This window comes from Pseudopodoces humilis, chromosome 18 (assembly GCF_049639895.1).
Source record: "Pseudopodoces humilis isolate 2021_Gansu_Grassland_sample_001 chromosome 18, ASM4963989v1, whole genome shotgun sequence".
NCBI classification, from domain to species: domain Eukaryota; kingdom Metazoa; phylum Chordata; class Aves; order Passeriformes; family Paridae; genus Pseudopodoces; species Pseudopodoces humilis.
In genome coordinates, this window is record NC_142217.1 from 10,729,774 (window position 1) to 10,839,539 (window position 109,766).

The following is a 109,766-nucleotide window of genomic DNA, read 5'->3' on the forward strand; positions in this document are numbered from 1 at the left end:
AGATACTGGCACAACAGGGATTTTTAAAAACCCAGTTAAATGGAATCACAATTGTGAACAATGATAAGCAATTCAAGAAAGGAAATTGGCTGCAAAGTCCAACAGGCATTTAACATAACAGTAGTCAGTTTCAAAATAAAGATGCTCAGGAAATTAAGTATTATAGTCATTGTTAAAGACTAATTTACAATAAAGAGACACTCAGAGGATGAGCAGTGTTGGTTTGCATAACTAGATGCAGGAGAAAGAATACATGACAGACATAATTCACCAAGTGACTACTCCAAGTTTATTTGGAAGTACACACTAACATACCACATTTACCATGTATGCTCTTCTCTTTAGGAATTTAAGAAAAGCCAAAAATAGTAGCATTGTGGCCAGGGAGAGAGCACCAACAGCAGTCATTGCAATGCCAGCCCATGCCTCCTTGCTCAGGAGAGTGCTCCCTGCAAAGCAAGGGGAAAGGAAGTTTGTTTGAGGAGACAGATTCTAAGCCCAACACCCCCCAGCACCACACTGGCTCAGTACCTCGGGCTGCAGACCATTCTTCTGGTACAAAGAGGACAGGGCCCCCCAGGCTCACCACAGCAGAGTTCTCAGCTGCCATCCCACTTTCTACAACAGAAACAGCACAGCTGAACCCCAGGGCAGTGGGTTATTTTGGATCAGTGCAACCTAAAATCCACTCAGACACTACCTCGCTTGCTTCTAGATGGCCTTGGGCATCTTGGTATGCACAGTGGGGAGTCCGGGTGAAAACGGTGGCAGATGAGAACACTGCAGTGGAAGTACACCTGCCACAGAATGAGAAGAATGAGACATCCATTCATTTTAAAACAATTACATCTCCAAGTCCAGTGTCACCTACCAGGCCAGGAAGGGCTTTGTCACCAGAGACAAAGGCAAACGTCTTCACTTCCAGCCTTTGGCGATAGTTAGCATGGCTGACACCACGTCCCACAGGGTGAAACACAGTCCTGTAGCTGTCTAGGTCATACTCACAGCTGCCAATAAATAAAAACCAAATCAGAACATCAGGGTAGAGAAGGTTTGGGTTGTTGGTGTTGACTCCTTTAAACAGATTGAAGTTCAAGGCTGAGATGCTGCCTTCTTCCTGCAAATTCCAGCATCCCAGGGCAGAATTTGGAAGGCCCTGACACTTAAGACTCTCTTAGTAAAGAGGGAGCAGGGGAAAATTAGGGACTCCTCCCACCACTGTAAAAGGTACTTTCGTTTGTACAGCAGGGCACTCACCCATCTACAACAATATTCCACTGGGGTAGTGATCTTGGATCTTGTGAGGCCGTTGCCCAGCAGTCATCTAGCACCAAGTGGAGGTTGGGATCATTGCGGTTCAGGACCTGAACTTCCAGGAAGATGGGCTGCCGCAGGTACCTCACTATTGGATACTGATCCTCACGGTACGGCTGCCTGTATGAGTCCTCTGCAACGGCCAAAGCCATTTATGTTAACTAACTCAGGGGGCAAAGGGAGTCTCAAGCTCTTCAACAGCAGCTGGTTGGACAAATGCTGTCTGTCCAAGGGCTGCAGATTTGAGGCATCTGCTTCAAGCAGCATGGATGAGCAGGAATGAAGCACTCCAGGAGAAGTCCATGTACCAGAGCAGTTCACTCATCCACCCTCCCCTCCACACACTTCAGATACTTCCCAGCCAACTGAGCCCAGAGCCAGCTTTACCTGGGTAGCTTAGAAGAACCAAGGAGAGGGAACCTTGATTCACTGAAGAAGGTGGAGGAGAAAGGTTATCTACTTTTACAGTGAGAGAGGCATCACCATTGCTGAAGGAGCACTTGACTGTTAACCTACAACCAGGAAGGAGCAGGTAAGTCACATATTGATGTGTGGGTAATACAGTACTGGATGGCCTAAAGAGGTTTCCAGACCCACCTGAGTTCACTGTCCCTTGAGATCCTGCCCAGGGGAAGGTCTGTCCATAATGCCCTCACCTCATTCTCATAATGAATCCGCTCCCCATCAAACTGTGGATAAATAACAGCATTAGTGAGGGCATTCCCAAAGCCTGAGTGCCACCCCCACCAACCCCAACCACACACTCACCCAATGCCTGGTCCCACACCCATTGAGGGGGACATGAAACCGAACCCTGTCATTCAGGGGGGACTTGTAGGCTGGCCGGCACACAGGATCCCTGAGCCTGAGTGTATCCAAATCCAGCAGTGGTGTGGTGCTCTCAGCAAGGATTTCAAAATCCATGTACCCATCCTGGGTGCATACAGCAGCTGTAACAGAGGTTCACAGAAGTTGTCATGTGAGTCAGTGGCAGCTCTGTCTGCCAGGAGCTGCTGGTGAGATGAACTAACACGAGCTGTGCAGAGGGATCCCATCTGAGCAGCCCAGGAGCTGGGGAGCTGCAGGAATCACTCACCTATTGGTGTGTGCCGCTCACAGGGGCACTCAGGGTGCATCACCATTGCCACAGTCTCCCCGTGGAAGTGAAAGGCCAGTTTCAAAGAAGACATGTAGTACTGAAGTCCTGAGCAGCTCTCCCCAGGTAGCTAAAGGACAAGAGTTACTCTCTTGAAGTGTGACTCCAAGAGCTCATTTTAACACACGAACCTGTTAAAGCTGATTAACAAATAAGCCAAGCCTGAGGAGCACAGGGAAGCTCATTTGCACTGCCCCAGGTATGCCAAATTCCTACTCCCTTCAAGAATATTTTCACCTCCATCTGTTTTTGCCAAAAGACTCCAGAAAACCCACATTATCTTGCATGATGATGCCTATCTATTACAAAGTCAGTTTGTATTCATCTTAATCACATCTGCCCTCAGCCACAGGGCATGGCTGACTTGACAGATGCTTAATCAAGGTCAAAGCTACTGTGCTCTGGGTCTCCAAACACCAAGGAGATGTGATCACACCAACACTTGTGACTCAAGGATGAGAACTCACCCTGGACTTCAGGACTCCCCTGCTAATATACAGCCTGACCCCTCTCTGCATGTCCAGGGCGATTCCATTTTCCTGAAGTTGATCCATGGGGATGGTCTTATTCTCTACATCCACATCCATAAGGATCCCTGGAAATGCTGGGATGGCAACAGTCATGTGTGTTGCATTACAGATTGCTGGACCTGCAAAAACATCTTAGATGAATGTAAGATCAATTTCCCTGGGGCAAGAGCAGTTCAGGTTCTGGCTCTTTCCATGCATTACCTGGAGCACAAAGCATTCTTGACTCCACAGTCAGTCTGCGGTCAGGAGGGCCGTACATTAGCTCGAGTGCCACAGTGTAGAGCACCTTATCATTGTGCTGACAAAGAAGATGGAGCTCTGTTAGACAGTGTTCAGCTCCTGATCCATCATAAGACTAGCCCCAGAGGGTCATGTACTGCATCAGGTTCAGGTTTGCTGATACTCATGTTTGCAAAAACAGTTTCTTCCCACCTCACCCTTTTTCAAACCGGTTGCTAATCATGAGACTGGCAGTCAGATGTTCCCAGGACTGGCTGTGGCTAGAATTCTGCTTCTGGAGAGTCTCACTCACTGTGCTGCTGTCTGAGGTACATGCTATGCCTCCCCATTTCCTTGCACTGGGCAGTTAAGTGACAGCTGTGCAAAGCCAAACAGCTTTGCACACACCAGCCCAGCCGTGAATCAGCTTGACATCAGCTCTGGCCCTGGCCTGAAAACAGATTCCCCAGGTCTACAGACAGTGCTGGCCCAACAGGGGCTGGGTAAATTCTCAGTGCTGGTTCTCCACTCACATACCTTGTAGGACACAACTCCAGTGGCAGCAAAGGCCACCTGAAAGATCAGGTTGTGGCCATCAACTAGAAAGTTATAGCCTTGCTGTGTTGCTTGCCCAAGGCTCAGCTGATGTATTCTGGTTCCATCATCAACTGACAGATTCCAGGACATTGGAGCTGCTGGAACCTGCAAAGCAAGAAATCCATGCTTAGGGAAGGAAGGCACAGAAGCATCAAGGCATTAGATTTTCACCCTGCAGGGCTGCCATCTCCCAGGCTTTACATTCAAGCTCCCTATATTGACATGGCAGAACTAGGCTTCCCAACAAGATGCAAGTTCATCAGAGAAGTCCCTGCCTGAACTTGGAGATATGAGACTCAGTTTATGCCAGAACCCCAGGCATTTCCCCTCCAGCTCCCTTCACAAGGATGAAGAAACATACCATATGCCCATCACTGAGACTTGACATGAGTCCTGGGAAGGTAACCTGAAACAAGCATGAGAATTAGACTGCAGGAACTGGAATAGGACTGGAGCCAGACTGGATGCATCATTAATGACCATTTGCAAATCAGCTCTCCAAAGAGCCAGCAGCCAAGCCAAAATGAACATGCAGTCAAGAGACCTCCTTGCAGCTCACTGGAGCTTCCTTCAGCTTTCTGCAGATTCCAGACACAATTCCAGGAGACAGCCACCCTGCCTTGCAAGCCTCACCAGGATCTATAGCACTCCCACTCCTATACTTACTGCCATAAAGTCTTTTGTGCAGTTTGTTGCACCAGCAAACACAGGGGTAATGACTTCACCCACATGAATGCTGTCACAGTGAGTCCTGTAGGTGATATTCGTCTCCTCTCCCATTGTTTCATTCACCATCAGCCTCAACCAGAGCTGGTGCTGACCATGCTACAGACAAGAGACACAAATTAGAAAGAGGCATCAGTACTCACTACTGAATGAGGGCAGCTAAAAGGCAGTGGGACTGAACTCTAACTTCAGAGTTTGTTCAGGTGTTTGTACCAGTGGAAGGACAAGATGACTTTGTTTTAAAAACCCAAAGGAAAAGGGTGAGCTCTTTAGGAAGGCAGGAGAGCACAGGGTTAGGTTGAAGAGCAGAAGGTATAAAGATAACTGCAGAAGTCAAGAAAACCCCAAGGAGTAGCAGGTTTTAGTTCCAGAGTCAGCAGTCCAAAAAAAAAAAAACTAAATTAATAAACAGCACAACAGAGTCTTGTGGTAGTTCAAATACCTAAAAGCAGCAGATACCAGTAAAGCATCTAGTTTTGGCCTCCCACTTACTACTCTACCTCAACAGCTATGATCAGCACATGCTGTTAATTGTCTGTCAAAACGCATTTAAATAGATTAGTGCTCTGAAACTCTTCAACCTGGTCCATCTCCCTACAAGAAAACCTGTCAAGTCATTTAAGTGCTCAAGGAGAACACAACATTTACAGCAGACTCTGAGGAATTTAATGCATAGTTGAAAGAACATGAATTTCAGTATCTTTGGGTTTTCTTTTTCAACTTTTGGCATGAAGTGTTCTTCTACAAGAGTTTCAGATTATCAGAAGTATAAATATCTAGTCTTGAAGATAGTTAGAAATAGAAACCCTATTAAGCCCAGTCCTGTCCAGGGGAAAAAATTAAACATCTCCAAACTCCATTACAGCAGCTTCCCAGGATGCAGACCCCTTTTTTACCTGCAGGCTGGTACAGTTCACAAATGGGACACTGAGTATCAGCCTCTCATAATCCACAGTGTAGTCACAGGACACGATCTCCTCACCACTCACATCTAGGAGGGATGGGGAAGATTAGCTCTGCAGCAAACAGGTTTCAGCAGGAGGGGCCAGGGCAGCAGCAATACATACCAACAACATGCAGATGCCAGGTGTAGTTGCTAAGCTCTCTGGAAAACTCAGCTTCCATCCTATCCCTATGACAGGTCACATTCTCTGCAGAGGAAAGACCACCATGAGCTCCAGCACACACACCCTGCAAGCCCCCCAGCCAGCCACCCTTCAGAGCCCCTTCTGTGCCAAGGCAGAGGGGAAGCAGCTCCAAGCAAACCCAAAGCCCCACCACAGCCAGCCCAGAACACATTACCCAAGACATCCTGATCCCCCAGGCCCTCAGCACAAGGGGCTAAGCACAGCAAAAACCCAAACAGGAGCAGCAACCTGTAAAGAGAAGATAATCAAATGAGAGAGCAGCAAGGAAAGAAACCCCACCCTTGTATCCTAAACCACACTCACCACATCCTTGAGATGCTCCAGCACTGCTGCCCAAACCCCATCTCTTCAGGAGACCACAAGCTTGGCCTTTGGCTGCCCAGGGAGGATTATATACGCCCTGGGTCTGGCTCACACAGGTGCCACCTCTCTGCTGCTCAGGGAACAGAGCACTTGCACCTGCTGCTCCTTGAGTGGGGCAGCTCACAGGAGACTTTAAGGTAATACTAAGTCTTTAGCAGGGGTTGTTGTTGCCTTCCATTTTGAAGGCATTCTTTTCTTACTCTGATAATGTATTCCCTTTATTCCCATGCCAGATGTTTTATAGAAAAATGCATCTATTTTGGCAGTTATTTTTTTTAAATGGAGTTTTCTGTGCCAGCATGACAGAATTTGAGACAGCAATGAGCTCAGTATTGCTTTCCTTGGGACTATTTGAAGCACTGGTGAAGATATCATGGGGGAAAAGATCCCCAAAACCAAGGAAAATGTTTTAACTCAGAGCCTGAATGCCAGGTCAAGACTCCTATTTAACTTGTGTACTCACAGCAAAAACTGCAAAAGCCCCTGTGATACAACAGATAATGTCTCTGCCCCCAGCCCTACTGTGTGCAGGCTCTGCAAGGGATGTCCTTGGACCCAGAGCAGAGCAACAATCACATCAGGTGGGTGTCAGGCAGCCCTGGTCACACAGAGCCTGGCATAGGTGATCCTCAGCCTGATGTGGGTCAGGCTCAGCCTGGCTGTGGGAACTGGCTGCTCAAGAGGACATCCAGCAGCAGTGTGTCCTGGGGCACAGAAGTTTTGCCTCCCTAAGAAGTGAAGAAATAAGCTCTTATTGTTGTTTTAAATGTTGTCATCATCTCCGAATTGTGTAGCCAGGATTACCCAGTGTGACTAATTTCATTCTTCTCTAAGCCCATTAGTTCCAAAGATCTCATTAGGCAAGCAAAGACTTCCTTGCCTCTCCTTGCATGGCCTTTACCATACCACATTTGGTGCTTATGAAAGTTGCAGTGAAGAAATGTTGTGCTGGATAATACCTCATACAAAACAGATGGCACAACAACATCACTGTGCAGATTTATGCTCCAAGTTACCTTCAACAACCTAACTGGTGATACTGCAGCCTTTCAATCTAAATAGTTTGTTTAACTGGCAAAATTTTATTTGAGACTGTTCTCAAATTAAGAGTAAAATCCATATACACAGTAAAATCCAATAACAAATCAAAGCTGCTGGTTAAATAATTCATTAGTTTATAACACCATGTACCATCACAACAGAGTTTCTCTTGAGCCTGGTAAGACATTTCAATTGGAAGTAGAATGGTTCTGAAGTTCTTTTCAAACACAAGAAGAAAAGTTTCATTCTAACTATCCAAGGAGTTTAAAAAGATCACAATTTTGAGCTTAGTCTCAAAAGAATAATCTCCATTCAGGCTGAGAAATTTAGCTCATTTGATGTTGAATCATTTATTGCATTTCAAGTTGAGGTTTTTGGATGGGACAAAGATGAACAAGTACCAGGAGTTTAGAAACAGATGAAGATTTTGTTTGGTCTTTTCTTTCTTCTTTCTTTTTTGTGATGCCCACTTTTATGAAGGAAATAATAATAAAGCTTGCAAAGTCCTGAAGCTTCTCCCCAACTGACATGGGTTTTTCTTTACCTCTAATTAAAACTTGGAACAATAATTTCCCACTTAGCATTATACAGGGTAAGTTTAAAATCAATATTTTTCAGATGATAATAATAAAAATTATTCTGAGATCAACACTTTGTGTTCTGGATTAATTAAGAGAAAAGCAGATGAAGGTAATTCTGTAGTAAAAACCAAGGATCTTGAAAATTAAAAGGACTCTTCTTCCATTAAATCACTTCTCATGAGTATATCATGTTTCCTCTCTCATACCAGGCACTGGTGGTATATGCAGTATGAATGGTGATCATTTTACCCCTGAAAATAAGGCCTAGTAAAAGAAATAAAATTTGATGTCATTAAGAATCAGCCAATCTTTTATACATATATAAAAGATAAATATATATTTATACACATATACATGTATTACCTATCTTTTTTCTGCAACAGCTAGTTTTTCCAGTAGCTGTCAATTTAGCTCCATGCTGAGCCTGGAAAAGTATTAGAAAAGTATCAATGTAGTGCAAGGAACCTGAGAAATGGCTGAGAATAAAACTGTCTTCTAAAGTAGGGATGGAGGTTTCCTGGGTGAAGCACAGCCCATCCTGACTGCCCTGAGATGGCAGACAGCAGCAGGGACAGCTGTGTCTTGGGGTGACACGAGGGACAACCAGGACTTTCCTTTACTCTGAGCTGGAGTTGTTTATTCAAAGGTTCAAACCTGTCAGAGGATCTGACTGACCCTCCTTGTCCTCATGAGAAGAAAAAGGTTGGTACAAGTTCGTTCCTGAAGAGCTCTTCAATCCCTGTCTGAGAAAATAATGAAGAGAGAAAGCCCATTTTGAGAGGTCTCTTGTGTGTCACAGGGGCAGAATTATGGGATGTAAATGAGGTGGCAGAATTCCATTTGGGGATTGCACCAACACTGAGCAAGGAGTTGGTTTGTGATTCTCTAATGGGGGCACAACAAGCAACAAAACCCCACTGCTAATTGCTGAGGGTAGAGTCTCTGAGATCCAGGTTAATTCAGTGAGCCACAGAAAACAGCTTGGCAAAAAGTAATGTTTATGTAGCAGCTCTTGTGAGTGTGGCCAGAAGAACCCTGAGCTCCCAGCACTGCAGGGAGCTGCAGTAGCCTCTTACCAACTTTTCAGCTGCTGTTCGAAAACTGTCTTTTTATATGCCTTGCTCTTAGTAATTCTTTTGAACTTAAAGTTAGAATTAGTCTAATTCTAACTCAGGGAAAATTATTTCCAAATCAAGAAATCATTATTTGTGATGGGAAATTGACCCATCTGTTCCCAGGCAAGGACCACAGTGCCCAGGTGGGGCAGTGGGCAAAGACCCATCATGTTTCCTTTTCTGGAATTCCCTGCTGTATCCTGAGGAAATCCTGTACATCTTTTCTGCATCTAGACAGATATTACAATACCTGTCAGAAGAGTTTTATATTTGCCAGTTTCCTGAAGATCTCCTGATGAACTGCAATTTACACAGCTGTGGCTTTGCCAGCTGTGACTTGCAGACTTGTTGGGGATTTTATCCAACCATCACCCTGTTCATCATTTCCAGACTTTGTACACAACATGGTTCCATGGAAGGGCCTGGGCAGGGCAGGGGAGTGACTTGTTTCCAAATACAGCATTCCAGAAAAAAGATGGGATACAAAGGACTCCACCAGGAAAGGAAACTGCTCACGTGTTTCCTCCCATCAAACTCAGGGATATTTTATTATTTGGAGTGAAACCTGGTCACACTGACATTCATGGCCTTCTGAAGGTTTTTTTGACGTTCTTTCTGTAGCTCAAAGTCCTTTTGCAATTCCCACAGAACAGCCAGGCAAAGACACACAGAAGATGCCTGGATCCCCTCTCTAAGTAGTCAATTATGCAACAAACTGTACATGGCAGAGGCACCTTGCAGGAAATGAAAGCATTCACCACTCCACACCTCGTTACCTATGCAGATCTCCAGAGCCTGCCAGGATGAACTTTGCCTCCCCATTCCCTTCCTCACAGGGACGTCTCTGCTTGTAATCATTAATGAACTATCCCTGTAATGGAAGAGTGACTGTACAGCCCAGATATCGCCCAGAGCTGCTTTGGGAAACCAGGAGCTGCTGAAAATGTCGAGCAGGTACCACAAAGCAGCAGCCGATGGCAACGTGGACCTGTTGAAAGAGGCCACTAGGAAAGACCTCAACACTACTGATGAAGATGGGATGACACCCACCCTTCTGGCAGCCTTCCACGGGTACCTGGAAGCTCTGGAGGTCATTTGCCGGAGGGGGTAAGTCAGCCAGCCCCCACTGCTTAAAGCCTGGGCCTCAAAACTACAACTACTGCATCGTGTTTCTAGTGCCACAATGACAGGCCCGAAAGGCTGAAAATCACAGTAATTCCTTTCAATGCATTGCCAAGAATTGTTTCTTTAGTGGCAGTGGTTTAGGTCCAGAGCCTGCAGGAGGGTCTCTTCATTATTTTCTCAGGCAGGGGTAGAAGAGTTCTTCAGCTGGTGTGTTAGTGAAAATACAACAGCATCCACAGGAGCACATCCTGTGTGGAGCCTGCAGAGAGCAGCTCGGAGAAGCAGGGCCCTGGGACCTTTCTTTCCTCACTGGAGAGGGTTGCCAACAACCTTTGAGGATATCTTGAGACAGGATTTATAGAGAAATCCTTAATTTGAAACAGTTTTAGCAAAAAAATATCTTCCATTTGCTTCCAAAGTGCAGTCAGTAGGCACTTGTGAAGATTTAACGCTGTCCAGAGGTGAGTCACAACATAAAGCATTAAGCCAGTAGCATCTAAAATGGTTATTTCTCTGCTTTTTTAATGGTTATTTTCTCTACTTTTCTACCATCATGTTATAACTGAGGATACTGTTTCAGAAGCTATGATAGGACCCTTGTAAACGATAAAGGAAAAAAAAAGATAAAAAGAGGGAAAAAATGAAAGGAAGGTTTTCTACAGGTTTATTTTCTAGTAATAAAATGTCTGTATCATTTAAATATCTTACATGGTTAAATTGTCTTATTGAAATGGTAATTACCTCTCCACCATCAGGACTGTCTTGCTCAGAGCCTACCTTTTAAGCTGTGGTTCTGTAATAACATCTAATAAAAGAAAATATGCCCTTGTGTAGAGAGACAGTTAATAAAATGTTCTTTTCCAGAACAGCAAACAGATTGCAAGGAACAGTTGAATAACTATTTGGATGTATCTGAGTTTTATTAAAAATTGAGTTGAAAAATATTTTTTTTTCATGGATTTGCTTTATAGCTCATTTGGCTCAGGTGTGGCTGTGGTATCACAATGAAAAAGACCTTTGGACTGCGTGGTTGTTGCTTTGTCCTCAGGAGAAGCAAAAATAGATTGACAGTTTTTCTACTTGTGCAATTAAGGCAGCTCCCAGGAAATACCTGTCAATAAGGTTTGTCCCTGAACACCTGCAAGCCAGAACAACTAGATAAGGAACAAATAGAAAAATATTTTTTTTTCAAAATTTGAGTGAAAAATATATCTCCTACCACATAAGCTGACAGAAATCACAGCAGATGACACAAATATCAAAATTTCTTTATATTTGTTATTTCATGTATTTCTAAATCATTTTCTTGGTAGAGGACAGCTTTGGGAGAGTATCACCTCAAAATCTTCAAACATATGTGTTTACCTCTATTTTAATCTAAGATTTCTTAACACAATCAGTGAGATGTGTCTGTCAGAGGCTGCATTCTCACTGTTTTTTTTTGGGAGAAGCTGAATTTTAGAAGATGTTTGAGCTGTTCTCCAGTCAGTTAATGTTTTCTTGTGAGAAAGTATTTTAATTATTTTTAACAAATTCATCCTTTCCTTGAAGAGGTTTCCTGACAGAGGCTCTGAGGTACAAGGCAATTTTCTTTAGAGTGGTTGCAGATTTTAGGACTCTCAAGCTTTGGCCCTTGGAAATGTAGCAATACTAACAATAAACCCCTTTCATCTTGAAATAATTCATCTTCTCAGGGGTCAGGAGACCTTTTCTCTGCTTGCCTTGCAGGTACATGAATAAAGAAAGGCAAGACCAAATAGCAGAATCTGCTCTCTTTTGTGTGAGCCTTCTCCTTGGGAAAGCAGGGAAAGGAGGAGTTTGAGAGCCCAGAGTAGATGTCAAACCTTGTCCAAAGTCCCACTGAGCTGGGAACAGCCACTTGAGTTTGTCAATTGTTTGAGACTCAAAGGCTGGCAGGTTCCACGGGGAAAAGAGACCACAAAGAGCTCTGAAGGGACCTGGGGGAGGACGGCTGACCCGGCACTCCCCAGGCTCAGGGTGCCACAGCCAGCTCCCTAATGTGGGAATTCAGGAACCCAGCACGCTCAGCTGCAGCCAGGCAGCTCCCCAGGGCACAGCCACAGAAGCAGAAATATGTACACATGGTTTCCATATGTCTGAGTGGGGAAACTTTGATCCTCAGCTGCCTCCTCCTTGTAGCAAAGCCTGAGCTCCCACGGCCAGCACGGTCCAGACCCCCTGACCTCCCTCCTGCCTGGGGCAGCTCAGGCTGGAGGATGTGTTCAGATCTGGCCCTCAACAAACCTGGTGGTGCTTCTCTTCAGAGTCCCAAAGCCAGAGATCAGTGCCTGAAGGACGTTTTGTGACAGGATGTACCCTGTCTTTCACAGTACAGCTGCCATGGCACCAACCTCTGAGTCATTGAAATGCTTGAACCCCCAAGAGTGGAAATTCTTGTAAATTTGATCCCCAGCTTTTGGTCAATAAAGATTTTGGGCTTCCGTGGCCACCCTGTTTGTTGGTCACAAGAGGGCACAGGCTCTGTTCTGAACATTGCTAAGGCTGACCTTGCCAGATGTGTATCTAAATATTCAAGCTGATTCTTATCTGCAGGCAGCAGTTCAGTGTGAAGTCAGTGCAAGAGTTAAAAATCAAGCAATACTTTTCTCTGGCTTTAAACTCAATTGAAAATTGTGGCATTTTATTTTCAAATGAGCTTCTGCTTTTCAAACCCTCATGAGCAAAAGCATCTTACGGAGAACAAAAGAGTTGAAAAACAATGGCATCTATCTGGACTTAAACTAAAAATAAATGGACTTAAAAATAGCAAGAGAAACAAATGGGTAATCAGGGCTTTACTCCGGATCATTTAGCTATTACCTACCAAAAAAAAATACTACAGGAGCTCACTAAGTGTGTATCACTGTGGTCAGTGAAGAAACCTCCTAATATTGACCTGTATAAGGCATGCAAAAGGAACAAGTCACTAAGAACACTGTAAAATATTCCACACAAATGTTCTTGAAACAGTTTTGCCAGTAATTACAATGACACTAAGTCAAAGCTTGAGTCCACTTTGAGTTGCCAGACCCTGGGATGACAAAGGAAATGTCCTGGCTCCCTTACGGGGAGATGCAGTCACAGTCAGCCCTGTGAACTCGTTTGACTCAAGGGGCAGGAATTAGAGCTCATGCCACACACACAGCCACGCTCAGGGCTTGTGTAAGTGAGTGCAGCCCTGTGCTAGTGGCTGGAGCCAAGCTGAGCCATTGTCCCTGGGTTGTTCTCCTCAGAGCAGAGCAGAGTGACACATTTAGTGTCTGTTCAGTGCTACTGCAGAGCTCAGTGTGGGTAGCCCAGCTCACTGTGTGCTGTTTTCCCTGCCAGGGGTGATCCAGACAAGTGTGACATCTGGGGGAACACGCCCCTGCACCACGCTGCCTGCAATGGCCACATCCACTGTGTCTCTTTTCTGATCAACTTTGGTGCCAATATCTTTGCTCTGGACAACGACCTGCGCACTCCCCTGGAGGCAGCTGCCAGCAGGGACCGCAAGGAGTGTGTCCAGATCCTGGACAAAGCTGCCACCGAGCAGAACTTGCTGAATCCAAAGAAGGTCTCCAAACAAAAGGCACAGGCCCAGAGGAACGTCGAGAGACAAGTCAAGGAATGTGAGAAGCGCCAAGAGAAACACCAGCATGAAATGAACCGAAATTATATTAAAGAAAAGGTTGGCACAATGAATTCTTCCAAAGGAACACACTCCAGGGTAAAGTTGCCCAGCCTATTTGCTTCAAATACCACAAGTACTTTAACCAAAAACCTGAAAGATACCTTGAAACTCAAGACAAAAAAGACAGCCAACAGCACAAGAAGGCAGGAAACACAAAGAAATGACCAAGAGGATGATACCCATAGGAAAAGTGTGATGCATTTGTTTGATGAGAAAGAGGAGGATGAATTACTGAATGACCTCGAAGAGAAAAACCTTGCTGGTAATGACAGTCAGCTCTCCATTTTTCAGAGGCCAGGTCTTGGCAAGATTGTGTTTGGAAGGAATTTGGCTGCAGAGGTAAATCCTGAAACAGTGTCTTCTGAGAAAGAAGGTACAAGAGTCACAATGGCCAGTGAGCTCTTCCAGTATGAAAATGCTGAGAATGGAAGGGAGGATGATGATGAAAACAGTGCTGGTGTCCCTTGGAATGAGGAAGAAGTCATTTGGGATGATGAGGAAACAGAGAATACGCCCCTTGAGGTATTTCTGGCATCACAGATGCTGGATGAATTTCTTCCAGTCTTCATGAGGGAAAAAATTGATTTAGATGCTCTGATGCTATGTTCTGATGAAGATCTACAGAGCATTCAGATGGAGCTTGGGCCAAGGAAGAAAGTCTTGAATGCTGTGAATAAAAGAAAACTGGCACTCAAGAACCCTGGAAAAACAGTAGATACTTGTTTATAAATTATTATATCTGTTGTTGTAACCTACACATTGATTCATTACCTTTCCCTCTCCAAAGAGAGTGCAACTCTTCTGAGAAGTTTGCTAAAGCAAAAGGCAGAGAGGTTACCAATTGCTTTAGGAAATACAGCAGGGATAACATTTTTCTCTCTGGATAGGTAGTTGTGGTAAACAGGATATTAAGTAAAGTATATTCTGCCAAAAAGCAAGAATGTGAAGGTAAAAACCCAAAACCTTCTTCTCCCTACTGTTTATGTGGATTGGATTTCTTTTGGTCCAGATAATTTCAAGTATCAGTGAAGGCCAGGCCCATTACATTTCTTAATAAAGGCCTTCCTTTCTTCCCCAAAACCACAATGCAAAGAGCATTCTCAGTGCTTGAGAGCTTTGAGTTTTCTCAAAGCTTGCTTCTGTAAGATCAGTAAAACCACTCTTCCTGGTACTGATGGTATGTTAGAAAAGGAATCTGAATATTGATTTTAGCTGTGGTTTATTGACTCTAATCACCTCTGAATTAATGTAAATAAGACTAATTTACATCGTTTCATATTTTTGTTAGTAAAGTTTGTACTTCTGTATTGACAATAATTTTAAAATACATGGAGTATCTTCCCAAGAGATGTTCAGTGTCAGTTATATATTCCTTTCTCATCTCATTAGACTGGATCTAGTTGCCTGGACCCATCATGTCCTAAATATCATCAAGGCTGCAATACTTTTACCTACAAGAAGCTGAGGTTTAACTTTCAGAATTTTGGATCTATTTTGGTACACCCTCAACTTGGTTCCTATAAGGCTGCATTTTCCATGCAAAGTCCCAGAGATGAGGATTCATATCACACACCATTTTCTGTGGGTTGTTGTCAGCCTTAGCCTGAGAGCTGTGTATCACACACACACTCTGAAAATAAGTTCATGAAAATAAAAAATGAGCTGTGCTGCTGTGGAAGCTTCTGCTCCTCACAATCGATCTGGAGGCATTCACACCAGGGTTCCCCTGTTCCTTTGGGAAGCCAGCACTATCAGATGTAAATTAATCACTCCTGTTGATTTTTGTGAATCTAATAAAGTGCTTTTAGTAGCCATGCTCTGGCTAAGATCACAGATTTTAGATGCACATTTATTAGCAGAACATTTATTGTTAAAGATCTTCTAGTTTTCCATTAGCCAGGTATGATTTTTTCTTAGGGGTATGCTGCATTTGTGGACACTAATCCTGGTTAATGATCTGTTTTTTCATGTTTCTTCTTTCCATATCATCTTGTGACTGTGATTTGTGTATTATAATATCTTTTCTTGGCTGGACTTTATACTGCATTCTTCCCTGACTGGATTCCTGGACACAGCAGGCTGATATGTTCTTATATTAAGCAATCACATCAAAGTCCTGTTCTGTGCAACCTTCCACGGTTGCTGTGCTCAGCAATCCAGACACCTTCCCCCCAGACTCTGCCTGCTTGTTTTCACTTTGGCTAAGAAACACCCAAATGTTTAACAAATCAAGAAGGAACCAATTACCCTTTCATATCTGAAGGCATATGACAGGTGGATTTCCAATCCCCATCTGCTGGAGATGCAGATGCTTCCCGTTCCTGCTGAGGCCAGCCCAGCCTCATCCGCCTCTGCATCCTCCAGTCCCTGCAGCAGCTGAATTCCACATCCCCAGCACACAGGGCTGACACAAGGTCTGTACTGCTCCAGTGGCTCCTCTCTGCTGCAAAGTGCTGATCACGATGCACCTTTTTCAGGCCAGATTTTAAATAAGTGGGTAGGATTCAGCTGTCCAGGAAGTGCTTTCAAAAACTCTAAGCATGAAAATGCCTGTCACCAATGGGAGGCTATTGCAGGTAGAGGAGAAGACACTGCAGGGGGAATCAGGAACCAAGGGTCGCCAAATTGCACTGAAAATCTGCTTCTCTGCTTCCTCATCTGCAGCCTGTGGCAGCCAGAGAGAACAGCAGGGACCATCTGCACATAAACAACTCAATTGTCACAGGCCTCCTCACTGCTCAGGCACCTCCTTAGGTACTTGCAGTGACTGTGCAGCTTCAAGGAACAGCACCAGACCTGTAGGAGTCCCTTGTCCTCCAGAAACTGCATCAAGAGACTAAGAAACCCTAGGGCACCCCATATGACACTTACTTTTAGGCAACTGAATAAATTTTTAATTTTTATTCTTTTTAATTAAAAAAAAAGTGCAATAGTGCTAACCCTTTTCTTATGGGATGGTATAAAACAGCCCTGCAGAAAAAAATTGGGGGAAAGATTAATAGAAAGGAAGACTCACAGTTCATGGTTTTTCCACTCATGTGCTTCACTGTTTTCAGATTTTTTTACCGAGCCCTTGTTTCCTTTAGAGTTTGGAAGCACTAGAATCCTAGCTGTGACTCCTTAGGAACATTTGTATAGCTCAGTTCAGTTGGAGAGGCTTTATGTATCACATGTGCAATCCCAGAGCAGAACCCAAACCATAAAACCAGGCAATCTCACATGAGCACAGCCCTGCCAAGTACAAGGTTCTCCTTCCTTAAGGATTTAATACTCTGCACTGCACAGACATGAAGAAAATGTGCAGCATGGGACAACTGCAAAACTGAATATCACAGAGGAACAGAGCACTCCCTATTTCTTCCATTTACATTCACTGATCACATTTACTGAGAAAGCAGTCACTGCAACAACTTGAGAACTTTATTTCTTCAAATAAATCAACCATAAACCAGAAAAGAAATAGACAACAAAATGGAAGTCAAAGAAAGATAGCAGTATCTATTTTATTTTAATATAAATGCAAGTTACACAATTTCATGATCCACTAATTTGTAAAGAGAAGGAAACACAGAAATTGATGCAATCACTTCCCCTCAGAAAATCTAAAGGTGGCATCCAAGTAATTCCCATTGTAACTGAACCAAATCCTCTTCATGACATCAGAGATACAACACTGAAGCCAGACTCACAAAATCTCCCACAGCCAATGGGGCTGAGAACAATGTGGATTTTCAGAACCAGGTCTTTGGACTGGCTCCATTTATTTTTTAAAGTGCATAGTCTGTAGGGGAGTACATGTGAAAAAAACTGGACTTGTCTTCTTCCCAAACACTGTGTCTCACAATTCAAATTACAAATCTGGTATAACACTGGCACAGAACTGGGATAATAATGTCATAATTATTTACTGCAAATTTCCATGGAGTTCTTGAGTAATGGAGCATCATTTACTTTCATGTTTACCTCAGGTTAGTGTAGTTCTGCATGACTGAAGTAACAAACTAAGTCAACACTTAAACCTCCAAACACTTCAATGAAATGACAGAGAAGAAACATGACATGTAAAAACAGAAAAGTAATTTTGCTACAATTAAAACACAAAAGCTCATACACAAATGTCTGTTGTTCTTTCCGATGGAATAAACAAGATCAGTGGAGTTCAGTTTGGATCCACATTAAATATCCTTCAGCCCTCTTAGTGGTCTGCTACCTTTCTATACTACCTCTGCCACTTAGTACATTTTCCAACTAGCTTACACAAGGCTTATAACTGGGAGTATTATTTACATCACACCTGCACTGTACTCATTAACCTCTTCTACACTTACCTATGCACCCTCCAGGGCTTTAATGCCAGCTGCTCCTGACCCTCCATCCTGTTGCTCAGCTCTGTTCTACTAGCATGTTATAAAATGCCCTGTCATCCAACTCCTGCACAGCATGCAGAAACACTTAATAGCCTGCATGAAATAATAAGCAAATAGAAATAAAATTTCACAAGGCACAACTTGTGAGCCTGAGACAGGAATTTGTTTCCAGGGCAATAGCTGATTTTCAGCAGATGCTCACTCTTTTGCAAGGCAGTTGCATAACAGCACAAAACTGGAACTTTTCCTTATGTCACTGGGTTCCTCTGCCAGGAAAGGACCATGAAAATTCCTGCCCCAGCTAATATCTGCGATAATAGAACAATTAGCAATTGAAGCAAAATACAGCCAAACTTAAAATATTTGCCTGTATACTTGAAATCAGTTTGTGTGGTTACATCCTTCAAGAAGCTCAGAAAAACAACGTAGAAGCACCATAGATTAATAGCAAAATCTCCTTACAGAACACAGATAAAAATTAAATCAAAACAGATATTCTCACATTCTGTGCAACTCCTTGCAATATGAAAACAGCAATATCCCAGTGAGGCATGTAGTAAGGGAGGTACTGAGCAGAAATCTAGCTGTATGGAGGTATGGTTATTTACATAAACCCCCACTCAGAACAGTGCTCTTAAGAAAAAACCCACTGAGTCTGAGGGCAAAGGAAGGTGGATTGCAAGGGGTGAAACAAATGGTGACTTCCAGTGTGAGCTGGAAGGGAAAGTGTGGCCAGGAGTTAGAGGTGGGCTGTACCTAGGAGGCTGAAGACAAGGTCACTGTCACTGGAGCACTGGAACACACAGTTGCATTTAAAGTACCATCACAGGTAAATACGATATGATGCCAGAGTCCATTCTTCAAACTGATGTATTTTATGCCAGAATTAATTATCCCTCTAAAAACCATGAAATCTACACACAGGCTTCTGCTACATAAATAATTAGGGAGGAAAGGCATTGATTCCAGAATGATACCAAAATATGTAAAGATACCCTTGTTAGTATCACTGCAAACATCCAATACTTGCTGTTACAAAAGAGAGACATTTATTAGCAATACTGCAAGTGTCTAATACTTGAAATTAGAAGAATTTAGAAATTAGTCTATTGCTGAAATTTTGCTTTTCCTTCTTGAATGTTCTAGAAGGGCCACATTCAGATAGGATTGGTGCCTTTCTTGTTAACACAGGATTCAAGGAAACTAAGTGCAAACAATTTTCTTGGCCTCATTGGCATTGTATACCTCTCTCTTCAGTTACCAGCTGACCATGCATCATAAACGAATTTTGCTGCTACTGTGTCTTCAACTGCCATCCCTGAAAAAGAATTGAAGTTACCTTCAAACATTTATTCAGCTGTATGAACAATTTTGCTTCAGAAGGGAACAGGAAGACTAAGGAGATTATCTAACTGGACAGGAACAGGAATTATTTCCCATCCCAAACACCTACAGTGTTACATTCAAAGTCCATAACCATCATGCGGTGTTGGGTGTGCTGTAAGAAGTTAATGTAACAGTAGGGCTCTAATTTTCTGTTCATATCACAACTGGGCCCTTTTGGAGATGTCATGTAACTCAGAGCATGGTAATTCATCGCCAGTGCCACCCTTTCCCAAATCCCAGCCCCACAGGACACTGTCACATTGTCTCAGGTCAGACAGACCCCAAGGGTGGAACAGCGGGGCAGTCGGGCTGGAGCTCTATTAATAAATGCTGCAGTCATGTCTTGAACAACTGTGAAATGGAAAATGGACTTCTATTGTTTGCCTGCTTTCCTATCACTTTTCATTACATCAATCCTGCTAGATAAATAAGAAAGGAAATAAAAAGGGAAAATGCAAATCACAGTCTACTTTCTTGTGGATAGTGCCTTGCCACAGCGGTTCTGAAGATCATCAGCAGCTTTCCCACGCATGGGGGACCTAATAAAGAACAAGGCATTGTTTTCTGTCAGACTTGGACACAGGAGGGGCTGTTCTTACCCAATGATTTAAACACTGTTGTTTTCTCAGGCAGGGCTGGTTTTGTACCCTTCAATACCTCCCCCAGCTCAGCAAAAATCTCCGCCTGTGAAAAAAAATACATATTTATACAAAAACATAATACCCATACATACATTGGGAGGGAAAAAAACCCTTTTCTTCTAAGTGACTTCAAAAGAAAGAACTCCTCCAGTGCTGCATCCCAAAACTGATTACTTTCCATGGTGAAGCAGATCAACATTCAGACAAATTATATAGGAACTGGACAGAAATCAGAGGAGCAGAATAGTTTTCAAAGAAAAACAGCTGGCAGACTCCTCAGCCAGTAAGTTTTTTTTACAGTGGATAGCTTGTTACTTGTCCAACAAAACACATGGGATTCCTCACACATTACCATATCTGGAGCTCTTATGTTAAACCTCAAAAGTGTAAATCATATTTATTCTGCAGACACATTAAAAGAGAAAAAGAAAACTCCATTGAACCTCAAAGAGTCCCTGCTGGCAAATCTGTGCAGATCATTGTCTGCTTTGCTTGTGTGGTCCATTCTTTGGGCTGGTCCATTCAGTGCCCAAAGAGATGCCAATCACACTGAAATCTCATGGGAAGAAAGTTACAGGTTTTAATAAATAAATTTGAAGAATCTTTATGACAACCAAACACTGCAGGAAACGCAGCTCTTTCAACAGCAATACATTGTTATCACCAAAAGCCAATGCTGAAAACATGCTACTTGGTTTGCATGGTCTGGTCACGGGCAGAGCAGTCACAGTTTGAAACCAGTTTATCTTTCAACCCCTGCCTGGAAAGTGTTAACAATTACATTTGATGCCCTAAAGGTCTCAGTGCAGGACATCATCAATACCAACTCGTTTCAAATGCAAACTAATTGCCACAAAAATAAATCCCATCATTTCATAAAGTCTTACCCCTGATAAAATAACATCTCCTGATTCTGTGAGAGCAGCATCCCTGGAATCCACAAACAGAATGGAATTCTTCATCAGCTCATCATCCAGTTCTCTCCAGTCTGGTCTGCTTGCTCCAACAGCTAAAGGAACAAAACTGATAAACTTGGGAGCAATTTTTAAAACAAATTTAAGCCCCATTTTGTTCAAAAGACATATGTGAAGCAACAATCAATGCTATTATGGAAATGTACAAAAAATCCAGTGTTAGCCTTGGAGAAATACTGATTGATAGGACAACAAAAAAAACATTCAAGATTTGATATGCCAGTAAAATATCCTTGTCAGAAGAATCTGAGTAGCTGAGGCAAAATAAAGTCCTCTCCCTTTGTCTGTTATCTCTTATACCCTTGTTTTCATCAGACCATCGCCAAATGAACTTTACACACCTTTATCAGATTATCACTTACCCAGAGAAACTGAAAACAAATCACAGAGCTTAATTTTTATACAGAGCATCAAGATCATTATCAGCTTGTTATGAGCTTAAAAACATGCAAACAAGAAACCCAACAAAAACTAAAAGGACTACCCAGTTATACTATATTCTGATATTCTTTATATGTCTAACTGTTAAGGAACAATAAATTTGCATTTGATAAATCTGCATTTGTTGCTCAAATGCCTCTTCAAACAGTACAAATGCCTCAATGAAGGTTAAAAAAGGCAAGGAAAGGAGAGAGGTCTTTGTATCTGTGTCGCCTCAGTGACTGTGGACCTTAATTGATTTTGTTTTATTTCTGGCTTCCATGCCATGACACAACACAGACAACAACTTTCAATGACAAAGGACTAAATCGAGTTTGAAAAATTGGTAGGATGCTGCTGGAATGTGGGACCTTCCTTTAAATTGTTCCCTTTGAGAACTTGCTTTTGTCTTATTACTACGCTATCTGGAAAGTGCACAAGGTCATCTGAACAAGGCCCACAATTAATAAAAATAAACAAACAAAGGCACGTCCAGAGACTCCAAACAATAGTGTGGCAACATCATTGCAAGGCGGGCAACAAAAAAAAGCACCCCTCCAAACCTCGTTATAATTAAGAGGTTAAATTATAATGCTCTTAATTCAGTTATTGCATCTTCATAACTCCAGTAAAGAAGTAAATTAGTGTGATCAACCCCAAAAGAAACAAATAGAGGACATTACAAAATTGGTGGAAGAAAAGATGACATCACCAGGACAATGTTACAAGGAGCAGTAACTACTTAGAAATAAGAACATTTGTGTGGGTTATTTAAATGGTGAGAATAATGACAACATGAGGGCAAAGATGATGCACCACTAAGAGTAAAGAGCATATGGGAAAAGAGCAAATCCCATGCTCTAGCAAAAATCCCCTGCTGTATTATGCAGGCATTCTGGCTCCAGAAGGGTAGGGCTGGGAAAAGTAATCCTCACTAAAGAGGAAAAGTCAAAATGGAAAGAACATTCATTCCATGAAGCACAGATAACTGCTTTCCCACAGATGGTGATGCTAAACAATGTGCTAATAACCACCTGCTGTACACAATGGGAACAGAACATACCATTGATGTGGGCACCTGGCTTCACCCAGTCTCCAAACAAGATGGGAGTTGTTGCCATAGTGACTGTCACAATCACATCAGCCCCTGTCACCGCCTCCTGGGCGGAGGAGCAGACCCGCACGGGACCGCTGACAGAACTGGCAAACTTCACTGCCTTCTCCTTGGTGCGATTCCATATCCTGACCTTCAGGGAGAAAAACAAGGGAAAACAAAACAAAACAAAGAGAGATTAACTCGGAGAATTTCTCCTTGCTGAAACAGAACACTTAATTTTTCAGTAGAGAGTTAAACATTCCCTAAAGGTTGGCGATTTTTTCCCCTTTAATGTTTTTATACAAGTGAGTAAATTTCCTGAGTGTTCACCTACATTTGAATGCCTGTTTTGTGATGCCTCGTTGTAGAGCTGTGCTTATATCACTAAAATGTTATAAAATAACATATAAAAAATACATTTAAAGGAAAGTCACAATAAGTTTAAGTATGCCATATACAGTAGGATCTTCTCAGATCTCAGCTATCTGAAACAACTTTGATTCCAACCCCTTTTTAAATACCAACATTTGAGCAAGAAATTTTTGCTGCTTCTGCTGCTCACTGTTCTCAGGTTCCATAGAAACAGAACCAAAATATGATTAACCTTAACTTTTATGGTGGACTGACCACAGCTGAGTGCCAGGTGCCCTCAAAACTGTTTCATCACTCCCTGCCCCAGCAGCACTGGGAGAGGGAAGAGAAAATAAAATGGAAAAATTTGTGGGTCAAGATAAAGGCAGTTTAATAAAACATAAACAAATTTTGGAAAGACAGCCTTGATGTGAGCACTGCTCAGAAGTAGCCAAAACACTGGGTTGTTATCTGACCCTTTGAGCTGGCAGTGCACAGCACTTTGAGGGCTGCTCTGGGGAACAGGAGCTCCATCCCAGCCTGACCTGATACAGCTTCACTGGCTGTACTTTTTTTATAATGAATCCTGCAACATAACAGAGAAAGATAAATGTATCCTCCTTAGATGCGTCTGTTACCTCTTTAAATGTGAACAGCTCTGTGAAGATATCATAATGGCTGTATGCTTGAACACCAGCTCCCAAAATGCACAGCACTTCTGCAAAAGCTGGCATTAACAACTGAAGAGTATCAGAAATAAAAAAAAAAAAAGAAAGAGAATAAGTAAGGACAATACATTAACAGGTATTACTTACAAATATATATCAAAATACTACAAAAGACAGCAGTATTTTCATTCCTTTTAAACAACAAAAAAGTACATAAATAAATATTCAATAATCATTACATATATAGGGTTGTTTTTTTATGCAAAAGCAAGCATCAGTAGCACCAAAGTACAACTTTGCTTAATTCCAATGTTGAATTGTCAGACTTGAAATTCAGATTTAAGATGCAACAGCATGAACAGCAAGTTCTGGGGCCTCAGCACACTCCAATATTAAACCATCCATGTGGCTGATTAAGTGTAAAACCACAGTGCTGAAGTTCTGCCCTGGCTGAAAGCAGGGCTCAGAATCCCAAAACCCATCAGCACTGAGAGTGGCAGCTGCACAGGTAAACTAGTCCTGGCAGCCCCACACTAACCCACCTCTGAATTTACTGAAGCCACAAATCACACCACAAGTATATCTTGGCCTTGCAGGAGCCATAACACACAGACATTGTAAAAGTAGGGATGGTTCTGAGGAACAAATAATAAAATTCAGTTCTACAGTTGCTTTTGGCATTCTGGTTTCTTGTCTGTGATTCACCAGTACTTGGCAAAGGGAAAGACAGAGCTGCTGGAGTCCAGCCCTAACCTATCCTTGTGTCTTGTTTATGCATTTGCTGTGGCCACTCACTCTTGTCTAAAAAGCTTTAGAATTGTCTAGGCTCTCAAGGTTTAGTCTGCTGCAAACAAATGGAAAAAAAATCTCATTGATCCCATTTTTCAGTAATAAGAATTTGTTTTAATGTGCCTTTTAAAGACTATGAAGATTTCAAAGGTCCTTTGCATAAGAGCAGGGGTCTTTGAAAAACAAATGCCTTAAAGAAGACAAGATTACTAATATGAGCTAAACTCAAACACTCCTGAAAATTTCCAAAACAACAGATGACAATGAAGGATCTGATCTTGAAGTACCTTCAGCAGCCAAGCTCCTTTGAAGCCAGCCTGGACTGCATAAAAACCATCAGAACTGACCAAATACAGATTGGCCAAAATGAATGAAGTCCTGTAACCTCCTGTCCAAGGAGTTCATTGTAAATCATTCTGTCCTTTGGTTCAGGAGAAACTCTTGGGGACAAGTCCTTCACTCAATTTTATGCCAGTATAGCTCCACTGCCATGGATAGAGTCACCCTGGCATGAAGACTGCCCCTAACAAAATGGTGAGATCAGCCTTCATTCTGATGCAAAGCTGAGGAGCAACAAACAATGGTATTTTTCAGCTCTATTTTTCCCCTCTTCTTATTGCCTCAGCCTTTGAGGTGAAAGCTAAAACCTTGCTGTGTAATGCATGGTCATTTGCTATCTTCCTGCTGTTAGCAGCCCAACAAAAAAACAGCTTTTAAAAAAGAATCTCATCAATTTCCAACTGAAATTTAAGTGACATAAAGCAAAACACAGCCAGATACACCTTACTTGTCTTCAAACACTGAAGTTTATGGCTATGGTCAGGGACAATTATCTGGGCACCTTCCAGTGACAACAGTGACACTGACAGACAGACAGACACCTCTGGACAAGTTATCCATCTATACTGGGCATCATGTATCTTAAGAGAAATGGAAATGTGCTTTTTCTCTCTTTTTGCAGGTCCAGTGCAACCCACCTGTCCTGCCCCTACAGCAGAAGGCATCTATCTAAATAAAATTCAATATATCACCACAGCTCCATCACCGAAAGCCATAAAGTGGCATGTTAACACAAGCACAAAAGAAAGAAAATACAGTGAAAGACTGCACAGTAAATTTCTAGAAGAGGGTGCAATAGAAGGCACAAAAATATAGCTCAGGTTCCTTCTCCAATCACACACAAAGTGTTAAAGCCAGACATGACTGACTCAAAACAGTGAGTTCAAGTTCTCCCTGAAAGTGCATATGTTATGATAAATATAATTTAAACTGTATTAGATGAAAATCCATTTGCATAATTTGTTCCAGTTATTCTACAAACCCTGCTTAAGAGAACAGAAGACACACCTTGGTAGCAATGGCAGAAACTGCAGCTGTTCGTTTTGCTGTAATGACACTGCCATCCAAGACCTTTAAAAAAATTGAAACAGACTGAAGAGAACACTGAAAAATGAATAAATACCAAACATTTTCATCCACTTTGTGAATGATGTGATATTACAGATATAAAAGATATAGACATGTAGAAGTTGGCAACTATTATCATAGCAACCACAAACCGTACAAAGACACTTTTAAACTGGGCAGATTCTCTGTTTATTCCAGTTGTTCCATATAATTACATCAGCACAAAAGGAGTGAAAATGGTCAGAGAAGAGCTACCTCTAACTCACCCAGCTCCTGATGCACTGCATTTCCTTGGCTCTCCAGCACAGGGAATACACGGATATGACTCCCATATTCTGCACTCCAGGAAGACCAGGGACCAGTGCATGCTAGAGTGGGTCCCCAGTCTGTACTGTCCTGGTCTGTACAGAGGGATAAGAGGGAACCATGGAATTCTCAAATGTGTGTCACACACGGGACACTCCTGCCTCGATGTCCAATAGCTACAGCATACACATTAATTATGGGGCCAAAAACCCAAGGGGTTTGGTAGAAGAACCCAAGATAATTTTCTTGACCAGTTTTGTCCCTTTAACAAATCATTATTACTAAAGTGAAATGCAAATCATCGCTATTCTTAAAAAAAAAATCTTAAATTATTTAAATAAAGAAAAAGTAATCAGACTATGAATACTATTCCCTGCAGTGCAAATTGTAAATCTCTTTACAAGAGATCCATTGGCTCAAGATCCATTCTTTACCCAGCAAGGTAGAGGGTATTTTTGCTTTCAAGTGCAAGATAAACTTATCATTTTTCTCTTCCAGTTACCCTTTGAGCAATCAGATTCAAATCACAAGCAGCAGCAAATAGCACAGTGAGTACAATTCAACATTAACGAAAGATAGGCAGCTTTACACCAAATCCTGTTGGTAAACTCAGGCCAATTTACACCAAAGAAACAGAAGAGAGAACTGACAGCATGAGCAGAGAAGAATGCAGGACACACGAGACTTACAGCTTTCAAAGTGCCATTGCTGGGGTCAAATAGGAGGACAGTCGCTTGGTGAGAAGGCACAGAGGAGTCCTTCAGGTGCTCATAAAAAGTCACCAACTTGGTTGTCAGCGCATCGTCTGCAGCACTGTATGCGGGCATGACCCCGAGGTACCTGGGGGGAGAATTACCCGCGTTACTCACGCCCCGTTATCAGGGGAGCTCACAGCCAGCGAGCTGCGACCGTCACGCCGCTACCGCCCGCTTAACCCGGTACAAAGGGCCTTTTCTGAAGCTCCAAATCCGCCCCCCGTTGCCGCTATCCCCGCTCGCCGTCCCGCCGGGGCAGTCCCGCTGTGCCAGCCCCGCCGTGCCCTCACCCGCCGTGCCGGGGCACGGGCAGCACGGTGCGCACGGGCTGCACCACCCCGCCCGCCGCGCCCGCGGAGAAGTTGGCCAGGGCGGCCTCCAGAGCCGGCAGCAGGAGGCTGGCACGGTGCAGGTGCTTCTCCACCTCTTCGGCGCTGATGAACACGGGCGGAGTCGAGCCCATGGTGAGAACCGGGCGGGCGGACGGGACGGGACAGGATAGGACGGCAAGGAACGGGACGACGGCACTCCGAGAGTGGAAGACAGCGCACCGCCCGCACCGCCCGCACCGCCGCTAAGAACTCGCCGGGGCGGCCCCGCCGCCGCCGCCGGCCCCGCCGCGGAACCGCCCCGCCGGTCCAGCTCCGCCTCCGCGCCCCACGCCCCTCTCGGGTGCGGCGGACACCCCGCGACGTCTGCGCTAAAAGACTGACCGACGGCGGCTCCGGCGCCCGGGAGTTGCCGTACCCGCAGACACCGGTGCTCCCGTCTCACCCGGGCAGCGCTCGGGGGGCAGGTGGCTGTGAACTCCACGGAATAGCCCTAACATATGTTGGGTACAGCCACCCCGCGTCCCGAGGGACAGCCGCCAGCGGGATTCTGCGCTCCGAGGCACAGCTCCTAGGGCTATTCCGGAGGGCTATTCCCGAGGGACCGGCGCCACCGGGACCCCGCGCGCGGCAGGGTGTCACGGTCCCCAGTGCCCGGGAGCGGGGACGCCCCGCGCCGGCGCACAGCCCGCGGTGCCCGCACGGTGGCGCTGTTGCCGCCCCCCGGAGCAGTCGAGTTCGGGGTGCGCTCGCTGGAAGGTCAGCGCGGCGCGGGGCGCGCCGGGAAGGCGGGGTCTCCCTCCGGAACAGCCATCTTGTCCTGGCTAGAGCCGAGCCGAGGGGCACGGGACGATGAAGGGGTTCCCGGTTGCCGCGCGCTCCCTCTCGGTGAGCGGGATCCGGGCGTGTCGTGCGCGGTGCGGGAGAGGCGCAACTGGCGGTGATAGCCGCTGTCTGGGCCCGGGGGCTGCGGGCGGGCTGACCCCGGCCATCCTGGGGCGGCGAACCGGGCAGGGGGCGGCGGGCGGTGGTCGTGGCAGCGGGGCTGGTGAGCTGCCCGCGGGGTCGGGATGGGTGCCGGGGCCAGGCCGGGCCGGGCCGGCGGGCGGCGCAGCGGGACGGCGGCTGAAGGTCAGGCAGGCCGCGGGCCGGGCCCGGAGCTCCCCGCGGCGCCCCAGGCTTTGCCAGAGCCGCCCCGGCAGCGGCCCCGGGGGGCACGGAGAGAAGGGAGGTGAGGGGATCCCGCCGCGCTGGAGAAGCGTCAGCTGCTTGAGACAAGGTGGTGCCCTTGGCATTGGCGCTTGGCGTGTCCTGGAAGCGGGGAGGGGGCAGAGGGCTTGTCCTGCCCAAAGGCTGTCGTGGGGCTGGCTGGCAGCCGGGTAGAACGTGTGTTGGATGAGCGCTGGAAATGCGCTCGAGTTGGGATGGAGAATGACCTCTGAGTGACAGTGTTTGTGACTCAGTTTTAGATATGAAGTAGTAGTTCATAAATGACTAGACTTAGAGTTTAAAACTAGGTGTCTTACCAAACCCTTGGTGAGGGAGTAAAGGAGTTTTTCCTACATTCATACAGTGGATAGTCTCTGGTAAAGCAATGGGAATTACATCACTGGCCATCCGTACAGCCGAAGCACAGTGGTGTTTCTGTCACTCACTTTTCAACTTGAGATGTATAGGAATTATCTTTTAATGTGAAAGCAAGAGTAATATGTAAATTAATTAGTATAACCAACTTCTAAAGTGGGTGGAAGGCAATAGCATTTCAGATTTGAAATCAATAGTCTTGTCATTTCTGTTGCCAGCTGCTGAAGGCAGGGCTCTTGTGATATTCACCTCTTTCATGTGAAGGACTGCTTCTGGTTATTAAAATCCTAGAATTATGGAATGGTTTGAGTTGGAAGGGACATTAGAGATCATGTCATTCCAGCCCCCTGCTATGGGTAGGGACATCTTACATTAGATCAGGTTGTTCTAGGCCCTATCCAGCCTGGCCTTGAAGGGGCTTAGGGGATGGGGCATCCAGAAATTCTCCTGACAACATGTTCTAGTGCCTCACCACCTCACAGGGAATAATTTCTCCCTAAAATTTAATGTAACTCTCTAACAGTTTAAAATTATTTCCCCTTGTCCTGTTACTATCTGCCTGTGTCCCTGTCTCTTCTAAAAGAGCCCCTTTAAGGTACTGCAAGACTGGAGTGAGGTCTTCCTGGAGCCTTCTCTTCTCCAGGCTGGACTCCCCAGCTCTCTCAGCCTGTCTGTGTAGCAGAGGTTTTCCAGTTCTTTGACTGTTTTCATGGCCTCCTCTGGACCTATTTTAACAGGCCCAAACTGCAGTCTGGGGACTTGCCTTCATGTCCTCTTTGCTTGCAGCAGTCAGTGTAGACAGGTTGGAACTCTGAGGTGACTCTTCAGGAGCTGAACTGCCTACATATGAAGAATTTAAAGTTACCTCCAAGCTGTTGTGCTGTGTATGTGGATTGTTATGGCTCTTGGTTCAGGTAATTGCTCTGCACTTGCTCTCAGGTGTCCTAGAGACTGTATGGGATTGAGAGGGATACCCACTGCACAGCTGCAATGAGGAGGGAAGGAAAAACTCTTACAGTGCAATTTCTTGAAATTCCAGAGTCCTTGTGAAGTCATAGCACAGGTTCTGACTGATGTAAAAAATAATCAGAGGAATTACAAGGGAATCACTGTTTTTACTCCAGTGTTTGAAGTCTTTCACTGCATTTTTACTTTAAATCAGATTCTTTTTCAGTATGTAAAGAAACCTGATGAACTAAAAAAGGAAATCGGTTCTCTTATGCTTTCTTCTCTAGAAGAGATTTTACTCACTTAAAACAGCTCCTAAAGTTTCATCCTCACCAACTGCAGAGAAAGTGAAATTATCTCCACAGTCTCAGGATCTTGAGGTCAGTATAAAAATACAGGTTGGTTTTTTCCCCTTTTTAATTTATTTCTTAAAACTCGGTCAAAGCAGAGCTGTGATCGTACTTCCACTGAATGAAAACAAAGTGGTTTTTTTCCTTTTTAATACAGATCACAAAATTACCAAATGGCTTAGTTATTGCATCTCTGGAAAACTTTTCTCCAGCTTCAAGAATTGGTGTATTTATTAAAACAGGCAGCAGATATGAAACCACCAGTAACCTGGGAACTGCTCACCTGCTTCGTCTTGCATCTAATTTGGTAGGTGTTTATTTCCTTTGTTATTATGTTGACAGTAGGTGAAATGGTTAAAGGTTTATTATTGCAAAAGTAAATGGTATAGTAAAATTTAATGTAAGAAATCTTGCAACGTGGAGAACCATGTGCCATGGTACTGGGTTATGTGGCTCAGTGCAGAAGAAATGATACTGCTTCCTGGCCAGATGGGAAGTAATGCTCATTTATAATTATTCTTTCCTCTGATGCCTTAAACTAGATAGATATTTAGTGGATCTATATTCAAATATATACATAACTCATTTTATTTAAGCTGCGGTAAAAATTAGTTCAGGTGGCTGATACAAACTCAATTTATTGCATGTGTGGAATATTTCTAAGTAGTTTCTCTTACTGCTGTCATCAACTCAGTATGTTTCTTAAATAGTTAGAATTGTAAGTTGCCTTTTTTTATTTGTTTTAATAGACTACTAAAGGGGCTTCCTCCTTCCGGATCACTCGTGGCATTGAAGCTGTTGGTGGCAGCCTGAGGTTTGTACCACATAGAAAGATAATCTGTGTTGGTGAGATGCAAATGAGCTCTAGGGCTAAAGGAAACATAAGACAATAAGCACAACAGTGTTTAAGTGGGTAAACTCAGCTTGGAAGTGGTACTTGAATAGTGAATGTTGTCAAGGAAGATCTTGTGCTTTTTGTTCTGTTAAGTGTCAAGTGTGTACTCATGATTTGTATATTAAAAACACCTTTCAATAAACAAAATATAAATACTGTGCACATGGAAGAAATATAATTTGTCTAGAAGCTTAATTTTCTTTCTGCTTTTGCAGACTTTGCGAATAAACTTCCTGGAATCAGTAGATTTTTTTATTTCCTTCATCTTTTGTGAACAGATTGCAACCTTGGGAGCAGTACAGACAGTAGTTAGCTTTTGTGATTTGAGGGTTTCAAGCCTAGAAAACAAGACTAAAAGGAACAAAAGAGGGGTCTCAATGTACCTGCTTCTTTCAGTGTATCTTGAAATCATGCAGTAAGATGTTTTTATCTAGAATTTGGTTAAAAATAGTGTTTGATGATTCTACCCTTTTCAGATCCTGTCAGTAACAAATATGTTGAAGGAAAAGGACAGGACCGTTTTCTGCCCAAAGAAGTAATTTCTAAATTGCTGTAATACATACACACATTTTTTTTCATGTTTTGCTATTCAGCCTTATTCACTGTTCAACCTTGAATTATTGTGGTATCTTAAATTCTGATGGTCACAGGGCACTTGTTATTGCTTGAATACTGAAGATGTGACTTTTAATTATGCCTGTTTCTGCTCTGTATATGTTTAAACAGTCATCCCAGACAGATTTAAGGATAAGGAGTTATTCCAGTCTGCGTCTTGTTGATTAATTTGATCAACAGGAAATATGTGTGAAAATTTACTTCTGTGTTTTTTGCTGAAATGGATTTTGGTTTTTTTCTCATGTAGTGTGCACGCAACAAGAGAGAAAATGGCTTACTCTGTTGAATGTCTGCGAGACTACGTGTAGGTATCTGGATGGGCTATAAAGGGAATTACTACCTTCTTTAAAATTGCTTGGTAGTGAAGACCTGTCATTTTACAGGGTGGGAGGAATATCTATTCTCATGCTTTTGTAGTAAACCAGTAAATTACTATATTAATATTCAACTTCTGTGTCATGTTACTGAGCATACAAATGTTGCGGAATTGAATTATCCTACTTTGTACGGCAGTGCTAATAATTGCTCCGACTTGAGTGATGCATTTTGTTGTTAATGTGTTGCTTACAAATTAATTTTAATTGCTTTCAACTGCAGAAGTACATGTTGCTTGTGTTTAATGTCTTTGTAACTTTTTTTATGTAGTGATACAGTAATGGAATATCTCCTGAATGTTACCACAGCACCAGAATTCAGACCATGGGAGGTAGCTGATCTTCAGCCACAATTAAAAGTTGATAAAGCAATTGCACTTCAGAGTCCTCAAGTTGGTAAGTGTATTTTCTGTTCCATTGTATTGCCTCTGCAGGAGTTCCTTCAAAATAAAAAAAAAAAGTGGAAAAAATAGTTTCCCTTTTGTTCTGTCAGATGAACATTGAATTTTTCAGCTTAGTGATGGGTATGGTCTTTCTGGTGTTATGGAACTTTTCTTAATACACAGGTTTTTCCAGCCTTACGTTTAGTAAGTAACATGCTGAAGATATCTTACATCATTCTCCTTCACAGCTTTCATTCTACATTTTTAATTCTTTTTGAGTGCAGACAAAGAATGTGCAAGTCATGACTGTTGTTGACAGTGTATTTGCAGAAGCTTGTGTTCTGAAAACCATATTCAGGTATTAGTCATTGGTGTGAAAACAGTATCCTACAAAAGAATTCTTGAATTTGTATTGTTATTTTGGTATAAAAACAATATGTATTTTCATCGTACTGAAAATGGGTTCCAGCTTTAGGGTTGCAAATTTAGATTTCTGTGTTTAAGGGAAAACAAAGAGGAAACACAACACAAAGCCTCAGTCAAATCGAGCTTATTCCAGTAGATCTTGTGTTATTAACTCTTGTCATCCAAGACCATGCAGGTAATTCTACTCAATAAACATAATTTGTACCACTCTGAAGTATGTTTACCTTTGTAACCCATTGAAGGTGACACTGTAATGTTGGAAAAATCTCTGGTTTATACTGAAGTGCTACTATTTTTAAAAATTATTCATTTTCTTTTTTTTTAACTTGTATCAACTGCAGGTTTGTTTTCACAGTAATGTAATATTTTCAGTTACATTACAGTTATGTTCAGAAACAGAACTATGAAGAAAGGAATCTTTCTCTTGAGGAAAAAGTGTGAGCAAATACAAGGAGAATATAAAACAGGAATTACTAGAATGCTGTTGGAATGCAAAAAAAAAAAAACTAATGAGAAGGGAATTGAAGACACTGGCATCCTCCATCTGAGCAGGGAGATAGAGGAGACACCTCACAAAGCTACAAATAGTATTCTAGAGAGCCTGTTCTTTCTCAGGAATAAGGGATTCCTACAGTGAAGATGATAATTACAAGGATGCTGCTACCCTTCTTCTAAACATTGATTGCATTTATAGCTTGCTGTTGAAGCCAAAAAGTGTTGAGCATATGTAAGTTATTTGTATAAGTTTGTTTTAGTTACTTTTTAATGTTACAGAAGAACAGAAGGCCTCAGGCCAGGTTGTTCCAGCCCAAGGATTTAGAAACTTCCCTATTAATTGGATTATTCCAGGCCTGCTTTTGCAAATACTGTGGTCCTTAAAGTGGTCCACAGCTCTCCTTCATTACATGTGGCTCTTATGTTAACTATCTGAAACTTTATTCCTCTCAGGAGTGCTGGAAAACTTGCATGCTGCAGCTTATAAAAATGCTCTGGCAAATCCCTTGTATTGTCCAGACTACAGAATTGGAAAAATTACTTCGGAACAGGTAGGGTTCTTTCTATTGTGTTATATATCTGTTTCAGTTTTTTGTCAGGAATAGGTGGTGGCACTTGTGAGACCAAATTAATATACGTATAGTTAGTATTTACTACCTTACTGATCTGGTTTTGACATAAATTATTTCCATGCAGCTTTTAGTACTGGGTACAGAACTCACATTCACATTTAAAAAGATGGTTGTCAGTGGCTTTCTGTTGACAGTAAGGCTGTCAGTGAAATGCAGCTGTTCTTCTATAAAAGTGTTCTGTAGTTGTCACTGGGGAATGCAATAAAATTTCATTCTATAGACAGATCCTTTTGGAAGATTTGGAATTCACTTAAAGAAGTGTAAGAGCCTATGTCAGAAACATACACGGTTTTTGTTCTTTAAACAAATACCCTAAAATGTGAATTTACTGTTGCAGCTTCACCATTTTGTACAGAACAATTTCACAAGCTCAAGAATGGCTCTCGTTGGAATAGGTATGTATGTTCCTGAATGAACACTGCAGGTCATTTGGGAAAACTGCTGGAGAAATTAGAGTTCTCTGTAGAGAACCTGTTAACATAGGCTTCACTTTCATTTAACTGCTGTAGCTTTTCAATGTCATTGCACTACTTGGAGTAACTGTTGTATTGCAGGTATAAAGCACTCTACCTTAAAGCAAGTTGCAGAGCAATTCCTAAATATCCGAAGTGGAGCTGGTGCTCCTGGTGCAAAGGCTGTTTATAGAGGGGGTAAGGATGTTTCCTGTATCTATTCTGAGTGACTGATTTTCTGTTTATAAATATAGTAGTATTCAAAGTTACAACTGGAAACGCTAGTTACATGAACTGCTGGACATTGGAAGTGACAGTTCAGATGCATATCCCATTTAAATAAGCAGAAGATTCCACCATGGAAGGCTGAGGGATAAAACTGCACCCAACTCTTCAACTAAGTTTTACCTGGGACATATTTTCTATAAAGTGAAAAACAAACTGCCATATGGTTTCTCTTGGCAGTTTTGGTAAGATTCCTGTAAGAGTAGGTTAAGGGCTGTCAGGTGGAGGTAGGATTCCTATTTAGAGATGTGTTAAGTGTTGTAAGTCAAAGCAAGGCTTAGCTCTTTCAGTGTTTTTTACCATTTTTTCAGTGTTTTGTACCATTACCAACAGCTGGTGTTTAGTTGGAGTATCAGATATCTCTGTAAAGACATGAAGAGGAAAAAGAAAATTTACAGCATTTAATATTTGACTGGAATAACTTCAGTTTCTATAAGCCAGCATAAATATTATTATGAACAGAAGGTACACTATTTTCTGGGTATTTGTTTTGTGGAGACTCTTTGAATTTTATCATCCCACACTGCGTATGGTTTAGGGTCAGGTTCAAACAAGGCGTAGTAAGGTACTGGGTTTTGTGCTAGCAATAAAAATTTTGAATTTAAAGGACTTTTTAAAATTACCTTCAGCCTCGTGCTGCCTTCCTGAGTGGATATGCAGTAACTTTAGGCCCTGGCTCTTCTCTTGTTAAAACAAAATGTTTCTTTTCTATGCTTCTGAATGTACAGTAGTTTCTAATTCAACACTGTATTACCTTTTATTCTGTTGTATTTCTAGGAGAAATCAGGAAACAGACTGGTGATAGCCTTGTCCATGCTGCTATTGTAGCAGAAGGAGCTGTTGTTGGGAGCCCAGAAGCAAATGCCTTCAGTGTCCTTCAGTATGTTTTAGGTGCTGGGCCCCTTGTCAAGAGGGGAAGCAGTGTTACCAGCAAATTGACCCAGGGTATTGCTAAAGCAACCAGCCAGCCATTTGATGTAAGTTCAAAGGATTACTGTATTCTGACTTTTAAGTAAAATGTGTATTATGTTTGAAAGGTTACTACCTTCAGCTAGAATCTTAATTGGTTTGTTCTTGCACATATTACAGTGTATCAGTGAAGGGCTTCCAGTCTGATATTTCCTCAGCACAGATGGAGTTTAGCTTCTTGAAGTACAGTATTTTAGATCTTAATAGTAATTCTTTTTCAATCCTTGATGCTGAATTACTCTGATACTTAAAACAGTTGATGATGATGTTTGTTTTGCAGGCTTCTGCATTTAACGTGAATTACTCTGATTCTGGGCTCTTTGGGATTTATACCATATCCAAGGCTCCAAATGCTGGGGAGGTGAGTTGCTGATTAGAATTTAAGTATTAACAACATAGCCTTTAAATTAGTGTTTTGTTTGAGATAGTGACTGATTCATCTGAAAAAAAAAAGGAAATTTAATCTGATTTCCTGTATAAGAATGCTCATGTTCAGTTATGACTTAGCTCTGTAAGCTGGGAATGAGACTTGCTTTGTGGGAAGGACAGATACATAATATGAACTGAAGTTAGTAAAATGCCTTGAATTGCTGACTGTAATTGCTGATTTACATTCATAAGCCTAAGTATATAACGAAGAACGTGCTGTCTCTTGAAGCTGGCAGAACTGAGCACTTCCATGAAAAACAGTGAGACCATATAAGTTAATGCTGTGGTGCAGTTAAAATCCACACTGGTTTTTGTGCATTTTTGGGCATTCATTACAGTGTTTTTAGTTTTGTTATAAAAACGCTCAGAATCGTGTTCGGGCAGACAATCCTCACGTTGTCAGCTGTTCTTCTCTTGAAGTTTCCAAGATATCAGATAATAGAAATAATACGTTGAAATCTGATGTGGGAAGAAATCTTAAATGATTTAATTTTCCTCAGGTCATTAAAGCTGCTTTGAACCAGGTAAAGGCAGTGGCTCAGGGTGGTGTCACCGATGCTGATGTCACAATGGCAAAGTAAGTGTGTAAATAATTGTCATGTGCTCTAAAGAGAATTTTCTTAACATGGAGCTACTTGTCAAACACGCAGACCATTCTGTACAGCAGAGCTTATCCTCTAATTATTTCCATGGGGAGCTACTCATGGTCCTGCATAAAAACTGAGCCCCTGTCAATATTTTTCAAAGCTGCACTGATTCTCCAGGAGTATTATTAATAATAAAATAAAATAATATTAATAATAAAAACTTGCTAGAGAAGTGTTAATGTTTTCTGAAGACTGTTTCAATATAAGCAATTAGCAAGTGTCAGCAGATGCATTCGTTTTAATCATACTTTGTAGTATTAAGATGTATTTGAATTAGAATCCTAAATTGCATTATTTAGGTAATTCCCTTTACAGTTACACTGAGCAATTCCCCAAACAATTATAATAAGCAATCTATGCCATCTTCAAAGAAAATGAGTAATGAGGGTCTGCAACTGTAAAGCACTGAATTAGTGATGGTACCCCAAGTGCTGGAAGTACAAGCCCCTAGGAATATTTGGGGGAGGGGGTGTCCAAGTAGTGTTAAATTTCATTGTGCTTTTAAAGCTGTGGTTGTGCAAAACAATATAGTACAGATTCAAGTAGCAAAATGAAAATATTATCTGTTGCATGTATAAAACACAAGACTCCATGTAAAGCATAGATACAGCACAAAATAGGATAGTCTAGACATGATTGGTTCCACCTTAGTCCCCAAGTAGCTAAATGGTGGATTCTGGGCTTCTAAACTTGGGCATTATTTGTTTTGTGTGTTGTGGGTTTTGTGGTATTTTGTTGGGGTTTTTTTTGTTTGTTTTTTAACAAAGCCACCTAGTATTAGGGAGTTACACACAGCGCTGCTGTGGCTAGTTTTCTTTTTCTTTTTTTTTTTTTGGATTTTCCCATGTGGAATGGCTTCATACATTTCTTATATTCCTCTTTTTCCTTTATTGACAAAGAGAAATAAACCCAGTCAGTTCTATTTGCAGAGTCTGGCAATTCAATCTGAAATACCAAGCTACTTAATAGTGAGCTATTGGAATAAATAATTTTCTATCTTTTTGTCTTCAGAATAAAATGACTGTCTTACAAAAATAAGGTTTTTATATGTAGCAGTGATTCTGCATGAAACACAAAGAACAAACTCTTCTAACAGAACATGGAACTATTACAGGAGGAGCCTGACCATTTACATTCACTGCTTCTTTGCCACTTAAGACAAATTGCTCTGCATGCATCTGTTCTTGAGAAAATTAGTTTTAAACTTGATAGTTTGTCTAACTGCATTCATTACGTCAGACAGAAAGAAATCCTGAGCTAGAGATCTTCTGACTTTGTGGGGGGACAGTAGGTGTTCAAGTACCTGTCTTTTTCATGCTTGGACTGTTCGTGGTGCCTCTTTCCTAACTACAGAATCCTTCCCTATTAAAAAAAGGGAAACCTTTCAAAATGGAATCTTGAGAAGTTTAAAAGGACTGAAACTTCACTGTATTTATGGGGTGGTAGGAAAGGTAATATAGCAGGACTTACAAGCTTCCTCATTCCTGATGCTTTGTCTGATGGCAGAAATCAGCTGAAAGCCAACTATTTGATGTCAGTGGAGACTTCAAAAGGGTTGCTGAATGAAATTGGCTCCGAGTCCCTGGTTTCTGGCACACACACATCCCCATCTGCTGCTGCTCAAAAAATCGACTCTGTAGCCACTGCTGATGTTGTGAATGTAAGTATGTGTCAGCATCTACAGGTGTTCCTTAATCACTGTGTCAGGTTTTTTATGGAAAACTGATGCTCATTTCTATGTGTTTATAAACACACATATACTCTCTTTAAAAACAGAGAAGGCAGCTCATTTACAAATCCCAGCTGGTTATCTTTTGATGTCTTCACTTACTTTACTAACAGAAGACTCTTTAATCCAATACACTGTAAAACTAGTGTAACTGGGAATTATGTAAAATTCTCATCTTCTTCACTTAAATTTACCAAAACTGCCAACTAATATTCACGGAAAACTTCATATCAGTTCCAGAGCAGGTGATTCTGTGTCAATGTTTTTAGGATTCCTGAGCCTAGAATAATGGGTGGGTTTAATAAAACAATTAAGCTTTCAGTGATAAACTGATGTAACTTTGTTGCTACTGCACATTACCTTGTTGCTTATATGTGAAGCAAACTTCTAAAAATCCATCATAAAGAGAAATTCTGAGATACAAAATTTGTTTTTTCACAATGCTTATTTGTATTGCTGCAACTAGCAATAGTTCTAGTAGTGAGATACACTTTATCTTCTGGTGTAATTATTATACTAGGAAAAACCATTTTTAGAGTTCATGCTTTTTATATCCAACTGTCTATCTGCCATTTCTGTTTAGATTATAAAGTAATGAGCAGCTGCATTAGAAGCAATTAGATTTATATGGGAAAAGGAGGATTGTTTAGATGATGGTATATTATAGTAGTGCCAGGATTTGTTCTTTTTTTTCGGTAACTTGAAGTTGATGCTATGAGTAGCATCAACTCTGTTGTAGTGAGTATTTCCTCATAACCACTTTCCGGATTTCTTTTCAGGCTGCAAAGAAGTTCATCAGTGGGAAGAAATCAATGGCAGCTACTGGGGATTTGGGAAGTACTCCTTTTCTTGATGAGTTGTAAAAACAAATCTGGGATGGATTTGAGTCAAGATGGACCTGAGCTCTAAGTCACCCATGTTCTAAATGAATTACTACTAATTTGTTATTTATGAATTCAGTTCTTTCAGAAAGTTAATCTGGAGTAATTGTGGGCTTGCACTCATCAAATAAAGTGCTGAGTTCATACATTTTGTGTAGAAGTTTTTTTCACTGAAAGCAGTATATAAAAGGCTGATAAATCTGGCTCTGTACACTAGACATAAAAACCCCTGTGTGAAAATAAGATGAGTTTTGGTCAGTGTGAAAAAATTAAATGTGTAAAAAATGATCACTGCAATGAAAACAAATGCTGTAATTACCACTGGTTATCCATGTATTCTTGTGTATTCAGGAAAAGTTCCTGATAGATTGTCTCTACCATTCTTATATCAATTAAGTAAAGAAAGTTGCTTTCAAAAGAAGCTGACTATATTAGACTTTCTTAGAGCTTGCAGCTCCTACTTGTCTGGGACTAGCAGAGATTTTGTTTTTCCATGACTTCTCCACAAGTAGCACTGGAAGAAGTCTTTGAGGGGATTTGCCATATATAGCTAATACATAATTTGAAAGCTATAGGACATAAATTTTTTGAAGTCTAGGCATATATATTAAAAGAAAACAGATACATCATAAGAAACTTAGGGCTTGAAGAAGCCAAGTTTTGAGGTGTTCTGAAGTAAAGCAAAGTCTTACAGGATCCATGTGATACAGAAGGGCAGGAGGAACAGGAAGGGCTCTCAGCATGAAGGAGGTCAAATGCTACTGGCTTTATACATAGGAGTGCACCAGCATCATTATGGAGTACAGCATCACACTGTGCCTGCATCTGTCTGGCTTGTATCAGATATTCACCAGTTTTGGATATTGCTGGTAACATGAGTGAACTCAACAGTGTAACTATGAAGATTTATACTGCAAAGCGTCCAAGTCTGTATCATCATCACTTCTGGACCCAGTGTGATCTTCATCCTTATGTTTTCACTCATAGTGGAAATACACAGCATGCTATTACTTCAACATGCAGTAAATTCCCATAGCCATTTAGTTAGCTCATCATGGAATTTTAATTTTTTTCAAATGCTTATTCTAAAAGAGTTCTTCAGTTCTGAAACTCCTCTAGTATGAAACATTCTATTGTCCATTGTCTTTGTATACTCTTTCCTTTAGTCTTTCTCTTTGCTCAGTTAATAGAAAAGAAAGCTCTTTTTCTGGTCCTTCAGCATAGTAAATGATTTATTTAAACACGAAGGTTTAATCTCTTGGAAAGCCCCTTGCTGTGTGAGGTTCCTTTTTGTGTTCTTGCCTAATTATCTCATTTTAATACTTCCTTCCCCTACCTCTGAGGTTTATTTCTGTTAAAACTCTTCCTTGGGACAACTTGGAACTGCCTTGTAGCCCATCTAGATTCTACTGACTGTATGGGCAACCCTTAGGACTGAAGCAATATATTCTTAAAAGCTGTATGTCATGGCTTTCACAAAAATTGCTTTTTTTTCCTGTTTAAAGTCCTAATCTTTAATCACTATAAGGAGTTCAATTGATAAAGAAACAAATAAGCTTTTTACAGGATTGTAGCAAGAGCTCCATTTTGGTATCATCAGCTGCTTGTAATAAATAATAATCTTAATGTGTGGCCATTACAAAGGGATGTGGCCTCTGACTTGAGGGGTTTTATTGCCAGCCAGAATTTATGCTCACAGAGGAGGCAGGAAGGGGAATGTCAAAACAACCAACACATGCACACCTTACGAAACATTGTCAGGAGAGGCCAGGGGTGCCTGCAAGAGCTGAGGCTTCCCAGCAGAAAGCAGCCACTGAAGATTTTTATGGAGATAACTTGCTCTTATATTTTGAGGAGACACATATACTATGCAGCCCTGTTTCTTCTTGCTGTCATGGAGATTAGCACATGCATGCCTCCTTGCCAGTTTGGTGAGTAACTAGGATTTTAAGACATTGGTACCTCCCACTAGTTCTGTTAATTTCTTCCTCCTCCTAAAGTCAACAGAGTGGCACCAGCTTCTTCATGCTACAAGCAGTAATAAAATTGTTCTTTTGAGTTCCAGTTTGAAACTTTACAGATGATACTCATCTTAATCAGCTGAGGAAAAAAAATGTCCATAAAGATGAAATCTAATTCACTGCAAGAAAAGCTCCTAAGTAGTGCATTTGTGCATTTTAGTTTCCTCCAGTCCCATGCTCTGTGCATTGGTATTAATGCCAAAATAAGCATGCTGTTTGTGGTATCATTAAGAGATAAGACTTCTACAAAATACTAAATTTTACACAAAATTTTATAGCTTTGGTCCTAAACAAGTTCATCCTAAATGTGAATTGAAATTCAGCTGTTTGGTGGGGTTTCTTTTTGCATGGGGCATGTGCTGAGTTAGATCCAGGTGCTCCATGAAGGATGCTCAACTTGTTTCTTCTGGTTCCAAAAACTAAGATCAGCTGCAAAGGGACAATGTTTGTAATAAGTCTTCAACCTACTTTAAACCTTTCTGTACTTGCTGGAGTAAATGAAATACATCACATGCTGCAAATAATTTGATTCCCTAAAGCCTTTATTAAAAATGCTTTTGCAGCTTGCCTTCTTCAAATTGTTGCAAATAGAACTACTTATTTTCAGTGGTGCATATTCCTAATATTCAATGATTAGTATTCTAATTATAGATGGGGGGGAACAAAAAAAACATAAAACAACAAACTAACAACCAAATTGGTATCATATCTATACTTTTGTATATCAAAGAGATTTTTTTTGAGAGCATGTATGAATGCTATCACATCCTAAGAAAATAATCATATGAAAGTATTTAGTTTAAATTTATGCTCCAGATTTTTCCACTGATTTTTATATACAGATCAAAAGTGCAAAGCCTTTTTCTAAGAAAAGGCTAAGAACTCCACTTGATGGTTTTTATTTCACCAGGCAAATAGGTATTTCTTCCTGGCTCTTGCAATTCTGAAAAAGAGGACTGCCCAAACTATAAAGACACTGCTAGGAAAATTGTTCTAATTTAAAGATACGCATTTTCACTGTACAGCCAGTAAATTTCTAAATTACTTCATTACGCTCCACTCTTCACTTCATAGATTTTAATGTTAAGAGACAATTTCATGCTGGGAATTACCATAGCACAGTATCATCCCTGAACTGTAGTTCATGAGCTTAATGTAATTGGGCTGAGGACCCATGTGAAGTACTCACATTTACAGAGCTTTCAATTTCAAGTTTAATACAGGTGTCAGATGTTCCACAAGAAACCTTTAATAACTGGTAATAGTCTGCTAGTTCTGATACGGTTCATTTCAGGTTTAAAACATTTAGCAAATGAACACCTGTGTGGATTGTTAAAGCACAGAGATTGCTCTATTGCCACTTTGTAACTACTCTGTGTAATAAAGAGAAATAAAAAGCAAACAATAAGGCAAATTAATTTCAAGCCTTGTGAATATTTGTGTTACTTGTGTAATGAAATTACTTGAACAATAATGCACTGAATAAAGAATGATACTATACAAGTCTATTTGCTACATAAAGGTAATAGTAAAGATATTTTTTTGAAAAAATCCGCTGGTGAACAGGAAATCTAGTTTTGCTGGAGAGCAATGTATAGACTTAAATTTTGATCTGATTATGGAATAGTCAGCATATCAGCTATTTTAAGATCACAGGTATTTCATCACAGTGGAATGCTGGCACTGAGCTTTGCACTGTTTGTGCTAGTTTCTTTTCTCTGTAATTTTAAATTCAGTTTCTTTTGATCTGTGTAAGTGTAAATAAATCAGAGACAGGCTCAAAGCATAAATGCAGAACAAGGAATTTTCAATTCAATTAAATTTTAATATCGCTATTGGTTCCTTTTACCTGGTTTCAGCTTTCCATCATTAGAGTTTTTTTCCAGCAGGGCTTGTTTTCTGGAGATATGGCCCATCCCATACCATTGTGAGGGCTAATCCTTGTTCATCCATCCCAATCTCTGCCATCCATCCTGCAATCTGTGTGTGTTGAGAATTTTCCAGTGCTGTCAACTGCCCTTTGAAAAGTGACAGGAGAACTTTACTAGCTGAAAGTGTGGTATCATTCTTCAATAAACGTTTTAAGGAGACATTTGAGAAGGTGCTCTCCCCATTCTTAAGTATACAAACAGTTAAACCTCTCATCCTTAGTTACATCTTTAGATTGGCATTGTGTGCTGAGTTGCTGTCAAAAGACAAACTTGCTTTCTGCAAATAAATACACTTAAAGTAGTTTTTACTTAGAAACTTATTTATTAAAAAGTCACACATTTTGCCAAGAGAAGGAGAAACTGTTGTTACTTAAGTATTCATTACTAACAGCGATATATTCAGGGAAGGTAGGGAACAGGGCACAAAATAACAGAAGAGAGGAGTTTCCAGCTATCAAGGACTTCAAGAAAATACTGCATGCCTATAGCAAATGGGTTTTTCAAATCACTATTTCTTCCATGCACCAATTTTTTCTGGTTTAAAGGGAATAATTTCAGCTATTTTTCATCAAAAGCCTTACAATTTTCTCCACCCTTAAGAAAATTTGTCAAGTTCAGGCGATTTCAGTGGGAGGTAAGTACAGGGCTTGTCCTCCAAATAACAAATCCTATTGATTGCCGTTGAACACTTTAAGATTACTGATACCTCAATTTTGTTTGTACAGTCTGCCATCTACATAAAATACTTACATAAAAATAAACAGCACAGGCAATCGCCCACTTGGCTTCCCGGTATGTTCCATATAGACCAGTTGTGCTGCTCTGGAAAAAATAGGTGGGTGTTCACTGTTGGAAGGAAAAAAATGCAAACAATTAGATATTTTCCAAGTACCTGTAGATGTGGGGGTTGTTTGGTTCATTTACTTCAACATTCCCGTACCAGAATGACAGTATCGAAGGCACAGAACTATTGTGGCCAGAACTAGGCTGGTTTCCCACATTGGTGCATTGTTCGTTTTCTGGCTACAGATACCAAACATTCTGTATAGCTGAATCCAGGGAAAATTATGCCATCAAAAATGGCTGTATTTGGGTGAGACTTCCAGTCACAATTAGATTTCCTTCCAAATACAGGGCACAGACACAACACTGTGTAGCGTTTCTGAGAGGCTCCACAGCCGCCAAACCTCAGTCCTTCCAAGACCCCTGTTCTCATCAGTGCTACAGAAGCAGCTCTGGAATTTCAGCTCCTTCCCAGCCTCGCAAAGGGATAAAGAGCAGGGCCTCGAGAAACAGAAGGCAGTTTTTTGTGGTGAACACAGACCTGTGATTAGTCTCCAGCCCTTGGTACTGACAGAGAGGCTCATTCTCGGGTTCCAAAACACCTCTGGGGATCGCGATGCATGAGGGCCGCGAAGGACTAGGCGGCGGGGCAAGCGTTGGGGCGCCCCTGGACAGAGCCGGGCAGAGGCGGCGGGGTCCCAGGGCGGCACCAGCCGCCCCTCACGACAGACCCGCCCTGGGGCACCGCCCGTCCCACCCTGGCCTCGTGCCCCGCCCCCTCCCCAGGCCACACCCACCGGCAGCTCTCGGCCCCGCCCCGCGCTCCCCGCGCCTTCTGGCTGATCCCGCCCACCCGAGCAAATCCCGCCCACCAGGCGTAAGCCACGCCCTTGTCACCTCCCGGTCGGCCCCGCCCATCAGAGACAGGCCCCGCCCCTCCCAGCGCCGCCCGGAGAAAGCCGCCGGGGCCCCCGAGCTGCCCCGCCCCGCCTGGGTCCGACCCCGCCCCCGTGGGAAGCCCCGCCCCGCCCCGCCCGGGGCGCGCGCCTGGGACCGAGGGTTCCCCTTCCGGAGCGGCCGCCGCCCCCCCGCCCGCCGGGTTCGCTTCCGGCGCCGTCCGGGGTCCGTTCCTGCCGCCGCCGCCGAGCGCGGCGCGGGGCCCATGGAGCCGCGGCCGTGAGGGGCCCCCGGCCCGGGCCCGCTTGTGGGAGCCGGGCGGAGGCCGGAGCCGGGTGCCGCCGGAGCCGGAGGACATGGACAAACTGACCATCATCTCAGGATGCCTCTTCCTGGCTGCCGACATCTTCGCCATCGCCAGCCTGGCGAACCCGGACTGGATCAACACCGGCGAGTCCGCGGGTGAGGGCGGCCGGCGGCGGGACCCGCCGGTGTGCGGCAGGTGGCCAGGAGAGGGCTCCGGCAGTGCCCGGGGGTCTCGGGAGCGAGCGGGCTGCGGGGCCCGGGGCGGTGGTGGGACCAGCGTGAGGCGCCGAAGGGAGGCCAGCCTGGGGTCTGCTGGCCGCGGGGCTGAAGAGCGGCTGGGCCAGCTCCCGGCGGCTCCCGGGGCTGCTCCCCCGGGGCGGCGGCGAGTGAGGCGGCCGGGGGGAGCTGGTGGGACCCCAGCCCCGGGCAGAGCCCGTGGCGGTGCCTCCCGGCCGCCTCGGCTGAGCCCGGTCTCCCGAGGGGTCCCGCAAAGCCCCTGAGCCCGCTCTGATTCTGGGAAACTGAGGGCCAGGGCAGCATCCCTGCCTGGGCTTCCCAGGTGCCATCACCTTGGACAGGGAATTGAGATCTGTCTCTTCTTAGTTTGTAGCAGGTTTGGAGTCTATTGTACTACGCTGATATTTCGTTTGTTGCGGGGAAGTTCTTGCTTTCCTTCATCGTTTTTTGTTCCCCTAGATTATTTCCTGCATGCTGATTTTTATCAGCTTTCAAGCCGAGATCCCATGTGTTTTTTATTTTGGAGTGTGACATTGTTTTCTTTAAAAGAAAAAGGATTTGGGCATCTGTCTTTTTACTTATGATGTAATTATCTATGAACAATTTGTTTCAGTCTGTAGATAAAGACCTGCATGTTCTGATCAGTGGAGCAGGGAAAGAGAACAGGAGGAGGGCAGCTCTTTGATCTCATGTCCCAGAGGAACCCAAAGCTCCCTGTCAGGAAAGGAAACCATCCTTACTGCAGACAGATTAACTTAACCACTTTGACTGGTCACGGGACCCGAGGGAACAGCATGAAGCTGTGTCAGGGGAGGTTAAGTTGGGTATCAGAGGGTGATCGGGCACTGACCAGGCTCCCCAGGGCAGTGGTTACAGCATTAAGCCTCTGTGTGTTCAAGAAGTGTTTGGACAATACTGTCAGGCACATGATGTGATTTTTGGGGCTGTCCTGTGCAGAACCAGGACTTGAACTTGATGATCTCTCTAGGTCCCTTTCAACTCAAGAAATTCAGTGACTTTTCCTAAACTTTATCGTTTCCAAGCAAAGCACAGGTTAGTACAGAGAAAAGTGGTCTGACTGTAAAGACTTTTGTCATAAATTCTTGCAGAGGGTTTGAAAAATTTTCTTCATCTGGCCTGCATCTTCCAAGCTTAATATTTAATGCATGTGAACGGTTGAACTGGTTCAAATTGTGTTATATTTCCTTTATTCTAATTAAGTAGAGTATTAAAAACTATTTGGGATTAGTCACTGTACTCGGACCAGACTGCACTTATGGCTTATTTTATTTGCTTCTTAATTACCTGGTCTAGAACCTGGACTTTCCTGCATGGTTCAGAGGAAAGGAACGAGTCCCTTCCCAAAGTGCAGCCTTCAGGAACTCCCTGGGTGACTTCACCGTTCCTCCTGTAGCTAATTGTGATGATTTTCCTGCCTATGGCTAGATAAAATAGTTGGTTCTTTCCTCTTATAATTCCACCTAACAGCAGTGCTGCAGTAATGAGCCCTTCTTCAGGGGCTTAAAGTAAAATAAAATAGTATTAATTTCAAATATTTAAGTATGTCTTTCTAAACTCCTGCCTCACATTAGCAGATCTTGTGCAATGTGTAAGATGTTGGATTCTCTCTGCATTTATAGAAAGGAGATAACAAAAACTATTCCGGAAAAAAATGCTCATGGAAAAACCAGTCCTTTGGGAACTAAGCACAGTCCATTATGTTCTTTTGTAAAGAAAAATGTTTTAGATCCCTTGTGACACAAAAATTGTTTCCTAAAATATTTTAAGCAGCACATTTTCTTAGTTACTTAGTGCATGATTACTTAAGAATCATCTGCCACTTCTGAGGTGCAACTAAGTTTTACTTTTAATTAGGCTGGCAAACATGAAATCTGTATGGATTTTTCTGAAGGACTTCACCAGTCAAAGAATGTTTTGACAGACCTAAGCCTTTTTTTTTTTCCTTTGCTCTATTTTGAAGCCAAACAAACTGTTGTAATGATAAAACCATAAAGGAGAGCTAGCTGCCACCCTTAATAACTCTTTTGTAGATTTCTATTGATACAGAATTCAATGCATTATTATAAGAGTTGTGCTTACAAGCAATACAAATGTGTATTTCTGTTGTAATACAAATCTGCTGAAATACAAATCTGTATTTCTTCTGAAATGAGCTGTTTGCCCAAACAGTAAAGAAAGGAAGTGTAAAGATTCCTACTGAACCAAGCATTTCCTATACTATTGAATTATAAGGTGAATGCTTTTGTGAGTGCCATTCATTACCCACTGACTGCTGGGGAGAGATATGGCACAAGAGTGCACAGCCCTGATGGTAAAACCTGTCCCAGCTGCTGGTGACATTCAGGGACTGTCAGCAGACTACTGTGCTTGGAGCACATCCAAGGCATCCAGCTTCCATATGTGCCACTAAGAAGCAGGTTTTCTTGCGGAGCATCCTGTGCTCAGCTGGTGAAAGGAGCTAGTTAGTAAAAGAAAATATTTCTTCACTTTATCTCTGTGTTCTTGGGTTCATCTCCTGTGGGTATTATTCTAGATTCTGATTCTCCAAGTCAGCCTAGTAGTGAGGAGGAAGGGGAGTAATAGTGTTTCTCTGCTTGGCTGCTGTCCTGGGGTTCTGAAAGGCAGCGTGGAACAGCCTGGTCTCCTCAATACTGCAGCTGTTTGAGGATGGCAGAGAGCAGAGGTCTTGGAAAACCTGGGAAGGCAGCACTGCATTAGCTCATTCAGAGCTGTTAACAGCCACTGTTAAGGTTGGGAACCTGGGCTTATGTTTCAGGAAGAAAAAAATCTGTTCTGATTTGGATACTAAACAATATGTACCTCTTACTCCGGAGACAGTGATGAGTTTGAGCTAATTTGGATAGCAAAATAAATCACTGGCTTTAATGCTTCTCTGAAAAATCTAGATAGTTTCAATATTTTTTAAAATCAATATAGAAGGGCTGATTAGTCTCCTAAATCTTACTCTTAAAGATAAGTTTTATAGTCATTTGAAAAATGTTTGCTATAAAAATTTCTCCCCAGCAATTATTAGGAAAGGATTGCAGCTGAGATTATTGAAGGTCTCAGATGCTTATCTGTCTTTAGGCCAGAGGAATTACACCTTTGTGAACATGGGTCCAAGTCTATGCTGGGCACTTTTTCTTTAGGTAGTTTTGTAAGAATCATTCATTAACTTGGTTTCAGATATTTCACACATCTTTAAGATGGCAAAGGAAAGATGAAAATTAAATGGATTTTTCTTACAGCGAGTTCTTAGTGAGGTTTTCTTATTCATGCTGTGCAAGTACAGAACATTGATAACTCCAGTCTGGAAACCAGTGGCTGCTCAGCATTCTTGCACTGACTGCCTTTTCTTACAAACTGACACTCTGTGAGAAATAAGGACAGAGTTGGCTTTAATTTAAACCAGTGCCTAAAGTGCCACTGATTTCAGTAGGAAGGAATTTTGTTTCTGTATCTCTACACTTCTGCAAAGAACTTTATAAGCTGATAGTTTTGTCTCCATATGTTCCTTTTTTTGTGTGGGAGGGTCTTTAATGATTTTGATATTTTGTCTTCAGTAGGGGAGGAAGGGGGATAGAAGCAGCTCTAGCTTCAGCTCTCAGCTCTTTTATAGGAAAAAGGGTATGAATAGTATGCACAGTTGAAATTAGAGATGGTAAAAGCTGTACATGTGAGAGGGATTGACAATTTGAAGTGCTTTTATGTGGTTTAGGATAGGTCAAGTAATTCAAGGGAATAATTTAATCAAGTAAAATCTCACTTCAGAAAGCTAAGGTATGAATTTGTTTATGTGGCTTAGTCATCCCTTCCTATGTAGCATGATTGTTCATTTGATTCCAGTTTACAGAACGTGTACCCTTTTTATAGCAGTCATTAAGTTAACATGGATGTCAGGATTTAGGGGTGCTTAAGTGATGGGTAACTCCTAAAGCAAGGATATATCACATCCTGTGCTGATCCATAGGTCACCAGGGAACACACAGTAGAATGTTATGGCCAGGCCACTCTGCATATGCCCAACAGAGCTGACCTGGGCCATATTTGTGTGCAGCAGAGCTTCCAATTTCATCTTGCATCTATGACAAAAGTATCAAGGTCACTCGTGTTAGTATGTGTGTGTATATATATATATATATACACTTTTTACTTAAACTGCCTTCTGTATCTTGCTGTGCAGTACCAGTATGAGAATGAATTGTAAATCTAGAATATGACATTTATTTAAAATTGTCTGTTTACTACTTCTGCCTTTCGATGTATCTTTTAAAGTGTTATGTGTAGTTCTTGGGGTTTGCACACTCAGTTGCATTTTTATTTGTGAAGGATGATTTCAGATGCAGGCTCCTACAGAAGAGCAAGCTCTGTGCAGCAGGCCATTCCTCCTGAGGCTGTTAACTCCCTGCTCCTGTGGAATAAGTTGTCTAGTACTTAGTGGAAAATTACTGATGTTCAGTGTTATTCCTCTGCATGTCATAGCTCTTCCTGAGGAATTTTGTTTCACAGTTCCAACAGGAACTGTAGCTTTGTTGGGATCAGCTTAATGAACTATCACAGGTAGTACAACCAAGCAGTGATTCCTGGCTCCTGCTGAGCTTGAGACCACTGAAATATTTTTGTCTTATTGGAGCACTGACTATACATGGAATAAACCCAAGACCACATGAAGGTGCTCAAATGAAACACTACTTCTAAATAGAATAAAACAGATAAAGTAAATAAAGTATCCACAATTTAAAGACGGTGTAAACTTGAGTTCCAGCTGGCATTATTGTTCTAAATGAAGTTGTCTGCTCAAAAAGCAGTGATATGTAACAGTCAGTATGGCATATTACCTGTGACTTCTGCCCTTCAGGGCCTGTGCTGAGAACCTGTTCATATACAATATTCCCCTGAGGACAAGTTGTGGTGTAGAGCAGCCATTGTGCTCTCCTCTGAAGGAGGTAGTGTTGTTTCTGTGATGTGTGGATAGTTGGCTTTTCAAAAACTGTCTGTAAAAGGATTCTGGTGGTCATTTTTTAAGTGCCTTGCAATATACTCAAGAAACACAGTATGCATCTCCCAGCTCTTCTCAGTAGAAAGTGATGGGACATGATAGGAAGCAATTCTATGAAATTACTTTTTCCTAATGTTTTTTGTGCTATCATGTAGTGACTGTGACAGGAGAAGTTATTTGCCCTTTCATGAACCTGTTTGGATTGCATGCTGAGAATACAAAAAAAAGGAGGATGATACAGAGAATGAAGATTTATGTACCATCAGGTCCTAGAGGTGAGTGCTGAAAAGCAATCTCCAAAGCCATCTGAAACATCAGAGTGTTAAAATTAGATTCTAGGACATAATTTTCAGGAAAACACATTTCTTTGATCGATGCTCCTGGGTGTGTGAGGAAGGAGGGAAAGGTGGTGGTGGGTTGTGATGTGTTGCTGATCCCCACAGTGAGGGATGAGGACCTCCTGCCTCTAAGATGCAGGCCCTGCCAGCAGCACTTGCATTTCAGAGATGTTGCCAATGCCTTAAGAACAACAATACCAAACACAAACAAGAACAAGATTCTGAACCCCATATAATCTGAATACTCTAATGAGTGGCCTGTTAATGGGTCTGCCTAGACTGGGAGGGTCAGTGCCATCTTTAAAAGGAACATTTCCATTCCACTTTGTGTCTGTAGATGTCTTTCAAGTGGATGTAAAAATGTGACAAAGCAGAGTGTTTGAATTGTGCTTGGGTTCTGCAATCGACCAGGCCTTAAGGCACAAGAAAAATCAATAGAAAGGCATTGTTGTAATGAATTAATTTTGTGCTTACTCAACCACCCAGCATTTAAACATATGGAACTATTTTATGTGTAGGAAGAATCTCGTGAAAGAGAGCTGTGTCAGCCTGGTTATTTGAGCTTGCCAGAGAAGACATGAGAGAGCCAGTTGTTTTTGTCCATAGAGGAACTGATGTTTTACATCTGCTTTTTAACAAATACAAACTAATGCTGCTCCTGTTAGGTGCACGTTTTGTTTTCTCTTTAGCATGTGGAGGTACAAAACTGTCAGTTTGCCTTCCACCAAATCCTGTTGAATTCCTCACTCTCTAATTAGATTTAGGTAAGAAATACCTGATTATAGAGTACAGATCTGGGAGCCAGTAACTTTCAAATCTAGCATCTGGCATGGTTGACTTTGGATGTTGGCAAGTTATTTTGAAAGTACCCCAATTTCTTCCTCTGTAAAACAGAGGTGGTATCTTTATCACAGTAATTTCTATTAGCATTAGCAGCAAAGCTTTAATTTATTTTTTTTTAATTTTTGTTTCATATCACAGATTTACTTTATTAAACTGAGGGGAAAAAATCACAGAATAACAGGCATTTCATTTATCTTTTCCAGCAGTAGGTGCTTTGGATAAGGTACTTGAGTTTCAGATATTTGAAATAACCTTTTTATTTACTTACCAGCAGTGTGCACAGTTCCTACAGAACTTAATTCTATTCAGTGTGTGCAGATACAGATTTGTTTTCTGTCCATCCTACTCAAGATGTACGTAAATGTAAAGCTGCTTTATACACAGATGGTTTGTCTGTGGGAAAGGTGCCTTGTTGAAATTTCAGCTTTGCGGCTTTAGGAAGTTACCTGAGTTTCCTCTGTTTTTTTTAAATCAACTTAGATCTGATTTGAGGTGTGTTTATTACATTTGTTGCCACAAACACCGAAATCAACACAAGAGTAACTTAAATGTATGAGTCTTAAAAGTAAGGATTCAATAGTGTGTGCTGCAAAACAAAGATTTAAAATTGTCTGAAATAATAAAAAAAGAAATCCTGCTAATGGCTGGGGCTTATTAAAAACATTTGTATCATTTAGTTTCCATCCAGCACTTACATGTGAGCAGCATTATGTAAACTTCATTTGTACTTTTGCCAAAGCAAAGAAGATCAGTAGGTCAAACTTTTAAGCTTGACCTACTTTTTTTTTCATAGGAACTTCACAACAGCTCAACTCTTTCCCATTTATTTTCATGCAGTGCAGCGTGTAGGATTTTCATCTTAGGCAGGAGTTCTTCACCTCGTTCTTGAATCCTTTTCCAGCAGTGGTTGAGACCTTTGTATTTCAGACGAATGTAACTGGACTGACTCATGGATGAGGAAATATATTGAACTTCACAGAGAATAAATGCTGCTATCCATTTTAGAAGGAGATACAAAATGATGTTTGTAGTGTGGTGGAACAAATACAGTATGGAGGCTGCTTTATTCTTCTACAAAATAATTTGGGAAAACTGTAACATTATTTAAATTTTTTAGTTCATGCAATTTTAGATTTTAAAATAATTTTCTTATTACCTAGTTGTAAGTTATTATTGTTATTCAGAGTGCCTACAAATATAATAATTAACAGAGTTTTTATTAGTAAGGGCTACATGCAGGAAAAAAAGTTCTTTGGTAATTTTGCAGCAATCCCCTTATGTATACTCCAGCTGCTTTGCTCAATTTCACTTTTCTTCCCCAAGCCTCTGACTGATGGAGATATACACAGAATTGACAAACTGGAGATATGGCCGAGAAGAGGATCTGTGCAGGGTACGTGACTGTTTTAAGGAGAAGGGAAACAAGCTAGACTGTCAAAGCACTCATATTGGCCTGATTCTGTAGGGAACTATATGGAATCAATGCTCATAGGTTATATCCCTTCTCAGTGGGAAGCTTTTGGGTTCTTCCTATGATATATTTTATTTCCTGTCTGATGTATTGTCTTGTATATTAAACATATTTTGAATTTTGTAAGTACAGTTGATGACAAAAGTTTGGTCTCTCTTAGTACCCTAGGAAATGTCTGATTGTGATGGTTTGTCTGTGGGCTAATCCAGTAGCAAATACTTGCTGCTAAGAGTTTGAGGTTCAAAATTCACAGTGTGTGAAGAGCTTGGTTCCTGTCTTTGAGCAAAACTCAGTCTGTTACATCTGGGTCCTTGGGATGATATAAAATGCTCCCTTGTGAGGGCATCGAAAGCCTCCCAGCAATTCACTGCAGTATTCAAAGCCAGCACAGCACAGTGAAATAAGCAACAGTTGGCTGCTACCCAAAAACCTCATGGTAGCTGCAGTTTTATGCCATAAATTACAAAGCACTTTGGGGTCATTAAGGGTGACAGTCTCTCAAGGTATAGTGATTAATACCCCACTTGGATGTTTAAGTACTTGTCCAGTTGAAGACAGTTCACATTAGGCCTTGAGCCTACTTGATGGTGAGCAATTCTTTGTGCCATTGTTTGCACACTGCATTAGGAGGACTGGGCTGTCTCTGTGCTTGGTACATCCAAGAATTTAGTACTCAGATTACAATGTTTATAGACGGTAAAGTCAGGTAAGTTATTTCTGCTCATCGTGGAGCCAGCTTCCCAGTTTGTATTCTTGCAGTTCTTATTCCTGGGCTTTCCTTTCCTTTGCCCAGGTTGTTTTTGTGTGGTTTCCACTTCTCTTGCTGTGACTACTTTCTGCTGTTGGCAGCAATGTAATTTAGTTGTATTTTAAGGAATAGGTATGGGATCAGAACAGGACAACTGATCATTCAGTGTACCTCAGAATTGCTTTGCTATGAATACTTCAGAAGGGCTGCTTTGAACCTAGATTCTTTGTATTTTTCTCAAATTGATGGCATATATACTAATTTCTGCAATAAAACCTTTGTATACACAGAAATTAGAGGGGTCCCGACTTTGTTGATAAGCAGGGCAAATGTACAAGTAAGGGGGAATGATTTTGTCTGTAACTTCATCAGTGTGAGCTTAATGTTTCAAACATTAATAGCCTCTAATTGTAATGTCTTTATACCAAAGAAAAGTGAAGAAAACGCATAAAGGTTTGTCATGGGCTTCAAGTTTCCTAAAGGATGACTTTGGTATAGTGGGTGACTTGTTTGACTTGAAAATTTGCTTTGATATATTTGGTTTTCTCTATACAAAATAGAAATACTCTAAATAGTGCATTAAGAGATATCTTTTCTCAATCATAGACAGTAATCTAACAGTATTCCCACAGTCAGTGGAAGTGTCAGCTTCAGAACTGCAGCAGTGGAAGAATCTGATTTCCTTTCTTGTAGAGGAGAAAAGGCACTGCTGCTTCCTCTGTGCCTGTTGATGTGAGGAGCATTGTAGGCGTTTCATGCTGTGGGGGAAGAGAAGTCACAAGGGTGAAGAAAGAACTTTTTTTATTTTCCTTAGGTTGAATTGCGTTCTGTAACAAATTGTGCACCTAAATTAATGTGTTAATGATGTGCTCTCCTTCATAGAAACTCGTGGGAAGAAGCATGTTTTACTTTGTTTTTAAACCCACACTTAATTCAATTTAAAAACTATGCAACAAGATTGTACAGGAAACCTGAAAAGATTGAAAGGCCAGGAATTTCTAATGTGGTCCCATGAATTCATTCAGTGGAATATTACTGGGTCACTCACCAATTTCAAGAAGTACCCTGAAGCTTAATATATGAAAAATGGTGAAATAAAGAGAGTGAAGGCCAGAAGTAGCAGTTGCTGTTTCACAAACAGAAGTCTGTTGACTTATGCCCAATGTAATCTGAAGTAAATGTTGTCTGTAAGTAGGTGTTCAGTAAGATGAAGTTGGTGATAAGAACAGAGGATCTCTTGGTTGTTTACATAAAATCTAAAATTAGAGTGTATCTGTTTCAGAATGTCAATATAACAACTGTATAAACATCTGTTAACAGATACATTCTTTGGAGCACTATATAACATTTGGTTGCTTTTTAACAGCAGTCCTACATGCTCAGAAACGACTGAGCCTTGCTGTTTCAAAAAAATCGTATTTTACTTCAGTGAAGTGCAAATTTAACTGTTCAGGAATGGTCTGTCTTCTCTTATACTAGTTGAAAATTAAAAGAGAACTCTCCAGACTCTAACAGTCTATTTATGTAGATGCCAATTTGTGATAAGGAAGAAAGTGTTATCACCACACAGACAGCACCTGTTAATTGCCTAAATAATTCAGGCTTAAATTATGCAAGCTTCTAAAACAAGGACATGCCCTAGCAAAAGCAATAAGAAAATACATACTTCAGGATAAATCCTGAATATGCTTCCTGCATTCCTATTCTTTGTTTTTAATGCTTTTGTTATGATGTGAACAGCAAGTAAATGCCTAAATTTGAGAATTATTGCTACAGAAGAAGGTTGGGGGTTAGTTTGGTTTATTTTCCAGTTTGCCTTTTATATTGCTGAGGACTTCAAATGTTAATTAGCCAGGAAACAGTGTGCCAGCAGTCCTGAAGGACAACTTGTGTGTAGTTAAGCTGTATCTCAGTCTGTCTTTCAGCACATGAAGTGTTACTTGTAGATAATAAAATGTTGGCCCTGTAGCTAATCCCTATTTGAAGTGCAGTTTAACCTGTATTCCCAGTTGTTACAGGCATGTCATACACAGATTTGGCAACAGTTAAAAAGCAGAATAAAAATAATTAGGAATAAAAACTAGGCTTAAGTTTTGTTTTACTTGAAATATTATTCTAGTGGCAATGAAATACGTTCTTTGGGAAAATATGTGCTGTTCTTCAGTTGATGAAAGTACCTTATGAATAAAGCAACGCTAGTAAACAAAGACAGGATCTTGTATATCCCTACTGAGTACAGTGGTGGTAACCTGTGTATCCAAGGGAGGACTTGCAAGACCAGAAAGGTGCTTAATCTTTCCAGTTTTTCTAGTGGTTTTAATGGAAGATTACTTCTACCTGCAAACCTCCCTTCTCATGTGTCCTCATTGCTATAAATATAATCCTGTATCACATAATCAGTTATATGATGTAAAGAAACTGCCACAATTGTTAGAATATTTGGTTAGGGGTTTGAATGTTTTGTTCTTTATATAGTCTTTTGTACTTTCAGGTAATCTGGGATGAAAATATTCTGTCAGTAGTGGACCAAGAGAAAGTTATGCTCTGGTGTAGGCAAACATTGAAGCACATCAGGTGAATTTAGGCTGAGTGTTTGCAGAACAGACACCGAAACTTTGCAGATGCGTTTCTAACAATATAGGTGCCAAAATGCATTTCAACACTTCTCTTTTCACCTTCACTACTGGGTGATTCATGAGGCCATGGGAGAGCCAGATCAGTAGGTGTCCTTGGAAAATGTCTGATGCAAGCTGAGATCAGTGCAAAGCACAACAGTTATGTCTGACAGAGGAAGATGATCCTTACTCCTCATGAATTTAATTTGTTAAAATGCACAAGCAGTCTTGAAGTCAGAGCCAGGACCTGAATTTTCCCCTACGGTGAATGCCTTTGTCACTACCTTAGAAAAACTGCTTGAAGCTGTAACCAGGAAGGTTGCTACTTATTTTCTCTCCATGAATAAAAAGAGGGAGAACAATAGGGTACTTTAGTTGGTGTGGTTTGGGAATTTTGGTGTATCCATCCTGATCTGCTTGAGTATATCCAATAAGTTTGTAACACAGCTAACTTGGTGAAATTGTGCTTTTGGATTTGCAGGAGTTAAAAATGGAGGGCTCTGAAGCCCAGTTATTGCCAGCCTGTGAACAGACCATCTTATAAGACTCCTGTGTGGAAGGTGATCTCCTGCACTGTGAGATCCAGAATCTCTGTGTTGTTCTGGTCGTGTTGTACCACGTGGTAAACCCTGGTGCTGCCATTACTGCCCCAGCCCAGCCACCACATGTCACTGGGTCCTTCTGGTGATGCAGCCTCAGAGACCTGCACATCACCCCTACAGTTGTAGGTGCTGGGCAGACCACTACTGAGAAGGTTGGGGTAGGGTCGTGTGGTGTATTGGATAAAGAGGTATCATTTTACAGCTCTGACTGAAGCCAAATATAACTAACTGTTAAAAAGAACACAAGCTCATCAGATGTTAAATGGCGGAACAGCTGTGGGTGTCATAGCTTGTGGCTTTCAGCTGAACATATGGCGTAAAATGGTGTGGCTGACTCCAAAAATCACTTTTAAATACTGACACTGCCTTTGATCTTTCTTTTTTTAGGCAGTGAATTTTGTCAATTTCGAGTAGCTCTAGTTCGGTTGGAGGAAAAGTAGAAATAACTGGATTCCTTGTTTGTGTTTTAAACTAAATAAAACATTACTTTCTTATTTTAGGACAGTTCTGTTTTTTTGCAGGCCCTTACCACTTCAGAAACTGTAAAGATTCTAGTCACTGACAAAACTGTTCCATTGTGAAAATGCTTACAGTGTTAGAAAATAAACAACCAGAAGGATGCAGCTTATTAGAGATCCTTTTAAACCAACATTTAATTAATGCTGTCCTCTGAAGTAGGAATAAATACCTTCTTCTGAAGGAAAGAATACCTTCAGCACAGGCAGATTTCTTGGCTCTGATATGTGAGAACACACAGCCTTTGTTGTGTCAGGAGAATTGTTCCTGTGTTAGTGCCTGAGGGTAGCTCTTAAAGAGTCTGGTGGTCCCTCTAAAAAAAAAAAAAAAAGGGGGTTGGAAAATTAAAAAAACATTAAGTAAACTCAATACACAAGCAGCAGGGCATTGGAAGTTACTAGAATTCAGAAATAAACTCACTTTTTATTGGCCCAAATGTCTGCAATTTAGGCATCTCTTAGAACTAATGTATCATAATGATTGTCATCTGTAGTAATAAACTTTTCTAATATGTATAAGTCTTTCCCAATAGATGGCCCCTGGTTTTTTTTTCTCTTTGGGAAAGGAAGAGGGAGGGAGAAGACTGTGGGTTTTATGGAGGGAGGATTTGGTTTGCATTAGGCATGATACAAGCACAGAATTGAAAAATTTTGAGGCAACTTGGCACCAGATGTTCTTCAGCAGCAAGGCAGGCTTTTCTGCTAATATACCACAATTCTTTGGACATTGGCTTTAGACTTTAAAATTTGGAATTCTTCTCTTTAAAAGTCAGTAAGATTTCTAAGGAGTGCCAAAAATGGTACCTAATAAGTTCAGTTCTCTGAAAATTAGATTGTTAAATATAATAAAATTGGTTGGTTCCTCATAGCTAACATAAGCTGTGTTTGATGCCAGAGATATTACCTCACCTGTATGAATATTTTTAAGAATACTTTGTTCTGAAGCAAGTAAGCATCCTTTACATCTGTAGAGCAAGAAGGATGATGCATTTCAAAATTGATTTGGAAGGAAGAGAGCATCAGATTTGAGAGAAGGGGATAAATGGAGTAGAAGAGAAATAACAGATTATATAACATACTCTTACAATAAGAACTCTTACAACAACGACTCTTAAAACAAGGTTCTTAAAAGAGGCCCTCTAGATACAGCAGGGACTTGACAAGTAAATTTAGGTCTTTGTTAAAAACTGACTTTTTAACATTGTATAAATATTTTTTAGCTGTTTGCTTCATGCCAATAGAAATCCAGTGGGTGTATGAATTGATCTTGCATCTGTTCTTCTTCAAAGTGAGTAACTCCAAAGCCTTTTTTCCCAGGGTTATGATACCTGTTAGATGATTTGAGAGATAAACTGGAGTTGAAGGCCAAAAGCATAAGATTTGGCATACAAAAGGCAGGAAAGATAATTTATAATCTGTTTGTTTTGAACCATTGTATGTTGTGTGCCTTTGCAGCTGATCCTCTATTATTCTTTTCAGCCTTCCAGTAGGTCATCTTTTAACATTCATAAATCTTATTTTAGTGAGTCTTGCTTTCCTGTTAATTTACTACCTGAACAATGTACTGGAACATCCGCAGTGAAAGAATCAATCTGTTCTGCTACATCCTGAATACTGTACTTGCATGGTAACCTCAAAGTTATTTTAGCAGCATAAGTGCTAAAGAGCATCTGCTCAAACTACTTCCATTCCTCACAAAAGAAGTGATTATTTTTGTAAGAACTGTACCAGACATTGTATTCTCATACTTGATTAGAGACTGGCAGTTGATCTTACATTTTGTTTTGATTCTTTTATATACCCTTTATACCTATAGGCATAACAGTGTGTTGTTCTACAAAGACTGAAGCACAAATGTGGGAGACAAAGTGTTCAACTTGCTTGTAGTTACTTAGTTGCAGTTAATTATCTGTATGTGCTGTTTTAAAAAATACTCTGATATGATGCTTTTTGAGGTTGTAAACTTCTAAAAATTGCTTTTAGTGGGTCAAGGTTGAAAATTGAGATGAGGACTATGATTTATGAGGCTGTAACTGTGAACAGTTGTAGATCCAGAGCAATTCTGTGAGTTGTGCCTGTGGGACAGCCTGTGGGACCTGGCATCCAGAGACCCCATGATTCTGTTTGACTCTTACAACATAGGCCTTGCCATACAGGATCTAGTGGTTTTCTCCAGCATTGTTAATTCTTTCTTCCTCCTTGGATTTGCAAACCAGCAGGATGCTGTTATCTTTTTCCCCTTCACACCTGAGGTGGTGCTTATCCTACAAAGGCATAACTTTTCCCCTAACCTTCTGCATTGCTTATTCTGAGCATGGCTAATCACATAAGAGGGTACAGGGCCTGATTTCTAATGGAGTTTTGCACTGGAATAAGTAGAATGAACTGTATAGAGTACCTCCAGGACTGTGGTCGGGAATGATCAGTACTGTCAGCTCCCTGAGTTTTGGGAAAGGCAGGAGGGAGAGCTCTCTGTTTCTAAGGAACTACTACCTAGACTATAGAATTCATACAAATTTTACCCAAAACAAAATACATATAAATAAATCTAAAGGAGTCATTCTCTCTTCCCCCTTTGTATAGCAACATCACTTCAAGTGCCTGTTGCAGGAAAATAAATTCCATATGTAAGAATGGGAAACATCCCACTTCAACTGCCAAATTCCTTTGATGGCTTTGAAAATTTTCTTCTTGGAAGTCCTTCCTCCTTGTTTCCGGTATGGGTAGGTGCATTAGAATTATTCTTTCCGTGCTGTGTTGTTTGTTCCTCTCAGAAATTCCTTGGCTATACTTTGCTCACGTTGAAAGCAATCTTCTGTCAGAGAGCTTGGTTGCAGGCAAGGAGCAGCAAACATGTTAAAGGCAAGCTGGCCAATGCCAGCTTGAGGGTTATCCTTAACACTGATGCATAGAATTAGTCTGCCATGGCCAAATCACAGTGTTTTCTTTAGACCTTTCAAGTTTCCACCTGGAATGGCAACAAGCTACAGCTCTGCTCATTGCTGGAGCCTGTTCCTCTTAGGTGGACCTACACCTTTTCCCATTCAAGTTTAGAATAGAACTTAGAAATTTTCCAAAACTAAGCTGTCCTTGTCTGTGGCCCAGTGAGAGTTACAGGGAATGGCTTAACTGAGCTGCCCTTAATTTCACATATGTCATTCCCTGGCATGTGACTGTTACCTAACCAGCAGCAATGAATGTTTTAGTGTGCCCAAATAACACAGCTCCATGTACTGTGCTCATTACTAAAACATAAAACTTATCAGTGTCTTTTCCACACTGGCAGTGTGCTAAGATTTATGTCACCAGCACCTCATTAAGAAACCTCTAAACTGTGCTTTTCACTTAGCAAAGATGGTTTAACAAGTCCACAGTACACTAAAGAAAAGTCTCCTTTGAGCAGAAGCTGTCTGCCAGTCACAACTGGCATTTCCAGCAGCACCACCCCATCTCAGCAGGACAAGGAGGGAGAGAGAACAGGTGGCTCTCTGGGGGCAGTTCCATGTTTTAGCTCCCTCACAAGGCATATTGGCCTGTAATACTTATTTAACGTTAGTATTCAGCATTTGCTAAGGATGTGGTTAATGTATGGGAGGTAGAAGTTAGGAAGCTGTTGTCAAGGAATATAAGGGGTTCAGATGCATTTAAACCCAAGGAATAGCATTTTGTCTAAAGTGATTGTAAAGACTAAACTCATTTTCAAGCTGTGACAGTAGGGGACTGCAGAGGAGGAGCAGGTACCTCAGGCTGAGCAAGAGCAGTTCTGAGGGTTTGTGCCTTGGATGTTCATGTGCCAGCATAGCTGCTGAGCTCTGGGACCTTCTGACATTTGAGCCCCACCTCATTCACTGCATCTTGCTTTCAGCATATTAGTTGTTTCTTGTGCCTCATGGCAGTGGCACCTCTCCTGTGTCCATCTGGCACACTTGATCCCGCATGTCCTGGCACTCGGATAACAGATGAACAGTGAACATCTGAGTGGCCATTATTATGCTGCTGCTTTCCAGCCGTGCTATCACTGTGCCACTTTTAATAATTCAGAAGTGATGTAGAGGAGGGGGAGTTAAAGGGCTGCAGCAATCTTTGTTTTTCTCTGTAGAGTGTGATTCCTCCTTGGTGGCTCTGTAGTTACCAGGGAAACAGGAGAGGGATGGCAGAGCACCGCGGGGCTGGAGTGGGACTTGGGGGTCGGCTCCCTGGCAGCTGCACATCTGCACCAGGGGGGAAAATGAGGGCTTGCCTTTCTTCGGTTTGGTGCCTTTCCCTGTCTTTTCCTCTATGGTTTTGTGAAACTTAATTGTTACCTACATGATGCTCCCCAGCGTTGGTGTATTTGTTGAAGAGCCTTTTTATCATTGATTCTAGTAAAAATATGCAGTGTCGAAAAATGAGCATTACTGGTGGTTTGGAGGAGTTGGATGATCACAAAATCTTTCTCTGAAATTAACTGGAGCCCTGGTTATATACAGACTGTCACTACTGAGAGGTTTTTTAATGTGTTAGAAATGCTTTGGCACTTCAGGGAATAGATTTACTGGAAAAGACTAAGGATCACTTCAGTAACATTTACTCAGTGCAGCCTTCTCTGATTTGATAAAGGTCGAATTTCATTTTTAGTAATTAGCATATCTGTCCTAATCACCTCCTGCTGTAGCTGTACTGACCTGAATACTGCCAGTCTCAGAAACTCTGGGGAGAGAGGCAGGTGAGAGCAGGGGAGCAGCCCCTGCACCTCGGGGTTGTCACTGTGGCTCCCAAGGGCTGAGCCGTGCAGGCAGGGGGAGGTGGGTGGGCAGCTGTGTTTACTCCACTGCAAATGTTTAAGGCTGGATCCATCTTTCAGCTGCCTAATCTCCTGCCATTAGCTGTGCTGTGTGTTCCATACCTGTGTTAGGTGTTTTCAGCAATTATGCTGAAGGAGTTCTGAGAGGATGACTTAAAAACCTTTTACTTATGGATCTCAGTGGAACTTGATTGGTTTGAGATGGGTTGTTGAGCTGTTCTCTAACTACAGGCAGAAGGCTTCTGTACAATTTCATATCTCTGTCCCTCTTTTCAATAATAGACTAGATAAGGGGGAACAAGATTTTCTATAACAAGTTTGTTTGCCGTTCCCTGTTTGCATGATTGCTTCAGAATGGGACCAACAGAATTAAATACCATATAAACACGCTCTTCTTTTGAATTTCATGGCAAATTAATACAGTTTTTCCACACCAGAGACTTCTTTTGAAGTCTGAATTCAACAGATTTGTCACTGTGGGATGAGCCCTGAGGTTTCATTTCCTTGTGCCCAGGTTATGCACACAAGTGAGGTATTCCTGTGTAGTCAACTTGAACTTTAACTGAGCACATAATGAGGATGATTTTCCAGTTACCTTTGTGAAACCTTCAGAAATGGTTCACAGACCTCTTGCCCTCCATTTGACTCCCTAGAGGCTGCACACTCAAGGTTCAAAACCTTAAATATGGAGTATATCCACTTCAGATTTGTAGTCCATAAAGCAGAGTTAAGAAAAGATACTATCTATGTGCTAGCAATATCTTAACCATAAAGCTCAGTATATTTCCTCCAAAATGACAGATTCTGAAATTTGTTGACACTTAAAACTCTGATTTAAAAAAAAAAAAACCAGAAACCCAAACAAAAAAACAACCAAAAAACAAAACAAAACAAAACAAAAACCTCCACCAGAGTGAACCAGTACACTTGGACACCAGAAGTGATGTTTAGGAAGCCATCCTCTGAATAGTTTCTTGTAAACCTTGTGTATTAAAAAGGAATGCTACTGTGGTACCTGCAATTCAGAGATTTTTTTTTTTCTCATTTTCTTAATTTTCAGTTCTGGGTTTTTTTGTTTGAGTGGGTATTTTTGTTTTAGAAAATCGCCTTTTGGAGTAGTAGATCTTGATAGAAGAGAAATTGCATTAAAAATAATAATTCAAGAGTTCTTTTTCCTCTAGATATGGCATTTCTGGGCTTAGCTTTGGTTCTCTCTGAATCTGACATATTAAATGTGCTCTTGTTAATTGAAAAATGTCTTCAGTATAAACTGCAAATTGCATCTACAAATTAAATAGTTGACTCTCTCTAATACATGCTCATTTATGGCAGCTGTTTTTCCATTTCAGTTAAGACACAAAATGGAACCAAGTTCAGCAGAGTGACTCTTATCACTGCTGCTTTTTCCAGAGTTAAAAATGCACTAAATTATTGCCACTGAAGTCAGGAGAGGTCTTTGAATTCAGAAAACATCTATTGACTGTATGATGTCATTTTTATGAAGTCATTCTTTGATTAGAATTGCAGTTTAGAAAAAACTGACTTCTGTAAGGATAGTAAAATTGTTGTTAAATCCTGGTCTTGCAGAGTGATTTGGATTAATTTCCTGTTCTATGATGCCACAGTGAATGGCCTCTTTATCCCCAAACTACAGGAAACTGCTCAGTGTTTTGTATGAGGTTCTGCTGTGTGTGTTCCAGGGAGCTTGACTTTTAAGGACACTGGCACATCTCCCCTCTGCCCCAGCAGCTGATGTGCAATGAAAACATTGCAAGCTATGGAAGAGAAAAAAAGAGGGGAAAAAAAAGTTCACGTAAAACTGTACTGTGCAGGCACGGAGCTGGGCAGGGATGCTTGTGTAACCCTGGCTCAGGTTTGTGTGATCCTGGTGCACAGCAATGGTGTGATTGCTGTGTATCTGGAGTAGAAAATGCCAACTTCATTGGTTTTGTGGTTCAGTTTTTAGCTGAAAATTCACCCCTGAATCTTTCGGTCAGTAGATGTGTAATTAAAAAGATATATTTGAATAAGACTGAAATTTTATAGTTTAAACAAGTGTTGCAAGAATACTTCAACAGAACTGATTCAGTAATGGTTTTGCTTTTGGGTCTTCTCATACCCTGGGATATGAAGCAATACAATTAATAAAACTCTAAACATCTAATAAAACATGATATGCTGCCTCCTAACCCAGCAGTTCTGAGCTCAGAAGCTGGTTATGCTGGTACTCTTTGCTGAGGTGTGAGCAGTGAGGATCTGTAGAAATTGGCTCCAGGATGCCAGGAGGTGCACGCTAGGACTGGTTACTCATTTGACTATTGGCTTTCTCTTTTGTTTCATACTTTTTTTTCCTCCCAAAAAGAGGCTAGAAAATATGACAGATGTTTCTCCCTCTAAAGGATGTGCTAAACCTAAGGTTCCCAGTCTGTAATTGTGTCTAAGTTGTCCTCTTTTTATTTGAAACAGGTCAGCTGAAACAATATTTACTTGAAGTAATTTGTGGAGAAAGATGTTGACTCTAATGCTGTCCAGTGTTAGGTTTTGGTCCTAATGTAGATACAGGATAATTGTGATTTTATAGGACAACAGTTCAGAAGAAAGAACAAAATTGAGAAATCTAGAACTTAATGTTTAAGAGACACTGGAAGAAATGGATCTTAATCTTGCATGTTAAGTTGGGGTTAGAAAGATAACTTAATTAAAGATAACTTAATTAAAGCTCACTTCTTTATGAGTCTCAAAAGCACTGACTTGGATTTAAAAGAAGATTTTTTATTTTTATTATTATTTAACAGAAAATACATCATTTTGGTTAAATCTTTATGGTTCCTGTACCAATCTTATCCTTTTTCTAGGATCTTTTTCATAGATCTTTTGTGTAGGTATCCTAGTTTCTGAGTGTAGTAACTCTTGTTAGCAATCAAAAGGATTGATCAATCTTGCATGGAGGGATTCTTTATAATGAGTTACTGGCAAGAAGTGGGTTTTTTCCAATGTTTTTTAAATCATTGGAATCAAATGCAGTTTCTGCTGCAGGAGTCAGAGGCTTTAAGCTTAAAGCTATATTTACATATGAGGGAAAAGATATTAGATAATTAAAGGCATTTTAGGGGGGCAACAGCTCATTTTGTTAGACTGTAAAATACTTCATCTTGCACAGATGAGGGAGTGATCCTCTACGCAAGTCAGCTACCACGTTAGCAGATATTAGCAGGCTTTATTATGAGTGCTTTATCTCTTTGATTAGACCTTGATTGCCACTCAGGAACCAGATACAGCTTGCAGCCATCTCACTTCAGCTTGTGCAAGCTTGTGATGAAGGAACATGAACACAGATGTTTATAGCATGCCCCCCATCCTCCATGTTTGAAAGGCTTACTAAGGTTCATCAAAGAAAGAATCCCTTACTTTGGGGCAATTCTGAGCTGTGGTTTGCAATTGAGCGCCCCTCAGAGAGGATTTTGAAAGTTTACTTGCCTCTCTGCTATGTATTTTCAGGTGCTCTCACAGTTGGCCTTGTGCGACAGTGTCAAACCATCCATGGACGTGACAGGACCTGTATTCCTCCACGGCTGCCTCCTGAGTGGGTCACTACGTTATTTTTCATCATAATGGGAATCATTTCACTAACTGTCACATGTGGTTTGCTGGTGGCTTCCCACTGGCGAAGAGAAGCTACTAAATATGCCCGCTGGATAGCTTTCACTGGAAGTAAGTGACCTCAACTACACAGTTGACCTGTATGCAGGATAAACTGGTGGAGTCTGAAATAACACCATAGTGTTGGAAAGGAGCAAGTGCTTAGGGCTCCTGCTATGCAAAACATTCCTTCTCTTTGAATACCACATCTGAGGGAAAAATAAGTCTTGAGAAATAAAGGGGTTGGTATCTTAAGTGACTGTAATCGAGAGGGAATAATGGTGTGAAAGAAGGGAAGCCTGAGCCCTTTACCTTCCTTGGGCAGTGCCATTAATTAAGAAAATGAGCAGGGATAGAAGAGGTCAGTCCTGACTTGAGTGGCTGTAGTATTTCATACTTCCCCACTTCCATATATCCAGGACTTAATCCTAGTAGCTTGCAATTACTGAAAATGCCCTTTTGGAGGCAGAGGAGGCAGTTGGTACATCTGAGGTAATCTGTCCCTTCCTCAGGTGTCTTGTGAATACCTCATTCAGGATTGAGGCTGGTTCAGTTCTGCTTCATGCTCACAGCAGCTGCTTTATTCAGAATGTCTGCATCCTAATTGGCTATGCAGGAGGATTGCCCACTGCAGAGCATCTGCTGTGCTTCACAGCGCCGAGACTTCTGCTTCCAGAAGTGACCTGCAGCCGTGCTTTAGCTGGAGGGAGGAGTACCAGTGCTTCTCTGCCTCCCTTCACTGTGCTCTGCACGAGCACCAGTGTAATTCCTCACAGCTGAGCCTTCTCCAGCAGCCCTGTGTTTGCATACAGGGAAACATGTCCTATGGCTGGCTACTTCAGTGCAAAAAAAAAAAGGTACAGTGAGCAAGGGGAATAACTTTCAAATTTCCTTTTCTTGGTGTGTGTTACAGGCTTAGCCCAACTGAGAAATGGTGCCTTAATGGTGGGGATGACAGCATGAAAAAACTCAAAACCTGAGGGCTTTTAAATTGACTTGAATTATGACAAACCACTAAAGGTAGTGTGAACACTAACTAGAAAATGCAAGTTTGTGGTTTACATGGGCATAAATAAGATTTAATGGAACTCTGTGACATCTCATGATATCTAATACAAGTCAGATTTAACCTTGGTTTTGGGAAGGGAATAATATTCAAAAGTGCTCGGCTTCAACAAAGGTACTTCACTGAGGCACTTGTACAATCAAAGCCATCTTTCTGACAACGTTGCTACACAGCATATTAAATTAATAGTGCAACTCTTGCAGACAATGGAGCTATTGAAATGCTGTATCCATTGTGATTGACTTTCATTTATTTTCCTGTGAATGATTAAAATAGCAGACCTGAGTATTACTGAATATTCCATCCCAACTTTTCCAGTGCAGTTGTTTATCTTATACATATTTCATGTGTATCTAATATATGGGGGGGGGGGGTTTAAAGTCCAAGTGCTGTATAAATTAAAATGCTTACAGTGAGCTGGAGTCAAAGCTCTTGGGTAAAGAGGGGAGTTTGTGTTCTAGAAATCAATGTTTTTCTTTAATATCTCAAATCATCATATCCCTGCAGCTTTAGTTTTCTGCAGCTGTGATGATTAGTTCAGCCAAAAAGTGTGGTACCCTTAAGCTTTTTAGGTTTGTTTTTTTTTTGTCTAGAGATTTCTTCAGGCTTGCAACAGGTTCTTTATTAGATGTCTCAGTATGGAAGGACATTTTTATTTTAGCATTTGTCTTCTTGGTATGAGGTGTTTAATAATGAAACACACTAATTCATTCTTTTGCAAAGTCAGAATTATTCATAATTCTATTAAGATATGATCTCTGCGTTGCTGAAATTATAACATTCAATGTCTTTGGTATTCATCTCCAATGCATACAACTCTGTGACCTTTGCATTCCTGTTAACAAAGATGATGGGGAATTTTAGCTCTGAACTCACTTATTAGGAAAATTAATTTTGAAAAATAGAAGTGAATGGAAGGAAAAATTCTAGATTTTTCAAAAAGTTGTCGAGAGTGACTTCTGTGGTTCATTGGATGAAACACAAATTAGTAACCTATTTGTAGGTTAGTATTAGGAAATATGCAGCCATGTGGAATCAACTTGGAATACTCTGAGCAGATCCTTCCTGTGAAGTGCCAGTGCTGTTTAGATGAAAACGTGTAACTCATTAGAAGCGGGTAGGAAGACTTCATATTTGTTTTACTTCTCATCTGCAAGTGATTTCAAGACTCAGTGGCCTTGTGCAGGCTCCTAGCAGATATTCTTCTCACAGAACTTTCTGAACACAATGCAGGACGTGCTATCCTGGGCAGGCAGGGAGGTCTGCTGGGGCTTCCAAGGGAAGCTCTGGGACTGCCAGCTCCATTCCTTCAAATGCAAGGGGGTCTGGTATCTGAGGCAAAGGAATCCTTTTGCTCAGCCTTTTCTTTACAACTCTGAGAGCAGCAAGGAAAGCGTGGTAAGAGATCACTTTTGCCCAGTTCATGATGGAATTTATATATAGCTGTATAACTTATATTTTTCATGGAATTTTTGCTTGTAATCTTGTCATCTTGGATGGCTCCAGGTGTTTTCAAGTACATACCTATAGCCATGTTTTTTTATCTGCATACCTATAAATATGAATTATTGCTGAGAGTGGTCTTGTTTATCTTGTTTAGCTAAGAGACATGAAGAAGACAGAAGTTGAATCTGTTAGTTCTCTTTCTTCTGTACAATTCTGAAGGGATACCCCAGAGGGGTACAAGCACAGCATTTGCCTCATTCCCCAGTTGTTGGTGGATTTACTGCACAGAAACTTATCCTTCTGACATCTCTGCAAACATCTTTGTGGAGAGAAGAGATATTGCTGTCTTCCATGTCATACTGCATGAGGGACAAAAGTCTTGTACAGGTAAATGTGAAGGTTTTCCTTCATTTTTTGTAGAGAAGAGTCTTGCAGGAATCAGTATTCCTACTGATGTGATAGGTATTGTCACTCTGGGCATAGATACCATGAAAACTGTCACTGGTGTTTCAGTAGTACCACATTCATGGAGTGTAATGGAGAGTGGGCTCCTTGTCAGTGTTCATCTGTGCACTGCCCAGGTTTTGTGTGATTCTTCAATGAACAGGGTGTTACAAACCCATAGCTGTGCCTCGTGTGTTGGTAGCAGGCAAAGCTCTGATCAGCTGTTCCTTCGCTTGTATCCCAGAACTGCCCTTTGCCATCCCAGCTTCTCTACCATCTCATCACTAATTATGCCCTGGGACACAGGGACACATGTTGGTAGCCAGAAAGTGACCTGACTTTGGTATTTTTCCATATGTCTCTGATACTGCTCCTATTTTGCTACCTCTGCTTCAGATTTATGTAAACCTCTTGCCTTTTCAGGGTGCTTGTTTGCCATCTTCTGGTTGATAGGATTGTGGTGAAGGTGTGGAAATCTCAAATGTTGTCATTTTTATGGTCCTTCAGACAGATACTGTTAAGTTCCAGATATAGAAACAATGTCCAGAGCTTTTTCCCCATGGAGGCCATGTAGGTGATCTCATGTATGTTATTGCAATTTTGGCTGTTGCAGGAATTCACAGAGCTCCTTCAAGATCTGTTTACATCCTACAGATTCGGGTCTCTTACCATCTGCTGCAACTAGAAAGGGAATGAATTCCGTGTCTGCTACTACTGAACAAGTGCTTCTCTGAGATGTATCAAGGGAGAAGATGCTAGATGGAAAAATCATATTTCTACCTTTTTTCCAGCAGTTACCAGAGAGTCTGGATTTGGTTTGGTTTTTTTTTCCTGAGGATTTATAAGTTCATGAGCAGTAATGGACTGCTTTTTGGAATGCAAGTAAAAGTGGGGCAGGATAATCACATCCTTAACTAACGGTAGCTATCCTGTGAATGTCTGTTTCTGGTGTTCCCCAGCGAATAAAGTGCTTCTTGAGTTATTAAAGATTTGTACCAGGTGCTGCTTTCTACGTTATGTGGCTCTGCAGAGGCAAGCAGATAGTACAGTGAGCCCTCTGAAGACTAAACGTTTTTTTAAGACCAGATTTCTTTTGAAGTTGTCATTAGATGCTCAAAACAATTTCAAGCTAAAGAATCACAAGAGCTAATTGAGTTTTTTGACAGCCACCATTCAGATGCAGACAAGAAAGCTCTTCTATGCTTACACAGATCTCAAGAAACACATGCCCATGCTTTCCTTGGGTGGACTCAGATGTTGGAGATACAATTAAAAAAAAGAAACATTTTTTAAAGACCAGATTGTATAATGTGGAATTACATGGACCAATAATCATGTAGATGAAAACTTTCTTCATTGTTTAATGTTTAACGTCTGGTGTCTGGGTCTTTGGTTCTGTTCTAATAGATGGCCTAACGAGGTGGCACTGAGCAGGAATGTGGCAACCGTGCAGTTGCCAGATGTTTTGTGGTTGTGCTGTTTCCCTTCCCCTTTGAAGAATAACCCGGCAGTGCGGGCAGAGTGTGAGCGAGACACGAGCCCCCTCCAGTGGAACATCTGGGTTTTCCTGCTCGGCACTGGCACCCGGAGGAATGATCCTGGTGCTGACTGCTCTTGGCTCAAGGTGTTGTGAAAGCTGCTTTATGTGTTTTGGAAGGCAAGGAGCAGCTGATGTACTGCTGGGGATCATGGGTTATGAAAGCATCTTTTTTGTTTATGCCCAGGTCCTACTTGGACAATCTCTGAATTCAGATTCATCATGCCCAGTATCTTCTAGAATGAGTGTTTTTTCCTCAAAGCTGAGACCTGTGCTATGGAAATCATAAGCACTGAGATTTAAATATGTGGTAAACTGTTTGTCTTGGATATACATGGAGTCCATTAAAAAATGGGTTTAGTATGGGCACTGTAGCTGGATAAACTGGAGCATCTGTATTTAGAGCAGTAGTGAAGCTACAGTACAAAATATTGATGCTGCTCCAGCCAGTCGTTTCCTCATTTGTAAAGACTAGAAACTTAGTTCTGGTGAGGCCAAAGGGGACAGGCAAGCTCCTGATTTTATTTTACATACCTTTGGAAACAAAAGCATCTGCAGCACTTCTTGCAGTGGAGCTGGTGATTAAGGTGATGGTTATTACTGTTGCCAGTGTTTTTTGATGTTGCTTGTTTGACTTTTAAGGAGGCTTAAGTAGGGAACAGCATCCCCAGGGTTTCCTCTGTCTTGCAGTGGTGGAGATGAGAAAGATGAGACAAGGACAGCACCTGTGTCCCTTATTAATAAAATAAAAGCAGTAGCCTGTGTTAACAAGAGAATGCTGAAGAAGTCAGCATATGATGCACTTTGTTCAGGCAGGAGCATTGTAACTTGGCTTGAATTTTCTTTTTTGTATGTGGCCAGGTTATAGGCAGAGTTTGAGGAGTAGGAGAGGCTTCAGTGTGAGCTGTGCTTCATGTTAGAAGATGATGGTGTGTGGATTTCTGGGGTTGGTGAGAGAACAGAGCAGGTTCAGCTCCTCTCTCCCCCCAGATCTAATTAGATTTGGTTGAATTGTAGGTACTGTGGTGCCATGTTCCATTCACGGTAAATAATGTCTGAAACAGCACTAAAGCACAGTGATAAAATAGAAATAAAGCACTAATACTTGACAGAACTGGTAGAATCAGATAACATTCTGTTTTATCCTGATTAAAAAAAACCAATTGTATATGCTTGCATATACAATCAAACCAATTCAAAAGTTAATTGAAATTATAATTATAATAATTAATTCCTTTTTATTGTGGAGAATGTATTGCTTTGCAGAGGAGCCATATTTAGAAGTCATTCATTCCCATGGTTGACAGTAGAGTCCTGTACAGCTACATCCAAACTAAACAGGGTTACTTTCCCATGGGTGTGCTACAGAAACACTGAAGTTGTTGTCCAGGAAACAGCACTGGATGTTCTCTCCTGGATTTGATCAGGGTATTGAAATGTGCTGTAGGGAATCTTGGCCACTATTGGTACTGTGAAATCCATAATGCAATTCTTTAACAGGAATTCTGGATTTCTTGTATGTTCACAGAGTCAGTTGCAAGAACAAAACATATACATAAGTTTGAAGTGAAATAAAAACCCTTATTGCTTGATCTCTTTGTTCACAGAGTCTGAATTTAGTTTTTCACTAAGAAGTTTGAATTATACTGAATCAGAAAACTTTCATTTCATTGTATTGCAATGGGAAATTCTAAGGATATTTCATTATCTAAGGAAATATTCATATAACATTCGGAAACTGGTATCTTTTAATCTCAAAAGAAATTGTAATGACAATCTTGAGTATTTTCTATTTTTAGCAAAGCTTTTACAGAAAAGAATGTGTGAAGAATGAGAAAGGGCAACTACAGTTGGAAAAAGACAACTGATAATAGAAAAAGTTTCTTCAATGTTGAATGTTACTTTATCTTGACTGGGCAAAATTACTCTAAAATAACTGGAGAAGGAATGACTGAACTCTGAGATGGTGATAGAAGTGTATCTACCAATTTTTTATTCTGTGAAGAAGTTCATGATCTAGTGAGCAGAACTGAAATTACAGTCAAAATTTTAGTCTTTTTTGGGAGTAGATGAGGGATGTTTTGAAAGCATCATAAAGCCTACTCAGTAATTTCAAGCAAGTTATCAGCTCAGATAGTTCTGATCTTAGCTCTTCAGTTCAATCAGGATATTTTGCTTGTTTTTCTGGAGGGCTCTGTGAACAGGTAAATATTTTCACTTTAACACAACAGTGACTGTTTTTTTCTTTTCTCTTTTCTTTGCAGTGATTCTATTCTGTATGGCAGCCCTAATATTTCCAATAGGATTTTACATCAATGAAGTTGGAGGTCAACCATATAAATTACCCAATAACACAGTGGTTGGGTCTTCGTATGTACTGTTTGTCTTATCCATTTTCTTTACAATAGTGGGACTTCTATTTGCTGGCAAAGTTTGTTTACCTGGCTGATGAATGTCTGGACTGCAGGACTTTATATTGGAAAAGAACAAGACATCAGAATTGCATTCTCAGGAGAATGCCTAAATCGGACTATCAAACACTGACTGAAAAGAGGAATGCTTTGACTTGTTCTCACTATGCACTTTGGATGAAAAAAAGGAGAGCCTTTCCCATAACCAAATACAGACCACATTGACTAATCTCCTGAGCATACTTCAATGCAGTCAGGTCTGCACTGTGATAGGAACTAGTGAAGAATGCTTTACACTGAGAAGCGTAACATCCCATGTTACTGGACTGTTCCTGTTTTTAACGTCTAACAATTTGGAAGTCAAAGTATTTATGAACTTTGTGGTGAACCAGAGGGTTGCAGAGGAATTCAAGTGAGGCTGGCCTCGCTGTTTAGGAGATTAGTGTTTTACATCTTCCTTCTGATGAGCAAAGCCTTTGGCACCAATGTGGATCAATCTTGCATTACTACACCAAGAAGCCAATAGATCAAAACATGTTCTCTCAATGTATGTAACAGCAAAAGACATACATGCCCTGCTCCCCCATAAGCTCTAGGAAACACTAAGGAACGCTTTAGAGGGGGATTTCGTCCTTATATTTATATAAATATATATATAAATATATATATATTTTGCTGATGCAGTATACAGTGTGTGTGTATGTATGTGAGTGTGTATATACACATATGTATATATATGTATATACACACAAATGGTTCCTGGAAAAGAACTCAGAATGCTTTGCTAGCAAAACACTGTGGTGTGCAAAACTAGAACTCAATAGAGAAAAGCCATTTTTCTGAAGGCCACATAGCTGAGAGTCTTCAGTTTACCTCATTCTTTGTAGCAGCCCTTGATTTTAACAGTTTTTTGTAATAGGTACAAACAATCCCATGCCTTTCTAGGTGCAATTTTAAGTTAAGCTAAAATTCTTTTTATGGTAATTTATTTGTATATGAGGGTTGAAGGTGAGATCATGTCATACCTTAAAATCCTAATTTTGGGAAACTGACACTATTTAAATTATTAGCAACTGTTGTACAGAAAAATCTCTTTTTCTACTGCTTTGTTACATTACCATTCATACATGTTCAAGCACAGCATTTTACCATAGGTAAGCATTTCTCTAGCACATACAAAATGCAATGTTTAAAGTAATGCAAACACTATTCCTCTGCGAAGGTGGATGAACTTATTTTCAGCTGAGTATTAATTCATCTTTGCCAAAAAAATACAACGAGCAATATAATTGTTAAAAGTATATGCCTTGTTTACTAAAGTTGTTATTTTAAACATAGATTTAATGACCACCCAAATTTGAAGTACATATTCCTCACTAAAATAATTTTTATTTTTCAATACAAAGATAAACCATTGATGCCAGAGACATCTTAATTCACTACTAGGTTGGTGTTCCAGGGAAGCTGCTTGCACTATCAGTATTTGTTTTCCAGTTAATACATAGTTTACCTGAGATTCATTCTGAAAACAAAAAAATTGTCTGTTTTGGGCACCATTTCATTGAGCTTACTGGAGGAACTGCATTAATGAATAGACAGTCGTTTTAGGATGAGATCTATATTAAAATAAAACCAGCAGTTTCCAAAATAATCACCAGATAAACTGGAGTGTTTAAAAATAACACAGTTTGCACAATTATGTTAAACTCTGTGCCATTCAGACCACAATGGGTCCCTGCCTTTCTCCATCTCTTCCTTCTCCCCTTCCCAAGGTATTTTAATACAAAAAGGTTATTTGTTGATGTATATTTTCTTTTGAAATTTTTGACCAAACTTGCCACTGGAATGGTTTCTAAGTAATTTTTTTTCCCAGTCAGCTCATTCACAGGTAGAATGGAGTGTTTATGGATCACTTAATTTTTCCATAGTATACTAATCTATAAATACAGCCAAGCACTTACTTGGAAATCATGGTCTAAATATAATTTGGTTCCTGATTTAAACCTTCATCTGCATGGGCAATCTGAGGCCCTAGACTAGAGGCCCCTAGTGATAGTGGTGGAGGTAAAAGGCAGGGTTCAGCTGCTTGATATGTGTCAAAATTTTGGTGTTATCACTACTGTGTCCTAACATAAAGTATTCACTAAAACTTGGATTATAAATTACATTTTCAGAAATGTTACACTTGTAAATAGTTCAAGATTTTTGTAACTGGAACACAGCTGGGGGGTGGGGAGAGTTTCTCAGCTGCTAAGATTTCTTTCCCTTCCCACCCCTCCAACTTACTTATTTCAGTTATTGTAACATCATGTGGATTTAGGCTTTGATTAAATGGATCATAATAATAATTTTTAAAAAAAACAACAACAAAAAATAACACCAGTTATCTTGGAGCATACCCAGACTGTGGTTGGCTGACTGGAAATTGATCTGATCTGCCAGTGCTATTGCTGTGAATTATTAAATGTTAGCAAAGGTTTAACAAATAGATTTATTAAATATTTGAGCATTTCGAGTCCAGAAATAGATGCAGCCAAATGCATTTAAAAAAACCCAACCCAGTAATTGAAGAGACAGCTGTCAACAGTTGCTTTTAATAAAGTCACTAAGTACTATATAGTACAGTATTAATTTATAGCAGAAAATCATATCTTGTAAACTGTATATAAAACACTGTTTTATGGTGCAATCATTTGTCAAACTTATGTCTGTTACTTTTGTTTTAAAGTTGTGTGCATTCTTTTCATACCTAAGAGCATCACTGTAAAATCTGCTGAAGACTATTTATAGGTTTTATTTGCACAAGGTTTTGTTTTGAGCTACAGGAAGTTCGTATTGAACATGCCTAAACATCTGTAGACTTTTTCAAGTCATGAAAAACAAATGTTTCCATATGAATCTTCTCCAAAGGTAATCCCATATTTGTGTTGAGTGTTTACATAAACCTTTCTGATTCTGCCAGCCATTATTTTTTAATTTTTTTGAAGGACAGCTCATTTCATACATCACTAGAGAATTCCATTTATTTTTTTGCTTCTAAATCCTCCCAAAGGTTTGATGACCCATCATAATGTAATTTGTGCACACTTTGTCATTTCTTTGGCTAACAAAATGTAAGACTGGAAACTGACAGTACTTTCAGAAGGAAAAACTAGTAAATTTGTCTGTATAAATATTACCATGGAGCTCCGTTGAAATAATCGCCTGGAAGCTGTTTGGCTCAGACCTGGGGAGGGTGTGCTTCGCAGAACACACCAGCCTAACCATTTAACGTGGTTTTTCTGCTGTTAATCCAGCTGGAGAGCGATGCCAGTGTCCCAAAGCACAGTCAGTGTGCCACACTCCCAGCCCGGCCTCTGGCTCAGGTGATGCCGCCAGAGCCGGGCCCTCCTGCCGTCCCTGTGTTTCCGAGACGCTGTTTAACCACTCCAGAACACGACTGTAGGTTCCTGTTTGCCCCAACACACACACACACACACACACACACACACGGGAAAATGAAAGCTGTCCTTTAAAACCTTTGTGAAGGATGAAAATAATGAAGGAAATGGTGTCTGCATGTGGGCTGTCCTGCCTGGGCCTGAAGCTGGGCCCACCGCCTGAGCCTGCCGGCCTTTACTGAGGGTTGTTTTCTATTGGTTAGAGCATTTTTTCAATTAATGATTTCCGAACAAATGTTAATATTGTATAAAATGAACATAATTTTCTTCACTTGTATTTTTGTTATTGAGCAAGTTTATCAAAATAAATTGTCTACTAAAGCGACTGGCTCCGGCTGCACTGACTGGAACCGACCCCCCTCAGGTGTATCCCCCCTCAGGTGTGCCCCCCCAGGTGTGTCCCCCCTCAGGGGTCCCCTCGCCTCCCGCCCAGCGGCGCCCTCAGGCGGTGGGAAGCGGCGCGCCGGGGCCGGCCCCGTCTCCACCGGCAACGCCGCAACAGCGGGCGGGGGTCAGGCTGGGTCCCGCCGCACCCGGTCCCGCACGAGGGAAGGGTCGGGAGGTGCTGAGGGCCTTTGGGGAGACGCTGTCACTGGCGCGGTGCCCAGGGAGGGAGAGCGGGGCACGGGAGAGCCTTTCCCCCGTCAGGTGAGTCTCAGCGGACGGGACCGAGCGGCGCGGGGTCGGAGGAGCCGAGGGGGTCTCTCCCCGGTGGGGTGAGGTGAGCCTCGGGCACGGGACAGCGCGGGGTCGGGAGCTCGGGGCTTTTCCCCTGTGAGGTGAGGAGGGTCTCGGGGACGGGAAGGGCTGCGCTGACACCCGCTGTGTGCAGAAGGGCCCGGGTGGCCCGGGCCGGGGGGAGGCGGTGGAGCCCACCCAAGGGAAAACCGGGATTTAATGTTTCTTGCTTGACTGTACCGCGCCTAAAGCCGAGGGCAGTTCGCCCACCCGCTGCCAGCCCGGCTGGCTCAGCTCCCGCCGCCGCTCCGGGGTTTGCTGTGGTAAATCTCTTTTCTCTGGTTGAGCTCTGTAGCCGGTCTCCCAGCAGCTGTGCACACATATAATTAACTGTATAAAATCCCTTAACGAACAGCTCCTGCAAAATAGTTCCTAAATATGTTTTCTGTACATGGATAATTGTAACTTCTCTTTATTTTTTAGTTTGCTGTTGTCCCACACACAATATAAATTATCATTTAAGTTGCTGACAATATTAATACCTTTCTAATAGTGTTTATTCCTGAGGATTTTAACTTTTTTGCTCTAATGTCTTTTTATTTTTAACAAGGCTAAGTCTATTCATGTACTGGATAAACACACCAGGAAAATGGCATGGTTGTTGGACAATGATCAGTATTTGGAAAAAATTGGGTGAGGAAACTTACAAAATCTAGTTGAGACTTCAAATGTAGATAGAAAATATAATTCATATAAAGTATATACTATATCTCTTCAAAACATCATATATTAAATTAATGCTTAAACAACTGTCAAAGTATAGAACAATTCCTGCAGAAAAACCTTGAAATTACTTTATGACAACACAGGAATATTACAGGTAATGAATTGTTCTCGTAAAATAATTGTCTTGTAGGTTGACAAAATTCCATCGACAGGGTGATGATCCACCACAGCAAGATTCTGCTGTGCCTCAGCTAGGACCAGATAATGGATTGCTGGGAGCACATAGCAGCAAGACACAAGATGTGCTGGTAGGCGAGTTTTCCTACAAAATGGAGCAACTAGTACAGCATATAGAAATTCACAGTGGGGAATAAATAAACTGATAGACAACTAATATGCTTCCTTACATACATTTGCATGTATACACAGACAGTTTGATAGATGTGATCACTCATGTAATGAAACTGCATGTTCTGCATCTCTGCAGAGATGAATCTGAGAACAAATTGGGCAAAACAGTAAATGAGATCAACTGTTGATACTGCTTTTTTCCTCCAGAAGGCAGAAGCCAATATATATCAGCTCAAACTCTGAATTGTATTTGGGAGATGCTTATTTTTATTCCTCTCTGGTAAATAACTGGGGTATTTATTTTAATTCTTTTCTTGAACTCTCCTATTTCTTGTCTTCATTCCTGTCTGTTCTAAACTATGCTCTTTTCCCTTCCTTTAGCTCACAGTCTAGGGGTATTGTGAAAACTTCTTTTCACAATTTTGTATCACACATTCAAAAGATTATTCCAGCACATAAACTTATGTTTTTGGACATGCACTGCATAGCAGAAACTCTCCTGAGAACTTATATTTTTGTCACATTTAAATGGCACATTTAATTTCTCATACCGCATGTAATTTTTTCTCACTTGATCTGTAGAGAGGACAAATGAAGAAAACACAGTCTCAAAAGGTGCAAACAACAGAAGAAAGGATAAGAAATTACAGTTTGGAATCTTTGCAGTTAACATTAGAGTATCTGGTAAATAAGGGCAATATTACTTTGTAAATACAACACTGCCTTTTCTCTAGTCAGTCTTAACTTGTGTGCATCTCTGATGTTAACCATGCATAGTGCTCCAGGAATTCAGGAAATAGTGGTGAAGAGATGGTGTTTACAGAGGACACTGTTACTGATTTTGAATGCAGACTTGCTGAGTAAGTATCCATCTTCTTTACTGTTTTGTTGTGTAACTGATTCTGTATCACCATTTCTGCAGGCGCTGCCTTAAATCTTAATTTGTCTCTGTGCACCTCAGAGTATCTCAACAGTAAATCCTTTCTGCTGAGATTTAGAGTAAGGGATAATTGTATGTCGCTACAACTGAGGTTTGAGTTGTTTTAAGGAAGATGCTTATCAACCAGGTGTTGATGTGAAGCATTTTGCTCATTTTAGAAAGGCAGCCAGTGCACGGTCAGGTTTTCATATGTAACACTGTGTAGTCGGGGGTTATACTTAATGTAACTTGGATTAGCTTCAAGTCATGGATGCAGTCATGACGTGGAAGTTGAAAGTATTCTAAGGGAATTTTAAATGTATAAAATCAAGAGAATGTAAATAATTTAATTTATAGATTAAATAAGCTATAGAATATTCTTCACAATTTATAAAGAGTGCTACCATTTCAGCATACCTCACTGTGTCAGGCTTTTATAAAACAGAAGCAGCTTTTACGTTTCGAAAAAGCAAAATGGATTTTCCTCTTTAAAATGTTGGCTTACTTGCCAACTTGTAGACACTATGTGCATGGAATTAAAAATCCATTGGTTAAAGTAAAACTATTTTAGAGGACAGGAAGCATTTTGTTTTACCTGGTTGTTACTGGTTTATCAGGTTTTAACTATTTTGATATTAAACTGTTGGAAGTTGTTCTGCTTTAGGGAAAGATGTATGTAATTGATTAGCCCTGCAACCACCGATTGTGTAAGGGCATATTTAGCATATTTTAAACTGCCTGTTTCTCACAGATTTTGCATCTGTGAGAAAAGGGACATGATGAAGACAAGTGGTCAATTGTTACATTGAAACCCAGTGTGAGAGAATGCTGTAGCTAAATGTGTGCTCTGCCTTTTGTCAGAGTGATTGAACTCTATCAGCACCGAATTCAGTGGCTGTTGCAGGACAGCAGAAAGGTAACTTGGACTTTGCAGTATATTTTTGAATGAAATACTATATGGCATTAAAGACTAAATTAACTTTTGAATACTAGTGAAAAGTATATTCCAGAAAGCCTTTGTATTTTCATTATTTACTACAAGTTCCATATCATATGCAGTGATGTTGACAGTGTATTTTTTTTTTCTGACCTCTTATTGGTATGCAGTTTTCTGCTTTCTAGATTTAGTCTTTTCCTTTCTCTTTGCAGTCTTAGTCATCAGGTCCTCTCAGCACAATTTAAATGGGAGCAGATAATGCTGAGCTTAACATCTTCCTAGAGTGGAGCTGTCTTGTAGTTCATTGTGCCCACTCTTGCACAGCTGCTTCGTCACACTGTGCCTGGCAGTGCTAATGCTCAGGATGTAACTCCTTGAAGGGAATGGGGAAAGCAGCATTCCAAAAGTTGCTTGATTTCGCCTGAAGGGGACAAAGTTATTTTTTATTTATCCTCTTAATCAAGGAATAAGCTGTCTTGGGAAGAAGGTAATATGATTCACCAGTAAGGATTAACTGGGAGCCAGTAGGACTCTCTTTTTTTCTTCTTTTCCTCCTTGGCCTGGTCACCATGTCATCTTCATGCTAAAACATTTAAAATTAAAATAAATACCTTATACTTGTTTTTTAAATGGTATTGTACAGAATAATCAGTAAAATTATTAAACTGTAGATAGCTAATATTTACAGTGACTTTTCTAAGGTGTTCGGTGTTATAAAAGGAACTAAAGTTGGACTTTTGGTTGATGTGTCTCATTTGAGTTATGGACCTAGACTACTGGATTTTCAGAAGAACCTTTTGGTAAGTAATAATAAAGCAAATTTTGCCAATTTCAGCATACTAATCAAGCTTTTGTGAAACTAGAAGCCAGGAACTAAATAGAAAAAAATTTGCTTAAAATCTTAATATATGATAAAATAGGTATTTTCTATTGTAGAAAAGTATGCTCTGAATGTTGTTGAAAGTGTAGTATTTGTTAATGTCCAGATCAAAACAAATCCAGTATATACTTCAAAATATTATTAAGGGAAGTGTTATTGTTAAAGTTTCTCAATTCTATCCACATTCTCTGTGGAATAAACTTGCCTAACAAAAGCAGCTGTAATTTCATTTGTGTGTTTCAAATAAAACTCCTTCAAGAAAACTCAGTTTCCACATAGTCTGGTTTGCTTAGCCTCAATATCTGAACTATTGTTTAGCCCTAGCCAGTATTACATGCTAACCATTTTTTTAAAATTGCTTGGTGGGTATGTGCATTCTAGATCACTGCTGTTTGATGTGGTCATCAACTGAAGAGAAAAACTGGTACTAGTACAACAAATATCCTTGCCTCCTGCCTCATTAACAAATTAGTTGGAATGCCATAAGTTTGCAGGTTTTCTCTCTAGCCTTACCAAATATTTGAATATCTGTGAGTTTTTCTTAGAAAGCTATTTTTAGTGGTAGATGAAAATATTGCTGTAACTATTTTTAGGAAATTCCTATTTTTAGTATTTTACATAATAACCCTACCAAAAGCACCATGGATAGTAATGCATTCATAATTTTTTATTTATTAGTGCTTAATAGATGAGCAGCTTTGTTATAAGAAGCAGTTGTACTGCCTCTCATTCAGTACAGAAATTTCACTGCTGTGGGAGAGTCCAAAAATCATCAATGTTCATGTGTAAGTAAGTTAATTTCTCTGAAAAATCAAGATGTTTCAAACAAGGTCTCCATTTTATTTGAGCAATCTCTTGTAGGTAATAGTGTTTTTAATCTTGTGCCTGCAGTGATTTTAAGAGGGGAGAAAAGCAATGAATTTGGCATGTGGTCATTGGTTTCAAGATGGTTTACACATATAAAATATTTTAGCTGCTCCTGTGGTTTGTAGTAATCTTTGTGATCTGTCTTATTTAGAGCCTAAATATTCTTTTTTTTTTTTTTCCCTCTCCTAGGCTACATGAAGCAAGACAGTGGATACAAGAGCTGGAGCCTGGTCGAGGCTGTAATTTGCTGAAAGCCTTAAGGCACATCCTTCCAATGAAAGAACTGAATTCCTTGGTTCTTATTGTAGGAAGCTGGTAAGTTCATTATCTGTCTGAACAACCAGATTTAGATTGGATACAGGCTTAGTACAAGCAACTGGACTTGATAAAAAAAGAAATAGAAAATTTAAGATCCAAGTTTTACATATGTTTAGTTTATACCTTTGAATTCCTTTATTTCTTACCTTTTTTACTATTTATAGATCTTCTCTTTTCTGGTATGAAGCTATGTTTTTCCTTTGCTGATCATTTATCACAGTAATCTATTGAGAGCCTGCTGGCTCTAATTTTACATCATCATTAAAGATGTCACTGAAAGAGTCCACACCTCTAGGAAGGTTAGAGGATAAGATTGAATGCTTAATGCTATTTTATAGCAAAATCTAAGATTCTTCTCTCTGTGATCTTAGTAGTGCTGATAGGGAACTTAAAATGTGTGATTAAATAAATGATACCAGATGAGATTATATAAATTATAGATTTAAATTCTTCAGTTCTACTGTCATAACTTGAAAATTGCAATATTGGAGTTGGGATTACGAGGAAAAGACTATGATAAGGATTCTAGGAGTGTTACCTTACACCTAAATTATTAATTGTATTTTATTTTAAATGTGCAAAAAGAGATGGCGTAAGCTTGGCAAGATTGATACTTGGAGTAATTGAACTTAGATTTCAGATAACTTATTGAACACACAGTGTTGATTAGAAGGTTCCAGGTTTTGCTTAGATCTGCTCTGAACAGAAAATAGAAGTTTATACTAGGTGAAAAATTCCTTAATTTCTGTCCCTGGCAGAATTGTAGCTGGAAAGAAAGGTTTTTACTAGCCATCAGAGCTTAGGAAATGAAAGCTGTGTGGGACACTAAGTTCTAAACATCAAGCAAAGTTTTACTTTCTTTGGTGCCTTTGGAAACAGAGGGCATCCTTACACACCAGAGTTGAAAGGTTTTCTATCACAGCAGCCAAAGCCACAGCTCCTGATTTTTAGCTTTCAGGGCTAGCAGGGGATACTTCAAAACATTTGTTATGAATGGGAATAGAATCCTTGCGAGTTTGTTATCATTCAGATTTTCAGGACAGACCCAAACTACAGTGGTGACATCTCAGTAATGCTTGAAAGAGGGAGAGAAGTTTCCTCCAAAAGCATGATAATGCTAAATACCTAAATAATTCCCATGATTTATTATTTCTTTCCCAGCTTTTCTTCCATGTCTTCTTCAGTATGGCCTTTTTTCCCCACATTTGATTACTGCCATTTTTAATATCTTTTTTCTTTACTTTTTTTAATCAGCCCTGATCAGTCTTTTGAAATACTATGTGATTATGCTCAGCAGTGTACACTGGGGAGAAAAGTGCAGATTCACATTGTTACATATGATTGCAACCCTGCTTCTCTTGTAAGTAATTGTGTTAATACTTAACTTCCTGAAGTGCCCTGTCATTTCTTTTCTTATTTAGCTGTAATGCCTTCTCTCATAACCCTGTGGGGAAGCTAACCTAATCGTTAGAGTTCTTGAATTCAAGAGTGTTGTATTCTCTTCAGAGCAGATTTGCACACATGAAGAAATTGTTTGAGCATCATCTTGTAACTTGCTTTACTGAGTTAATTTTTCAGCCATATTGAAACAAGACTGGTAAGCAAATGATGGAAACAATTATTTTGGCTTTCTTACTACAAGTATCTCAAAAACTCTTTTTCTGTCTCTACTGAGAACTGAATACCAAAAACCCACATTATCAAAAGAGGCTATCAAATCAAAGTAACTGTTTCTCTTCCTATTTTTATATGTAGGCAGTTCTAAAGAACCTTGCAGAAGCTGTAAGAGGCCGTTACCATTGCTACTCTTCCAAGGGAGAGGTAGGTGACAGGAAGAGAGGCAAAGCATTTTTCTCTCTTTTTGATGATTTTTCACTTTGAGAAAGTAAAATCATTATCACCCGAGTAGAAGTTGATAGTAAGTGCTGAAAGTCTCTGTCCTAGAAATGCTGAGGATGTGCTCAATAAACCTGTGGTTAATTCTTTCTGCAACTGAAAGCATTTCCTAAAAGTGCAATAAATTTTGCAGTTATTGTTTACTGACTTATTGCTGATAAAAGCAGTGGCTTACTGTAGAGTGATTCAAAGTTATAATGTAATACCTTGTTTATAAATGGCTACTAATTTATATGCAGAGCATTAGATACATTTATACTCAATTCTGCTATGCCAGGCAGTCTTGTATTGATGTTTGCACAGTAAAGTAAGAGAGCTGCTTTCAGTTGCTGTTTGAGCAGTAGTTAACTTATTTTGTTTTTATAATTGCAGAATTTTGATAGCAGTGATTTTCATCTGCTACTTCAAGAATCCCAGAAGGCTAAGGACCTACTCAAGAGCATCAAACAGGCTTTTCAAAGAAGAGTTGGTGGCTTGCTTGGTAGTAAAAAAGCAGATGTATGTATCTCTTTATTTTCAGATGTATTTTGAATAATTAAGGTTAGAAATTTTAAATGTCCACAATATAAAAAAAAATTGTGTGATGTGTCAGGTTTTTTGATATGTGAACTTCGAATATTCTCTTTTGAACATCCTTTGTAAGAGCAAATTAAGAACAAAATCAACAAAGGAGATATTTTGCTAAATGTTCTCCAAAATCCATAAAAAGAACATTGTCCTGTGATCATAATGGGAGTCTAAGAAGCACTAGCCTAACTCTATGCACAATCATATAGATGAAGTTCCATCAGTCCTTTAAACTGGTGAAAAGATACTCCTATGTGATTTAGTTGGACATTTAAATCTATTGCAGACTTATAAGGGCTTGTCTTGGTAGCACTGTTATACAAGTCTAGGAGGAATTTTTTTGTTAGTGAAATAGTCTGTTCTCTGTCACAACCACTGTAGGTACTTGTGTGATGTAGACAAGTCTGATCTGAAAGTGGGGCTGAAAGCTCACATTAGATATTCTTGTGTAGCTGGTCATCTGACCTGAGACATTCCAGACAGGAGGCAAAGTAGTTATTTTTGAATAAAATTTCTCTTTATTTTTCCCCTCAACCTTCCTATGCTGTACATTTTTTTTTTCTCTGTTCCAACTTCATAGTTACTGTGTAGGCTACCTCTGGAGCAGAAGTCACTCTGAAATTATTTAGAAGATTCTATATCCCCAGTAAAAGCCCATTTTTAGGAGGACCAATGATAGCTATTTTCAAAGCATTTTGTTTGTTGGAATCCCAGCACTTCAGTTTTAATTATGTTCACCAGGATTCTATGTTGGATATTTTGAATTGAGAGTAAAAATAAATTATGCTAAAACTTGCATGAGCTTTTCTTGAAATCCATTTTAGGTTTCCACAGAATTTGCAAATACAGCACCTTCCAGCTTCTTCCCAAAGCCTCCAAAGAATAAAGGACCATTAGTTATTCAAACACCAGGCATCCTGGCCAAAACCTCAGCAGACTGGTTAAAGACATATGGACTGAAAGGTAGCACAGAAAGAAAAGCTTAACAGATATGAAACATGAATTGAAGACAGAGTATGTGTTTTATTTAATGTATTTTTTTTCTTCCTATAGCTAAAAAATTAGACCTTTATCAAGTTCTGGCTCCCAATGCTTTCTCTCCTGTGGAAAATTTTATACCTGTTCTTAAAAAAACAGTATCATCAACTCTACATGAGGCAAGTGATGAGGAACTTTTTTTTCCCTGGGTTTGTGGAGTGTTTTTATTTATACTGCTACATTTTTCTAATTTAAATCAGTACTTTAAGTTGCCTGAAATTCTACAGGCTGAAATTTGAATCATAGATTCAACTCAAATACTTAATGTCATTCTTAAGAATGACTCAGGAAGAAATTCCATGTTGGTCTATCTTATGTTGAGCTCTGTAAACAGTTAACTCTATTTATCCTTCTAGAAAGTGATGATACAGTTTGAGTGGTATGATGGAACTGTAAAAAATATCCATGTTGACCTTCCAGTATTGTACAACTATCAGGTGAGTTGTCTATCGTGATGTGGCCTTGTCAGGGCTAGACTACCATCTAATTAATCCTCCTAATTGTCTTGTTAGCTAAGTACTGCGGGGATTCATGTGCAGACAGCTGTCCATGTAAGTCTGCAGCCACTGGAATTCTTACAGGCAGTAGTGATTCTTGAGGATTTTCTGCTAGATCAGAAAGCGGATCATCAGAGAATGGGACAGATTTAATCAAAGAGAAGCTGGGGATGTTTGAAACCAGGGTTTGCTGTATAGTGGTCTATCGGTCCTTTTTCTTTCCCACTTTACTGGCAGTCCTCACAAAAGGCTATGGGAATATTTCCAGGCAGGGAAAACAATTCATTACAGTAGGAGTGATGTGAAGTCTGTGGAACTCTACAGCCAGACCAAATGGAGAGTGTGAAGTGGCTGAAGTGAAAATCAGCTTCTGTGGCTCCTTGCTCACTGGTAGATGCATGCATTTTGTGCTCCAAAAGCATGCTAAATGATAGTTCTGAGTTCAGTGCCCTTTTCTAGCTTGATATGCCCTCATTTAATACCTATATATACTTGGAAAGGTCATGGTGTATAGAGTTTGGACAAATTACTTTGATATCAAATTGATACTGTTAAAGAATTACATGTGTTTGAGAATATTGTGTTTATGTTATATTATGTGTTTTGTGATGAACACTGCCTAAAAATGTTATTGAAGAAAGTGTAAGCTTGTAAAAACTCTTAGAGCTCTTTTTTTTTTGTTTTCTTGATATGCCTGAACACTATTTTGAACATGGTGTCAAGAGGAAAAGTGGAGATACTGGCCTCTAGATTCTTTACTGCTTTTTTTTTCACTGTATGTTTTTTCATGGTCTGTGTTCTCATATCTGTACTAAAAATGAAATGTCACTATCTAAATGAATGAAAATATTTTTTTTACTATGCTGTTATGTTATTTCTGTCTTATTAAGCATTTGACAATAAAAGACTTGAACTTTTTATTTTTAACATAAATTTTCTTTATTTATGCATAGAAAATCCTTGCTAAAATGGTAAGAATCTATGAGAAACGAATTGACTGGCTATCTGGTGCTAGCAGAAGAATATGGGGAAGTGTTTGTGAAAGAAGGTATTGTATTTGATTTTGGGGATTTTTTGTGAGGTTTGAAGCCTTAATGTGTTTGAGGACAGTGTTTATTTACATCTTGTCTGAGGCCTCAACCTCAATTGCACATTTGCTCTTTTTCCTGTTTACAAACCTTGAATATGGAGTTTGAGACAAAAGGAAGGTAGCTGAGACCCCTGTTACAAGAGGTTTTTTTGCTCATTGATTAGGACTGAATTAGTTTATCTGGCTACTGTGTTGTGCTGGCAGCTCACATCCCACCAACTCTCCATCACACTTGTGGGTCTTTTCAAAACCACTGCTCCCAAATCATCCCTGTCCATTAACTGTGACCATCCTGCGTTGTCTATGCAAGCAAGACTTAAAACTGACCGCGCTGAGCAGCTCATCATTAACACTTTTCTCTAAGCAGGTGACGTGCTTGATAGCATCAGACAGTCCATACCTGAGCAACCCCTCTGGCACTGATGAGCTGAGAGAAACCTTAACCATTTGTCTCTGGAGTAATATTCCATATGTTCCTGGAGTGTTGACTGGGAAAGGACTGAACCATCCATCAACTCTCCTTGCTGGCAAACATCCACACATTTCAGGAGGGCTTTAGATACTCAAGTACAGAGAAAGAGGAAGACCTGTTTGGAGTTCACCAGCCCTTATAGCACTACAAGTAGCCAGGATCCTAATAATTCCATAGTTTAGGAAAGATTGAAGTTTCATTACTGTTACTATTTTTTTTTAAAGCTACCTAATGTTTTGCGGAACTTTTCCTAAATACAGATTCAGTGTTTATACATTTTGATACATAGGTGGAAGGTACTTTCCCTGACAAGTTAGAGTGCACTGAAGACAAGAATACATAATTAGATAAGAGTTATTTCTTTTTTTTAATGAATAACATATTTTTTATATAGGGTGGTTATACTTGTTGATATATCAGCGACAAACTCTACCTATATCACTCTTATCCAACATTCTTTGCGACTTTTACTTGAGGAACAAATGTCAAATAAGGACTACTTCAATATTATAGCGTAAGTAACTATTTAAGAGTCTTTTAAAATAACTGTAATGCATTGCAATGAAAGAAGTATGCTGAGAGCTTGTAGTTACTAATAGGCATGTTTTAGTATTTAATGGTTTTAGTGAAGTATTTGCAAGACTGGCACTGATTGGTCCTTATTGGGTGAGTTCATGAATCAGATGGAGACCAGATTAATAATTAAAAATCACTGGTTTGGGTGAGGGTCACTTGAACTGATTGCATCATACCTGTAACAAATACTCATCCTGCTGTATTGTTCATAACAGTATTAGTTCACCTGTCAGAAACTTACCAAAAGAGGATTTTGATGTCTCAGGTACCATAACTGAGAGCACCCTTTAAATTTTACAGTAACTCCAATACTGTTACAGTGTTAAATATTACAGTGTTAAAATTCTGTACTCAGCACTGGCAGGCACAACTGCTAAGCAGCTGCTGGGCAGGTGACTCGCAGGTAAAAGTAAAAGCCAGCAGCTCTTGGAGTTCCTAACATGGTGTGAGAACAGAGCCCTTATCTCACAAGAGAGATACAGGCAGCAGCTGTGGGATGGAGTTCCTTTTTCACTGAGCTTTTCCCAGCTCATGTAGGATCCTGCCTGTTAAGGAAAGAAAATCAAACAAACCTTGGGTGATGGATAAATGTGGATAGTTAAATGGTTTGAAATAGAAAATAGTTGGCATCGGGCTGTTTTATGTCTATAATACCTCAATGAGATTTTTCTTCTTCAGTGAATTTATTTTTTCTTTTTGCTTGCTCTAAACTGTAATCTGAAAATTAATTGCTGTTATCTTTCTGTGAAAGATTTGGGAGTGATATTGTGCCTTGGCAACAGGAACTGTGTCCTTCCCAACCAGAAAACTTAGAAAAGGCTTGGAGGTAGGATCAAATAATTATCCCGTGTATGTGAATTTCACAGAGAAAAATTGCAAACAAACTGAAAAATTGTATAAGCTTACCATGTTACATAAATAGGCTGACATGTTTCACACTGCTTGTTCATAGTGATTTCTTGTGAAGACAGCATTGTAAAAGTTAATAAGCTTGGTGACTTTGTATTTCATATGTATGTATAATATATATGTACACAGATACAAAAGTGTCTGTGTAAGGAATAAAGAAGTTACATGAAGAATTGAAAACTTCTTCAAATATGGCTGGGATGTGAGAGCTAAACAACAGGGTTTTTCCCACATGCTTTGGAAAAAAAATCCCAGGTTTCTGTTTGTGGAGTCACACTGTGTTCTCACTGTACCTCTCGTTTCATTCCTGTTTCTGTAAGTTCTACTATATTACTATTTTTTTACTACTATATTACTATTACATAAAATAAGGAGAGAATTCTTTCCTTTTTATGCTTTGTATCTTACTTTAAAACTAGTTTGCCACGCTGGCAGTACAGAAACCAGAGCAAATAGTTTGTTATATAATCTGGATCTGCTCTCTGTTGTTTTCAAAAATTTTAGACTCCAGTGCAGTGCTATTTAAGATACTTAGTTCTCTATATTACTTTGAGCAGAAACAAGAGGTTTTGTTTCTTCACTCTTTGAACTGTAAACATCTTGGTTTAGGTGGGTGTTGAGTTTGGAGTGCAAGGGCAGTAGGAATTTCATGAGTGCACTCAGAAGAGCTGTGGAAGTTGACTTCAAAGACAAAGATAAACACAAATCACAGGGGCTCTACCTGCTGACTACTGGAATACCTGATCAGGAAACAGTGAGTGTCATCACAGGCAATTTTCCTCTTAAGTTCCTATCAAAACTAGTATCAACTTTCTTTTTCTCTTTTTCCCCAACTTGTTTTTCCCCTTGTGGCCAGTCATCACAGTTCATTGGCAGAATATTCCTCCTTTACATACCTAAGGCAGCACAACTGTGGGGATCCCAGGCTTCCATTTCTGCAACTGTTAGTCATGTGTTGGAGTAGCAATTATTGTGTGTGAATTATAGAAAATTCAAGATGTGCTTTTAGGATTCCTTTCCCACTTCAGTTCTGGACATAATTTTGCTTCAGGTTTCTGAGTTTGAACAAGCTGATTTTTGTAATCTTTCATTTCTGTACAGTTCATGGGAACAAAGACACAAATAATTTTCCAGTGAAGCTCCGTAGCACGTTATGTAGAAACAGCTCCTGTTTTTATCCCAGTAATCCCTTGCTTGGATCCATGTTTGTAGTGAATGTGCTCCATGGCTTTTAAGTCGTGTGCACAGCCTCGAGTTTTCACATGTGTGCAGTGAGGTGTCTCCTGCTTTTGTTACCAAACCTCTAGAAATTCTGGGCAGACCTAAGAAATTATTAAAGCCTGTATAGCTGACAAGAAAATGAGGGACAGATGGACAGTTTCATCCCTACCTTGCTTCAGTGCACTGCTAAATTGATGTCCACGATGTCTGCCTTTGGTTCCCAAATCTACCCCAGCTCACCTCTTGCCTGCAGTAGAGCTGTTGCCACTGTAGCCAGCAATAGTGCTAATTGTGTGTCTGCATGGACTGAGGAGGCATTGGACTACTCAGGGTAGGTTCCTGTGCTGAACTGCTGCAGCTGGGAGGATTTGAGGATTTGTACAACAGACAGGAACCAGTGGAGTAGATGGTAGCTTGTCTGAGGTAGAGGCTCACCCCGATGTTTCTTTTTCCTCTGTCTTACAGCACACAATCAGTGCTTATGTGGCTGAGGCTTGTGGAGGTTTTGATTTCCAGCTCCATGTCTGCCTATTCAGTGTAGCAAAGGGCACTGACTCCAGTGGGATTATTCCAGCCCGCTACGCCAACCCAAGGGAAACTGCCTGTGCTTTTAAAGAAATTGTTCAGGCAGCCAGTGGAAGGTTTCACTGGTTTGGAGAAGCAGGTATGAGCAAAGGAAAGTCAACACATACTTCTTTTTCATTAATGAAATAATATTCATTAATGATTTTTACTCCCAAACCAAGTAGTTTTCTTCTTTTAAGATATGCTGATGCTGTACTAGCACTTAGATATAAACACAGGTCATAGTTTTATTGCAATCACATTGCAGAATATTATAATGCAGCCTTAATTAAGGAATTTGGGTTGTTTTTGGTTTTTTTTTCTATTTGAATTCACTATTTTCTGGTAGCCTTTTTAAAGGTGCTTTAAAATATAGTTATTGATATGGTAAGTCCAGATGATCAGGCTTGCAGGAAACAAAGGTTTTTTGGTCCTCTGTATTGGTATTTAGCATGTCATACAAATCGTTGTATATTTTAGAAAATCCTTACTTTGTACACTTTAAAAAACCTGTGCTAATTAGAATCTATTTGATTATCAGGTATTTTTGAAAGTGATGATATTACTAGTATTATATCTGAAATGGAAAAAGCAAAGAACTACTCCCAAAAGGTATGAATTACATAGAACTTTTTAAATTACTTTTCCTCCTTAAAAAATTCAACAGTGTTTGTTCAGCTGACAATCCAGGAGCTTGAACAAAACCGTTTTATGGTGAGCAGGAATGTTCTAGAGTGTGAGAATAGTGACCATAGAGTAAATATGGACTAGAAAGCAGTTGCACAATAGCACTACAGTGACTGGTGTTGGAGTAGCCGTGATTCCATACCAAATACAAGTTTACAGTTCGAGTGATTCTCCTGTTTTTTGCCAATCCTGTGATGAATTCTTTTCAAGTAAATTAATTCTTCATTATAATAAAGTTATATATGTTACATGCAAATGAATAATGCTACATTCTTGTAAGTCCCAGGATAGGGAGGGCTTGTCATTACCACAGTGGTTTTGTTCTGAAACAGTTTTTTTTTCAAGTGTACTGAGGTTTTTTCAAGTGTACTGAGGGTGTAGAACTAGACTGTATCTCACCATATTCCATGCACATGACTTTTTTCCAAAGATATCTAACAGAATAACTGAGGCAGTATAGCCAGCCTGGAAGTGTGGTGGCTGTTTCTTATAAAAGTGTGAAGAGAAAGAGATCTGCAGTAAGAACCTTGTCCAGAGGGCTGAGTACCCTGTTGAATGCAAGTCTGAGTCACAAAAATTGGACTTTTTTAAAAGAAGAGCTGGTGGCTATTCAATGACACCTTAAAATAATTTGTTATCATTTAACAGTTGCATATACTTGTTTCACCATCCTCCACATTGCTCTAGCCTTGGTCTATACACACTGCTGCCTTTTGGATTAGTCTGTTTGCCCAGAGCAGGAAGGGTTTCCATACAGTGTGTTTGAGCAAGCACTCAATGGTTTCTGTTCAGTAAGAGGTGTTAAGCGTTATCAGATAGGATATTTATTATTATAGTAGTAGATACACAATACCTGTCTTTGAAATATCATTTCCTTAAATTCCATGTATATGAATTACTAATCAATGTGGATTTCCATTTCAGTGTGCATTCCTAGTGGAGTCCTTAAAGCAACGCTCAGTAAATCAGTCTGTGAAACCCATCACACCAGAAGGAGACTCAAATGTGTTTATGAGGAGTGAGAAAAAAAAAACACAGAAGGTGCCATCTCCTAAACCCACAGCTGTGAGTCTGGCTAGAATGGTTTGAAATGGTCCCATCTTTAATATACTGTGTTAATTAAAGATCCTGCTGAGCTATTGGGTACTCCTCTTGGTGAGAGAAGTGCTCAGCTGAAAATTTGAAGAAATAAGAGCAGCACTGTGATAGTACTTCGAATTTATGTTTGCATTCAAAATGCTACATATACCAAAAAGTGCATCATACTGAGTAATTAATTATAATGGAACCACACTGTCTTGTCAAAAGGTATCTAAATAATCCTTCCTCTGACCTTAAAAGATAAAGCAGAAATGTGCTTTACCAAATTACATCTATTTTGCAAGTCCTTCTAGAAGGATATTATGATGTTCTGCTCATTTACAGATGAGACAGATGCAGCTCACTAGCATGTCTGGCCTCACAGAGAGCCAGCATAAAACAAGACCAAGATTCAGGATTTGTTTCCTGGCTGCTGTGCTTATTTCCATGGAGCTGCACTACAGAATCCCTTGGGATTTTGCTAGTGTTTGTTCATTTTAACTGTGCATATGTCTGTTTTGAGTAGGTGTGTACATCTGTAATATGCATAAAGGGCCAGCGCTTACTGGAACTTTCAGGTCTCATCTTTGAAATGGGAATGGCATTGTAGGTGTGGGAATGTAGGGAATGGGAATGTAGGCGTGGGAATATTGCAAAGGCTTTGTAGGTTTTCCAGGGTGTTTTATCAAAGGTGACATGTTCTCAACACCTCGTCACAAATGCAGGAGAAACTAATTACTCAGAGATAACAATAGAGTGTAGTTTTGCAGAGATTAAACTTGTATGAAACGGGTACAGGATTGTCTGTAGATGTTTGGTAATATTTATAGTAGAGATGCATGTTAAATTAGATGTCAGTTGCTTGAAGGCTCAGTGTCACAGCAAGTCTTACCCTAGAGTAGGGTTAAACAAGTGCTTGTGTTGTTTAGCAGACTGCTCAGCCCCTAGAGGGATAAGCCAAACCCAAAGGAGAAATTACTGGTGTCAGCACTAGATTTTCAATAGTCATTATAATGAAGATACTAAATACTGCATTCTATAAAGCAAGGTCATTACCATACTAGACTGCTCCTTCAGGTGGCAAAAAATGGTCCAAACTCCTCTCCATGTAGATGCTAGTCTTCAGGTTTATGGTAGCAGATGATATTGGCAAGATAATTAAAACAGAGCAATTAGTTACTTAACCCAGCAAGAAACTGCAAATTAATGTGTTGTCATGACAGTCTGTGGATTAGTCAAATCCAGAATAAAGCAGGAATTAAAGAATAAAGAAGCATAGTTCCAGATTAGAATCATGCAGTTACAATCCGGCTAAAACACTTTTTACATTTATTTTTTTGTTATTAAAGGTGCTTAAGGATGTTAAAGACAACCATGGTACAGAGAGAAATACTCCTGTAAGAGTACTAGCATGGCGTCCTCCTAGCACCAAAGCAGGAATTCCACCAGGTCTGTATGGATTAGGGAGTTTTTGTCTTCAGTTTCATTTGGGTTTTGCTTAAAAGACCATATTTAAGATTTTAGAAACACCTGAAATTGTAATATTTAATCAGATTTATAGGAACCATCATGCTTGTTTTGGAATTCCTTTGGGATGAGTTTTAGCTGTTATTTATCTTGTTTGTTTCTACTCTGTGCAAGGAAGGAACTCTGCACAGCTGTCATTTCCAGGTCCTAGGATTGAATACCTGACCTTTATCAGGAAATGTCAAATGTGTCTGATGGAAAGTAGAACCCCACTGTGTTCTATACCTGAAGCCATAAGGCTCAGCAGTTCAGACATATATTATGTTTTTAGTTCAATGTATACATTGCCACTAAATCTGTTAGATCCCATTTTAATTAATATGCTGTTCCACTTGATGTATTTATGATCTAGTAATGAAGGAAAACACAACACCAGTGTCAGGTTGTCTGAAGTGCTGGTTCTTCCAACTGCTTCTGGTATATGAAAAGCTCTTAAACTGATTCCAGTTACTGCTGGTCCTTTAAAGCCCAATTCATTTCTCCTCCGTTTTTTTTTCCTGTGTTTTTTCTTTGTATCATCGCTAACATTCGCAATTTTTCTTTAAATTAAGTTTTAGTCTTCAAATCTACTGATGCTGATGTGTAGCAGTGTTTACAAATCTGGATTCATATTTGCATCTGAGGTCCTCTCTACAAAGTTAACTGATTTCCTCCAACAAATATTGTGCTTGTTCAAACCCCTAATTTTTTTCAGACTAACTCCTGTGACATTCTTCCTGATTGTAATTTCTATATTTCTAAAGGTTTCATTTCTATTAAAGCTTCTTAAGTAGTGCTATAATATGATTTTTCTTAATCAGTATCAAAGAAAATGAAGCATTTTTAATTGTGGTAATAGGAAAATACGAAGAGAACAGAGTTGAATTCTTCTCATGTAAGAGTTTTATCCAGATGAGCTAAATTAATGGGTTTTTTTAATCTATTATTACTTGTAGCACAAACAGTAAAAGAACAGCCTCAGACTGAGAATGAAGGAAAGCACAAATCCAGGAAGCAGCCAGAGCTTTCTGTGTCTGTATTTTACACTGAAGAAGGAAGAAACGTGGGTATGTGTTATCAGGATGGGATGGGTGAAGCCCTTTTCTTATCAGCACTTCTATTATAAAACTGGCAGGATGATAAGTCACTGATAACCAGTATGCCTTGAACAGTGAGTGGGAGAGAGTTTCATTTACCAAACAGTGGTAAGGATTTTTACTTTGGGTGCAGGTGGGTGGCACTTTTTGCCTGTGTTTTTTTTGTTTTGTTTTGGTTTGGTTTTTTTTGAAGGGTTTTTCTTTTATAAAGTCCCTTGGGATCTTTTGGTCCAAGGTGCTCCAAGGAAAGGCACTGTGAACATGGTTTAGTTGATGACAGAAGATTTGGTTCAGAATTTCTTGAAGTGACAATTTATTTAAAATAAGTGAATCTTTAAGGTACTTTGTTCGTTTCTTAAATAGGTACAATATATCAGAAGTATCCAAAGGCAGTGTGCATAAGAAAATCTATTTGCTCTGTCACGTTGCCAGAGGATGAGGAAATCTGTTCAAGCAAAGAGGTATTTTTCTCCTTACTATTAAATTGCCATTTTGGAACTGTCCATCTGAATTAATGTAAATGTTAATTGTGATTCTGTACAATGTGTTATTACTTAAACTTTTCTAATATTTGCCAACAATCAATTGCTCTATTTGTTTGTCTTACAAGTGGCTGACCAAGTACAGTATTAAAAAGCTTAAACTGGAATTGCCCAGACTGATGTTTGGTCCAGGCTGTACCCACCAGAAGAAAACTGTGCAGTCTCTGCACAAGAAAGTATCAGCAAAATACTGTTCTATCTTCCCCAGGGCAGAAATCAATGTAGGTATTTGCAGATGTCAGGTACCCACATTATTGAAAAGCTTTGTTTATTATTTGTGAATGATGATTGATGTTTATGACTTTCTAGTATGATGTTCTCTCCACTCTGCCCTGTTCTTTCTGAATCATACTTCCACTATCAAGCTAGAGAAGGTCTTTTATTCACCACAAAAAAAACACTTAGCATGCTTGGAGTCCAAACTGCATGTTCTTTAGAATGTGTAGCATTGCCTCTGCTCATACAGTATGAAAAATAATTTTTAAAATTTAAATAAAACTTTTCAAAATCATGTGTGAGTGGAAACTGGAAAAATGTTGGATCTTGATTGTTTCAGTTTGTGTAATGACTGGAGAGAAGCACAGAAAGTTAAGTGCAAGCAGCAGAGTCACAGAATATTTCTTACCATATTTCATAGATGTAAAGACAAAAATCTCCCTGGTATCCAATGCCATCATTGCATATATAGCAGCTGAGCTCAGATTTCCTCAAGTAAGATGCTCTTGCACAAACTGAATTTTTTCAGGGGGTTGTGAAACATCTGCAGTTTCACCCTAAAGAGCTGGAAACCTACACAGAACAACTGGAGAAGGTGCTGCAGCGCTATATCCAGAGAGTGCAGTGGCTTCTCTCAGGTATTGGTGTGCCTCTGCTTTTCTGTAAAGCACAACTTCAATATATACATAAACCTTCTTGTGTGCTATTTCTGGTAAAATAGATCTGAATGTAAATCTGAACCTACAATGTGAATAAAGATTCTCTGTCTTGAATTTCATTTCAAGTTTAAAACTTATTTTTGTGAATACAAGAGAATTCAGCATCTGTGCAGCTGATAAACATCTCACTTGCTGACAAATAATTCGTTTTTAGTTGTTATGTGTTCCTGAATTCAGAGCAGAATCTTTCCATCAACAGAATACATACAGTAACATATACAAGCAAAATTAGTTTTTCTGCATGTTTTGCTAAGAATGTGCCCTGCTTAGAATTTCAGCATCACTATTGGTGAAGAATATTTTGATCTCTCTGCTGCTCATAAAGATCTTTATTGGGAAACAGTTCAATTTTTTGCTGAGTTGTAAAGGAGCTGCAAATTATTTAGTGCAAGTTGCTGCAATTAGCTAGTAATTAATGCTTAATAGTGCTAGTTTTGAAATGGCCAAAGACTTTTCTATTGTTAAGCTTTCAACTACCTAATTGCCACATAGATTAGACTAAATTATGTAGAAATGTGCACAGAATTACCCCTAAAGACTGATGATTTACATTATGCTCAATAAAATAAGCCTATTTAATAACTCTTAATTAGTTTTAATGTTTTGGCCCAGGAAGCCGAAGATTGTTTGGTACCATTTTAGAAGCAAATGTCTGTGTTCTGATGGATACATCTGGTTCCATGGGCCCATATTTGCCACCCGTCATGAAAGAACTTACCTCCCTTATCTGGGAACAGCTGAGAAAAAATGAAGTCAGGTATGGTGAATTACTGATAAAGACTGAAATCTGCACTCATTATTATGTAATCAGATTGCTTAATAATTATAGTAATACAGCACTGAAACACAATTTCAGTAATTATTGTATGTTAGAGTATAATGTGCATGTAACAAGAGCTGCTTTTTCTGTTGTTTTACCGGTTTTAAGTTCTAAACTCTTAAGACCTGAGCTTCTGCTGTAGGCTGATGCTGTTTACCCTCTTAGGCTCAGCATTCCCATAGACTTTCTGTTCATGAAAAGGAAGATATGCTTTTTGACTCTTCCAAGGCTGAAGATCTTCATCCAATACTAGGCTCTTTGATAGGGGGTTTGGTTTGGTTTTTTTACTGTTTGGTTTATTTTTAAAAGAATTTTATATATTTACTTATTTTAAAACTGTCTTATCCAAAGTGACTTGTTGTACTGGTTAGGGTTAAATGTTGTGGGTCATCTTTCTCCTCAGGTTTAACCTGCTGAGATTTGCAGAAAATACAGAGAGTTGGAAAGAACATCTTGTAGAGGCGACTGATGAAAGCTGCCATGATGCTGTGCAGTGGGCTTCCACATGCCATGCTTGTGGGAACTCCTGCATCCTTGCAGCTTTACAGGTTGGTGTGCCACAGCTTGGAGAACACATCCTGTCTTGTGGTAAAACACTTGCCTGGTGACATTCTAGGAAAATTATTATGCCCAAGTGTACAACATCTTTATATGCAAATCACTGAACAGTTTAGAAATCAAGTCACTGTTTCTGACCCCAGGGCTCATAGATACTCATATTAGTTGCTCATACTAAGTTTTTTAAAAAAAGCCAAATATCAATAGTTTTGTTAATATTTGTGTTCAAAGAATACTGGAGAGGGAAAATAGCCAGTTGCTCAAAGTGATGTTTATGTACAACTGTGGCTGTAGTATGTTACTCTGACCTAAACTCGATTTTAAATAAGCAGTGTTTGTTGGAATCTTATGGGTTTTGAGTACAATTCTTGAACTTTAGTAACAAATGAAGAAATTTTTCTCCTATAAAAATTCTCAGTGTAGAAATCAACTAGTAAGAATAACTTAAAACTGAGCTTGCAATTTCACGAGATTTAAAATAGGAATCAAAAAAGAAATGTTGCTTTTAATGAACAATCCTTCTTCCAGACATCTTTGCACAATCTCTGTATAAATGTTACAGCATTCATCATGACTAAAGTCCTGTAGAGCTGCAAGGCATATGTGTAGTACAAAGATATCCACCGAGTCAATTACTGCAGCAAATTTTCATAATACTCATTCAAGTCCTAGTGAGTCTGATTTTCAGACATTAAACACCTTTAACTACCATAAAATATGATGTAAAAATCTTTTGTCAGTAGTTCTCCAAAACCAGTTAATCTTCTTTTTTCAGTAAGTCAATTTTTTGCAATGTCCTGCTTATAAATATGTTGTCTTATGCTACAAACTATCTACTTAAATCTTCAAATTTATATCCTTGATCTCCTTCCCTAATGAATGAAAATGAAAAGACAAAACTAAGTTGATTAATGATGAGGCAAATATACAGCTATCTTAAATCATTGGAATGGTATTTTTGTTCCATAGTATAACTTTTCATATAAATGTACAAATTATTTAAGCTTATTTTCTGCTTTTCAGAAGGCTCTCAGTTTCCAAGGTGTAGAGGCACTGTATCTATTGACTGACGGAAAACCAGACACCAGTTGCAGTCTGATTTTGAAAGAAATTGAAAGATTGATAAAGAAACAAGATATTAAAATCCACACCATTTGTTTTAGCTGTGCAGACAGGTATATGATACTTTGCAAGAAAAAAAAAAATCTCTTAAAATGACGACTTTATTTATTGTCAGAGGTCTGTGCTGCCAAGATGGTAACAGGGAAGGTTTTTCTGACACAGGTAATTGCCACATTTTATACAGGAATTTATAATTATGTCCTCCAATCTATTTGTTTTGATGTCATATTTTTGAGGAGTTCTTAGAAATTCTTTTGCTGTTGCTTTTGGCAAATAATTTTCATAAATAGCTTTCTACTTTATGCTAACAGAGGAGCTGTTGAATTCCTGAAGAAGCTTGCTTCCCAAACAGGAGGGCGCTTCCACTGCAGTTCTGGAGGTGAAGATGGACAATTAGCAGCACACAGAATATTGACAGAGGGGCTGGATGATGAAGATGTATGTTAAATAAATTGTTTTGTTTTGTTTCATTGCAACTTAGTTCATCAGTAGAGAAACTTAATTTAAAAAAGAAGAACGAGAAAAAATAATACAAAATTTCTAGGATATTTCATATTGAAACCAAAACCAGAAATCATAGTTTTGCCTTTCTGCTAACTGCCTTGGTGAGGTGCCCAAGCCCATGAAAGGAATACACAGTGCAATATAAGTTTTGAAAGAGAAGTCAAAAGTGTATAATATGTCTGCATGTGTTTTTTAAGCTAACTTCAGCTTTTACTGTCTTCTTATCCTTGCCATCTTGTGTTTCATTTAATTGTAAAATCCTTATACAGTGCTTAGCACATCAGTCCTCCAGCATGAGACCTCAGGCATTGCCACGGCAGAACAATGTTACTGAGCAGAACCAGGTTCAGTCTAGGCTTGCTCTGCTCTGCTCTCCTCTAGTAGAGGACCACTAGACCAAGACCTCCTCTGCAAGTAGGGAAATTCAGAGCTTAGGATCAGTTAATTAAGTTGATGAAACAGAAAATAACAAATAGGTGCAAGTTAAAACATTTTAACAATGTTTTCAGAATCCAGTTTTCCCTTACTTTGAAGGAGATGATTTAAAGAAACTTACTCAAGAAGTAGCAAAAGCTAGAAGTTTCTTAAAGCAGGCAAAATCTTGGAGGTGAGTATTTATCAAGAATCTTTGTATTTATTATTTAGTGGAATGAAGACAAGAATATCTGACTCCCAATATCTGTTATATAAAAAAATAGACCTGGAGAATTGTCTAGAATAGGAGTGAAGGACAATTAAATTGTATTGACCCATATGTTTCTTCACTGTTACCCTTCCTAACTGCCAATCCAGAACCAGAAAGCACCAATTCAATAGGAATGGCAGGCAAAAGTACCTGCAAAAGACCTTTTAAATGCATTATACCTCCACATTGAAAAGTCACCTAAGATCAGAGCTAAACAAGGCTCCAAGGTGTTCTATGCCTCTGTGAAAAGCTGCTGTAATTCTTTAGGGTTTGTTTTTCTTTCAAACAGATTATTGCTTGAAAAATGGAACACAAACCAAAAAGATGACTCTGGCTTTCAAAAAAGTGTTCAGGTAAACAGTCACCTCATTTACATCATAGCTTATGTATAGTTCATGTATTTCAGTAGAAGGGTAATATTTTATTAAATATTCGTTTGTAGCAGTGACTTTTCCCAAAATTGGAAACATTTGTAATGATTTTAGTTCTTAGCTGAGATAGTCCAGAGTAAAACCCCATATAACCAAAGAACAGCTCAAAGAAAACTGTTTGGGGTGAAAAGAGCAAGGCAGATGTGTATTTGTAGTTACTACTGGTCTAGCAAGCAGTTAAGCACGTGAGATGGTTAGAACTAGACGCAATGGCTGTAATAATAATTGTGGCATGGGCTGCATGATTTATCTGTTAAATGAACGAGACAGACTGAAAAAAGACCCCACTAATATCAAAAGCATCCCCAGCAAACATGGGACTATCATTACAGAGTAGTGGGAGAGGCAGCTGGGCAAACTGAACCTCTCACAGAGCCAACCTGCTGCTTTAAATTGGCAAAGTAAAATCCACAGGAAAAGAGAAATTACTGTGTGGAAGTACTTTCTCAGGGTTAAACAAGGCAGAAGCCTTTGTCACAGAGCTGTTTGAGGAAAAACAATGGACACACAGACAACTGCAGAGTTGCACTAGAGAATCTTGGCCTGCCAAGATATTCATCAAGAAATTGGGTAAGGCAGATACAGAGCAAGGTTTTTAAAAATCCTTGTTTCTATAGGTGTAGTTTGTATTTTGGTTCAAAAACATTGCCCGGTCAGTCAAATAAGAATATAAAGAAATCCAGTCCAACCTGCTGGTGAAGAATGCCTGGTTCATGGAGAGTGGACACCTGGAGTCTGGTGTGCAAGAGTGTGTCAGAGTGTGGCTGAGTCTGCAGAATTCAGCATTTAAGAGCTGATCACTCACGAGAGATGCTTGGAGAGGGAACAGATATAAAAACATCCTATAGGAGCAAGGAAGTTGTTACAGGCATGCAGAGATAAAGGCCGGTGTTCCACAACTATCTCTGTATCTCATTGTTCCAAGGAAAATTGTATTGCTGGTGAAGTGTATAGGAAGGCATTCCTGTTAAAATTCTCAAGAAAGTGCATAGCACTGTAGCCCCATCAAACATTTAAGTAAGGAAATCTGATTACTTTCAGTTTAAGTTAAATTGTTTTTCCATTACTATTTTGTCAATGGTGACACTGAGCCCATGGATTTTATATATTTTGAGTTGTATTTTAAAAAGTATTCATGTGCTTCACTTGTAGGATTAAATTTTAGACCAAGAAAAGGTGCTGAAGAGGTTTGGAATCATACCATTAACCTGTTTCTTTTCAAAGTGTGCTCACACCTTCCAGCTTCAAGCAGAAAGAAAGGTTTTTTTCTTTGTTGTCACAACTGTTGGCAAGACAAGAAGTTGCAGATGATAAGTGCTGCACTGACTCCACTTGAAGATTTTGCAAGATACAAAGTAAATCAAGCCCTGAACCCTATGAAGTTTAAATATAAGTAGAGGATAGTTTTCAATATCGTTAATACAAATTGTAAAAGTGTATGGATCAGTAGTTACACAGGGTCACAACTTTTGTTTCTCTTTTATTGCATTGTATCAATAATTTCTTCATTTAGTTGCTGGTATGTCTAAATTGCCTTTTTTGTCTGTTGGTTTGAGAATTCTTTACTGGTGCTTATTATCACTAGCAGATGGGACAGGTGGCTGTGATATTAGGAAGAGAATTCTTTATGCCAGTTTTGCATAGAAAGTCCAAGAAATAACCTTAATGGAGAAAACAAAGCTTGTAATTCATGTTTTTGCACAGAGAAGTTTTGCTAATAATTATTTCAACTCTGGATGGTGACTCAGAAATTACCATACATGCAAGAAAATAACACCCTGTTGCTGATGTAGCCTGGTTGTGTTTGTATAACTGGACACTGCCTATCTTCTGAGCAGTTCTGTTCTTACATATTTCCTGTCTAGAAAGATTAAAAATATGTTTACTAGTATCAGTAGAAATATACTCGGTTTTTACTGATTTTTGTAATGACAGCTCGCTAGTATTTGGAGATGGTCACTGTTGTTTTTTAGAGGATTAGAAATTCATCTCAGATGTTTAATAAATGTAATATAATAAAAATGGATTCATAATTAAAAATTAAGATACTTGATCTGCATTTATTCAGGAGCCATCTGCATCTCCTGAGTGCCACTGGATATGCTGTGATATGGGAGATTGTGTCTTTTCTGTCCCTTTGTCTCTTTTGTCTCTATAGAGAATTAAAAATTACTTCTGTCATAAAGGTATCTATTTAGTGTTGTATGCTCTGAACCAGGTGACTCCTGCCTTCCATGCTAGTGCCAGCCTTTACTAGAATGCTGCAGTTAAACTGATGCTTTGTGCTATGCATCACTTTCTGTGATTTTATTTGTGGATGTGTGTAACTGCTGAGATGATTTGATATGAAAATGTTAATTGTAAATTAATAGGATTGGTTACAGTTCTATTTGGGGTATAGATGATGATCACTGGTAAAATGAGGATTTGTACTAACAGAAATGTTAAAACAGTAAATCCAGGTAGAAAGGATGAGCTTTCTGTATTGCCAAAAAGGCAATTTCTTATTTGTTTCTTGGAGGGTTTAAGAAATTTCACAGTACTGTTGCATAGATTCTTATATTCCTATAAAAGTACTTCAAAAGAATTTAAAGGGAAACACTCTTATGAAGGTGTTAAATGGTATCAAAAGATCTTTATGAAGTAAGATCATAATGAACATGTTGGATTTTGCAAATGTGGATAAGCATCAGAATATTTCAGTCAGTTGTGTTAGACTGCAATTGTCGAAGCTCTCATTTAGAGCTTTCCCCTCCTCCATATAATATTTGGTGTTCAGAGGTTTTACTCTATCAAAACAATTGCATTTACACAGTGTCCCCATTGGCTGATTGTCAGCAGATCTGTAATCCCCAATTTGGGGTAGCCTACATTAATACTCATCACTGAGCTGTTTGTTTTGGCTTGGGCTGGGCGTTCATTTGTGTGGGCAGAGCTCAGCACGTTTGTCTGGTTCCCCTGAGCATGATCTCACACTCCAAGTAGGTGTTGGGAACTCAGGAGCCTTCTCTTTGCTGGTGGTGTGAGCTAAGGGCTTCTAAGCTTCCTGTTCAAGAAAATGAAATGAAAAGTAAGGAGCATATGTTGATGTTAGAATCTGTGTAAGCACAGAAGCTGTAAAAGAGTCAGGTATTACAGGATTGAGCCGTTACACCCCATCCAAGTTCTCTTCTTTTGTAAGTGTGTTTAGCTGTGCAGCCAAAGCCTTGTGGCCTTGCAAGCCGGTCAAGCCCTGCTACCTCCTCAGAGCAGTTCCTTCCTTTAAAATACAGATCCCATCTCCTTACTACCTTCCTGGAAACTCCCATCCTACCTGCTCCTCCTCAGGCTGAGGGCTGCTCGGCCAGGAAGATGTTTTCAGGAAATGTTTCAGTGGGGATGACCTGAGTAATACTTGGTCAGTGACTTCACTGCCCATCTGTCAGCTGTGTTATTTGCTTTCCTGGTTTGTGCTTGCTGGAACACAACTTACTGTATTCAAGACATAATAAAAGAGGAGTTTTATAATTGACTAAAGGCATATTTTTCTGCCAGCTTGTTTGTAATTCATGTCATTGCTGTGACTCACTGAATATGCTGATTTGTGTGCAATGACTTAAAGACAAATGGCTGAACCAGTTGCTACCTCCACGTGTGTGTGCAACCCCCTTCAGGAGGCTTTCGCAGTGGGAGTGTCTGTGGCAACTGCCATGTGGAGCAGCTCATGTGCTGCCGTAATTTCCATTTTCCAGCTGCTGAGCTAGGTTTAACTGGTGCAGATGTTCATAATCCTTAGCAAGGACTGGCAGTTCAGGAACTTCTTTATGCATGGTTCAGCCATAGCTGCTTCACGGGACAGCTTCCAGGAGAAGGGTGGGACAGCTTGGCATAGTAACAAATTCCTCTATCCAAATATGCCTGAATTTGAGTCACCCCCAGCAGTTCATGCTGCTTCAAAGGAGGGTAACAGCAGTGTGTGTTGTGTCCTTTAGAATTCTGTTCAGTAAGAATTTATCTGCCTTATAAGCCTGTTGCTACTGTTAATATGTAACTACAAACTTCCAAGACTTCAGGCACCCAAAGTGTTAATACAAGTAAGTCACTGGAATTTTCATGGAATTACTTTAATGCATCTAAATCAGATGTATATCAGATGTACATTTCATTCCATTGAACTTTGGTCCTTTGTGAAACCATCTGAAATAGGTGCTTATGAGATGTTTGCTTGCTGATTAGTTTAAATAAATAAATAAGTAATAGGAAGAGAGAGGAAGAAAGGAAAATGCAATTCCAGAAAATTGCCAGTGTCAAAAAATACCCTTTTCCTTCCCCGTCTCTGGTACAATAATGATAATTTAAGTTTGAGGTAGTGGATGCACTGGCAAAAGTAATTTATAAGGAGTCTGATAATTTCTGACTCATATCACGTGAGACTTCATCAGTTAGAATCTTAAATTCTACCCAGAATTTGGTAAGTACCTTAGGCAGACCTTGTAAGCCACAAGTTGATATCCTTTCAGTGACATGGGCTGCCTCTGTCACCATGGCCACTCCTAATGTGGCACCAAGGCTTTTCTAAATAGAGTAAAAACTAGCAAATAACAAACCTGTCAGAACTGCTGTTATAATTTCTTTCACACACGCATCTGTATAGTTCAACACTTTTGTTCTCTCTGTGATTCCCATGTGTAGCAAGCAAAGCTGTGATCTCTGCTAATTGTATGGAAATGTGCCTTTTTTCAGTACAATGTAATGCAATATTTTTATTTATGATGCTTTTGTATTTCTTCTCCTCAAATACTGCATAAACTGTCCTCTTCTTTAACAAGACCTAAGGGCTGATACAGGGATGTTCGTTGCTGCTGTGAGAAGTTGCTTTGTTTCTTCCTGTAATTCCATCCTGACTTGGCAATGCAGGCTCAGAGTTATCATTTCATTTGACCTGTAAATCAATCTGTGTAACATGCAAAGTAACCACGAACGCAAAGGAAATGAGGAAAAAGTAATTTGAAAAGCATTTTATGGAGCACATTCCAAGGCTGTATTTATGTGTGTTTTATTCCTTCCATGAGGAAACAGTGAAATATGCAGAACTGTAACACAAATACACAAAGAAACAGGAAAAAGGAAGGATAGAGTGAGAATATTTATGTATGTTAATGAAGAATGGAGGGATTTAAGAAGAACCTGATCTCTTAGCTTTGCAGCGAGGAATAAGGATCTGCATCTTCTTTTCCCTTCTGGCCTGGACTTAGAGCATTACATGGGTAAGTTGCTTTGCCTCTGTGTCTTACTCCTCTGATTTAGCAAGGAATGTGAAGAATGTTGTGTTACCATAACAATTTATGTCTTATATTGCATTTGTTGTTGTATCAATATTGTGTTGGTAAACTTTTTAAAGGATGACTTCATGCCTTAGAAATGTTTGATGTATCCTAATGTTTAGCATTTGGTTATATGAAAAATATTCTTAAGTTTCCTTTCCCAAATTCAGATCCCGTGATTTATATTTTTGACTAAAAATTCTAAGCCCAGCTAGACATCATTAGAGGAGAGCTCCTTTCTTTTTCTCTTCCATTAACATTGCAAGACCTGATATAAATGCTTTTTAACATTTTCTGTCTTCTCTCACATATAGGGTGAATATCTTACTGTTGTCACTTCCCTTCTGTCAGCTCTCTGTTGTTTTAGATGTCCTTGTTATGAAGGTGGTTGTTTTTGTAGTCACAAAGAGATATGTTCCCTTAGTCAAAAGTATTTGCACCCCACAATAGGTCTGCCCAGACCTCTCTGGGTCTGCAGAGGGGATCAGTGCTCTGTACCCTGTCCAAACAAGTCTCACCACTCTGAGTTCACAGACTGTGTCAGTACCTCTGATGGGGCATCTGCATGTGAACAAGTGCACAAGCAGGTGCTCAAACACACAGCAAGCTTGGGCAGCTCTACTAATTTAGGGCTTAGATACAGCAAAACCCTGTCCTTGAGTAGGTTTAAGAGAGAGCTTAGTCTCTTCTGATTTTCTGCTATTCCTCTGCCCTTAGGCACTCCAGAACATCCCATCCTGCCTGTGACTCACGCCAAATATCCAGCTGTCATCTTAACTCATGCCTCTGTTGAGCTCTTCATGCTCTGATTACTTTGTTAGAGGCTCTTTTCTGCATAGGATCTTCCACACTTGAAAACCTTTCTTCAGGTTACCCCACAGCTGGAGCACAGCTCCTGTTCTGTGTCCTGGAAGTGCAGAGCTGTAAAGTTCACAGGACCTGCTGAGTGACCAGGACATAGACTTGGTCTCACACACCTGCCTTCTGGGCCATGGTTTGAAACCCCTCTGGGGTCCAGTGTTCAGAACCAGCACCGGGATCAGGCTTTGTATGCTGGGGATGGAGATTGTCTTGTCTGTCTTATGCCAAATCCTATTTACTCAATTCAGCCTTGGGTCTGGCAGCATGTGATTTGAAATGAACTTGTGTAAGCATACTGGGTTCCTCTATGAAACAGTGCAATTACATTTCAACATTGCTTTACAGTCGAGATGTGAGCAACGTTTTCATAAGCCAACACACTTGAGTAATGCAGACCTCCTCCATGTAAATAAATGGACAAACTCCCTGACACCTTCCTGTTGTGTTTTAAAGTCATCTGCTACAAGTACTGGATGTTTTGTTAGTTTCTATGTGCCTCCATGAATTACGAATGGTCATAGAAGAAAAAGTAGAAAAAGACAGTATAGAGTTGTGATTCAAGACCAAAAGCAAGCTCCAATATTAATGCAGCAGCTTTTCTCCTTGTAACTTTAGCTTCTGTTTCTTTCAGAAATATTTAGCAGGATGCATTGAATAGAGTATGACCATCCCTCTTTACTAAAGGTAAGAGAATAAGCATAACAGAAGAGGTACAAAATACCAGTTCTGAAAACTCCTCTGAGGTGTCCCCTTCTTGCCAAGGTAGAAACCAAAGCCAAGTTAAAATGCTCTTTGTTAAATTTCACTGAAGAGTGAGGGACTGATAACCTTAGAATAAGCTGACAAGCTGCTTTGAATTGTGAGAGAGTTCTGGAATAGTTCAGGGATAAAATGGGCACTTTATTTCTTGCATTAAATGGTAAAAGCTGTCAGTGCTGTGGATAGCTCAAAACAGACAGTTTTGTGTTCTTGGGGATTTTACTTTGAGCTGAGCTTGTCACTCACTCAGCAATCCAAGAAGTGCAGATTAATCTGACAGGTTCAATATTCTGGTTCTAATGCTGACGATAGGGACTTTAGAACATACATGTTATACGAAAACATATTTGCCTAGGTGTCAGTTTGAATTCTTTTCAGCACATGAACGTGAAATTACATTTGAATTGCAATTAGTTACCTATGACCTTGAGATATTTCTAACATGCAAACATTCAAAATTGTAGTAATTTATATTTAGATGTGGGAGTGTTTCTTTAGCATCTTAACTACTGTTTTGAGACTTAATTTTAGACACACCCATTTAAAAATGTTGGCTTTGATTTCTCATTGTTTAATTTGCAAAAGCATGTGTGTTTTAAAAGTGCTTTAAAATCTTAGTATAGAGCACATATATAATATTAATAATTTAATTAATTCATCATTCATTTTAAATGCATTCTTTAACAATACATCACCTTTTCCTGTTCTCTTGTGCACAAGGTAGTTTATTACCTTCATTCCTCCTGGAAGACAGAGAACAACCCTTGTACCTACAGATAAACCTCTCTGCAAATACAAAATTGGGTTGGGGATGGAGATAAAAAAATCAGGATGAAAGAATTAGTAGCATTGCCAAAGAGGAATTTTGTTTCTTCTTTAGTAGTTTATCTACAGAATGATGGTACCAATGGTATATTTGTGTTGTGTATTGTCTTATACTTTTACCTGGTATGTGAGAGGTCCCATCCTGTTCAGAATGGTCTGATGTGGAGAATATTTTATGCTTTTATCCTGAAAAGGAACGTAAATTATGTACAAATTAAGCCCTGCCCTTTTTTGGCTCTCAGCCAACCACCAGCTACGAAGGAGCAGGAACAGCAAAAGGCCTGAGCACACAGGAACTTCTCTGTCTGCCTGAGAGCACCTGATGCCCTTGAGTCACGAATTGTCCAGCACAGAGACATCTCACCCTCTTACCTGGACAGGAAGGCCTGGGAGAGCACTGACTGCAGGATTCTACCAAGGGTACTTACTACTTCTTTAGCTATTTTAAAAAAGCTGATATGTTCGACTTTAACTTTGTATGGGAAGTAATTAGAACATTTCTGATATTTGAAATTACAGTAGGGGAGCTAAGAGCAACTCACACTACATGTGCTGCATGAGATGTGTCTATGTTCATCAGCAGAATACATTAATAAATAAGAATAGCTCCTACAAATTTAAACCTTAAGGAGATATTAATGACAAATGTTCAAATATATACCATTTCTCAAATATCTTTTTGTAATATATGTGATAAGCTTTACTTTCCCTTACAGTGTATAAAAAGATGCTTTTTCTCAGAAGATAAGGCAAAATAATTTTATATGGCTTAAAACTCCTGCATTGCATACTCTAGAGACACAGATTTATGTTTCCTTGCTTGAACAGGACAGCATACTTGTTTTAGTTGTATTACATTAGCTGTAATTTAAATTTTGATTTGGAAACATGGATTATTTTTCTTTTTTGAAATATCAGGATGTTTTTCAACATAAGGAGTTTGTGTTTTACAGTGTTACACCACTCAGTTTACTGAACTGAGTGAACTGACATTGGTGTTAAAACCATGTAACAGTGTGGAGAATATGGTCCTTTTCTGTGTCTGAAATCTAAAACCCAACATATAAAATAAGAAGAATATCACAAACAAAATTGTAAAATACTAAGTAAGCAATGGCTAAAGTAGTCCATAATTTTGTGTGCTGTGGCTGGACTTTGTGTTACTTTTCTAGAATTTTTGTCACCCTGGAAGTGAGAGCTACTGGCTGAGCCCTGTTTATGCCTGAGCTCTGCTGAAGCCTGGAGTACATGGCTGAGAGC

The 109,766-nt window shown here is 40.0% G+C and overlaps 6 protein-coding genes and 1 long non-coding RNA gene across 11 annotated transcripts; 4 read left to right on the forward strand and 3 right to left on the reverse strand.

Moving 5' to 3' along the window:
• Positions 1-266: 266 nt before the first annotated feature.
• Positions 267-6,067, reverse strand: ZP2 (zona pellucida glycoprotein 2). Its single transcript, XM_014252407.2, has 18 exons — positions 5,994-6,067; positions 5,845-5,918; positions 5,610-5,693; positions 5,439-5,533; positions 4,483-4,641; positions 4,178-4,222; positions 3,757-3,921; positions 3,202-3,298; positions 2,938-3,119; positions 2,411-2,540; positions 2,083-2,264; positions 1,912-2,003; positions 1,702-1,826; positions 1,258-1,447; positions 872-1,007; positions 701-797; positions 532-618; positions 267-449 (listed from the first exon to the last, which is right to left on the reverse strand). The coding sequence occupies exons 1-18, from the start codon at positions 6,032-6,034 to the stop codon at positions 307-309; spliced, it is 2,124 nt and encodes a 707-aa protein (XP_014107882.2). The 5' UTR covers positions 6,035-6,067; the 3' UTR covers positions 267-306.
• Positions 6,068-9,673: 3,606 nt separating this feature from the next.
• ANKS4B (ankyrin repeat and sterile alpha motif domain containing 4B) lies at positions 9,674-14,958 on the forward strand. Its single transcript, XM_005522942.2, has 2 exons — positions 9,674-9,897; positions 13,264-14,958. The coding sequence occupies exons 1-2, from the start codon at positions 9,734-9,736 to the stop codon at positions 14,336-14,338; spliced, it is 1,239 nt and encodes a 412-aa protein (XP_005522999.1). The 5' UTR covers positions 9,674-9,733; the 3' UTR covers positions 14,339-14,958.
• Positions 14,959-17,087: 2,129 nt separating this feature from the next.
• CRYM (crystallin mu) lies at positions 17,088-27,262 on the reverse strand. Its single transcript, XM_005522943.3, has 8 exons — positions 27,060-27,262; positions 26,704-26,854; positions 25,649-25,711; positions 23,483-23,584; positions 22,461-22,644; positions 20,891-21,012; positions 19,962-20,046; positions 17,088-19,294 (listed from the first exon to the last, which is right to left on the reverse strand). The coding sequence occupies exons 1-8, from the start codon at positions 27,230-27,232 to the stop codon at positions 19,230-19,232; spliced, it is 945 nt and encodes a 314-aa protein (XP_005523000.1). The 5' UTR covers positions 27,233-27,262; the 3' UTR covers positions 17,088-19,229.
• Positions 27,263-27,809: 547 nt separating this feature from the next.
• On the forward strand, positions 27,810-39,340 carry UQCRC2 (ubiquinol-cytochrome c reductase core protein 2). Its single transcript, XM_005522944.3, has 14 exons — positions 27,810-27,986; positions 29,918-30,010; positions 30,138-30,287; positions 30,730-30,794; positions 31,738-31,794; positions 32,136-32,260; positions 33,622-33,719; positions 34,138-34,195; positions 34,355-34,450; positions 35,315-35,514; positions 35,787-35,867; positions 36,436-36,512; positions 38,089-38,242; positions 39,091-39,340. Exons 1-14 carry the CDS (start codon positions 27,951-27,953, stop codon positions 39,172-39,174), a joined length of 1,374 nt encoding a protein of 457 aa, XP_005523001.2. The 5' UTR covers positions 27,810-27,950; the 3' UTR covers positions 39,175-39,340.
• A 139-nt stretch (positions 39,341-39,479) lies between these two features.
• On the reverse strand, positions 39,480-44,657 carry LOC148182929 (uncharacterized). Its single transcript, XR_015774072.1, has 4 exons — positions 44,469-44,657; positions 43,895-43,990; positions 43,063-43,231; positions 39,480-41,642 (listed from the first exon to the last, which is right to left on the reverse strand). It is a non-coding gene; the product is annotated as an uncharacterized LOC148182929 (long non-coding RNA).
• A 436-nt stretch (positions 44,658-45,093) lies between these two features.
• MOSMO (modulator of smoothened) lies at positions 45,094-76,571 on the forward strand. Of its 5 annotated transcripts, none has more exons than XR_015774127.1 (5): positions 45,094-45,286; positions 65,801-66,013; positions 66,855-66,961; positions 68,608-68,840; positions 72,699-72,795. XR_015774127.1 is itself a non-coding variant. In XM_014252794.2 (5 exons), exons 2-5 carry the CDS (start codon positions 50,642-50,644, stop codon positions 72,881-72,883), a joined length of 489 nt encoding a protein of 162 aa, XP_014108269.1. In that variant the 5' UTR covers positions 45,151-45,286; positions 50,543-50,641; the 3' UTR covers positions 72,884-76,571. The 5 variants fall into 5 exon arrangements, 2 of the variants coding, with proteins under 2 accessions (XP_005523003.1, XP_014108269.1); XR_001331481.2 differs by lacking the exon at positions 72,699-72,795 and adding an exon at positions 69,511-70,378; XM_014252794.2 differs by lacking the exons at positions 66,855-66,961; positions 68,608-68,840 and adding exons at positions 50,543-50,662; positions 52,892-52,961 and having other exon boundaries at positions 45,151-45,286; positions 72,699-76,571.
• A 2,055-nt stretch (positions 76,572-78,626) lies between these two features.
• On the forward strand, positions 78,627-108,829 carry VWA3A (von Willebrand factor A domain containing 3A). Its single transcript, XM_088064317.1, has 31 exons — positions 78,627-78,747; positions 78,826-78,900; positions 79,821-79,875; positions 80,598-80,696; positions 81,455-81,561; positions 81,833-81,958; positions 83,216-83,321; positions 83,717-83,782; positions 84,230-84,355; positions 85,249-85,387; positions 85,478-85,581; positions 85,819-85,899; positions 86,913-87,007; positions 87,916-88,035; positions 88,849-88,923; positions 89,616-89,760; positions 90,693-90,891; positions 91,333-91,403; positions 92,403-92,561; positions 93,917-94,007; positions 95,021-95,131; positions 95,525-95,622; positions 95,772-95,924; positions 96,449-96,557; positions 97,251-97,395; positions 97,862-98,006; positions 99,040-99,191; positions 99,450-99,576; positions 100,152-100,249; positions 100,617-100,680; positions 108,749-108,829. The coding sequence occupies exons 1-31, from the start codon at positions 78,632-78,634 to the stop codon at positions 108,827-108,829; spliced, it is 3,438 nt and encodes a 1,145-aa protein (XP_087920443.1). The 5' UTR covers positions 78,627-78,631.
• The last annotated feature ends 937 nt before the right edge of the window (positions 108,830-109,766 follow it).

Bases quoted from the DNA above. Each gene is read 5' to 3' on its own strand.
- ANKS4B (XM_005522942.2), top strand. From the start codon at position 9,734: ATGTCGAGCAGGTACCACAAAGCAGCAGCCGATGGCAACGTGGACCTG. The intron at 9,898-13,263 runs GTAAGTCAGCCA...TTTCCCTGCCAG, and splicing joins GAGGTCATTTGCCGGAGGGG to GGGTGATCCAGACAAGTGTG.
- VWA3A (XM_088064317.1), top strand. From the start codon at position 78,632: ATGAAGAAAACACAGTCTCAAAAGGTGCAAACAACAGAAGAAAGGATA. The intron at 85,388-85,477 runs GTAGCACAGAAA...TTCTTCCTATAG, and splicing joins AAAGACATATGGACTGAAAG to CTAAAAAATTAGACCTTTAT. The intron at 92,562-93,916 runs GTTTGAAATGGT...AAGGTGCTTAAG, and splicing joins CTGTGAGTCTGGCTAGAATG to GATGTTAAAGACAACCATGG.
- UQCRC2 (XM_005522944.3), top strand. From the start codon at position 27,951: ATGAAGGGGTTCCCGGTTGCCGCGCGCTCCCTCTCG. The intron at 32,261-33,621 runs GTAAGTGTATTT...TATTCCTCTCAG, and splicing joins ACTTCAGAGTCCTCAAGTTG to GAGTGCTGGAAAACTTGCAT. The intron at 34,196-34,354 runs GTATGTATGTTC...GTTGTATTGCAG, and splicing joins AATGGCTCTCGTTGGAATAG to GTATAAAGCACTCTACCTTA.
- ZP2 (XM_014252407.2), bottom strand. From the start codon at position 6,034: ATGGGGTTTGGGCAGCAGTGCTGGAGCATCTCAAGGATGTG. The intron at 1,448-1,701 runs GTAAAGCTGGCT...TGGCCGTTGCAG, and splicing joins GGTTCTTCTAAGCTACCCAG to AGGACTCATACAGGCAGCCG. The intron at 798-871 runs GTAGGTGACACT...ATTCTGTGGCAG, and splicing joins ACAAAGCCCTTCCTGGCCTG to GTGTACTTCCACTGCAGTGT.
- MOSMO (XM_005522946.3), top strand. From the start codon at position 45,181: ATGGACAAACTGACCATCATCTCAGGATGCCTCTTCCTGGCTGCCGAC. The intron at 45,287-65,800 runs GTGAGGGCGGCC...ATGTATTTTCAG, and splicing joins CAACACCGGCGAGTCCGCGG to GTGCTCTCACAGTTGGCCTT. The intron at 66,014-72,698 runs GTAAGTGACCTC...TTTTCTTTGCAG, and splicing joins CTGGATAGCTTTCACTGGAA to TGATTCTATTCTGTATGGCA.
- CRYM (XM_005522943.3), bottom strand. From the start codon at position 27,232: ATGGGCTCGACTCCGCCCGTGTTCATCAGCGCCGAAGAGGTGGAGAAG. The intron at 23,585-25,648 runs GTGTGTCTTCTG...GATACTCTTCAG, and splicing joins TTTCTGCCATTGCTACCAAG to TTGTTAATGCCAGCTTTTGC. The intron at 19,295-19,961 runs GTAAGAACAGCC...ATTCTTTTTCAG, and splicing joins AACAGTGTTTAAATCATTGG to GGATGGCAGTTGAAGACACA.